At 47.1% G+C, this 144179-nt stretch overlaps 1 protein-coding gene across 2 annotated transcripts; it reads left to right on the top strand.

Annotated features, from left to right (window-relative positions):
* The first annotated feature begins 70626 nt into the window (after positions 1 to 70626).
* MTMR11 (myotubularin related protein 11) lies at positions 70627 to 138801 on the top strand. Of its 2 annotated transcripts, none has more exons than XM_073567052.1 (17): positions 70627 to 70981; positions 74727 to 74790; positions 79315 to 79451; positions 85523 to 85595; positions 90791 to 90933; positions 98166 to 98241; positions 102348 to 102489; positions 114047 to 114134; positions 114220 to 114308; positions 115061 to 115185; positions 117677 to 117749; positions 128444 to 128514; positions 129309 to 129481; positions 129600 to 129770; positions 129843 to 130082; positions 133080 to 133349; positions 137696 to 138801. In XM_073567052.1, the coding sequence occupies exons 1-17, from the start codon at positions 70925 to 70927 to the stop codon at positions 137846 to 137848; spliced, it is 2145 nt and encodes a 714-aa protein (XP_073423153.1). In that variant the 5' UTR covers positions 70627 to 70924; the 3' UTR covers positions 137849 to 138801. The 2 variants fall into 2 exon arrangements, with proteins under 2 accessions (XP_073423153.1, XP_073423152.1); XM_073567051.1 differs by having other exon boundaries at positions 70630 to 70981; positions 137693 to 138801.
* Positions 138802 to 144179: the final 5378 nt, after the last annotated feature.

Genomic DNA, 144179 nt, shown 5'->3' with positions numbered 1-144179 from the left:
CCCCTCCCACCTCAATTCATTGTCTTGTGCTTCTCTCCCACCCTCTATTCATTATCATCTGCTCTACCCCACATTCAATACATCACTTACTCCCCTACTCTCAAAATTCTTTATTTGTTCTCCAGATAGATCATTTGCTCTCCTCACCCCCACCTTCAATTCATCATTTGCTCTCCTCACCCCCCACCTTCAATTCATCATTTGCTCTCCTCACCCCCTCACCTTGAATTAAATTGCTGTGCCCCGTCACTCACACTGAATTCATCAGTCCCCTGTCCTCTCCCCCACATCATTTGCAGTCCCTCCACTTTAATTTGAAGTCCCCTTACTTCATCTGTTGCAGTCCCCTATCACTCCTCACTTCATCTGCAGTGCCCCTTCATCATTTGCAGCCCCCTATCCCCCTTCCATATTTCATCATGTGCAGTCCCCCTTACCCCCCCACTTCATCATGTGCAGTCTCCCTTACCCCCCACTTCATCATGTGCAGTCTCCCTTACCCCTCACTTCATCATGTGCAGCCCCACTTCCCCATCATCATGTGCAGTCACTCTTACCCCCACATCACGTGCAGTCCCCTTTACCCAATTCATGTGCAGTCCCCCTTACCCCCCAATTCATCCTGTGCAGTCCCCCTTACCCCCACTTCATCCTGTGCAGTCCCTCTTACCCCCTACTTCATCATGTGCAGTCCCCCTTCATCTTGTGCTATCCCCCTTACCCTCATCATCATGTGCAGCCGCACTCCATCATGTACAGCCCCACTCCCCCTTCATCATGTGCAGCCCCACTCCATCATGTACAGCCCCACTCCATGTACAGCCTCACTCCCCCCCTCCATCATGTGCAGCCCCATTCACCCCCCTTCATCATGTGCAGCCCCACTCCATCATGTACAGCCTCACTCCCCCCTTCCATCATGTGCAGCCCCATTCACCCCCCTCCATCATGTGCAGCCCCCATTCACCCCCCTCCATCATGTGCATCCCCCATTCACCCCCCTCCATCATATACAGCCCCATTCACCCCCCTCCATCATGTACAGCCCCATTCACCCCCCTCCATCATGTACAGCCCCATTCACCCCCCTCCATGTGCAGCCCCATTCACCCCCCTCCATCATGTACAGCCCCATTCACCCCCTCCATCATGTGCAGCCCCATTCACCCCCCTCCATCATGTGCAGCCATATTCACCCCTCTCCATCATGTACAGTCCCATTCAACCCCCTCCATCATGTGCAGCCCCATTCACCCCCTCCATCATGTACAGCCCCATTCACCCCCTCCATCATGTACAGCCCCATTCACCCCCTCCATCATGTGCAGCCCCATTTACCCCCCTCCATCATGTGCAGCCCCATTTACCCCCCTCCATCATGTGCAGCCCCATTCACCCCCCTCCATCATGTACAGCCCCATTCACCCCCCTCCATCATGTACAGCCCCATTTACCCCCCTCCATCATGTGCAGCCCCATTTACCCCCCTCCATCATGTGCAGCCCCATTCACCCCCCTCCATCATGTACAGCCCCCGCACCCCCCTCCATCATGTACAGCCCCATTCAACCCCCTCCATCATGTGCAGCACCATTCACCCCCTCCATCATGTACAGCCCCATTCACCCCCTCCATCATGTACAGCCCCATTCACCCCCTCCATCATGTACAGCCCCATTCACCCCCTCCATCATGTACAGCCCCATTTACCCCCCTCCATCATGTGCAGCCCCATTTACCCCCTCCATCATGTACAGCCCCATTCACCCCCCTCCATCATGTACAGCCCCCGCACCCCCCTCCATCATGTACAGTCCCATTCACCCCCCTCCATCATGTACAGCCCCATTCAACCCCCTCCATCATGTGCAGCCCCATTCACCCCCCTCCATCATGTGCAGCCATATTCACCCCCCTCCATCATGTGCAGCCCCCGCACCCCCTCCATCATGTGCTGCCCCATTCACCCCCCTCCATCATGTACAGCCCCATTCACCCCCTCCATCATGTACAGTCCCATTCACCCCCTCCATCATGTACAGCCCCATTCACCCCCCTCCATCATGTACAGCCCCATTCAACCCCCTCCATCATGTGCAGCCCCATTCACCCCCCTCCATCATGTACAGTCCCCACACCCCCCTACATCATGTGCAGCCCCATTCACCCCCTCCATCATGTGCAGCCCCATTCACCCCCCTCCATCATGTGCAGCCCCATTCACCCCCCTCCATCATGTACAGCCCCATTCACCCCCTCCATCATGTGCAGCCCCATTCAACCCTCTCCATCATGTGCAGCCCCATTCACCCCCCTCCATGATGTGCAGCCCCATTCACCCCCCTCCATCATGTGCAGCCCCATTCACCCCCATCCATCATGTGCAGCCCCATTCAACCCTCTCCATCATGTGCAGCCCCATTCAACCCTCTCCATCATGTGCAGCCCCATTCACCCCCCTCCATCATGTGCAGCCATATTCACCCCCCCTCCATCATGTGCAGCCCCATTCACCCCCCTCCATCATGTGCAGCCCCATTCACCCCCATCCATCATGTGCAGCCCCATTCAACCCTCTCCATCATGTGCAGCCCCATTCAACCCTCTCCATCATGTGCAGCCCCATTCAACCCTCTCCATCATGTGCAGCCCCATTCACCCCCCTCCATCATGTGCAGCCCCATTCACCCCCTCCATCATGTACAACCCCATTCACCCCCTCCATCATGTACAGCCCCATTCACCCCCCTCCATCATGCGCAGCCCCCGCACCACCCTCCATCATGTACAGTCCCATTCATCCCCCTCCATCATGCGCAGCCCCCGCACCCCCTCCATCATGTGCAGCCCCATTCACCCCCCTCCATCATGTACAGCCCCATTCACCCCCTCCATCATGTACAGCCCCATTCACCCCCTCCATCATGTACAGCCCCATTCACCCCCCTCCATCATGTACAGCCCCATTCACCCCCCTCCATCATGTACAGCCCCATTCACCCCCCTCCATCATGTGCAGCCCCATTCACCCCCCCCTCCATCATGTACGGTCCCCACACCCCCCTCCATCATGTGCAGCCCCATTCACCTCCCTCCATCATGTACAGCCCCATTCACCCCCCTCCTCATGTGCAGCCCCATTCAATCCCCTCCATCATGTGCAGCCCCATTCACCCCCCCTCCATCATGTGCAGCCATATTCACCCCCCTCCATCATGTGCAGCCATATTCACCCCCCTCCATCATGTGCAGCCATATTCACCCCCCTCCATCATGTGCAGCCATATTCACCCCCCTCCATCATGTGCAGCCATATTCACCCCCCTCCATCATGCATCATGTGCAGCCCCATTCACCCCCTCCATCATGTGCAGCCTCATTCAACCCCCTCCATCATGTGCAGCCATATTCACCCCCCTCCATCATGTACAGCCCCATTCACCCCCCTCCCATCATGTGCAGCCCCATTCACCCCCCTCCCATCATGTGCAGCCCCATTCACCCCCCCTCCATCATGTGCAGCCCCATTCACCCCCCCTCCATCATGTGCAGCCCCATTCACCCCCCCTCCATCATGTGCAGCCCCATTCACCCCCCCTCCATCATGTGCAGCCACATTCACCCCCCCTCCATCATGTACAGCCCCATTCACCCCCCCTCCATCATGTACATCTGACCCGGAAGTAGAGGGAGCGGGAGCTGCGCAGCCGTCAGCTGTGTGACGGCCGTGCACAGCTCCCTGCCCGATACACTGTGACGCGGGCGGCTGTGTCTACTGCCGGCCGCGTCACAGAACAGAGCGCACAGCCGCACACAGTTCCGGATGGCGGCTGTGAATCTCCCCGGTTCGTGGGAATCGGCTGCTTTTTTTAACAACCGGTTCCACCGAACTGGGGAGAACTGGCTGAATCCCACCCCTGCTCAAACCCCCTCATGCTCTCCCCTACTTTTGGCCACACAAATCATTCCCAAAAACTAACCCCTCATACACCAAATCAGGCTTTAGCATGCATCCTGAGTTATGAAACCCCATAGGGGGTGTGCAGTCCCGGCTATTACTGGAAACAAGGAGTCCTCGTAAATGCTAAATTCTTTAAATGGGATATAGTCAGCAGTGGGGACCGACGGGATCTGTACAAGGAGCAGTGGGGACCGCGGGGATCTGTACAAGGAGCAGTGGGGACCGCGTGGATCTGTACCAGGAGCAGTGGGGACCGCGTGGATCTGTACCAGGAGCAGTGGGGACTGCGGGGATCTGTACCAGGAGCAGTGCGGATCTCAGGGATCTGTGCCGGGAGGAGCGGGGATCGAAGGGATCTGTGCCGGGAGGAGTGGAGACTGCAGGAATCTGTACTAAAGAAAGGAACAAATGGAAAAAGTGAAAAAAAATGAAGAAAAAACAAAGATAGAACTGGTGATGGTGGAGATGCACAATGATCACTATGGCTTATAATATAAAAGTAAAAAAAAATTGTTAAATCTATATGAAATGGTGAGGTGTACAGTCATGGCCAAAAGTTTAGAGAATAACGCAAATATTAATTTTTACAAAGTCTACTGATTCATTTTTTCTAATGGCAAGTTGCATATACTCCATATATATATAAAGAGTGATCAGGTTAACAGCAATTACTTGCAAAGTCAATATTTGCCTAGAAAATGAACTTTATCCCCCAAAACACATTTCAACATCATTGCAGCCCTGCCTTAAAAGGACCAGCTAACATCGTTTCAGTGATTGCTCCATTAACACAGGTGTGGGTGTTGATGAGAACAGGGCTGGAGATCAATCTGTCATGATTAAGTAAGAATGACACCACTGGACACTTTAAAAGGAGGCTGGTGCTTGGCATCATTGTTTCTCTTCTGTTAACCATGGTTATCTCTAAAGAAACACGTGCAGTCATCATTGCACTGCACAAAAATGGCCTAACAGGGAAGAGTATCGCAGCTAGAAAGATTGCACCTCAGTCAACAATCTATCGCATCATCAAGAACTTCAAGGAGAGAGGTTCCCTTGTTGCCAAAAAGGCTCCAGGGCGCCCAAGAAAGACCAGCAAGCGCCAGGACCGTCTATTAAAAGTGTTTCAGCTGCGGGATCAGGCTACCAGCAGTGCAGAGCTTGCTCAGGAATGGCAGCAGGCAGGTGTGAGTGCATCTGCACGCACTGTGAGGCGGAGACTCTTGGAGCAAGGCCTGGTCTCAAGGAGGGCAGCAAAGAAGCCACTTCTCTCCAGAAAAAACATCATGGACAGACTGATATTCTGCAAGAGGTACAGGGAGTGGACTGCTGAGGACTGGGGTAAAGTCATTTTCTCTGATGAATCCCCTTTTCGATTGTTTGGGACATCTGGAAAACGGCTTATTCGGAGAAGACCAGGTGAGCACTACCACCAGTCTTGTCTCATGCCAACTCTCAAGCATCCTGAAACCATTCATGTGTGGGGTTGCTTCTCAGCCAAGGGAATGGGCTCTCTCTCGGTCTTGCCTAAAAACACAGCCATGAATAAAGAATGGTACCAGAATGTCCTCCAAGAGCAACTTCTCCGAACCGTCCAAGAGCAGTTTGGCGATCAACAATGCCTTTTTCAACATGATGGAGCACCTTGCCATAAAGCAAAGGTGATAACTAAATGGCTCAGGGAACAAAACATAGAGATTTTGGGACCATGGCCTGGAAACTCCCCAGATCTTAATCCCATTGAGAACTTGTGGTCAATCATCAAGAGACGGGTGGACAAACAAAAACCTTCAAATTCAGACAAAATAAAAGCATTGATTTTGCAAGAATGGACTGCTATCAGTCAGGATTTGATCCAGAAGTTGATTGAGAGCATGCCAGGGAGAATTGCTGAGGTCCTGAAGAAGAAGGGTCAACACTGCAAATATTGACTTGCTGCATTAACTCATTCTAACTGTCAATATAACCTTTTGTTACTCATAATATGATTGCAATTATATTTCTGTATGTGATAAAAACATCTGACAAACACACATAAAAACCAGAGGGCAGCAGATCATGTGAAAATATAATATTTGTGTCATTCTCTAAACTTTTGGCCATGACTGTACTAAATCAGCCAACTGTAATTTATGTGCAAGTCAGGACTAGTAGAGTGCAGACAACCTCTTTGGAGAAGATCGCTTACATTTTGGTTGGCTTAGAAAGACTACTAATCAGAAACTGGTGGTGGTGTTCAGTCTTCAGGGTGTATGTTTCTCATCAGTGAAAAGGGGCAAAATCTGATTTATCTGGGAGAGATGTGGGTCGCCCTCCCAGGGCTGTGGGGTACTCGGTACCGGGCCCGATGAACTTCAATGGGAGATGTCACGGCAGCTAGGACCCGGCCCGTGGCCCTGGACGCCCATTGTAAAAAGGGGAAAGTTTATAAGTGATTCGTGACGCCACCTGTGGAGTTCGGCAATGTAGATGTAAGCCGACGCTGCAGACAGATCCTCGGGGACAGATGGTGTGGTGCAGCAGTGATATTATAGCCCTCCACAGGCAGGGCTGTAGTCCCAGGGCAGAGTAGGTGAAGTGACACTTAGATGGTGTAGTGTCGGGCGCAGGGGATGTAGCAGTGCGGAGCGGTTGGCGCAGGAATAAGTGGAGGACACCAGGGCATGTAGTTCCAAAGCTTTACTCACAGTCTGCTGTGCACACAGGTGCCCGCCTCGGTGCTGTGTCCTCCAGGTCAGGAGCTCAGCCAACTTCCAGGCAAGATGAAGTACTCCCTTCCAACACTCCGCCAACATATGTGCCTTTTCTGAACGTCTCCTCTTTGAGTGAAGTACTCACAGTACTGAGTTACACTGGAGTTCCTCCTGTCAGATGTTCCTATGAACTCTACTTATACGGCATACAGCTGTAGCCTGCTTCGTGACTCCTTACTACCTAGTCCCGGCTCACTATCGTTGCTGTTGTGCCCCCAAGTCTTGTGTGGGAATAAAGTGGTCACTACTTCTATTCCTCCGGTGTCTGCTGCAGGACCATTAGTATCCATACAACCTCGGGGACCGGACCCCGGCCTTGCGCTTAGAACTTGGGAAGGGTTCTCTCTTCCAACCCCGATCCTTAGTCCTCCTATTCTCCTTACGTTCCGTACTAATCCTTCTTTCCAATGGAGAATCAAGATTCCTTTCTCTGTCTCTTTCCTGTGCCAGCAGACCCAGATCACTGTGGCCTGCTGCAGCACTTCCTTCCTCCATCCCTCTCCCGGGGATCTTCTCTTTCTCATCCTCTGTCCTTCTACATCCTCACTCACTGACTGAATGAAAGACTGACTGACTGACTCAACTCTTCCGGCTCTTTTATGCGAACTAAACTCCACCCACCTCCCAGCACGTTTCATGTTCCAAGCAGGGAGCCACCAAGGGGTGCTATGCTACACTCCAAGCAGGGAGCTGCCGAAGGTGCTTTGCTACACTACTTTGTGGTGTGGGGTGCAGGTGTTGGAGTGTGGTCAGGTGTCTCCACCTTACCTGGATGGTGGGGCACCACACTACAGGAGGAGGTGCAGTACCTCTGTGGCGACTGAACCCTCAGGGGCGCCACATACCCCCCGTTAAACACAGCACATCCGCGGGCTGCAAGTAAACAGAAGTTTACAAATACAGGAACATACAAAATTTTTGTAATGCTAATAAACAGTTCTTATCTAATCTTCTCAATATGAGCGGCACTGTCTCTTGAATGTTGCAAAACAACTTTTACTAGATATCTATACTTTACTATAGTACCTAATTCAAAAGTGCTTTTAGCAATAACTCACTATCACTTCAAGTAACATCATTAACACACTTCTTCACTTTCTCTTTTCTTTCACATTTACTATTTTCAAATCTTCATCTTTATTCACATCTCTTTATTAAAACCTCCCTATGCACTAGATTCTTTATAAAAGCTATTCTCTATTAATACTGTCATAAGGCACATTATAAAATGCTTCACATCAAAGCTTCAATAATTCTTGTAAGTGCTGGACAGCCGGGATCTCTTGCAGTGTCCTTTTGGTAGGTGCCATGCTCCAAGTGAGGTAGTCCTTATCCATAAAAGGGGCTATGTAAAACCAAGAAAGGGCATCTAAAGAGGTGCAACTATTTACAATAAAGTTCTGGATCATTCAGCGTCCATGATCTCCACATTTCAATAAGATAAATGCTGCCAATAGAACTGGGCAACAACTGGAAAAAAAAACCATGATGCATAAGCAAAAATAACTTTAAAGCACAACGGTGCAAATACCCTCCTGGGTAACAGTTAGTTTAGATAAACATTATGGCTAGTAGTCCTCTCCTGGGGTTCTGGAAGCTGGTTGCTTGGGCTGCTTCCAGGGGAGATGCTCTGGGTGTCCACCTCCTGGTGGGTTGATGAATTGCCGGTATTCAGCTGGCATAGCTGCTGCCTGAGGTACAGCAGGGGTGGTTGTTATGATGAGTCACCGAAGGAGGAAAAAACAAAATACCAGCTAAGTCCAGAAAAACCAGAGAGGTTGGCAGCTATCGGATTGCAGACCCCTGGACCTATCCACAACAACTAGCAGTAGCCGTGGGGGGTTCCTATGGTGCCCTAGACCCCTCGATCACAGCCGTAGAACTAGATAGCCTAAAGACAGAAAGGGGAAAAACTAAACTGCCCCAGAGCAGACCCCAAAGCAATAGGCAGCCCCCAACATATAATGACGGTGAAGCAAGATGAAAACACTAAGACAGATAGAAAGATAGGTTGAGCAAATGATGGGGCCCAAGCTAACTACATAGGACAAGATAGCTGTCTGCCATCCGCAAAAACCCTATCAAAATGAGCCAACCGACTGATAGGAAAAACAGGCCCTGAAGTCGCTAGGCTTCAAAAGACTATATCAGCACTCAGGTATATTCTGAAGACAGAGCAAAAGATCAACAGATCAGAGACAAAAATGGAATTCAGCTCACCCCCGGCCGGCGATGGCAGAACTCCCAAAAAACAAGGCAAAACAAAAACAAAACTGAAGAGTACAAAGCAGAGCAGAAAAACTTAGCTTTGAGAAGCAGGAATCAGACTGGTCTCCAAGAATCCAGCAGGAAAATCACCAGCCAGGAAGAAGGGCGTCGGCAGCCTTATATCCAGTCCTCAATTCCAGCCACCCAGTCATCATCTAGCTGCCCAGGTGTTTGATAATCAGCCTCACTACCTTCCTTCACCAGAGGAGGGAGTTAATCAGACCTCAATGGTGAAGGGAAAAATGAACTCACAACAGGTGGTGACTTGTACCAAGGAATGCTGGATTGGTACCGACGTAGCCTGGCCCGCTGGTGTGGGTACAAACACAGTTCTGGTAACTACTGTGGGAGGTTTTTCTGCCGGGGGAACACACGCTTTCTCCTTCAGGTAAGTTGCCAACAAGTCCTCCGGTATGCGGCGTATGTTTAGGGCGTACCAGCCGCGTAGCACCTCATGCCGGGTAAAGGTGACATAATCCCCTGGCTGTAGGTCACGCGCTGGATGTCCCCTCCGGAGGTGAGACTCAATGTCCCTCCGGCTGAAAAATAGGTCAGAGATCTTCTGGGGGTCTGCTATGAACCCAAACCCCGTTCGTGATTGACATTGAGGACCTGACCCCATCCTGCTGAATCCCGGGGGCCATAATGTCCAACACGGACCTTCTCCTTACGGCCCAGGTCAGGACCCAGCACTGCCAGCCTCCTCTGCTCTCGTGCTCTCTCCTCGGCAGCCAGTTTGCGGCGGGTCTTTTGGCAGTAAGGTTCTTCCTCCTCCTCTTCCCGGGATCGGCCCTTGCCCACCGTGGACCGCGGCACCACTGTTAGGGGTTCAGGTGTCTCCCCCCGTGGACTAGTATCCCGGTCCCAGACCAAGTCCAGCACTACCTGTCTGGCTGCTGTAGCCGGCGGGCACCCAGTGGCTTCCCTAGCTTCAGGGACGACGGGCATACCTGGGGCCTCCTGACGGTGCGGTCTTGGCTCCAGTTCAGGCATGTTGCGGCTCCCGGTGGCAGCTTGAACTGCCCGGTTAAGTCCTGGGGACGGCGGTGGAGCAGATGGTGGCTCCGGATCCGCGGGGATCTCCGGTGGTACCTGCGTAGCCGCGCTAGGTCCAGGCAGGGGCTCAGCTTTCTCCGCTTCAGGCCACAGGCCCTCAGATGACTCCTCTGGGCAGACAACGCTCAGCAGCGGTTGCAATGCGGAGATGGTGTTGAGCGCTGCCAGTGATATTGCAGCCTCCTCCGGCTCCAGGGGCGCCGCCTGGGGTAGAGCTTGTGCAGCGGCGACGGGTACCAGTGGTGAGGGTACCGCGGGTGTGGGCCCCCCTGGGCGCGCTGCAGGTTCAGCGTCCATAGGGCTTCTTGTCCCAGCCGCAGACGGGTGTTCAGCTGGGCTATCTCGTCCTCAAGCTGCTGACAGTCCAGATGGGAAACCAGATCGGAGCGTTCCATCATTGCGCCGGGGAGGGTCAGCTTAACCTCCCTTCGCTCTTCAGGCCTCCTCTCTCCTTCCATCATGTCTTCTTCTCCTTTCTCTTCCTGTCTGGCCTCTTTTCCCGCCACTGGCTCCTGCTCCTCCTTCTGGGGGTGGCGTCTTCTTCCTACTCCTCCATATCAAGCCAGTATACAAACTCCCCGGGGGTGGGCCATGTTGCTGTCGCATAGAAGTTCAGACAGGGGATGCCCAGGACAGTTCGCGGTCTTTTCTTAGGACCACCCATGTTGTCACGCCCTTCTTCTCCGCGCTGGCGGCCATTTTTAGCATTCATTTTACAGTCTATCAAATTGGTTATTCTGCACATTTCTACAAACTTTTTAAGTCCAATAAATCATAGGCGCACAGAACCCGGTGGCACCTGGTTTCGTCATCCTGTTCGTGACACCAAAATGGGTCGCCCTCCCAGGGCTGTGGGGTACTTGGTACCGGGCCTGATGAACTTCAATGGGAGATGTCATGGCAGCTAGGACCCGGCCCATGGCCCTGGGCGCCCATTGTATAAAGGGGAAAGTTTATAAGTGATTTGTGATGCCACCTGTGGTGTTTGGCAATGTAGATGTAAGCCGACGCTGCAGACAGATCCTCGGGGACAGATGGTGTGGTGCAGCAGTGATGTTATAGCCCTCCACAGGCAGGACTGTAGTCCCAGGGCAGAGTAGGTGAAGTGATACTTAGATGGTGTAGTGTCGGGCGCAGGGGATGTAGCAGTGTGGAGCGGGTTGGCGCAGGAATAAGTGGAGGACACCAGGGCATGTAGTTCCAAAGCTTTACTCACAGTCTTCTGTGCACACAGGTGCCCGCCTCGGTGTTGGATCCTCCAGGTCAGGAGCTCAGCCAATTTCCAGGCAAGATGAAGTACTCCCTTCCAACACTCCGCCAACATATGTGCCTTTTCTGAACGTCTCCTCTTATAGCGCCTTTGAGTGACGTACTCACAGTATTGAGTTACACTGGAGTTCCTCCTGTCAGATGTTCCTATGAACTCTACTTGTACGGCAGACAGCTGTAGCCTGCTTCAGGGACTCCTTACTACCTATTCCCGGCTCACTATCATTGCTGTTGTGCCCCCAAGTCTTGTGTGGGAATAAAGTGGTCACTACTTCTATTCCTCCGGTGTCTGCTGCAGGACCATTAGTATCCATACAACCTCGGGGACCGGACCCCGGCCTTGCGCTTAGAACTTGGGAAGGGTTCTCTCTTCCAAAGCCGATCCTTAGTCCTCCTATTCTCCTTACGTTCCGTACTAATCCTTCTTTCCAATGGAGAATCAAGCTTCCTTTCTCTGTCTCTTTCCTGTGCCAGCAGACCGAGATCACTGTGGCCTGCTGCAGCACTTCCTTCCTCCATCCCTCTCCCGGGGATCTTCTCTTTCTCACTCTCTGTCCTTCTACATCCTCACTCACTGACTGAATAAAAGACTGACTGACTCAACTCTTCCGGCTCTTTTATGCGAACTAAACTCCACCCACCTCCCAGCACATTTCGTGTTCCAAGCAGGGAGCCACCAAGGGGTGCTATGCTACACTCCAGGCACGGAGCCGCCGAAGGTGCTTTGCTACACTACTTTGTGGTGTGGGGTGCAGGTGTTGGAGTGTGGTCAGGTGTCTCCACCTTACCTGGATGGTGGGGCACCACACCTCAGGAGGAGGTGCAATACCTCTGTGGCGACTGAACCCTCAGGGGCGCCACAGATGCCTCTGATTAGAGATGAGCAAATTTGTTCGGAAACGATCGCCGAATATGAATTTGCCATATTCGTGCCATATTGGTACCCTATTTGTGCCGAATTTATGTTTGACGATTGTTTCCTAACATTTTTGCTCATTTCTACTCCAATTGATTTCAATGGTGTTCGGCGAATATTGCAGAAACCATATTCGCCACCGAACGTAATCTGAACCGAATATTGAAAAATTCGCTCAACTCTACATTTGGTAGGAGTAATGTTTCTCCTTGTGGAGAGCACCAAGTAAGGAAACTTACATGTCACGCAATGCTCTTCTGAGCACTTAACTATCCAAATTTCACACAGTATGGGAAATATGCAAATCTTACCACTTAGCAGGAAGAGGCAGAGTCACACTGTATGGGAGCACCACTGGGACACCACATATCTCCTTAACTTAAATGAGCGTTGCACTGGAGGCCTCCCTGTTACGTGTGACCAGAGGTGTGTAGAATGGCAGGAACATGTCTCCTGGCTGATAGGTGGCCTGAACTGATGCTTTATGGTGACTGGGCTGTGGCCGTGCTCAGTGCTCTCTACAACTTCTGGGATAAGAAGACTTCCTGATCAACTGTGCTAGAAATTGATGAAGCTCCATATGTAGAATGTGTTTAAGAGAAAAGAAAAAATTTCGGACCCTGCAAATTCAGAAAAATTATCTAGAAGCACTGGATCACGGACTGTCCAAAAATAGACTCCACCCACTCTCCCAGCTGCCATCAGCAGTCACAGCAATAAAAAAAATTGTTTGAAACTTCCTCGATTTCATTTATACTTTCCAACACCTACACAACTTATGGAGGCTTTTATGCTACTGAGGTAGTGTCTGCAATTAACTATTCAGGTAAGGTGGGTCCAGGTCTGGGAAGACTGTAACTGAGGGCCAGGAGCCTTGGTTTCTGCACCGGTTTGGTCAGTTTGGCAGACGAGGCCCAGAGAGGAGTGTGGGTGGCCACTGACTGTGAGGATTAGTGACTCTTGTCTTTGGTCAGATCAGTTTCAGTAGATGGAGCTCCAACAACCGAGACGTAAGAGGAGAGAAGGCTGAGGCAACATGGTGGCTCTGGCTGTGACACAGGTGATGCGGCCAAGGATTGCTTGGTGCCGCTGCTTCAGTACAGCATAGTGCAAGTGTATGGGATCACATTACAACCCACACGGTACGACCACAGGGACAGGGAACACAAAGTAGACGCGCTTTTCTTGCCCCGGTCACAGGACAGCACAGCCCAATTCATATAGTGTTGAGCTGCAATACCAGAGACAACAGGCGGGCAGGAATGGCACTGTTTCTGCCCATGTTGGTGCAACTGGGAAGAGCTGTCACGAAAACATGAAAAGGTGCAATTTTTGGAGCAAAAATGTTATATCTTCTGGCAAAATTGCTTTGATAATAAAAATAATCTTTATTTATATAGCGCCAACATATTCCGCACCTCACAGTTTCAAATTCGTGAGATCTTACAATCTACAATGAGGTGGGGGAGATACAGAGTACAGGTGTGTATATACAATGATGGTCCGGCCATCTTGAGGGAGTGGGGGATGGATGGGGATAGTGAGTGGGCCACACACACACACATAACATGACTTTGATTAGAGAATGTGATAGGTCACTCTGAACAAATGTGTTTTTTGGGAGCGCCTAAAACTGTGCAAGTTGTGGCTGGTCCAAATTTCTTGGGGTAGAGCACTCCAGAAGATTGGCGCAACACAAATCTGAGCCAATATTATTAAAGGATGGTGGTGGCGAAAACACTTGTAATACCACTGTTCACTACAGCGCCCCCTATAGTTACACCCCAGAAAATAACAATTAAAATGTATTTTTTCTTAAAATCTTATGGCAATCCTTAAGATTATTTATCACTTGCAATACCGCAGTTCGCCAGTGACAGCAGTGCGTTCTCACCATAAGGACCAATACAACAGTGCCTCCATGTATAGTGGCATTTCAGTGATAGATAGAACTAACAACAGAATTGGTGACACTTTGAAAAATATAGGGAGGATGCCTTGAGGACTGGAGAGTTTTTTTTTTGCTTATAAGGGAGAAATGTTCTTAACTTCCAGCATAATTTGCCTTTTTCGCTGGTACTCAATGGCGTAAGCAGCCGTGGTCTCCGTTTAATTTCCAAGAGGAGAACTGCATGGCCTATAAGTCTCCTCACACAGGCATTTCACTCTTCACAAGGATAAACATTCCTTCTTATTACTAAAAGAGAAGCAGTCCTGTCTACAGCAGCCAAACACACAAGTATGGAAGACGTTCATATCTTTACGCGTTTAAGAAAACATCTACCGTAATGTACTACTTCCCCTCTGTATAAAAGTATAACAACTGTAACGATGCCCCAAATTTTTCTCTCACCAGTTATCTGTAAACAGTCCGTTTTTTTTTAAAGCAGCAATTATTAATGTACAAGACCATTTACAGTTTCCTCTTATAGAACTTCAATATATCCATAGACATTGATGCTGTAGTTATGAAATCTATTTTGCGAGAAAAAAAAAGCAGACTTAAATGGGAAAGTCTTATCTATAATACTGCCCCCTATGTACAAGAATATAACTACTATAATACTGCCCCCTATGTACAAGATTAACTACTATAATACTGCTCCTTATGTACAAGAATATAACTACTATAATACTGCTCCTATGTACAAGAAAATAACTACTATAATACTGCCCCCTATGTACAAGATTAACTACTATAATACTGCTCCCTATGTACAAGAATATAACTACTATAATACTGCTCCCTATGTACAAGAATATAACTACTATAATACTGCTCCTTATGTACAAGAATATAACTACTATAATACTGCTCCTATGTACAAGAATATAACTACTATAATACTGCCCCCTATGTACAAGATTAACTACTATAATACTGCTCCCTATGTACAAGAATATAACTACTATAATTCTGCTCCTATGTGTCACGGTCACGTGTGTCTGGACGCAGCGAGTACCGCAAGGCGAAACCATATGACACACGTGACCCTGGATACACCGCCTCCAGTGGGGCGAATTTAAATAATAAACACGTGCAGCTGGATACACCGCCTCCAACTGGCGAATTTAGACATTACACGTGTATACAAGTCTGGAAACCCCGCCTCCAGTAAGGCAAATTTAAACAATAAGGGAAACATTAACAATGGTGGGCCCTGCGATAGGGAATAGGGAAGTGGAGACCTCCTGAGCTCCCCTGAGCCAGTGTCCCTGCACTCCTAACGCTCCCTATGCCGGTTCCGCACCGGGCACGCACAGGAACCTAAAAACCCTAGCTCGCCCTGACCTAAACTCTCACTAGGGAATTGGTCGGTGCAGAAACTAATCCCACCACTGCACTAAAACACACATGAGGAAAGATGACAAAACAGGGGAAACACCACTTAGCTTTGCTCTGTTGCGTACGCTCCTAGCAACAGAGCCCACCACCTGCGTGCATCTTCTCCTCCACCCCGATCCATCACCATAACTGGATCCTTCACCATAGTGCAGCCTTAGAGCAGAGTCCACCACCAATTGCAGAAGTCCAGTAACAGAGTCCCAAAGATGAGTTCAGCTCCTGCCCAAAAAGTCAAGCATGCTTGTGTCCAGCTTGCAGCAACCAAGTCCCACATGCTGAGTGCAACTCTCTCCAAAGTCGCCACTCCACCAAGCCATGCAAGCACTTCCTGCCGACACCATAAACTGTGACTCCACCACGCCATGCCAGCCCTTCTTGCAGACCACATAGCTGCCACTCGTCCTCTCTGGCTGGGCTGCGCAGGACTCATGTTCAGCTCCTTCCTCACCCCAGGCTTACTTGCCAAATGAACACACAATATCACCAACAGTGATCAAACACACCTGGCACTCTGTTATAGAGCCTAACACCTGCTTTATAATTACGTGCACATTAAACCAAAGAAACTAAAGTGCACTACCGCTCACCACCACCGGGGCAACTTAGAACAAATGACACCACGTGTAATATTTCTAATGGCCACCGGGGCAATCAACCCACTTTGGCACCAAGCCAAAGGAAAAAAAGTTCACTTTGTCCATTTAATTTGTCAGATCCAGCCTGGATCATGACAGTACCCCCTCCTTAATGAGGGGGCCTCTGGACCATCAAGACCACTCCTCATAAGGGAAACACCTACAGCAGGGACGCCCAGATCCAGAGTTCACCCCACCACCACCTGACCCCTCAGGTTTATGACAAATGCACCGCTGGTATTGGCAATACATGTTCTGGAGGCACCACTCATCTCCACAGCGCCGACCTGGGGAACGAGTTTATGTATGTGTATGTTTGCTATGAGCTGATCAGACTCCACAACACACTTCCACAAGATGTTTTTTGGTGGCCACCCATATATGCTCGTTCACACACAGGTCCGGACCTGAACGTTTATTGTCACACACTCGTTTGTCATATATTGGTGAACTCATTCTGGACTCGACAACAGAGGCGTCCCCCTGTGCCACAACACTCACACCCCGCTATTCACCAAGGGACACCACCCTCCAACCCTTTCACCATGAGGTCTGCGCCTCCCAGGGTTGGTTAATGGCGAGGGTTGAGATTTGTCCCTACTCCCCCACAGCACACCTGCCGCTCACACCTGGAGGAGAAGGGGACAGGAATATGGAGGAAATATACACTCGCTGGTCGCCTTCCTCCAAACGACCAGGAGGGGGCGGCCTCTTCGGTGGTATAGAAGATTTGGCGTCAGCCCCGCGGACTATAACACCAGTCTGCTCACTACAGGGATGTACCCCTTCACCTCGGGGAACCCCAGACAGCACCATGGGGATCACAAACTCCACCCACCTGTCTGGTTACGTCCGCCTGTATGAACAAGTCCTGCTCCCCAGCAGCGACTCTAGGGGGGCTTCAGTGCCAGAGCCGCAAGAATATGTAGGAAAAATACATTCTCTGGTTGCCTCCACACGACCAGGAGGGGGCGGCTTCGTCAGCGGTATTGAAGATTTGACGTGAGCCCCGCGGACTATTCACCAGTCTGCTCACTACAGGGATGTACCCCTTCACCTCGGGGAACCCCAGACAGCACCATGGGGATCACCAACTCCACCCACCTGTCTGGGTGCGTCCACCTGTATGAACAAGTCCCGCTCCCCAGCAGCAACTCTAGGGGCTTTTTGCCAGACCGCAGCCGCCATTTGATTTTCTGGTTGAGCCCAAGGAAAGGCCCCAGACCCTGATAACTAACACACCATGCCGTTCCTCACTCACCTCAGTGAGGCCCGGCAGCAATTACTCAGCGGTCTTCACATGGCCAAGGCTAATCACAAAAAAAAATGTAAGGTAGGTGATAATGTCACGGTCACGTGTGTCTGGGCGCAGCGAGTACCGCAAGGCGAACCTATATGACACACATGACCCTGGATACACTGCCTCCAGTGGGGCGAATTTAAATAATAAACACGTGCAGCTGGATACACCGCCTCCAACTGGCGAATTTAGACATTACACGTATATACAAGTCTGGAAACCCCACCTCCAGTAAGGCGAATTTAAACAATAAGGGAAACCTGGGAAACATTAACAATGGTGGGCCCTGCGATAGGGAATAGGGAAGTGGAGACCTCCTGAGCTCCCCTGAGCCAGTGTCCCTGCACTCCTAACGCTCCCTATGCCGGTTCCGCACCAGGCGCGCACAGGAACCTAAAAACTCTAGCTCGCCCTGACCTAAACCCTCACTAGGGAATTGGTTGGTGCGGAAACTAATCCCACCACTGCACTAAAACACACATGAGGAAAGATGACAAAACAGGGGAAACACCACTTAGCTTTGCTCTGTTGCATACGCTCCTAGCAACAGAGCCCACCACCTGCGTGCATCTTCTCCTCCACCCGGATCCATCACCATAACTGGATCCTTCACCATAGTGCAGCTTTGGAGCAGAGTCCACCGCCAATTGCAGAAGTCCAGTAGCAGAGTCCCAAAGATGAGTTCAGCTCCTGCCCAAAAAGTCAAGCATGCTTGTGTCCAGCTCGCAGCAACCAAGTCCCACATGCTGAGTGCAACTCTCTCCAAAGTCGCCACTCCACCAAGCCATGCAAGCACTTCCTGCCGACACCATAAACTGTGACTCCACCACGCCATGCCAGCCCTTCTTGCAGACCACATAGCTGCCACTCGTCCCCTCTGGCTCGGCTGCGCAGGACTCATGTTCAGCTCCTTCCTCACCCCAGGCTTACTTGCCAAATGAACACACAATATCACCAACAGTGATCAAACACACCTGGCACTCTGTTATAGAGCCTAACACCTGTTTTATAATTACATGCACATTAAACCAAAGAAACTAAAGTGCACTACCGCTCACCAGCACGGGGCAACTTAGAACAAATGACACCACGTGTAATAATTCTAATGGCCACCGGGGGCAATCAACCCTCTTTGGCACCAAGCCAAAGGAAAAAAGTTCACTTTGTCCATTTAACTTGTCAGATCCAGCCTGGATCATGACACTATGTACAAGAATATACCTACTATAATAATGCCCCTATGTACAAGAATATAACTGCTATAATACTACCCTCTATGTACAAGATTATGACTACTATAATACTGCCGCCTATGTATAAGAATATATGGTACCTACTATAATACTGCCCCCTATGTACAAGAATATAACTGCTATAATACTGCCCCTATGTACAAGAATATAACTACTATAATACTGTCCCCTATGTACAAGAATATAACTACTATAATACTGCTCCTATGTACAAGAATATAACTACTATAATACTGCCCCTGTGTACAAGAATATAACTACTATAATACTGCTCCTATGTACAAAAATATAACTACTATAATACTGTCCCCTATGTACAAGAATATAACTACTATAATACTGTCCCCAATGTACAAGAATATAACTGCTATAATACTGCCCCCTATGTACAAGATTATGACTACTATAATACTGCTCCTATGTACAAGAATATAACTACTATAATGCTGTCCCTATGTACAAGAATATAGCTACTATAATACTGCTCCTATGTACAAGAATATAACTACTATAATACTGTCCCTATGTACAAGAATATAGCTACTATAATACTGCCCCTATGTACAAGAATATAATTGCTATAATACTACCCTCTATGTACAAGATTATGACTACTATAATACTGCTCCTATGTACAAGAATATAACTACTATAATGCTGTCCCTATGTACAAGAATATAGCTACTATAATACTGCTCCTATGTACAAGAATATAACTACTATAATGCTGTCCCTATGTACAAGAATATAGCTACTATAATACTGCTCCTATGTACAAGAATATAACTACAATAATACTGTCCCTATGTACAAGAATATAGCTACTATAATACTGTCCCTATGTATAAGAATATAGCTACTATAATACTGCTCCTATGTACAAGAATATAACTACTATCTGAGTTCACACGTACCTTTTTTTCGCGTTTCCGCGGTGGTATTTTCTGCCGCAAAAACGCGAAAAATAAGCATCCCATGCATTCCTATGGGATTCCGCAATGCTGTGCTAATGCTGCAGTTTTTACCGCGGCGGAATCGCTTCGTGGTAAAAAACTCAGCATGCTCATTAATTTTGCGCAATCGCGGAGATTCTGCACCCATAGGAATGCTTTGTTCTGCTTACTTTCCACATGTGGCTGTGCACACCATGCGAAAAGTAAGCAGAACATTTGCGGATGGTACCCACGGTCCGGAGGAGAGGAGACTGTCCTCCGGGCTTTGGGTACCATATCCCTGTAAAAAATAGAATTTTAAAATAAAAAATATTGTTATTCTCACCTTCCGACGTCCCGCGCAGCCTTCCCGCCTCTCTCCACGCTCTCGGTCCCAGTAAGCCTTTGCGAGCGATGACTTCCGCTCTCGCGGGATCGTGAAGTCTCGCGGTCATTCGCGCGACATCATCGCGAATGACCGTGAGACATCGCGATCCCGCGAGAACGGACGTCATCGCGGTAATTGTCGCAAAGGATTACTGGGACCGGGAGCGTGGAGAGAGGCGGGAAGGCAGCACGGGACGTCGGAAGGTGAGAATAACAATTTTTTTTATTATTATTATTTTTTGCATTCTATCTTTTATTATTGATGCCGCATAGGCGGCCTCAATAGTAAAAAGTTGGTCACACTCGTCAAACACTATGTTTGACGAGTGTGACCCACCTGTCAATCAGTTCTCCAAGCGATGCTACAGATCGCTTGGAAAACGCTAGCAATTCTGCAAGCTAATTACGCTTGCAAAATGCTAGTTTTTCCGCGGGAAAATCGTGGGAATTTAAAATGCAATTTTCCCGCGGAATTCCGGAATTCTCGCGGTAATTTCCGCAAGAGTTCCGGTACGTGTGAACCCAGTCTAAAACTGTCCCTATGTTCAAAAATATAACTACTATAATACTGCCCCTATGTACAAGAATATAACTACTATAATACTGCCCCTATGTACAAGAATATAACTGCTATAATACTGCCCCCTATGTACAAGATTATGACTACCATAATACTGCTCCTATGTACAAGAATATAACTACTATAACACTGCCCCTATGTACAAGAATATAACTACTATAATACTGCCCCAATGTACAAGAATATAACTACTACAGTTGTGGCCAAAAGTATTGACACCCCTGCAATTCTGTCAGATAATTCTCAGTTTCTTCCTGAAAATGATTGCGAACACATATTCTTTGGTATTATTTAATTTGTCTTAAATGAAAAAACACAAAAGTGAATGAAGCAAAAAGCAAAACATTGATCATTTCACACAAAACTCCAAAAATGGGTCAGACAAAAGTATTGGCACCCTCAGCCTTATACTTGGTTGCACAACCTCTAGCCAAAATAACGGCGACCAACCGCTTCCGGTAACCATCAATGAGTTTCTTACAATGGTCTGCTGGAATTTTAGACCATTCTTCTTTGGCAAACTGCTCCAGGTCCCTGATATTTGAAGGGTGCCTTCTCCAAACTGCCATTTTTAGATCTCTCCACAGGTGTTCTATGGGATTCAGGTCTGATCTCATTGCTGGCCAGTGGCCACCTTAGAAGTCTCCAGTGCTTTCTCTCAAACCATTTTCTAGTGCTTTTTGAAGTGTGTTTTGGGTCATTGTCCTGCTGGAAGACCCATGACATCTGAGGGAGACCTAGCTTTCTCACACTGGGCCCTACATTATGCTGCAAAATTTGTTGGTAGTCTTCTGACATCATAATGCCATGCACACAGTCAAGCAGTCCAGTGCTAGAGGCAGCAAAGCAACCCCAAAACATCAGGGAACCTCTGCCATGTTTGACTGTAGGGACAGTGTTCTTTTCTTTGAATGCCTCTTTTTTTTCTCCTGTAAACTCTATGTTGATGCCTTTGCCCAAAAAGATCTACTTTTGTCTCATCTGACCAGAGAACATTCTTCCAAAACGTTTTAGGCTTTTTCAGGTAAGTTTTGGCAAACTCCAGCCTGGCTTTTTTTATGTCTCGGGGTAAGAAGTGGGGTCTTCCTGGATCTCCTACCATACAGTCCCTTTTCATTCAGACGCCGATGGATAGTACGGGTTGACACTGTTGTACCCTCGGACTGCAGGGCAGCTTGAACTTGTTTGGATGTTAGTCGAGGTTCTTTATCCAATATCCGCACAATCTTGCGTTGAAATCTCTTGTCAATTTTTCTTTTCCGTCCAAATCTAGGGAGGTTAGCCACAGTGCCATGGGCTTTAAACTTCTTGATGACACTGCGCACGGCAGACACAGGAACATTCTGGTCTTTGGAGATGGACTTGTAGCCTTGAGATTTCTCATGCTTCCTCACAATTTTGTTTCTCAAGTCCTCAGACAGTTCTTTGGTCTTCTTTCTTTTCTCCATGCTCAATCTGGTACACGCAAGGACACAGGACAGAGGTTGAGTCAACTTTAATCCATGTCAACTGGCTGCAAATGTGATTTATTTATTGCCAACACCTGTTAGGTGCCACAGGTAAGTTACAGGTGCTGTTAATCACACAAATTAGAGAAGCATCACATGATTTTTCGAACAGTGCCAATACTTTTGTCCACCCTCTTTTTTATGTTTGGTGTGGAATTATATCCAATTTGGCTTTAGGACAATTCTTTTTGTGTTTTTTCATTTTAGACAAATTAAATGAAGATAATAATACCAAAGAATTTGTGTTTGCAATCATTTTCAGGAAGAAACTGAGTATTATCTGACAGAATTGCAGGGGTGTCAATACTTTTGGCCACAACTGTATAATACTGCCCTTATGTACAAGAATATAACTGCTATAATACTGCCCCCCTATGTACAAGATTATGACTACTATAATACTGCTCCTATGTACAAGAATATAACTACTATAATACTGCCCCTATGTACAAGAATATAACTACTATCATACTGCCCCTATGTACAAGAATATAACTGCTATAATACTGCCCCTATGTACAAGAATATAACTGCTATAATACTGCCCCCTATGTACAAGATTATGACTACTATAATACTGCTCCTATGTACAAGAATATAACTACTATAATACTGGCCCTATGTTCAAGAATATAGCTACTATAATACTGCTCCCTATGTACAAGAATATAACTACTATAATACTGCTCCTATGTACAAGAATATAACTACTATAATACTGCCCCCTATGTACAAGAATAAAACTACTATAATACTGCTCCTATGTACAAGAATATAACTACTATAATACTGCCACCTATGTACAAGAATATAATTACTATAATACTGTCCCCTATGTACAAGAATATAACTACTATAATACTGCCACCTATGTACAAGAATATAACTACTATAATGCGGCCCCTATGTTCAAGAATATAGCTACTATAATACTGCTCCCTATGTACAAGAATATAACTACTATAATACTGCTCCTATGTACAAGAATATAACTACTATAATACTGCCACCTATGTACAAGAATATAATTACTATAATACTGCCCCCTATGTACAAGAATATAACTACTATAATACTGCCCCCTATGTACAAGAATATAACTACTATAATACTGCCCCCTATGTACAAGAACATAACTACTATAATACTGCCACCTATGTACAAGAATATAATTACTATAATACTGTCCCCTATGTACAAGAATATAACTACTATAATACTGCCCCCTATGTACAAGAATATAACTACTATAATACTGCCCTTATGTACAAGAATATAACTACTATAATACTGCCCTTATGTACAAGAATATAACTACTATAATACTGCTCCTATGTAAAAGAATATAACTACTATAATACTGCTCCTATGTACAAGAATATAACTACTATAATACTGCCCCTATGTACAAGAATATAACTACTATAATACTGTCCCTATGTACAAGAATATAACTACTATAATACTGTCCCTATGTACAAGAATATAACTACAATAATACTGCGCCTATGTGTAAGAGTATAACTAATATAACACTGCTCCTATTTTCAAGAATATAAACTACCGTTCAAAAGTTTGGAGTCACCCAGATAATTTTGTATTTTCCATGAAAACTCGTACTTTTATTAATCAAATGAGTTGCCAAATGAATTTAAAATCTAGTCCAGACATTGAAAAGGTTTGAAAAAAAGATTTTTATTTGAAATAATAATTTTCTCCTTCAAACTTTGCTTTCGTCAGAGAATGCTCCCTTTGCAGCAATTCCAGCATTGCAGACCTTTGGCATTCTAGCAGTTAATTTGCTGAGGTAATCTGGAGAAGTTTCACCCCATGCTTCCAGAAGCTCCTCCCACAAGTTGGTTTGGCTTGATGGGCACTTTTTACGTACCATAAGGTCAAGCTGCTCCCACAACAGCTCAATGGGGTTGAGATCTGGTGACTGCGCTGGCCACTCCATTACAGATAGAATACCAGCTGCCTGCTTCTTCCCTAAATAGTTCTTGCATAATTAGGAGGTGTGCTTTGGGTCCTTGTCCTGTTGTGGGATGAAATTGGCTCCAATCAAGCGCTGTCCACAGGGTATGGCATGGCATTGCAAAATGGAGTGCTAGCCTTTCTTATTCAAAATCTCTTTTACCTTATACAAATCTTTACCAGCACAAAGCAACCCCAGACCATCACATTACCTCCACCATGCTTGACAGATTGCGCCAGGCACTCTTACAGCATCTTTTCAGTTGTTCTGCGTCTCACAAATGTTCTTCTGTGTGATCCAAACACATCAAACTTGGATTCGTCTGTCCATAACACTTTTTTCCAATCTTCCTCTGTCCAATGTCTGTGTTCTTTTACATATATTAATCTTTTCCTTTTATTAGCCAGTCTCAGATATGGCTTTCTGCCACTCTGCCCTGAAGGCTAGCATCCCGGAGTCGCCTCTTCATTGTAGATGTTGACACTGGCGTTTTGCGTGTACTATTTAATGAAGCTGCCAGCTGAGGACCTGTGAGGCGTCGATTTCTCAAACTACAGACTCTAATGTACTTGTCTTGTTGCTCAGCTGTGCAGCGGGGCCTCCCACTTCTCTTTCTACTCTGGTTAGAGCCTGATTGTGCTCTCCTCTGAAGGGAGTAGTACACACCGTTGTAGGAAATCTTCAGTTTTTTGGCAATTTCTCACATGGAATAGCCTTCATTTCTAAGAACAAGAATAGACTGTCGAGTTTCACATGAAAGTTCTCTTTTCTCGCCATTTTGAGAGTAGTGTAACTACTATAATACTGCTCCTATGTACAAGAATATAACTACTATAATACTGCTCCTATGTACAAGAATATAACTACTATAATCAGGGCCGCCATCAGGGCATTACTAGCCTTACTGGTGTAAGGGGCCCCGGGAGCTGGAGGGGCCCCATGCTCAGAATTTTCATAAACCGGCGTTCTGTGTGTGTGGAGGGAGCAGGAGTCACTGTGACAGACAGCTGGGAGAGGCAGCCAGTGCTGAGCAACACGAGGGTGGGACTTTCCAGCAACCAATCCTGGCTGAGCGCGGGCTTAGTGAAGTGCAGCCAGTTATAGTATTCTCCCGTCACACAGTCTGGAGTGAGTCACTGAGCAGCAGTGCAGCCCTCAGTCCCCCCCGGTGAGTGTCTGAGCCTGTGTTGATAGTGTATGGCCAGTGTCTTGCCAGGATCTAGTCCAGCCCCTGTAGCAGATGGATCCTCAGTGAGTGGGCTGTGTGCTCAGTGACAGCATCAGTCACACTATCAGCACAGCAGCCACTCACCAAGGAAGGACGCTGCTATGTCCTGAGTCTGACCCCTGCCTGTATCAGCTATAGACCAAGATAACAGCAGAGCTGAGTGCCCCCTCACCTCCTACAGAGAAGCATAAGACCGCTGAGCACAGCCTGCCCCCTGACAGGACACAGCAGCCCCCTCTCAGGATTCCCTGCATTTACTCTCTAATCTTATGTAAAAAAGCTTCAGTCTTCAGAATGGAGCTGTGGTGTCCTGTCAGGGGCAGAGGGGGCACAACAGCCTTATCCTTCTCTGGACAGGGGGCCAGGACACTGCTCATCAGGATTTATAGCATCTCCCAGAGATGTTATGTAACCCTAACCACACACTATAATCACAAACAAAGTATAAGTTAGGGTATATGCACACATGGCAGATTCTGCTGCGTTGTACCCTTAGGCCATGTGCACAGGTTGCGGATTCTGCTGCGGATCCGCAGGGGTTTTGGCTCTGGAACCTCAGCTAAGCTGCGTCGTACAGTACCATTGTTTTCAATGGAAAATGAAAAACGCTGTGCACATGCTGCGGATTTTTCCACGGGTTCAAATCCGCAGCATGTCAATTCTTTGTGCGGAATCCGCAGTGGTTTCACACCTTCTCCATTGTAGAGATGTGAAACCGCAGGTTAATCCACAGGTAAACCGCAGGACTTTTGACCTGCGGATTTTTCCAAATCCGCACAGAAAAATCCGCAGCATGTCAATTCTTTGTGCGGAATCCGCAGCGGTTTCACACCTTCTCCATTGTGAGGTGTGAAACCGCAGGGCTAATCCGCAGGTAAACCGCAGGACTTTTGACCTGCGGATTTTTCCAAATCCGCACAGAAAAATCCGCAGCACGTTTCACTACGTGTGCACATAGCCCAAAAGTCTATCTAAAACCAAAACTGTTATGCACATGCTGCGGCTCTAAATCTGCAGCATGTCAATTCTTTGTGCTGATCCGCAGCATTTTTACACCTCTTTTATTATAGGAATCCACAAGTGTAAAACCGCTGTGGAAATCTGCACAAAATCTGCAGAAAATCCTCAGGTAAAACGCAGGTCATTTTACTGGCGGATTCAGTGAAATTTGTGTGGAAAAATCCGCAGCAGAATCCGCAACATGTGCACACACCCTAAAAGTATGCAAAAATTCCACAGTATTACAGAAAAGTAACTGAGTAACTGACTCCAGCATGAGAGGCTAATGAGAGAAGATCTGCAGGGGAGTGAAGGCTCTTAGTCCTCGCTCACACAAGCGTATAACACAGCTGAGCGCTATGTGATGTTTTATTGCATAACACTCAGCACAGTGTTATACTATGCGGCATCGCAGATCTGTGATTTTTTCTACAGACCGAATTCGTCTGTGGAAAAATAATCTGCAGCATGCCGTGAGTGGCTTTGGAATTCGGATCACACGGACCCATTGAAATCTATGGATGCGTGTGAACCATCAGGCTGCACTCAGCTGTCAGCTGAGTGCAGTCTGAATCCACGACCTCAGACAATAGAGAAGATGGAGAAATTAAGTTCCCTGTCTTCTCAATGTGCTCCGATTATTACATGCAAGAGAATCAGATGACACTTGGATGAGAGTTTGAGCTGAGTGTCAGTAGCGTAATTAAGCTGATTCTCTCACATGAGAGAATCATCACTCGTGTGACCCCGGCCATACACTTTTTTCAGCTGGACAATTCTTTTATATACCTTAATAATTCCTAATATTACCAAAAACTTTATAATATAAGTATCCTTCCCAAACCCACTGACCTAAGCAGGGCCGCTATCAGGGCATTACTGCCCTTACTGGATGGGGCCTGATGACCAGAGTGGGCCCGGAGTGGGACCCCAGTCACTATGTGGTGGTAAAATGTGGTCTGGTCATGGCGTGATGGTATTTGTTCCTTGTATATGGGATTTTAGTTCACCATGTGGTGGTAATATGGTGGCTGGTCATGGTCCGGTGGTATTTGTCCCTTGTATGTGGCATTATTGGTAATTTTTAAAAATGGAAAAATAAATAAAAATATTCCGAAATTGTATTGGATATTTTAGCAAATGTTTAGTAAGTTACAGTAGAGTAGGGCCTGACCAAAAGAGTCTACTTTGTCGTGGTGGCGGATTAAAAAATCTTTTGGCCAAAACAAAAGCTGCTGGCTATGTATGTGGTGATGGGAACTGTTAATGTGTGATTTGTGAGGACATGGTGCAGAAGTGGAGTTGTTCCAAGAGAGAGTGGTGGGACTTTGGAAGGTTCGAGGGGTGGAGACGGGGCTGGGTAGAGCCTGGGCGGAGTTTCAAGGGGCCCCGAAAATTTTGCCAGTATGGGGCCCCGAAATTCCTAGTGGCAGCCCTGACTATAATGCTGCTCCTATATACAAGAATATAACTACTATAATACTGCTCCTATGTACAAGAATATAACTACTATAATACTGCTCCTATGTACAAGAATATAACTACTATAATACTGCTCCTTTCTACAAGAATATAACTACTATAATACTGCCCCTATGTACAAGAATATAACTACTACAATACTTCCCCCATGTACAAGAATATAACTACTATAATACTGCTCCTATGTGCAAGAATGTAACTACTATAATACTGCCCCTATGTACAAGAATATAACTACTATAATACTTCCCCTATGTAGAAGAATATAACTATTATAATACTGCCCCCTATGTACAAGAATATAACTACTTTAATAATGCCCCCTATGTACAAAAATATAACTACTATAATACTGCTCCTATGTACAAGAATATAACTACTATAATACTGTTCCTATCTACAAGAATATAACTACTATAATACTGCTCCTATGTACAAGAATATAACTACTATAATACTGCTCCTATGTACAAGCATATAACTGCTATAATACTGCCCCCTATGTACAAGCATATAACTGCTATAATACTGCTCCTATGTACAAGAATATAACTACTATAATACTGCTCCTATGTACAAGCATATAACTGCTATAATACTGCTCCTATGTACAAGAATATAACTACTATAATACTGCTCCTATGTACAAGAATATAACTACTATAATACTGCTCCTATGTACAAGCATATAACTGCTATAATACTGCTCCTATGTACAAGCATATAACTGCTATAATACTGCTCCTATGTACAAGAATATAACTACTATAATACTGCCCCTATGTACAAGAATATAACTACTATAATACTGCTCCTATGTACAAGAATATAACTACTATAATACTGCCCCTATGTACAAGAATATAACTACTATAATACTGCCCCTATGTACAAGAATATAACTACTATAATACTGCTATGTACAAGAATATAGCTACTATAAGGCCGGGGTCACACTAGCGAGGAATACGGCCGAGTGAGAGGCGCTAAAATCACGCATTACACACGGACCAATGATTCTCTATGGGGCAGCTCCCAACAGCCGTATATTTCTCGTCCCTATTCTACGGTCCGTGCCAATCGCAGCATGCTGCGATTGTCAGCGTACTACGCCCGTAGTACGCCAATGCAAGTCTATGGGTGCGCTAAAAATACGCATTACACAGGGACCACACATGTGACTTGCGAGAAATACGCACCCGGTGTCTTTTAGAAAAGCCGGCAATTCAGTGCGCGATACAGTAAACTCACACTGACAGGTTTAATAAAGAAACGAAACAATAGATATACACATAGAATACATTTATATATATTTATATTTCACAGAGTTTTTCATAGCAGAATAGCCGTTATTTCAGTTGCCGGCTTCTATCAAATAATTCCCCAACCCGACATGAAATGACACATGGTTTACATTCAGTAAAGCATTTCATTTCATCTTTTTTTATATGTCCCTGACTAATAATTAGATGAGGGATTGTGTGCAAAATTTGGGAGTTGTAGTTGTTATTTTAAGGGGTTAATTGGTTGTTAAAAAATGCGTGGGCTTCCCATTGCCCTATAGTGGTGGCGAATGGGTTAATCTAACAAAGGGTTAATGTCACTATTCGATTGTAAGGTGACATTAACCCTTTGTAAGATTAACCCATTCGCCACCGCTACAGGGCAATGGGAAGCCCACGCATTTTTTAACAACAAATTAACCCCTTAAAATAACAACTACAGCTCCCAAATTTTGCACACAAACCCTCATCTAATTATTTTTTCTGAAGACTACCAACAAATTTTGCAGCATAATGTAGGGCCCAGTGTGAGAAAGCTGGGTCTCCCTCAGAGGTCATGGGTCTTCCAGCAGGACAATAACCCAAAACACACTTCAAAAAGCACTAGAAAATGGTTTTAGAGAAAGCACTGGAGACTTCTAAGGTGGCCAGCAATGAGTCCAGACCTGAATCCCATAGAACACCTGTGGAGAGATCTAAAAATGGCAGTTTGGAGAAGGCACCCTTCTAATATCAGGGACCTGGAGCAGTTTGCCAAAGAAGAATGGTCTAAAATTCCAGCAGAGCATTGTAAGAAACTCATTGATGGTTACCGGAAGTGGTTGGTCGCAGTTATTTTGGCTAAAGGTTGTGCAACCAAGTATTAGGCCGAGGGTGCCAATACTTTTGTCTGGCCCATTTTTGGAGTTTTGTGTGAAATGATCAATGTTTTGCTTTTTGCTTCATTCTCTTTTGTGTTTTTTCATTTAAGACAAATTAAATGAAGATAATAATACCAAAGAATTTGTGTTTGCAATCATTTTCAGGAAGAAACTGAGCATTATCTGACAAAATTGCAGGGGTGTCAATACTTTTGTCTGGCCCATTTTTGGAGTTTTGTGTGAAATGATCTATGTTTTGCTTCATTCTCGTTTGTGTTTTTTCATTTAAGACAAATTAAATGAAGATAATACCAAAGAATTTGTGTTTGCAATCATTTTCAGGAAGAAACTGAGTATTATCTGACAGAATTGCAGGGGTGTCAATACTTTTGGCCACAACTGTATGTACAGGAATATACAGTGGGGAAAATAACTATTTCATACTCTGCTGATTTTGCAAGTTTTTCAACCTACGGAGAATGGAGAGGTCTGTAATTTTTATCAAAGATACACGTCAACTGTGAGAGACAGAATCCTTAAAAAAAATCCAGAAAATCACATTGTATGATTTTTACATAATTAATTTGCATTTTATTGCATGAAATAAATATTTGATACAATAGAAAAACAGAGCTTAATATTTGGTACAGAAACCTTTGTTTGCAGTTACAGAGGTCAGATGTTTCTTGTAGTTCTTGACCAAGTGTGCAAACACTGCAGCAGGGATCATTGCCCACTCCTCCATACAGATCTTCTCCAGATCTTCAGGTTTCGGGGCTGTCGCTAGGCAACCTCAAGTTTCAGCTCCCTCCAAAGAATTTCTATTGGGTTCAGGTCTGGGGACCGGCTAGGCCATTCCAGGACCTTTTAATGCTTCTTACGGAGCCACTCTTTAGTTGCCTTATCTTTTTGTTTTGGGTTATTGTCATGCTGGAAGACCCAGCCATGACCCATCTTCAATTCTCTTACTGAGGGAAGGAGGTTGTTGTCCAAAATCTAGCGATACATGACCCCATCCATCCTCCCTTCATTCAATACAGTTCAGTCATCCTGTCCCTTTTGCAGAAAAGCACCCCCAAACACGGCGAGTAGATTGATACCAAAAAGTTATATTTTGGTCTCATATGACCACATGAGCTTCTCCCATGCATCCTCTGGATCACCCAGAAGGTCACTGATGGTCAACTTCAAATGGGCCTGGACATGTGCAAGTGTGAGCAGGAGGACCTTGCCTGCCCTGCATGATTTTAATCCATGACAGAGTAGTGTGTTACTAATGGTAATGTTTGAGACTGTGGTCACAGCTCTCTTCAGGTTATTGACCATGTCCTCCTGTTTAGTTCTGGGCTGATTCCTGACCTTTATCAGAATCATCCTTACCCCTTGAGAGGAGACCTTGCATGGAGCCCCAGATCAAGGAAGATTGACAGTCATCTTGTATTTCTTCCATTTTCTGATAACTGTGCCAACAGTTGTTGCCTTCTCACCAAGCTGCTTGCCTATAGTCCTGTAGCTCATCCCAGCCTTGGGCAGGTCCACAATTTTGTCCTTGATGTCCTTAGACAGTCCTTTGGTCTTGGCCATGGTGGAGAGGTTGGAGTGTGTTTGAGTGTGGGACAGGTGTCTTTTATACAGGTAATGAATTCCATCAGCTGCAATTAATACAAGTAATGAGTGCAGAGTAGGAGGGCTTCTTACAGAAAAATTAACAGGTCTGCGAGAGCCAGAATTCTTGATGGCTGGTCGGTGATCAAATACTTATTTCATGCAATAAAATGCAATTTAATTACGTAACAATCATACACAGGTGAAATGTACCTATGATAAAAATTACAAACCTCTCCATTCTCTGTAGGTGGGAAAACTTGCAAAATCGGCAGACTATGAAACGCTTATTTTCCCCACTGTAACTACTATTATACTTCACAAATGATGACTGTAACAAGTAGCGCACACCCATCTCTTTTCAGTTAGTAAATGTGGCATTTTTACAGCCCAGATTAGAGAATGGATTTTGGGTGGAGTTACCTTCAACATGTGTGTGTCAAAAATCACATTAGGAGAAATATAATAAACCTGGTCCTGGCAGCGGCATGTGTTGGCCATTTTTATAGCCAAAATAAAGTATCTTGGCCGTTTAACCCTTGCTACTGGTCAAGTATGTTGATGTCAAATTCCTAGCCGTCTGTTCCTTCAGACTTTATTCCCCTTGTGGCACGTTGGCCAAGTGCACAGAGCTGGCCACACTCCGCAGGATGAATTTTTCTGCTGTGATGATGGTGACTTCACCCTGCTATCTCCCAGCTGCTTCTACTTTACAGCTCTCTGATGGGAAAAACAACTGTTTCTTCTTCCATCCAGAGCCTCACGTGGCTTCAAAAGATGTTTTTGCCCTTTCTAGCTGAGAGGAGGGAAGACATTCCTCTGCGCACACAAAGTGTTCCTGAACCCCAGAGATGACATTCCACCTAAAAACCGTCTTTTCAAGGAGCGTGGCTTTGGCAGAGTAGATGACTGCTCAGTAGATTAGTAACATGTTTCTACATTCGCTTAACAGTTTTCAAGGAAATCCCCACCCAAAACTGTGAAGACGTACGAGTGTGAAAACGATCTAAAATATCTAAATGAGCTCCCATCTATCGAGACTGATTGATGTATCACCACCAGTCATAAGAGATTATATGTTAAGGATGTGACTAGTATGATAGCATCCAAACATCCCTTTAACCCATTGTTATGCCATCAGATGATTGTCAGGAATCGCAGGCGATGGCCCTCAATTTGGTAGTCCTGGAGAACCTCTTTAAATCAAGTCACCTATGCAATGAATAATGACCTAGAGGAAGGTCTCCCAATAAAGATGGTGGAGATGGAGAACCTGGAGTGCCGTGGTCCTTCAATCAGTCACGTATGCAATGAATAATGTACTAGAGGAAGGTCTCCCAATATAGATGGAGGAGATGGAGCACCTGGAGTGCCGTGGTCCTTCATTCAGCCACGTATGCAGTGACTAATGTACTGGAGGAAGGTCTCCCAATAAAGATGGAGGAGATGGAGCATTTGGAGTGCCGTGCTCCTCAATCAGTCATGTATGCAATGATTAATTTACTAGGAGAAGGTCTCCCAATAAAGATGGAGGAGATGGAGCACCTGGAGTATGCAATGTGTAGTGACACGGTGACAGTGTCATCGAGGCGCTAACAGGGGACGTGCGCCAATAGACAGGGTGTGCTAAGACAGAGGAGCAAACCAATAACGTAGTCAGAGAGCAAATCCAAGGGTCAGAAGCCAGATATGAACGTGGTAACCAGGGACAAGACAGACGAGTAACCAGAGGCAAGCCAAGTGGTCAGATTACCAGGAGGGACGACTCAGTACCGAGCAGAAAGACAGAGACAATAGCCAGAGGACAAACCGGGTCATACACAGCAAACAAACATATGCAGATTAACAATGATACAGAGAGTAACTTGGGTCAGTGACCTCAAACCGAGTAGAAGGAAGTATCACCGACACTGGACCCAGGAACTACCAACATTAAATAGCCGCCCCAGAACCAAAGAGAGGCAGACAGACTTAAACCTGACCTGACCAGGACGGAGACAGAACCACCCCTCCCTGAGTCATGTCACAATGATTAATATATTAGAGGAAGGTGTCCAAATAAAGATGAAGGAGATGGAGCATTTGGAATGCCGTGGTCCGTCAATCAGTCACGTATGCAATGATTAATGTACTAGAGGAAGGTCTCCCAATAAAGATGGAGGAGATGGAGCACCCGGAGTGCTGTGGTCCTTCAATCAGTCATGTATGCAATGATTAATGTACTAGAGGAAGGTCTCCCAATAAAGATGGAGAAGATGGAGCACCTGGAGTGCTGTGGTCCTTCAATCAGTCACGTATGCAATGATTAATTTACTAGGGGAAGGTCTCCCAATAAAGATGTAGAAGATGGAGCATTTGGAGTGTCGTGCTCCTTCAATCAGTCACGTATGCAATGGTTAATGTACTAGGGAAGGTCTCCCAATAAAGATGGAGGAGATGGAGTATTTGGAGTGCCGTGCTCCTTCAATCAGTCACGTATGCATTGATTAATTTGCTAGGGGAAGGTCTCCCAATAAAGATGGAGGAGATGGAGCATTTGGAGTGTCGTGCTCCTTCAATCAGTCACGTATGCAATGGTTAATGTACTAGGGAAGGTCTCCCAATAAAGATGGAGGAGATGGAGCACCGTGGTCCTTCAATCAGTCATATATGCAATGATTAATGTACTAGAGGAAGGTCTCCCAATAAAGATGGAGGAGGGGGTATTTGGACTGCCGTAGTCTTCAGTCAGTCACGTATGCAATGGTTAATGTACTAGGGAAGGTCTCCCAATAAAGATGGAGGAGACGGAGCACCTGGAGTGCCGTGGTCCTCCAATCAACCGATTGTCACCCATCACCCTGAATTTTGTCCCCTATAAATCAAGTCATGCACGAGTCAACTGATAAATGTTGCCGAATTAAAGGGATTTTATGTGGAAAAAGTCTACATTTACCAGTATTATTGCCGAGGTAGTGGGAGAAGGACAGCATTTGAGACCTGGCACTTGTGGAGACCTGGCACTGGCCTTGAATGTATTGTCTTCATCTCTTTGCTAGAGGTTTTCTTCTTTTCTTTCCCAGCTTCCATTTTTATCACTGTGACTTTTCTGCAGAGCTGAGAGGGCGGTGACGCCGGAGGAAAGTGGTTTGGAAAAGTATTATTCAGAATTATGTAAGTTTCGTAATTCAAAACAGGAAGTGTTAGAAAAGCATTGTTCCATCAGGAGAAAGTTCTGTGCATCGGGACCTTCTGAAGGACCAAATGCGAGTCATAAGTCCCTTATTGGGAGTTGTCCATACACATGAAGATTAACCGTGAGATCTTTACTACTGGGCTGGTGATTATATGAGCAAACATTCTCGACATGTACTGGCAAAACCATGAAGAACTACATTTCCCTTTGATCGAGGGCTAAAAGAACTCGTAACATGGATTTATTGCACTAAACTGCCACCACTCCCAGAATAGCTCTAGATATGCTGCCTCCCAGGATGGTGCGGATTCATCTGTGCATCGCACATGTCCTAGGAGAGGGTGTTGCACCTGTGTGATGGAGATACAGGGCGGTAGTCGTGGCTGATAGCATTTGCGTTAGCGTGCCCCGCCCTCCCATCACATACACATACTGTCCATAGCTCTGCATACCTGTGGCTTCTTAACCGGTACCGTCAGGGTCCTTTGTACGTTTCTGAAGACTTCCTCGGCCCGGTTTAGTACAAAATGAGCCACAGTCCCATTCAACTTACAAACAGGTAACTTTACTGTTTCTGGTACACAGCATATTCGTATTCCTTCCAGCATCAACATCAGGTTTCACAACGTGCAACTCCTCCTCCGTCCTTGTCCTTCTCTCTCTGTCACTAAGCTTGCTTCCGGGACAGACCATACCTTTCGATCTTTCAGCGTCCTCTCTGTTCAGCCTTACTCCATTTGGGGACTCCCTCAGTCGTTTTGCCCCGGTTCTAAGGGCATCAGCCCACGTAATAAGCTGCCACATGCTGAGCAACCTGCCCACACTGCTTAGTCTTCTCTAGCACCTGCAGTCCCACTAATACTGCACCACTAGCATTGTTGCTGTTGTTCCTTCTGATGAGGTCCTGGCCTCGGATATTATATGGCTGTGCCTTAATCTTCTTTATCGTTGCGTAGCACGATGTTGCCCGGAGCTGGTTAGCCCAAGTGAGCTGTGCGGACGCCCTGGCCCCAACTAATTTCTATAAGATAGTCCTTCCTGCCTTATCCACCGTGCCCCTCCTACTTTAACTATTTACAAAGCTATAACTACAACTATAATGTACCCCATCTTGTGGCTAAATTTTGGTACTACACTCACCCTACCGTGTACAATGACATTACACATACATATTACATAGATATACAAGATATATACATACAGCAGCAGTAACTACAACCGGGACATCACTTAAGGGGTTAGCAAGAGATGATGGACTTTACAACCCATAACACCTGTGCAGGACTCAGATAAGAGCGAGGCAAGTGTACAGCCATCTGCGCATGCAAACTGAAGCTTGGTGCACTTGCCTGGGCTTCATCTGCGCCTTGCGCATGTACCAGAACAAGGGTAACAGAGCTCGACTGCAGCACTTAGCACTGCCTCCTTAGCTTCTGGCTTCACACTTCATGCTCAATGGTGACCCTTCAGGAGCTATTTGGGAGACAAGAGACATATTAGTCATCCTGAGCTACAGCATGGATTTGTGGCGGCCCCAGGAGTATGGTCGCCACAATGGCATTACCTTCCTCCAGGGAGGGTGATGTCATGCTTGGAAGCAAGGAAGGGTCTCTCTAACAGTTAATCATTTTCATGTAACACAGTTCCCACTCCAGGCCAGCGGAGGGAGCTCTGAACCAGAATTGGGGAGGAGTGCTCTCTGAGGGCCAGGAAGGGAAATTGGTTAGTTAGTGTGAGGAGGGCAACGAGTGTAGATGTGTGGAGAGAAGCTGGAGGTTGAGCTGAGGATAGAGAGCTCCCTCACAGTGAAAGCGCATGATCTGGAGCCTGGTCTCCACAGTTGTATGGATACTGAAGGTCCTGCAACAGAAACCAGAGGAATAGGAAGCTGTAAATGCTCTATTCCCAACTAAGACTCGGAGGCACAACAGCGACGGGTGAGCCAAGAGAGATAGAGGGCTACAGCTGTCTGCCATACAAGGTAGTTCTAAGAGAAGATAAGAAGGAGGAACTTCAGTGTAACAAAGTACTGCATGTACCTCAAGCCAGCGCTAGGAAGGAGACTACACAACCCATCTGATAGAGAGATCCCTGAGTTGCTTCCAGGCTAGCCTGCTCCTGTGCCATCTGTAAACAGGACTCTGGACTGCGTTTGCCAAGTAAAGGTAAAGAAACTGCACCCTGTTGTGTCCTTGCCTCCTTCCTGCAACATCCTCAGCACTACTACATCTCTGTGTCAAGCACTGCACCTTCTTCCTAACCCTTTATCTACACTGCTCTGGGACAACAGCCCTACCTGTGGAGGGCTACAACATCATTGCTGCACTACACCATCTGTCCCAGAGGGTCTGCTGGTAGCGTCAGCTTAACACCTCCCTTGCCGAACACCACAGGTGGCGTCACGAATCACTTATAAACTTTATTCCCAACTCAACACCTTTTACATGGGCGCCCAGGGCCACGGACCGGGTCACCGCTGCTGTGACAACTCCCTCTGACAGACCGGCCCATTACCGAGTACCCCACAACCCTGGGAGGGCGACCCATTTTGGCATCACGAACAGGATTACGGAGCCCGGTATCCCCGGGTCCTGTGTGCCAGAGACTGTTGTGTGCTATAGACTGTGTGCGAAATTGGCACCATTGCCGCCATTATCCCGCTGATTGGCGGGCGCGGGAAGAAAAGAGGCAGACCTTCGTGGGCGGAGCCTGCCGCAGAGCGCGAAGAAATGAAGTGCCGCGCAGGAAGCGAGGACAGCGCGCGAAAAGGGGAGGGCCCCCGCCAGCCCCTCAGCGCCGCAAGATGCAGTGCCCAACGCTGCTGCGGCTCCGGTAGCACCCACCGCAGCGGTCCACATAATGCCGATGTCTATGCCCTACATACCGGGAGCGGCCTGGCTACCGCAGTACTCGGGTGAGTCCCATACCCTGAGGGAATTTAAAGAGAGACTGTGCAGCTTGTTTAAGGTGTATCCTCTATCTGAAAGCCAGAAGGTGAACATTCTGATTGGGCAGCTAACAGGTGCAGCACAGAGAGAAGTAAAAGCCTGGCAAGACACTGATAAAGAGACTGTTAAAAAGATCCTGGCTAAGCTAAGGAGCACCTTTGACACCCGTGTGGCACCCATGAAGATTCAGTTGCCACAGAGGTACTGCACCTCCTCCTGAGGTGTGGTACCCCACCATCCAGGTAGGTTGGAGGCTCCTGACCACGCTCCAACACCTGCATCCCACACAACACAGTAGTTCAGCAAAGCCACATTGCGGCTCCCTGCTGGGAGTGTAGCAGAGCACCTTTGGTGGCTCCCTGCTTGGAACACGAAACGTGCTGGGAAGCGGGTGGAGTTAGAATACATAAAAGAGCAGGAAGGTTTAGGATTTCAAGTGAGTCAGTAGTTGAGAGTGAGGAGAGAAGATCCCTGGGAGAGGGATGGTGGAAGAAGGCGCTGCAGCAGACCTCAGTGACCTGGGTCTGCTGGCACGGGAAAGGAGAGAAGGAGAAAGACACTGAACAGAAACCTGATCTTCCATAAGACGGAGAGACTAGTACGGAACGAAGGAGTAAAAGGGAACAGAGGACGTGGGTTAGGAGAGAACCCTGCCCAGAAGTTCTAAGCGCAAGGCCGGGGCCCGGTCCCCGAGGTTGTATGGATACTAATGGTCCTACAGCAGACACCGGTGGAGTAGTGAGCTGTAAATGCACTACTCCCATCAAAGACTTGGGGGCACAACAGCAATTTGGATAGTGAGCCGGGACTCAGGAATAAGGAGTCCCCGAAGCAGGCTACAGCTGTCTGCCGTACAAGTATGGTTCTTGGGAACATCTGTCAGGATGAACTCCCTTGTAACTCAGTACTAGGAGTACTTCACACCAAAGGCGCTATAAGAGGAGACGTTCAGAAAGGCACATGTTGGCGGAGCGTTGGAAGGGAGCATTCCATCTGACCTGGAGGTTGACTGAGTCCCTGGCCCGGAGGACACAGCACGGAGGCAGGCACCTGTGTGTACTACAGACTGTGAGTAAAGCTTTGGAACTACATGCCCTGGTGTCCTCCAATTACTCCTGTGCTAACACACCCTGTACCACTACATCGGGGCACCAGCTTCTACACCGCCTCTGCCTCTCCTCGACCCCTACATCTACACTTCCCTGGGACTACAGCACCACCTGTGGGGAGCTTCACCATCTTGGCTGCACCACACCACCAGTCGCAGAGGATCTGCTTGCAGCATCGGCTCAACATCTCACTTGCCGAATACCACAGGTGGTGTCACGAACTATTCATTTAATCAACTACATTCCACCATTCAAACTTCCCCTATTAATTGGGCGCCCAGGGCCACGGACCGGGTCACCGCTTCTGTGACACATCCCGCCAACACCGGCCCGGTACCGAGTACCCCACAGCCGTGGGAGGGCGACCCACCCGCACTGCCGCTGAAATCAAGATGAGGTTCTTTGGATGTAAACAGAAAGTGCTGGACAGTATAAGGGACTATGCTCTTAACCTGCAGGAGGCGCTGCGAGCCGTCAAGTAAATTGATCCTGACAGTGTGAAAGAGGAAGACAAACTGTTAAAAGAGCAGTTCATTGAAGGACTCCTATCCAGTACCCACAGAGCGCAGCTGCGCATCATCACCCTACAAAACCCTGACCTGGACTTTGCTGATTTTAAGGACAGGGCTATGTGGGTGCTCCAGTAATCAACTGTCAGCCGTCCAGCACCCCCTAGGCGCCCAGCGATCACCTACCACCAGGAAGCAACATCTTTCCCTTCCATCCCTGTGGAGGCTGATGCACAGACTCTGGATAAAGATCCAACAGAAGAGGTGCGTCTTCAGGTCCAGGAATTGACCAAAGGTATGGCTGCACTTACTAAAACCATGCAGTCCCTGCAGGTTTCCTCCAAGGAAAAGATCCAGCTTGCTTCCAGTCCAGAGGATGTCCCGTGGCTCCGGAAGAGGAGAACCCCGCCACTCCGAGGGAGGAACAACGATCGCTATGACCAGGACTGACGTCCCATCTGTTGTCGCTGCCACATGGCAGGCCATCTTGCAAGATTCTGTCCTTTAAACGAGTAACCCCTGGGGCAGAGGGCCAACCCCCAGGAGTAGGACCACAAGGCCCAAAGAACTGGCGAGCCAAGTATGTTGGAGGGAGACCGATCCTTCCAGTGGTGATTGACGGCATCCCCATGAACGCTTTACTGGACACTGGCTCCCAGGTGATCACTATGCCCTATATCCTCTACAAGCGGTATTGAGCTGACTCTGAACTCACCCGTGGCCCAACTGGTGAACTAACAGTAGTTGCCAGTAATGGTCAGTCTTTACCACAAGTGGGATGTAAAGGAATTACTGTTAAAGTGGGGAGGGTGGAGTAAAAATCTCAAGGTCTGATAGTTGTGGATATTGATCGACGAGAATGTAATCCCATGATGACTCTTGGTACAAATGTAATTGAAAATTGTCTTTCCGAGGTTATTGTCTTGTTGCAACAGGTGGCTGAGACTGCTGGTTCCAGTGAACAACGAGTCCTGCAGAAGGAAATCAAGGCTCTGATGCAAAGACAGCAGGTAGAACTCTCTGGCGGAGAAATTGGCAGCGTTAGAGTGAGTGATGCTTTCCCCATTGCAATACCCCCCAGATGTGAAATGTTGATTTGGTGTCGGGCAACTATAGGTCTCAAAGGAAAAGATTACCAGGCATTGGTAGAGCCAGTATACTCTGATAGCAGGCCCACTGTCCTGACAGCCAGAGGGGTAGTTGATGTACGTAAAAGGAGGGTACCTGTACGCCTTTTGAATTGTGGGGAGGAGGAGACCACAATACCTCGGTATGCCACAGTTGCTAAGCTGCTCACTGTCAGTAATAATGCAATGCAGGCAGCAGAGCCCTTGGTCTCATCCGACCAGGTGGAGGACAATGGCTCTGTAAAGCAGCTGGAGGAGTGGTGCCAGCAACTGCAGGTGCGGACTGACTCTACACCTTCATACCAGAAAAATGGGGCTTACAGGGTGACCCAGGAATATGAGCGGGTATTCATAAACACCCTCTAGATTTTGGGAAGGCAAAAGGGGTTCAACATCGTATCCCCACTGGAGATCATCCACCCATTAAACAAAGGTACCGGCCTATACTCCTAACACAATACCAATGTGCTAAAGGTATGTTGAGAGAGATGAAGGAAGCAGGGGTCATCAGAGACAGTTGTAGCCCCTGGGCAGCCCCAATAGTTTTTGTAAAGAAAAAGGATGGTACCATGAGAAAGTGTGTTGATTGCAGAAAAATTGACAGCATTACACATAAAGATGCCTACCCATTACCCAGAATTGAAGAGTCATTAGCTGCACTTAAAACTGCTAACTACTTTTCCACCTTAGATCTCACTAGTGGGTATTGGCAGGTTCCCGTGACAGAGGCAGACAAGGAGAAAACAGCATTTACCACCCCAATGGGTCTCTGTGAGTTCAACTATATGCCATTCGGGCTCTGCACTGCCCCAGGAACATTTCAACGGCTGATGGAGTGCTGCCTGGGACACATGAACTTTGAGACGTCCTGTTGTACCTTGATGATGTCATTGTTTTCTCCAAGACTTATGAAGACTATCTGGAGCACCTGGCTGAGGTGTTTGAAGCCTTGTCCAACTTTGGCCTGAAGGTGAAGCCTTCCAAATGCCACCTTCTGAAGCCCAAGGTACAGTACCTCGGTCATGTAGTGAGTGCAGAAGGTGTGGCACCAGATCCGGACAAAGTCACAGTCATCCGGGACTGGCCATAGCCCAGCAACCTCCATGAAGTATGCCAATTCCTCGGGTTGGTAGGCTACTACCGAAGGTTCGTCAAAGGCTTCACGGAGATAGCCACACCTATGCAAAATCTTCTGGTGGGACAGTCCAAGAAAGCCAAACAGAAGAATTCCACATTTGAATGGACTGAGGAGTTGGAGAGGTTCCTCACCCGACTGAAGATGGCTCTCACAGGAGATGAAGTTCTGGCCTACCCAGATTATGACCAACCCTTTGTGTTGTATACTGATGCCAGCAATGTGGGACTTGGAGTAGTACTGCAACAGGTACAGAATGGCAAAGAAAGAGTGATCTCCTACGCCAGCAGGAAGCTTCGTCCCACTGAAAGGAACCCTGACAACTACAGTTCCTTCAAGCTGGAGTTCCTCGCCATAGTCTGGACTGTGACTGAAAGATTCAAGCATTACCTAGCTTCAGCCAAGTTTACCATCTTCACGGACAACAACCCGTTGACTCACTTGGACACTGCAAAACTAGGTGCACTGGAACAGCAATGGATGGCTCGGCTGTCTAACTATGAGTTTACCATCAAGTAGCGGGCAGGGCACAAGAATGCCAATGCTGATGCGCTGTCCAGAATGCCTAATCTGCCGAATGCAGGAGAAGACCCTGAGGCTCTTGAAGAAATAGAGTTACCTCCCTTCCACCGGCCAATTGCAGCCCAACGTGCTCAAGGAGTGAGAAACAGGCGGTCTAGCTTGAAAGAGGTCACCCTAAATCCATTGCCCCATCATGACTGGGCAGAAACGCAGGATAGTGACCACGCAGTCCGCATGGTAAAGGAGCTACTGTCACAAGCTGACTCACGCCCAGAGTCGGATGCTCCTGAAGAAACCCAGCAGTTGTGGAAAGAGAGAGGCCGGCTGTTCATCTATGAAGGAAAGCTGTGTCAGAGGAGTATCAATGCCCGAACTCATGAGTTGGTCTGGCAGGTGGTAGTCCCAAAGAGAGAGGCATCAATGGTCCTGGAAGCATACCACAATGGAGCTGGCCACTTGGGATGGAAGAAGTTGGAAGCCTTGCTCCAGGAGAGATTCTACTGGGCTGGTAAGAGGAAAGCCATTGAAAAGTGGTGCTGGGAGTGTGGACAATGTAACCTGCGCAGAAAGGATCGAAACAGCCAGAGAGCTCCTCTGCAGCCAATAATAACCAAACAGCCACTTGAGTTGGTCGCCCTGGACCATGTGAAGCTGGTCCCAAGCCGTTCAGGCTACATTTACGCTCTTACCATGGTGGACCCACTACTCAAGATGGTAGTTGTGCCTGTCAAGGACCAAACAGCCAGGACAGCAGCCAGAGCGTTCCAACAGCACTTCTGTAGACCACATGGATATGTGGCGCCCCCAGGAGTATGGTCGCCACACTGGCTTTGCCTTCCTCCAGGGGAGGGTAATGCCAGGCTTGGACGCAGTGATGGGTCTCTCCAGCAGTTAACCTAATGCATGCAACACAGTTCCACTCCGGGTCACCAGGGGGAACTCTGAACCAGGATTGAGGAGCAGAGTACTCTCTGAGGGTCAGGAGAAAGGAGTAGTCAGATAGTGTGAGGAGGTCCACGTGTGCAGACATGTGGAGCGGGGTGGAGGTTGAGCTCCGGGAGGAGAGCTCCCTCACCGCTAGAGCGCAAAGACTGGAGCCTGGTCTCCACGGTGGTACGGATACTAACGGTCCTGCCACAGATACCAGAGGAGTAGGAGGCTGTAAATGCCCTGCTCTCACCAAAGACTTGGGACACAACAGCAATTGAATAGAGAGCCAGGACTTAGGAGAGGAGTCCCTGAGAGAGGCTACAGCTGTCTGTCATACAAGTAAAGTTCTAGGAACATCTGAAGAGAGGCATTTCAGAGTAACTAAGTACTGGAGTGCTTCACACTACAAAGCGCTAGGAAGGAGACTGCACAGCCCTTCTGCTGAGAGAGAATCCTGATCTGCTTCCAGGCTAACCTGCTCCAATACCATCTGTAATCAGGACTCTGGACTGCATATACTCAGTAAAGGTACAGAAACTACAACCGCTGTGTCTTGTCTGTTCCCTACGCTTCCGGCACTGCTACATCCCCGTGCCAGCTACATCTACACTGCCCTGGGACTACAGCTCCACCTGTGGGGAGCTTTACCATCTAAGCTGCACATACCATCAGTCCCAGCGGATCTGTATGCAGCGTTGGCCTAACACCATATTTGCCAAACACCACGGGTGGCGTCACAAACTATTCTACCATTAACTACATCTCCCCATTGCTTGGGCACCCAGGGCCACGGACCGGGTCACCGCTGCTGTGACACATCCCCCTGACACCGGCCTGGTACCGAGTACCCCACAGCCCTGGGAGGGCGACCCAATTACCCAGAGCGAGTGCTTACAGATCAAGGTCCAGCTTTTGAGGCAGAAGTGTTCCAGGAATTCTGTAACTTGTACGGTTGCAAGAAGATCAGGACAACGCCGTACCATCCACAGACCAAAGGCATGTGTGAAAAGATGAACCACGTAGTGATTGACCTACTGAAGACCTTGCCTTTGGCAGAGAGGAATCTGTGGCCAGAAAAGTTGCCAGATCTGGTAGACCTCTACAACCATATTCCTGTGAATTCCATCAACTGCACTCCAGCCTACCTAATGAGAGCAAGGCCTGGTACGCTGCCTATTGATTTGGACATGGGAGTCCTTACACCTGAAGTAACATCACCAGATGCTGACTGGGACACAGAGAGGCAGCAACAGTACAGAATAGTACAAGAGTGTGTGGAAAGGAGTCTAGCTCAGGCAAGACAAAAACAAGAGAGGAACTACAATCAGCATGCACCTGCAGTTCCCTTGTCACCAGGAGAACAAGTCCTCAAGAGGAAAAGGAGGATGCATAAATTGGATGACCAATGGGAAGCTGAACCCTACACCATTCTACCCTCAAACTTTGACAATACCAAGGTGTGCCTAATTAGTAAAGATGGAGGAGAAACCTCAGCAGCAATATGAATAGATCATTTGAAATTATGCCCTGACCAGCTAAAAGAAAGAATGGAAGACCAAAATAACATCCAACCCGTAGAAGAAGAAAAGGTCAGCACCATACTTGGAGAATTCCCTGCAAATTGGACTAAAGTAAATGATACTATAGTGGTGCCATTGTTGACATTTCCCCAACTGGTAGTACAAGAAGAAATGACTCAAGAGAATCCTGAAAATCAGGAAAATCAGGCAGCAGATGCCACACCAGCAGTGGAGCCAGAGAACCCTTGCCCTGCCAGTGGTGAATCTGTCATGCCCACGGTGAGTAGAAGTGGTCCTAGGAAAGCTAGTATCCCTGTGCTACGCAGAACCACCAGTAGTGTATCCAGTACATTACATACTACACCAGTAGTTAGCATCAGGCAACCAGTAAGATCCCCAATCACACCAGTCTTATGTAGATCTACCCGTACAATTCAAGGTATACCACCCATCAGATTCCACATATAAATAAGTTAAAGTAATGTTAACCTGTACATGTACATATGTAACTGTTTTCAAGTTTGTACCAGCAGATAATCTGTAAGATTGTTCCTTTTTGAATTTTTCCCGCTTGTTTTCATGGACATTTTGACCACAGGACTGTGTATGGTCACTACCTTGTAAATAGTTCACCATTTGCCCAGGAATGGACCATGGACATTGATGCTTGGACTTATCATCATAGGACTATTTTTGGAGCTTTTGGTTTTTGTACATTTTTCATTTTTCAAAATCTTGTAACCTCCATAATTGTTTATTTGTCCTTTGTTATATGCTATTCATGTTTTCTTTCATCAGCCCAGGAGTGCTGACTTGCACTAGGGGGGAATGTGGTGCCCCCAGGAGTATGGTCGCCACAATGGCATTGCCTTCCTCCAGGGAGGGTGATGTCATGCTTGGAAGCAAGGAAGGGTCTCTCTAACAGTTAATCATTTTCATGCAACACAGTTCCCACTCCAGGCCAGCAGAGGGAGCTCTGAACCAGAATTGGGGGAGGAGTGCTCTCTGAGGGCCAGGAAGGGAAATTGGTTAGTTAGTGTGAGGAGGGCAACGAGTGTAGACGTGTGCAGAGAAGCTGGAGGTTGAGCTGAGAATAGAGAGCTCCCTCACAGTGAAAGCGCATGATCTGGAGTCTGGTCTCCACGGTTGTATGGATACTGAAGGTCCTGCAACAGAAACCAGAGGAATAGTAAGCTGTAAATGCTCTATTCCCAACTAAGACTCGGAGGCACAATAGCGACGGGTGAGCCAAGAGAGATAGAGGGCTACAGCTGTCTGCCATACGAGGTAGTTCTAAGAGAAGATAAGAAGGAGGAACTTCAGTGTAACACAGTACTGCATGTACCTCAAGCCAGCGCTAGGAAGGAGACTACACAACCAATCTGATAGAGAGATCCCTGAGTTGCTTCCAGGCTAGCCTGCTCCTGTGCCATCTGTAATCAGGACCCTGGACTGCGTTTGCCAAGTAAAGGTAAAGAAGCTGCACCCTGTTGTGTCCTTGCCTCCTTCCTGCAACATCCTCAGCACTACTACATCTCTGTGCCAAGCACTGCACCTTCTTCCTAACCCTTTATCTACACTGCCCTGGGACAACAGCCCTACCTGTGGAGGGCTACAACATCATTGCTGCACTACACCATCTATCCCAGAGGGTCTGCTGGCAGCGTCGGCTTAACACCTCCCTTGCCGAACACCACAGGTGACGTCATGAATCACTTATAAACTTTATTCCCAACTCAACACCTTTTACATGGGCGCCCAGGGCCACGGACCGGGTCACCGCTGCTGTGACAACTCCCTCTGAGAGACCGGCCAGGTACAGAGTTCCCCACAGCCCTGGGAAGGTGACCCAGATTACAGCCTGACTATTAACAGTAATGTACCGCCCAGATGACTAGTTGTGGGTAATTAGCACATAGCACACACTGGGGCCTTGCTTGAAGGGTTATAGGAGGACAACTTCAATATGGAGTTTTTGTGTGGCAAATACATGTCATGGTTTCCCTTTAAACGCTGTAAAAGGGTCCTGCCTCATGGAAGGACACAACTAGACGCTAGGCCGTACAGAAGCCTAGGCCACCATGGGACGCCCAATATGTTCTGTGCAGAAGCCTTGCACTGCGGGGTAATTAATCCCGGATCCTCTGAGAAGAATTTGAGCCGTAGACACAAACACCATAAACTTGGCCAGATGTGATGTTGCATAATTCTGGGCTACAGTCATGTGGAGGATCCCGTGTCATCACTGCATTAACCGCTCGCAGCCCAGGATACGTAAAAGCCCAGCTATGGGGTGACTTATGGGAAAAAGTCACTACATGGAAGGGCAGGAGTGGGAGACATGTGGAGGTCATCAGGCCCAACTGTGGGGTGTCAGCTGACAGTGTTACAGAGCAGCTCCGGTGTCACAGCACAGAGTGACCACAAAGAGGTGATCACCACACTGCAAGTGACAGCTGTCCTCCAGAGATACACAGCTTGGCAGTCAGTACTGCACAGGATGGGATGAGATACACAGCCCCGCAGGCAGTACTGCACAGGATGGCATAAGATACACAGCCCCACAGTCAGTATTGCACAGGATGGGATGAGATACACAGACCTGCAGTCAGTACTGCACAGAATGGGATGAGATACACAGCCCTGCAGTCAGTATTGCACAGGATGGGATGAGATACACAGCCCCCTGCAGTCAGTACTGCACAGGATGGGATGAGATACACAGCCCCACAATCAGTACCACCCAGGATGGGATGAGATACACCAGCCCTACAGTCAGTACCACACAGGATGGGATGAGATACACCAGCCTCACAGTTACACACAGGATGGGATGAGATACAAAGACCCGCAGACAGTATCACACAGGATGGGATGAGATACACAGCCCAGCAGTCAGTATACAAAAGGATGTGATGAGATACACAGCCCCGCAGACACTATCACCCAGGATGGGATGAAATACACATTTGGGTCGCCCTCACACCCAGGGCAGTGGGGTACTCGGTACCGGGCCCGATGGTCCTCAATGGGAGATGTCATGGTAGCTGGAACCCGGCCCGTGGCCCTGGGCGCCCATTGTAAATGTTCAGTGTCAAGGTGTAAGTCGTGACGCCACCTGTGGTGTGCGGCAATGAAGATGTAAGCCGACGCTGCAGACAGATCCTCTGGGACAGATGGTGTGATGCAGCAGTGATGTTATAGCCCTCCACAGGCAGGGCTGTAGTCCCAGGGCAGAGTAGGTGAAGTGACACGTAGATGGTGTAGTGTCAGGCGCAAGGGATGTAGCAGTGCTGGGCAGGTTGGCGCAGGAATAAGTGGAGGACACCAGGGCATGTAGTTCCAAAGCTTTACTCACAGTCTGTTGTACAAACAGGTGCCTGCTTCTGTGCCGTGTCCTCCGGGTCTGGGACTCAGTCAACCTCCAGGCCAGATGGAATACTCCTTTCCAACACTCCGCCAACATATGTGCCTTTTCTGAACATCTCCTCTTATAGCGCCTTTGAGTGAAGTACTCCTAGTACTGAGTTACACTGGAGTTCCTCCTGTTCGATGCTCTTATGAACCCTACTTGTACGGCAGACAGCTGTGGCCTGCTTCGGAGACTTCTTGCTACTAAGTCCCGGCTCACTATCCAGTTGCTGTTGTGCCCCCAAGTCTTGTGTGGGAATAAAGTGGTCACTACTTCTATTCCTCCGGTGTCTGCTGCAGGAACATTAGTATCCATACAACCTCGGGGACCGGGCCCCGGCCTTGCGCTTAGAACTTCTAGGAAGGGTTCTCTTCTAACCCACGTCCTCGGTTCCCTTTTACTCCTCACGTTCCGTACTAGTCTTTCTTTCTATGGAGAATCAGGCTTTCAGTCTATGTTGCTCTCTCTGTTCCTTTCTCGTGCCAGCAGACTCAGGTCACTGGGATCTGCTGCAGCACCTCCATCCTTCCATCCCTCTCTCAGGGATCTTCTTCTCTCCAACTCTCTAACCAACTCACTAACTGACCACTCACTGACTGTTGTCCTAAACTCTTCCCGCTCTTTATAATGTAATCTAACGCCACCCACCTCCCAGCATGTTTCGTGTTCCAAGCAGGGAGCCACCAATGGGTGCTTTGCTGTACTCCAAGCAGGGAGCCGCCGAAGATGCTTTGCTATACTACTTTGTGGTGTGGGGTGCAGGTGTTGGAGCGTGGTCAGGAGTCTCCATCTTACCTGGATGGTGGGATACCACACCTCAGAAGGAGGTGCAGTACCTCTGTGGCGACTGAGCCTCAGGGGCACCACATACCCCCCGTTAAACACAGCACGTCCACGGGCTGCAAGGAAAACAAAGTTGACAATACAGGAACATACAAAATTTTGTAATGCAAAATAAACAGTTCTTATCTTATCTTCTCAATATGAGAGGCACTGTTTCTTGAACGTTACAAACAAGTTAACTGTCTATCTATATTTAAAGTTATGCTACCTAATTCAAAGTGCTATAGCAACAGATTCACTATCACTCGAGCAACACATTTGCTAGTGACACATTTCTTCTCCGTTTATCTTTCACATTTTTATTTAACTCTCACATCTTTATTCAAACTCTGTAACACAGTCACTGTATTTCTTTCTCAATTAGACCCTATAAAATCTGTCATTAATACTTTCACTACACACTATCATTGTCTAGCTTCTTATTCAAAAAATATTAAGCATTATCAATAAGTGCAAAGAGTAGACACTGGTCCGGCCATTATGTCTTGAAATGTCCTTATTCCGAGGTAGTCCTTGTTCAAGGGAAGGTTTCTATGTAAAACCAAGAGAGAGCACCTAAAGCGGTGCAAACTATTTACATTTACAGTTCTGGATCACTTAGCATCCATGATCCCCACAGTTCAAGTGCAAAGGCTGCCAATGGAACGAGGCAACAACTGGATCAACAGATAACATAATCAAAAATAGGAAGATATTAGAGAAAAAACTGAAAAAACAGGCACAATGGTGCAAATACCCTCCAGGGCAACAAAGTTAGTTTACTGTAGATTACTAGTGGTGATCCCCTCCTGGGGTTCTGGAAGCTGATTGCCTGGGCTGCTTCCAGGGGAGATGCTCTGGGTATCCTCCAGATGCAATTGCCGTGGTCGAGGATGCTGCCTGAGGTACAGCAGGGGTGATGACTTCAACAGTTGCTGGTGATGTCTCGGCTACCAGTAATTCAGCAGGAGTAGCAGCTGGTACTAAGGGATACCGTCCCTCGTTGGTGGGTGATGCTGTCACTCCGATCCTTGGTCTAACATCTGGGGAGGCCGCGGCCTGTTGGCGTTGGTAGGAGGCCACGCGGGGGCTTGGTGGCCAAGGGATCCCATGGTGTGTTTCAATGCCCCAAAGCGGCCCAGACTCTTCCAAGCCCTGTAGGTGTTGTATGGTGCGCTCCTGTTCCAACCGCACCCTCCTCAGCAGGGATTTCTTCCATTTCCCCATCTCCGTCAGCCTAGGGCCCGTGGATGACTCGTCCAACACCCTCATTTCAAGCTCTAACAAGCCAGCCTCCGACAGGGAGAATTCAGGGGATAGTCCGTTAGGAGGGCCAGCATCTATACCTGGTGCCTCCCGGTGGCGCAGTCCCGTTCTTGATACAGGCACGGTGCGGGCCCGAGTGGCAGTGGTGGTGGTTGTAGTTGTCCAATCCACGGGAATGTCTGGTGGGTCCTGAGCAGCTGCGGCAGGTCCAGACGGGAGCTCCTCTTCCTCCGCTTCGGCTCCCAAAGCTTCACACCACGGCGGTGGTAACGTGGAGATTACAGGAGTCGCTGCAGGTGGTATTGCAGCGGTTGCAGGCTCCACAGGGTCTTCCTGGGGGAGATCCGGTGCAGCGACGGCGGGTACCGGTGACTAGGGTACCGCTGGTATAGGCCCTTCCTTGGCGCGCTGCAGATTCAAGGTCCATAAGGCTCCCTGCCTCAGTCATAAACGGTGCGTCAGCTGGGCAATCTCGTCTTCCAGCTGTTGGCGGTTCATCCTGGAAGCTGGGTCAGAGCCTTCAGCCACGGCGCCGGGGAGATTCAGATCAACCTCCTCGCGCTCCGCAGGCCTCTTCCCTTCTCCTTCCAATATGGCGTTCTGGCGTTCTTCTTCCTGCCTCGGCTCTTTTCCGGCCACTGGCTTCCGCTCCTCCTTCTGGGGGCGGCGTCTTCTTCCAACTCCTCCATACCAAGCCAGTATACGAACCCCTCGGGGGGTGGGCCATGTTGCTATCGCATAGAAGTTCAGACAGGGGAGGCCCAGGACAGTTCGCGGTCTTTTCTTAGAACCACCCATATTGTCACGCCCTTCTTCACTGCACCGGCGGCCATTTTTAACATTCATCTCACAGTCTATTAAATTGGGTCTTCTGCACATTTTCAAAAACTTTGAGTCTTAGGCACACAGAACCCGATGGCATCGGGTCTCGTCATCCTGTTTGTGACGCCAAAAATGGGTCGCCCTCACACCCAGGGCAGTGGGGTACTCGGTACCGGGCCCGATGGTCCTCAATGGGAGATGTCACGGTAGCTGGAACCCGGCCCATGGCCCTGGGCGCCCATTGTTAATGTTCAGTGTCAAGGTGTAAGTCGTGACGCCACCTGTGGTGTGCGGCAATGAAGATGTAAGCCGACGCTGCAGACAGATCCTCTGGGACAGATGGTGTGATGCAGCAGTGATGTTATAGCCCTCCACAGGCAGGGCTGTAGTCCCAGGGCAGAGTAGGTGAAGTGACACGTAGATGGTGTAGTGTCAGGTGCATGGGATGAAACAGTGCTGGGCAGGTTGGCGCAGGAATAAGTGGGGGACACCAGGGCATGTAGTTCCAAAGCTTTACTCACAGTCTGTTGTGCAAACAGGTGCCTGCCTCCGTGCCGTGTCCTCCGGGTCAGGGACTCAGTCAACCTCCAGGCCAGATGGAATACTCCTTTCCAACACTCCGCCAACATATGTGCCTTTTCTGAACGTCTCCTCTTATAGCGCCTTTGAGTGAAGTACTCCTAGTACTGAGTTACACTGGAGTTCCTCCTGTTCGATGTTCTTATGAATCCTACTTGTACGGCAGACAGCTGTAGCCTGCTTCGGGGACTTCTAGCTACTAAGTCCCGGCTCACTATCCAGTTGCTGTTGTGCCCCCAATTCTTGTGTGGGAATAAAGTGGTCACTACTTCTATTCCTCCGGTGTCTGCTGCAGTACCATTAGTATCCATACAACCTCGGGGACCGGGCCCCAGCCTTGCGCTTAGAACTTCTAGGAAGGGTTCTCTTCTAACCCACGTCCTCTGTTCCCTTTTACTCCTCACATTCCATACTAGTCTTTCTTTCTATGGAGAATCAGACTTTCAGTCTATGTTGCTCTCTCTCTTCCTTTCCCGTGCCAGCAGACCCAGGTCACTGGGATCTGCTGCAGCACTTCCATCCATCTATCCCTCTCTACGGGGATCTTCTTCTCTCCAGCTCTTTAACCAACTGCCTCACTCAACTCACTGTTGTCCTAAACTCTTCCCGCTCTTTGTAATGTCATCTAACTCCACCCACCCCCCAGCACGTTTCATGGTCCAAGCAGGGAGCCACCAATGGGTGCTTTGCTATACTCCAAGCAGGGAGCCGCCGAAGGTGCTTTGCTACACTACTTTGTGGTGTGGGGTGCAGGTGTTGGAGCGTGGTCAGGAGTCTCCATCTTACCTGGATGGTGGGATACCACACCTCAGGAGGACGTGCAGTACCTCTGTGGCGACTGAGCCTCAGGGGCGCCACATATTCCCATAGAGATTAACACAAAGAATGGGATGAGATACACAAGCCCCACAGTCAGTACCACACAGGATGGGATAAGATACACCAGTCCTGCGGTCAGTACCACACAGGTTGGGATGAGATACACCAGCCTCACAGTCAGTACCACACAAGAAGGGATGAGATACACAGCCCCACAATCAGTACCACACAGGATGGCATGAGATACACAACACTGCAGTCAGTACCACACATGATGGGATTAGAAACACAGCCCTCCAGTCAGTATCACCCAGGATGGGATTAGGGGCACCTTCTTCACAGACCGTAACACACGGTTTGAGATGAGATACAGCAGCCACGCACAGAGTATTACAGAGGATGGGATGAGATTCACCCAGCCCTGCAGTTAGTATCACATAGGATAGGATTAGATACACAGCTCAGCAGACAGTATCACACAGGATAGGATTAGATACACAGCTCAGCAGTCAGTATCACACAGGATAGGATTAGATACATGGCTCAGCAGTCAGTATCACACAGGATAGGATTAGATACACAGCTCAGCAATGAGTATCACACAGGATAGGATTAGATACACGGCTCAGCAGTCAGTAACACACAGGATAGGATTAGATACACAGCTCAGCAGACAGTATCACACAGGAGAGGATTAGATACACAGCTCAGCAGTCAGTATCACACAGGATAGGATTAGATACACGGCTCAGCAGTCAGTATCACACAGGATAGGATTAGATACACGGCTCAGCAGACAGTATCACACAGGATAGGATTAGATACACAGCTCAGCACACAGTATCACACAGGATAGGATTAGATACACGGCTCAGCAGTCAGTACCACACAGGATAGGATTAGATACACGGCTAAGCAGTCAGTATCACACAGGATAGGATTAGATACACAGCTCAGCACACAGTATCACACAGGATAGGATTATATACGCGCAGTGTTGGACTGGGGTGTCAAGGGCCCACCAGTGACACTGACTTTGGGGGCCCACTTGCATACAAATATCACACTAACTTTGTCCATAAATTTACCTATATCTCTATATAATATGTAGATGTTGCCTTTTCCTATGCAGAATCAATTGAATTATGCCAAGTACTTCTCATACAGTAGGGTTGGGCGTCCAGATCTGCACAGGGGCCCACTGGGGGATTCCCCTGTTACCCTATGGGCCAGTCTGAGCCTGTATATCACACATGGTAGGTGTGGGGGGAATACATGTTTCTAGCTGGAATCCTTCACATTTGGACCCCTCTATCATACACTTGTAAGAGGGACGACCAGACTGCGGGTACCTGCGTGATGGGTCTGGAACTGATAAGGCTGCATCCCCTGTTCCCTGGGGGAAGCAATAGTGAGCAGGGCCAACCTCCTGACCATGGGGGGGCAAGGGCATATAAAGCAGAAAGTGCACGCAGCAGAGGGCAGCTTGGCGCCAACCCGGGGCAGCGCGCAGTCAGGTGAGCGGCGCACCCCGTTCCCAACACAGAGCACCGGTGCTACGACAGGCCGCATTGAGAGGGACCACTGTGCTGAGGGGAACCTTGCATCCAGCAGCAGCCAGGCAGAGGAGTGTTCCGTCCTGGGAGCATCAGCAGTGTGCAGGCCAGTGTCCGCCGTCTCCCGCCGCCAAAGCGGGGACCAGAGAGAGGAAAGTGCACTGTGTGCCTGGTGACTACTGTGGGGAAGGTGACTTGACGGACAGATGTGACTGGTAGAAGGAGGGGACGGTTTGTGCACTAGTGACAGAGATTGAAAGGTTAGAAAGGTAACAGCAGGGAAAGACAGAAAAGGGAGTGCAGTACCGCGAAATGACCACAAGATGGCAGGGGATAGTAGTACAGGACTTAACATCAGCTTAGGGCTTAGGAATCCGCTTAGTCATGGGGGGTGGGGAGATAGGAGCCCGGGTGGAAAATTCCCCTGTGAGAGAGGGGATAAATAGAAGAAGGCGGGGCTCCAGGAGAGTTTTTTAGTCCCGGGAGGAGCTCAGAAGAAGACGGAGAAAGTGAGAAGAACTCGGCCAGGGGGACGGACAAAGGAGAGACAGTCAGGGGGGTGGCCCTGACCCAAGGGACCGCAGAACAGGCAAGGAGAAGAGACAGGGGGAGGCCCTGACTTAACGGACCACAGAACAGACGAGGCCCCGGGGGTACCGATTGGAAAACGACCTCGGGCAGGTGAAGCGCTGGGGATAGATTGGTCTAGGACAGCCCCCAGTGAAAGATCCGCGAGGTGCGTTACTGCGACTGGAGCTGAAGAATAGGTACCCGGGCCTGGCGATACAGTGGTGTAAAGAAGCTGCGGTGTGTGTTTGGTGGTCGTCAGGAGGACGACAAATAAATCCGGAACTGTTACAAGTGGAAGCTGTGTCCGACTCGTTTTTGCCTTGTCTGGTAAGCAGTGGTCCACCCCCCCTAGCCCGGCCCCCTACCACATTTGGCATAGTCGGCAGGATCGCCGCCACTAATACGACACCTTCCGCGGCAGGCCTGCGTTTGACGAAACCTAGAAGGACTTGGACTGTTCCTCTGTGGATTACAAGTGCCTGTGGATTACAAACACCTGTGGATTACAAATTGTTGACCTGTGGATTAAAAATTGGAGACTTTGTTCCGGATCATCGCTGCCATCAGAGGATCCGGACCGGGAAAGAAACTTCGCAAGATGGAGCCCGCGTGGAATACCAATTGGGGCTGCGTTTGGGATCACCAGAGGAAAACCCAAAAAAGGCACTGTGCCTCTCCAGCGCTGGTGACCGCCGGGCAGGAGGAGGTTGGCGCTGAATTGGACTACCCGGGGCAGCCGCTGGGGGAACTGTTACCGACCCCCTCTGCGGAGCTATCGGGTCTGCAGGCTGGTCCTGCCGGACAGCGGGATGAAGAACAACAGCAGACCTCCAATGACAGGACCAGGAGCTGCGGAGGAGCCGCAGAGAACAGTGATTCCCCACACCAATCCCTGGGAGAACGATGGGACGGCCTGGACAGAGCTGCGGCGCCGGGGCAGGTGAGCGTTCCCCCGGCTTGGCCGGCGGCCCCGCAGGCAGGTCCCGTTCCCCCACTCCATGCTCCCGGAGACTCTGCGGCCCCCGCAGGGCCGACCAACGTCCTCGTCAATGACCCCGAGCCGCCGCGTCCGGCGGCGCCCCGTCCCGCGTCGCCAGTGCGGAGCGGACTAGCGGCCATCCCTGCCGCACTTCACCCCCCGGCAGCGGCTTACTTGTCTCGGCCTGCCGCTGCCGCGACCGTGCTCCAGTCCGCCGCGGAGGCTTGGCCGTTTGTCGCCGCGGCCTCCTTGCTGACAGCCGCTGTTATTCCATCCTCGGCCTTGGCTGCGGCCTGTTCTGCGGCCGCCGCTGGTACGTTTGCGGTGCCGGCCACGGCCTACCCGGCAGCACCCGTGGCCACTTCTGCCTCGCCATACCGCGGCTGCGGCCTGCCCATCAAGGTCCGTGGCTGCTCCAGCCCTGTTCCAGATTGCGGCTTCGGCCGGGTCATCGTGCTCTGCCACTTCTGCGGAGCCGTCTGCTAATCACGCTAGCAGGCCCCAGCTTCGCCGCTCCGCTTCTCATCGGTCCACGACCCCGGTCCCTCACCTGCGGTCGGAGCTGCAGGAGCTGGGGGCCGGACGGAGCGAAGCCACCACGTTTTCAGAAATGAGAGTGTTCACGCCACCACCGGTGGTGGGCTGCTGGGTCCAAAGCAGAGAACTGGCGCGGAACGCGCGCCGTGGAACCACTTTCAGCCCCTTTGACTCATCTCTCAGGAGGGAAATGGCCCCTGAGCCCTGGGCAAAAAGAACACTCAGGGCTCGGGAACAGTCGAGACATCCCGGGAACCACACGGCTGTGGGGTTCCCCTGCTGGACTGGCGCAACATCCGCCGTCAGGAGATGGCCCGGACTGTTGGGATTTCATTGCACCGTTGTGCAGGCCTAAAGAGGACAGTTATGCGTCCAAAGTTGAGGAAAAGGTTTATTGTTTTCTCCTCATACAGCGGGGATGTGGGAAAAAGTGCTAATGTTAAAGGTAGGGGGAGTAGTTCCATTTTATGTTTGAAAATAGTGTGTTTAACGAAGGAGTTAGAGAAAAAGAAGAGAGAAAAAAAGAGAAAGAGAAAAGGGGGGTTGCTCCGGTTGAGTAACTCCTATTGTTAATAGAATAGTGGTAATCATATATACGGTATGTTAAAGTGTATGTAACAGGTTCCGGGTACGAGGTAGTTGTGACGAAGACGCCGACCATGACTCTTTTAATGAAGGACGAGGAGATGAGAGATATCGAACCAGACAGTGGTTCCAAGTCAGATCCCCGACACCACGGACACCCCAAAAAGGAAGAAATGGTTGAAGGTAGTGGAAGGGGAGAGCAGTGGGAGGTACACGCCGTAGAGTAGTCCGGGTGGACCTCGCCAACCCGAAAGAAGTTGTCACGTGGCATGCGCGCTGGCGGGTAGCAGTAGGCTGCTCGGAGCATGGTGCTCCTGGTTTAGTTCGGTCCCCGTGGCGGGTGTGGCCCAACGACCGGTCCGATAACAGACTGTGGACAAGCTTCAGAACGACATAGGTAGGACGTACGATTGTCGGGACGACAATGGACAAAGGGTGGGGGAGTGTGGGGAAGGTGACTTGATGGACAGATGTGACTGGTAGAAGGAGGGGACGGTTTGTGCACTAGTGACAGAGATTGACAGGTTAGAAAGGTAACAGCAGGGAAAGACAGAAAAGGGAGTGCAGTACCGTGAAATGACCACAAGATGGCAGGGGAGAGTAGTACAGGACTTAACATCAGCTTAGGGCTTAGGAATCCGCTTAGTCATGGGGGGCGGGGAGATAGGAGCCCGGGTGGGAAATTCCCCTGTGAGAGAGGGGATAAATAGAAGAAGGCGGGGCTCCAGGAGAGTTTTTTAGTCCCGGGAGGAGCTCAGAAGAAGACGGAGAAAGTGAGAAGAACTCGGCCAGGGGGACGGACAAAGGAGAGACAGTCAGGGGGGTGGCCCTGACCCAAGGGACCGCAGGACAGGCAAGGAGAAGAGACAGTCAGGGGGAGGCCCTGACTTAACGGACCACAGAACAGACGAGGCCCCGGGGGTACCGATTGGAAGACGACCTCGGGCAGGTGAAGCGCTGGGGATAGATTGGTCTAGGACAGCCCCCAGTGAAAGATCCGCGAGGTGCATTACTGCGACTGGAGCTGAAGAATAGGTACCCGGGCCTGGCGATACAGTGGTGTAAAGAAGCTGCGGTGTGTGTTTGGTGGTCGTCAGGAGGATGACAAATAAATCCGGAACTGTTACAAGTGGAAGCTGTCTCCGACTCGTCTTTGCCTTGTCTGGTAAGCAGTGGTCCACCCCCCTAGCCCGGCCCCCTACCACACTACCAGAGAGCAAGGCGCTGTACGCTTCATGTCCGTGAGTACAGTGCACGTGCCACATCAGTGTGACCGGGTGCGGGACAGACACTTGCACCCTGACTTTGCCAGTGTTTATTTGCCGACCCACGCTGGGCTCGTACAGGACTGTGGCCCGCACCCTTGTCAGACACTGCAGCATATGGACTAGGCTCAGCGGAAGGTACCGGAGACCGACCGTTGCCGCCAGAAGATGAGACATTGTTGTCTAATCGCAGGTACGCGTAATGCAGTGACGAGACGGGAGACGGGATGAACTCAAGATGTAACTTTTATATATATATAGGCCTTAGGGCTATCTTGAGCAACCAAACAAGCTAACAATAGTTATCCTCGCAAGGATCAAAACAAGAATACACTGGTAAGATGAACACAACTAACCCGGCAAAGACCGGTCACTATAGGGCCGCGGTATGGCCGACTACGGGTCCTGAGTATTAACTACAACCTGTCACTTAACCTCTCTGACGTCCGGCAGAGTGATGGTCAGTGTTGCTTTGGTGTTTCAGCCGCTGGGCCCAGCCGACAAGGATCTGATGGAGGCTTCGGGTGTTCCTACGCCCAGGCGAAGTGAGGGCACAACAGGCCCCTGAAGAGTCCTTCTGCGTTGCACCTCCCGATGGATGTGTAAGCCACGGGCCTAGGGCGGCGGCAGGCAGGCCGCGACCGCGAGCTGGAGTGGAGCGGTGGCGACCACAGAACGGATGACAGTGGACAGGCCACAGTCGCGGTCCAGGGTCGGACGGTGGCGGCCGTGGGTGGCAGCAAGAAGTTGGGCAGTAGCGGTCGCGAGCGGCAGCAGTCAGGCCGCAGCCGCGGGCTGGAGTTGGGCGGTGGTGGCCAGTGGTAGCACGGTCGGTGACTCTCCACTGGACGGATCGGTACCATCCCCCTTCTGTCAGTGGTGAGTCTCCGTTTTGCCTCTCCAGTCGCTGCTCTCTGCTCCTTGCTTTGGCTCTGGTTCTCGCTCTGGCTCTCTGGTGCCCTCTAGCCTCCTGTCTCCATCTCTCCCGCTCCGCCGTCTGACGCTTCCTGGTGTCCTCAGCCCCTTTTATATTGACCCGCCCCCAACCTTTCTAGAACCCTCTGTGTCCCGTCTCCTAATTATGTCCCCCGGAAACAGTCACCCTAGGAACGTTGGTGACAGTTCCCTTGGTTCCGGGCCGGACACACAGCGGGGACTCCTCCTCCTACACTCCCCCATTCTGTATGCTCGCCAGTCCTCGGGTGAGGCTTTGAGGAGGCCTGGGTTCCTTGGGTCGACAGGCTTTTCTGCCATACGAACTGGTCTTGATCATAGTGTTCGTGGGGGGGGGGTTTGGCAGCTGTTGACCGCTCAGAGCGTCGTGGTTCAACTGTGGTGGAATCCTCTGGGGTGGTGGACAGTGGCGGATCAACCGGGCTTGGTGTGTCGACCGGGTCCACTGAAGTATTGTCTCTCGAAGTGTCCGCTCGCACCGTGGGGCGATCTTCCTCATCATCCTCATCCCATACTGCTGGCGGGGGTTCTGAGACCTGAGGATGGGCCTCGGTTCGTGTGGGATCAGTGAAGGTGCAGGGTCGTAGCATATTATGGTGTACGGTACAGGTGGAGTGGTCCCCGTCTTTTTCAGATTGTATTTCATACACAGGTCCGTCGGGGCTTATTCGTCGTAACACCCGACAGGGAATTCTTCCCAGCAGGGCTCCAACTTGTTTTGGGGGTGTTGATCTCGTACGAGTGAGTACCCAATCTCCGGCCTGGAGGTTGGTGGATTGAGGCAGAGTCCCCCCCGGATGTTCCAGGTCTTGGAGTTTTGTGTGGACGATTTGGTGCAGGGTTTGCAACCGATGCCAGTGGTTTCGGACCCACGAGGAGACCCCTGTCCAGGGTTGTTCTTCTGGGTTTAATTCCACCTCCATGATTCCCTTGCCTTCCCGGCCAAATAGTAGTGAATAGGGGGTGTAACCGGTGACTCGGTGTACTTGGTTGTTATAAACCCACACCAGTTCGTGGATGTATTCAGGCCAGCGGGCCTTTCGGTCGCTCTCCAGGGTTCGTAACATTTGGATCAATGTCCGATTGAGTCGTTCGCAGGTCCCATTCCCATGTGGGTGGTACAGAGTGGTTTGGGATTTATCGATACCATATATATGGTATAGTTCTTCCATGACCTTTCCCAGGAAGCACGCACCCTGATCTGAATGGATTCGTTGGGGGCAGCCATATACTTGGATAAAGTTTTTACAAATCGCGTAGGCGGCCGACTCTGCAGTTTGATCCCGAGTAGGGGCCACTACGGCGAATTTGGTGAAATGATCCACCATGACGAGACAGTGTTCATACCCCTGGTGCGTGGGGCCGATGGTCAAATAGTCTATCATTAACAGTTCCAGGGGTCCTGCGTTACTATTGTCTGTACTGGGGCCCGTTGTGTGGGTGGTTTAGTTAGTTCACACAGGCGGCATGCACGGCAAGCTTCTTCCACTGCGGCCTGTAAGCGAGGATGGTAAGCCATTTGTTGCAACCATTGAAAAGTCTTTTGAGCCCCAAAATGAGCCCCTTTCTCGTGGACCTCTCAAGCTAGTTCGTTAAGTTGGGCTCCCGGTACTACTACCTGCCAAGCTATCGCTGATGTTGTCCGTGATACTGCTTTTCTGTACAATAGTCCTCCCTTGATTACCAATTTCTCCCTTTGTCATAACATTAACAAAGTGTCCTGAATCAAAGTCTGCCTCTGAGTATCATTAGGTACTTTGCCTGCGGTCACCCATCGACGCAGGGGCCCAATCTCTCCATCTTCTTCTTGTTGTTGGATCCATCTGTCCTGGGATTGTTCTAGCAGGCCCCTCGTGGGTCCTAGGTGAGATTGTTCTCGGGTCATAGCCGTGAGCCCAGCAGGGACCAGTGCGATCGGCGTCTCTTCTCCTTCTAGCTCATCGTCTTGGCTTCGCCCTGGGGTCGTATGTCGAATCCTGGAGAGGGCATCAGCACGCACATTCTCCGCTCTCCGTTTGTAGATGATCTTGTACTTGAACTTAGCCATCCGGGCCACCCATAATTGTTCCAGGGCTCCAAGTTTGGCATTATCGAGGTGGGCCAACGGGTTGTTGTCAGTTCTTACCACACCTCAGAGCCCGCCAGGTACTCTGCGAACTGCTCCGGCATGGCCCACACTACCGCGAGGAGCTCGAGCTGAAAGGAGCTGTAATTGTCGGGATTACGCTCGGAGTCATGAAGCGACCGACTGCCGTAAGCGATCACTCTTTCCCGACCATCTTGGACTTGTGACAACACAGCTCCTAGCCTGTGTAAACTCCCATCAGTGTGCAGTATGAACGGCTGCGAGAAATCCGCACAGGCTAAAACTGGGGCGTCTGAGAGTGCGGCTTTGAGATCTCGGAAGGCCTCCTCCTGCAGTTCTCGCCACTGAATCTTCCATCCATTCGCACCATCAGGGGCCCCCTTCAGTACATCCTGCAGGGCTCGGGCTCGAAGTTCTTGACAATGCATCGGTAATATCTGGCCAATCCCAGAAAGGCTCAGAAATCTTTTACCGTCTCGGGAGTAGGCCATCCTTGGATCGCGGCGACCTTCTCCATGGACGGTCTAACGCCTTCGGCGGAGACGGTATGTCCCAGGTATTCGATCTGTGTTCGGAACAGGTGGCATTTCTGAGGTTTGACCTTCAACCCGTACTTCTGTAGCCGCCCGAGCACCTGCCCCAACTGCTGCAGGTGGTCCTCAAATGTGGCGGCATAGATAGTAATGTCGTCCAGGTATACAGTATCAATGTGGCCTCAAAGTTGAGATCTCCCAGACACCATTCCATCAGCCGTTGGAAGGTCCCGGGGGCATTGGCCAGCCCGAATGGCATACGGTTAAATTCAAATAGTCCCATGAGTAGGATGAACGCAGTTTTGGAGCGGTCTTCTTCTGACGTTGGCACCTGCCAGTACCCGCTGGCCAGATCTAGGGTGGAGAAGTATGTTGCTTTCCCTAGAGCTGATAGGGACTCCTCTATCCGAGGCAGCGGGTACGAATCTTTGATGGTACAAGTGTTCAGTTTCCGCTAGTCCACACAGAACCTTAAGGTTCCATCCTTCTTGCGGACTAGGATGATGGGGGCCGCCCAGGGACTCTGGCCTTCTCGGATGACTCTTTTCCGTAGCATTTGGCTCACCAGTATTTTTACCTCCTGATATAGTTGTGGGGGAATCTGGCGGTATCTGATAGGAGCTGTTCCTGCAGTGGGAATGTCGTGCGTGATTGCTGTGGTACATCCGAATTCATCCTCATGGCTGGCGAATACCTCCTGGTACTGACCCAGAAGCGCTTTGACCTGCAGTATCTGGGCCGGAGTAAGGCCAGAAAGCTTTGCTCTCATTTTCTCCAGGATGGCTCAGCCGTTCTCTTCGGCTGAGGACCCAGTGGTCTGAAGAGATCGGATAGACACCGCCCAAGTGTCTCCTGTTTATACTTTCAGTTGGAACGCAGGGGTTGGAAGCACCTTCTCGAGAGGTCTCACCAGTTTCGCCATTTCGGCCCGTGGTTTCAGGACGATGTCTTGGTCTTTAAGATTAACTCAACGCACCAGGACGGTCCCTTTCCCCACAGTGGTCAAGGTGCGGGCCACCAGGACTCCAGGGGGGCAGGAGCTCCGAGAAGCATGGCTCCACCTGCATCTCCACTCCAGAGGCACAGGGGCCCAGACAGGCAAGGCCACTACCGTCTGTCCGGGCGGTAGCATGAGTGGAGGGGCTACAGGCACGATCACCTTCCCAAGAATCTTGCCCTGTTGGCAGTCCTGTAGGACTCGTGCTCCCCGCATCAACTGCTGGAAGACCTGTCCTTGGGGCGTGTGGGAACCCCACTGGCTCAGGGTCTCTTGTGTTGGCTCGTTGAGGAGTAAGCTGCCGAAGTCTTGCAGTATATTCATACGCAGGGTAACCGGATGTTTGCTGTTTGTATCTCCCTGGGTCAGGATCACTCCGTGGCGGCCCAGCGGTTTGCCGCACAGCGAAATCTACATCTAGACTACCCCGACAACAGGAATTGGTAACTGGTTGGTGGCTAACTGCTTTATCACGGACCCCCATTGAGGTCTCACTGCTTGCGGGAAAATGCTGCCGAAAATAAGTCTCTGGCATGGTCATTACTTGCGACCCTAATCTACTAGGCACCTTAATGAGTAATTTTTGAACCTTATGGCACGGCCTTCGAACTCCGCCCATACCACTGGACACTTCGCGATCAGATCTTCGTGACTTCCACCACTCCGTGTAGTGGGTTCTGGCTCCGAGCGGCGTCCCCCCAGCTAAGGGTCCTCTGGTTTTAATGGCCGGCGGGGTAGGTTCCTCCTGCAACGTGGGCACTCTCGGGTGGAGTGTCCCAATTCTCCACAATCGTAACAGGCGAGTGGTCGTGGGAACCGACTCTGGTGAGGGCCACGATGGTTCATGCCTTCTCTGCTCGGCCCTAGCGACTCCTTGTGGCCTCTTTTTTCGCTTCGGCCAATTCGCCTTTAATACTTCGTAGCTCTTGCCTCATCTCTTGTACCCAGTGGGGTTCACCCAGGGCGCTTACGGATGCTTCGATACTCCGAGCCATTCCCACAGGGACTGTCACCCATTGCTCCTGTTCCCGAACAGAGGCTCGCAGAGCCTGTTTCGTCAGCGTGTCTCGTAGCCCGGGCACTAAAAGGTCACGTAATGTTACGTCCATGGTCCCTACGCCGACCCCATCCTTTCTCTCAATGGCTACAAACAATTCCTGCAAAACATTCATATATTGCGTCACTGTTTCCCCCTCTTTCTGCATGCGACTAAACATCCGGGTTCTCAGTTCTCCCACATCAGTCGGGTCCCCATGGGTCACCTCTAAGATCTGTAACACCCTGACGAAGGTGTTTCTCTGTCCCGGGGGCCTCAACATTACGGAATCCCGGGCCTCCCCGTCCAACGCCATTAGGGCCACTTCAGCCTCTCTATCAGGGGTCAGCGGATGCATCCTAAAGAGCCCTCGCATTCGCTCCGTCCAGCTCCACAGCATAGTATTGCTGCCGGAGAACCTGGTTAGATTGCTCAGCATAGCCCCCCAAGGATAGGCTGGGCCGGGGCCCACCGTTGCCCCCCTGGCCCACAGCATCTCCGCTCTCGCTCGGAGGCTGCATCCTGCCAACTACGCCAAATGTAGTAATCGCAGGATGCAGTGACGAGACGGGAGACGGGATGAACTCAAGATGTAACTATTATATATATATAGGCCTTAGGGCTATCTTGAGCAACCAAACAAGCTAACAATAGTTATCCTCACAGGGATCAAAACAAGAATACACTGGTAAGATGAACACGACTAACCCGGCAAAGACCGGTCACTATAGGGCCGCAGCATGGCCGACTACGGGTCCTGAGTATTAACTACAATGTGTCACTTATCTCTCTGACAACCGGTCGGTGTTGCTTCGGCGTTTCAGCCGCTGGGCCCAGCCGACGAGGATCTGACGGAGGTTTCAGGCGTTCCTACGCCCAGGCGAAGTGAGGTCACAACAGGCCCCTGAAGAGTCCTTCTGCGTTGCACCTCCCGATGGACGCGGGACGGCATTGCCCAGGGGCTGGGACGTGTAAGCTGCAGCCACCAGCTGCGGACAGGTAGCGGTGGCCGAGCGCGGCGGCAGGCAGGCCGCGACCGCGGGCTGGAGTGGAGCGGTGGCGACCGCGGACAGGCTGCAGCCGTAGGCCGGAGTCGGGCGGTGGCGGTAGCGGGCAGGCCGCAGCCGCGGGCTATAGTCGGGCGGTAGCGGCCGCGGGCAGCAGCAGACAGGCCGCAGCCGCGAGATGGAGTCAGGCGGTGGCGCCCGCTGGAAGTGCGGTTGGGTGGTCGGTGTCTCTCCGCTGGGTGGCTCGGTGCCGTCACTCTTCTGTCAGTGGTGAGTCTCCCTTTTGCCTCTCCAGTTGCTGCTCTCTGCTCCTTGCTTTGGCTCTGGCTCTCGCTCTCTGGCGCCCTCTAGCCTCCTGTCTCCTCTCCCGCTCCGTCGTCTGACGCTTCCTGGTGTCCTCAGCCCCTTTTATATTGGCCACGCCCCCAACCTTTCTAGAACCCTCTGTGTCCCGTCTCCTAATTATGTACCCCGAAAACAGTCCCCCTAAGAACCTTGGTGACAGTCCCCTTGGTTCCGGGCTGGATACACAGCAAGGACTCCTCCTCCTACACAGGATCCCTTTGGAAAAGATACCGCGCCAGCCGTTCCCAGCGCTATTGACTTCATAGTCTAAGGTCCTACCGACTTGTTAACCGTATTCACCAGAACTGCCGTTACCTGATCCTTTTTTCTTGAACTCTGCATATCCTTTTGCAATTAGACTGTTTGTTCTCCTGCTTAACCCATTACCTCCCTGCGTAGAGTATTCCCTGTTCATTAAAAATTGTTAACACTTGCTCTGCCTCTTGTCTGTCACTGCATCCCGCAACCTGCTTACACACACATAGGAGACATCAATCACACATTAGTCTCCTTCGTCCTCCTTCCTGTTATTTCTTCCTTATTTCTATCTTATGCAGTAAGTGTGTCCCAGACTTGTATAAATTACTGTTTGAAGGCTAATTTGTGCCGTTCCTCTGTTAGTCCACATTCCCAAGTTGTACCACCCAGCTGTCAATTTATTCCTATATTTCCAGGCAGAATAACAGAGCAATGTTACCACATAGACTTGTAAGAAATGATGATCCAGTATTGGTATCTTATGGGAATAATAAATATTTACTGAAATATTTCAAAGCTAAGGCTGACATGGCGGCCAGCAGACCGGTGGGCCGTTATGAGTGGCGGCGGGTAGGGAGGCCTGTACACATGGTGTGGCGCATGCTTCCAGTCTAAATTTGTATGGGCCGATTTCATGGTGTGGAGGAACTGTGGATGCAGGCAAGGGAGGCATGTGTGCTGATTTCTTCCAGATGAATTCTGTACAGGCCGGGCTCAGGCCTGACCCCCTCCTCAGCAGTATGGCAGCCAGAACGGATCTGCAGCCTGTGTGAGTGCTCCCAGTCCTCCCTGGCAGAAATTGGCAAATGCTCCAGGACCTTGTTGTCAGGTCGTTATTGTCATAACCCATTAATCTTTGTGTTCCCAAGATGCGCCGACATCAGTTTCGATTATAGATTGTAGCACAAACGTGGAGTTAGGGTCACTGAGCATTAGACAAGAACTTGCTGAATGGAGCACTATACAGCAAGGGGGAAAATGTTGGAAACCTAATCAGATTCTAAAGGGTTAAAACAGGTTGTTAGCGTACATGATCAACTGGGGGCACAGGTCCCCTGTTTATGTCTCAATTTCTCAAAAATCATACATAAGAGAGGAAGAGTCTGAGGGGTGTGGTTCTCTCGAAAAGAGGCTGTGGGGCGGAACTTGTGTTCAGCAAGGGCTGTGACCAATTAGAGACGACGAAGGGGTGTGATTGGTCTGTGTCTCTCTGCAGGAAGCAAAGGCTAGAATTGGTCTCTCTAGAGAAAATAAATTAGGGTCTTAGACTCGCTACAGAAATTAGGGGTGGCTCTTTGCACCTTCTCTGGCTCTCCTTTCTGTTAAGCTCCATACAGGATCAGCTAAGGGAAGGGCTTTGAGCACAGAGCAGGCAAACAGTTTGTTGGGAACAATTCATGCTGGGAAATGATGGAAAGGAAGTTCCAGCACCTGAGGTGCTGGAAGGATGCTGATGAGGGTGAACAACTCACTCAAAAGAGTGGATGGCAAATTACAGAGCATAAAATTCATAGAAATAGTAGTTTAAACAGTAGGCGATGAGGGTAGCAAAACAGGTATGGAAAAAGTGACGTATTTGCAAAGTTACTGAACTTTTTAGGTACCTTTGTAAAGAGATCAGCCACAGCTATAATTAAATCATCTTAATTCCATCATTCTAGAAGATCTGTTGGTTTCAATACACATAATATATGATGACACTATGGTACTGTCACTAACCCTAAATAATAGATGTGCACCTGGGTGTTGTGAAGCTCCATAATACCATGGGATACGGGCACCTATGAGTGTCAGATTCCAGGTTGTGCCTATTCTTGGTGTGTCACCATCACGTAGATGACCGCTCTCTGAAGAAATGTTTTCTGTGGCCTTAGTTAGATGAGGAGTGGACCATTATGGATCTGTGAAATCTTTTTTATGTTGCACCTAATCATAAAAGCTTCCCATAGATCGGCAGACTTCCACAGGCAGCTATTTGGTGGTTTTTGCCCCTTGTCAATGTCGAGTAGGATGCTGTTCCCAGGGAGCTCTGCTTGGTCAAAAAGTCTCTTTACACTTTACACAAGTAGGAATGTTATCTCATATTTAATTTTTAGTCAAAGTATGACCATGGTGGATCCAGAAAACATGAAAAGGAGCAGCATCCATTTCAGGTGAAGAAAAAACTTTTGCTTTTATTCTGCCATCAATAGATGCAACAATACAATATTGATGGCAGAATAAAAGCAAAAGTTTTTCCTTCACCTGGAATGGATGCTGCTCCTTTTTCATGTTTTCTTTGAGCCGCTGATCCTGTTGGTCCCTGGGATCTTTGGAGCGTGCATTCCACAAGTCTGTGTGCTGTTGGCTGCAACTATTTGTTTCACTATGGTGGATCCAGATCTGATGCGTGTCCAACAGAAGAGACAGCTGCCTAAAGCGCAGCTGTCTACCCTTGGCAGGGGTGCAATTTCCAGCTGGTGTGCAGAAGCCCTCACACAGAGCTCCATCCTGTCCAAACCTAAGAGAGGACTACAGGGACAAGAAGCTTCATCTGCTCCAATAAATCTTCTCCTCTGCAGGGGATTAACATGGTCGCAAATATCAAGGTAGGTTACCCAGTTACAAGCCACAGAGATAGAGTCCCAAACTGGTGGCCACAAGAGCCAGGGGAATTAGGCATCAGGTTGAACCTAGTAAACAAGATAGTTCCAAGAGCTAAAAAAAAGTAACTTGGGGAACAAAATGAGTGGTAACCTGGGAGAAGATGGGCAATCAAAATGTTACTGTGGTTCGCATAGGAGTGGTCACTTGCAACTCTACAAGGGGCAGTAACCTTGAGTAGTGGAAGTAAGGGACTGGGACCAACAAACCACTGGGCAGCAGATTGGACAAGAAAGTCGAAAAGGCTAAAAAAAAAAACGGTAACTTATCTACAAAACAAGGGATCATATGGGATAAGATGGACTGTTGAAGGCAACTCCTTAAGTGGAAGTATGTTCCTTGGCCTAAAAAGACCCTTGGGCACCAGATTGGACAAGACATTCCCAAAAGCTAAATAAAGCAAGTTGGGCACAAAATGAGTGGTCTCCAGGGAGAAGATGGGACAATCACTATCAACAAGAGACTTTATCCTTATCTAATGGAAGTGAGATACATTATAGGATCCAATTTAAACTGCTTGTTGTCACCCACAAAGCTCTCCACACTGTAGCACCCCCTACATCTCCTCCCTCATTTCTGTTTATCGGCCTACCCGTACTCTATGCTCCGACAAGAGAGTTCCAAAGAGGTAAAGAACGGACACAAAATACAGTAAGTGGTCACAGGGAGAAGAATTGTAAAATTACTGTCCTTAGGGGAAGAATCCTTAACTGGTAGAAGTCAGAGCCTTGGGTCAAGAAAGCTGCTGGGCATTAGATTAGATCCAGTAGATGAAAGAGTCCCAAGGGCTAAAAAAAAAGTAACCTGGGCACAAAAAGAGTTACTACTAGGTAGAAGATGGCCTTCTGTCCAATGTGCTCAAGTTCTTTAACAAATGGAAGTAAGAGCCTTGGTAGAACAAAAACATGTAGCACCAGATTGGATCCAGTGGCCAAGAGAGTCCCAAGGGCTTAAAAACAGTTTTAATAAAAGTAACTTGGATACCAGGTGGAAGAAAGGCCAATCACTGGCAAAGAAGGGAATGGCTCATTAGTCACCAGAGTAATGACTGCCAACAAACCATAGTAAACTCAAAGCAGATGACCTCATGTGCCCAATGCAAAACCCTGCTATACAATTTGCTTTTTTTTTTATATTCTCCACCTCCGAGGCACATGTATAAAAACAAGTGGTGGCGACAAAGTCTCAAGGTCAAATTTGCATGAATTTTCTGGTTCCGTACTTGGGAATCCCACAATGAGCCATCCAGGAGGGGAGATATAGTTCATAGGATTAGACCTTCATTTCTTTCCGTGAGATTCCTTTCACCCAGTCACCGTGAACCGTCAGGAATGTAATGTTATTGTGTGACCTGACCACAAAAAGACCAAAGTCCTCAGAATCTGCATCAGCCTAATGGTAGCGGGCAAACTCCACATTCCAAGCCCAAGATTTCCTATTAACTTATCAGAACTCGTTTGTAAAGAGCTATATGAGGAATTACTTCCGTCTACTGAACAAGGCCAGAAATTAAAAAGGGAAAAAAAAAATATACTGTACTACCTGGTGATCTTTTCAATTCACTGATATCGTGACGCGGTAATAACCACGTATATAGAGACAGTAAAAGACTAGATATCGATCATCCAAAAGTATGGAAATTCAGAAGAGAAAATGATTTGGGGCTTTTTTTAGGTTCAAAATACAAGATAATTTGACACTTTTCTTATGAATCAACCTAATTTTTACTAATATCATAGATCAGATCAATGAAGCTCTATCTGTCAGTGTCAATAAGATCGGAGACCCTCCCAGCCTCTGGATGGAAGTCTTGGGCACAGTAGGTCCAACAAGCCACCAGACAAGGTCCATGATGAGCGCTGGAAGCCCCTATTGAGGGATTTGATCTGACAGCTAAGGCCTCTTTCACACTTCAGTCTTTTGACGTCAGTCGAAATCCGCCCTTTTTTGAAAAAAACGGATCCATTTTTTTTTGGCGGAATCTGTTTTTTCTCATAGACTTGCATTAGCGGCAGATTGCGATGGATGGTCGTCTGTTGCATCCGTTATTTGACGGATCCGTTGGAATTTCAGCATCCGCCATCTGGAGTAGACGGACATAGTAACTTTTTTTGTCTGCGGCGGACCCGCTTTTTTAAACTGAGCATGCCCAGAAGATTTTCCATTCATGAAATTTAACCCTAAAAGCCGTTCTGGCACACACAAAAAAAAATCTCTCTCTTTCCATTGTTCTGTTCCTTTAAATTTCAGACTCTGGCTGCTGCAAAGGATCCGTCCAAAAACCGGATCTGGTGCATCAGTTTTTTGGCAATCTGCAACGGATCCGTTTTTTCACACTTTGATGGATTGGAACTGACGTCAAAAGACTAAAGTGTGAAAGAGGCCTAAGACCCCAGGGTCAAGGCCTCACAGAACACTTCTAGAAAAGAGTAGCAGATATGACAACCACGTCTCGCTCCTGTATCCATGATCCCTATTAGTGTCATTGTGGAGAAAAGACCACAAAAACCACCAAGATCGGTCTTTGCTATCTATGGGCGCCCGAACATTTGGGATCAACCCCTTGTTTGAGTATACAACAGCTGCAGACTTATGTTGCGGAGGGACTGTACTGAGCAGACAGCAGATGGCGCTGCGTTAACCGTTATTGCTTATGTACATGTGGTTCCTCTCTAGTCTGTACTGTATGACCTATATTTTTTTTCTTGTATCCTCTATGTTTTTGATGATGAATATCCCAAATTAAAGTTTATTCTCCCACAATACCTGTGTGCTGATGAGTCTGCTGAAAATCTGTAATGCTCTGCACCTCCCCTGTGCCGTAATATTTTGCAGAAAAAATGATAATACATATTTTTTTTTCCTCAGGTCCTTTTAAGAAACACTCAAGTTGCCTACTTGGCTCCCGGCTCTGCACAGGGCTGAATCTTGCATCCCCTGTCCCTTTAAGAGGCTGAGGATACATGTGGCTACAGTGTCAGCTTCACTATGGAGATCAGACACTGCAGCAGGAGGAGGAGAAGGAGGAGGAGAGGCTGAGCCTGACACCCCACACTGCAGGGGGAATCCCTGCCAGCCTCACAGTCCCAGCAGCAGTGCCCTGTCCTCCAGCACTGCACACATGGGCAGGGGGGTCTCCTAGCCACCCCCAGCCCCAACCTATTCCGCAGGACTCAGCTCCAGAACAAAGTCCTCTTTATACTGTCACCATGGGAGCAGCACAGAGGGGCTGACTCTCCAGCTGTCTACTCTGTGCTGTACTCCTGGCTGTCCTCTGCCACCATGCTGTCCAGACCCAAGAACACCTTCACCCTGAAGCAGGACCCCAGAGAGACCATGGTAAGTGAAACTCCCCTGTGCCCAGCAGAGTCCCAGTGCATCTCCCCCTCAATGGAGACCTGGGGGGAGCAGGCTGTACCCCTAAATCTTCACTTCTCCATCACCGGGCAATGTGCTGTAATGTCTTCTATGTGATCCATGTCGTGACCGTCTGTTTCTGCTCCTATTCCCCTTGCTTGGTCACAGTCCATTTTGCCAAGTTGCAGGATGTGAAGGGTTAATCGATTATGACTGGATCGTGATGGGCAACGATAACCGATAGCTGTCATTCTGGGGTTAAATACTGCCATGTATAAAGCATTGGTAACTGTATATATGGCCAGCTGTGCAGATGGAGCAGACTTTGTGTCACCTGGGACTGGAAATTATAGGTCTGGCTTTAATCCCCTCATTAGGAAGCAGTTAGTTGTAAAAAAAATATCAGGAGCAGGGATCCCATGTCTAATCCGCTAGGGGGGGAACGTCTGGGATGAGCCGCTTGTTAACCCCGCCACTGCCGGAGGTCTCATCACTAACAAAACTGAATTTTACAGGGCTAAGTGGGGAAGTCCGAATGGGCTCAGTCGGGGCAAGAATAAAGGTCTGGGGTATCCCTAGGCAAAGGCATGACTTCAAGCTTGTGGGTCCCGACAGACACAACATTTCCAAAAGGGCCTCAAAAGATTATGGGTCATGGGCCAAAAGACCTTTAGGGCTTCTGTTTGCTCCTGTTGCTCCCCTGTCTGTTTGTGTCCAACAGAGACAACAGTGTCCTCCGTCCAGGTGGTGGATGTTGAATGACTTTTTTTTTTAGGATGACTGTATAAAGCTCACGGTGTTATAAAATGGGACGTTTAGGTCGATAAATCTTCCAAAATGGTCTGGCGGCAGCTATTCCACGACGTCAAGGGGTTATTCCCATTTCCATAAAAGGATATTGTCGGATAGTGCATGTAACTACAAGCAATTTTGCAATTTACTGCTTATTAAAATTTGCAGCCGTTCTTGAGATATTAGCATTTTTCTTTTGTTTACAGATGGTTACCTTGGAGACCGACCACCGCTGCTAGACAGTAGAACATGTGCAGTGCTTACAAGCTTTTTTCTATTGAGATTGTAAGCAGTATTTTGAAGCTGGCCAGGATCTCTGGAGCTATCTCCTAATCCCGATGCTTACAACCTAGACAGCAGCGGTGGTCGGTCTCTTAGACAACAAGCTGTAAACAAAAGAAAAGTGTTAATATCTGATGAACAGCTGACAATTTTAATATGCAGTAAATTGCTAAAGTGAAGATGAGAATTAACCCTTTAAATAGAGCCAAATAAAAACTATGGCCAACCCATACACTAGTGCCAAAAACTAGATTACCAATTCTGTCAATGCCAATACGGCAGGGAGTTGTATTTAGACCCAGAGTGAATCCTCACGTGGAAGTTGTGGAGCGACCATTTGCCCCCTTGTCCAATGCCACTTTAAGAACTGTACTGTTGTGGCTTACAAAGGCTGCATGAAATACGGTGCCTGCTGCAACGATTGTCAAAACTCATTATTCAGCTCCGGACTAATAATAGAAGTGGAATTATTGGAGGAAGTAACTTTGCCGACCTACAAACTTCGAAAGAAAACTGTATCGGGTTTGTGAGCGGACAAGATGCTGCTTGTTCTACTGACAAAGCTCGTAATTGTCTGCATCTATTCTGTAGCCAAGATGTCTGAGAGCATAAAACGGCACCAAAACAAAGGCCTAGAAAATCCTCAGAGCCGGGAACATAAAGCAATATGGTAGATCTGATCAGAATTTATGGAAGGCAGTTTATCAAGGTCGAAATCACACAGGCATGTGTTCTCACTAGGGAGTGACAAAAAGCCACTGCCAGACACCTCTGGCATCATCACTTCTCCTAGCAAAGATCAGACATGCTGAATCCCAGTATGTGTAATCGTGCTTTTCCCCTGATATCCATTGTCGGTGAATATTCTGGACATTATATTGTCAGCTGGTCCCATGGGACAATCAACCAAAATAAATACAGTGCCCCCGTGTTGGCACAAAGGCCGGTTCACAGAGGGTTAGGACACCCTTATTCTAATGATATACGAAGAGTGGACCCTTAGTAGTTGCCCGTATCGCTCCCGGAAACCTCTCCTCATCTCTCGGGAGATATAGACAGGCATGTATGACCAGATGGCAGGTGGCACCACTGGCCCGGCCACGTGAACCCGCAGACCACAGGTTGTGCCCCAGGTGAATGGTAGAAAAGTGGGGTGCTGTACATATGAACCAGTCTGCCAGCCGATGTAACTTTAGCAGAACTGATTGTAGGTGGTGCCGAGATGGAGGGCCGTGGATAGAACAGCGAGTGATTCATATTCCATGATATTTGCCACGAGGGCTGAAGCAGGTGGTGAGATGGAGACCGCTAGCCACCATTTCCGTCATTTTTATTTTTACATTTGGATTTCTGGGATCCCACAATGGGAGGTTTCACATTCCAGCCGGACTCAGGAACATCATTTACAGAACAGAAAACACTTTTCGTTTCCAGAATATGAAGGCGAGTGAGTCATACCCGGCAGATTTGGAGACGTGTACACATGCCGTCCAGCCGCGTCCTGCAGCGGAGGCCGAGATTACAATACCAGGAGGACGACTCAAACATTAGTCTACAGTAGAGATGAGCAAATTTGTTCGGATTTGGTCGCCGAATCTGAATTTGCCATATTGGTTCCCTATTCGTGCCGAATGTATCGGTTCCAAACATATTCGGTGATTTTTACTCCCATTGACTCTAATGACATTCGTCTGTGTTCGACGAATATTGCAAAAACAATATTCGATTCTGATCGTATTCAGAACTGAATCCGAACAAATTTGCTCAACTCTACATACCGTTGCAGAGGCTACTTTTCATGACTAAAGGGGAAATCTATTTTACACGCTACACTGGATAAAGGAGTAGGATGAAAAAAAGCGTAGATGAAAGTGAGACATAGCTCCAACCACCTGGGACAGCTTGCCAAATTCAGGACTGTCCTGCTGGGCCCGGAGAGGCAGAATACTTTGAACCTCTGGCGGACATGCTAATAGTTGACTGGTGGAGGTGACGGACAATCACTGATCCAATGAGGACTTACCATAGATAGGTCATCGATATCTAAGCCTGAATACTAGAGAATTTTGTACAAAAGAAACACAAAAAAACTGAACTGGAGTAGACTTGAATGACATGCATGATGTAAAAGCATGTTCACACTGGCCATAAAAGCAAGCAAAACCAAAGGAAAAAGCAATGTGTGTATATACCCTAATGAAAATAAATAAGTAAAAAAGCAAGTGCATTAAATAACACAGGGTACTTGGTAAACACAGTTTTGATCAAAAAGTATAAAGCTGTCCCACCACGGCAAGGTGTACCCATTTGAGACAGTAACTACACTAACGGTTAAAACCTACCTAGTGTGAATAATGGCAGAGTTAGTGTAGTTACTGTCTCAAATGGGTACACCTTGCCGTGGTGGGACAGCTTTATACTTTTTCGATCAAAACTGTGTTTACCAAGTACCCAATGTTATTTAATGCACTTGCTTTTTTACTTATTTATTTTCATTAGGGTATATACACACTTTTTTTTACTTTGGTTTTGCTTAGAATTACGTACAAGCATATTGTCACCGAATATATATATATATATATATATATATATATATATATATATATATATATATAGCAACAGCCTTTGATGCATTTTGTTTTCACCCCTGCAGGTCAGAAGATCATCAAGGTCTCCGAAAATAAACCAGCGCGGCGTGGGTCTGATATGCCTGCCAGGTGAGGAAGCGTGTATGGGCGCGAGGGTGCAGCACGCCTGCCTGTTACCATGGCAACAGTAGCCAGCATTCAAAGCCACAAACGTAAACTTCCTGTCCAGCCCGCCGCCTCCTTCTTGCTGTGTCTGCAGACTTCAGACATGTGGATCCACTAAAGCTTCTTTTCTAATTTTGTATTTTTATTGTCGCAGCCCTACTCCACGCCCACTTTATAATTAAGGCCATATCTCTCCAGGGAGCGGTTTCTCTGCCGAGCCTTTCTGCCTGATCTGCTTTTCTTCAGCAAGGGAAACTCTAGTTCTAAGTAAAGAAGTTTTAAAGGCAGCTGTCACTTGTCATAAATATGTAATTTATTTATCTGGTGTGAAAGCCAGCGTTCTCCTGAATCCAGGGATGTTTTTCATTTGTTCCTGCGCCTCTCTATTCCGAAATATGGCCCCTCTTCCCTGTACAGAAATGTAGTCCTGTTAGCCAAACGTGTGTGGTCTAGGGAACACGCCCACAAAGAATTAAGGACCATGCCCACTTGGCTATTAAAACTAGATTTACATACAAGGAAAAAGCGGCCGTATCTCAGGAATGGAGAGGAGTAGGAACAAAAGAGAGACATACCCGAATTCAGGAGAACAGAGGCTTTTACAAAGTGTAAGAAACAATTATGGCAGGTGACTGGTCTGTTCAATGTTGTATTCTGTTGCTCACAATTTCCAAGATCTCTGCTTTCTTTCAGTAAACGGGAAATGTCTTATTTCTAATACAGAGATTGAAAACTTGTCCTGATCACATTAGGGGTCCATTTTAGTTGTTCAGAGCTGTCTCTTTTGTGACAGTCAGACATGACACTGACAACCCCCTTCATCGACAACAAGCAAGATATCTTGAAATTAGTGACGAGTCGTACATTCGTGGCAGACGTTTCCACCAGTGGAGTCTGTGAGCTTGGATCACTACCGATGTCGAAAACGAATATGTTATATCACTCCAGGGAGAAAAGTGGCCTCACAGACTCTCACCCAAATAATATTCCCATTTGGCTCCCATGTTGTAGGTGGACGCACATATCCACGGCTTTCTCCATTCGAGTCTATAGAGCCAACTTCCATAGAAGTGAATGGAGACAGCCTTGCATGTGTGTGGCCAGCTTTCCAATCATCCCTTGCCTGGATGTGGATGTGGCATTCCCTGTTGTACAGAGATTGGGGAACCCACATTCTAGAGGTTGGTCCCCCCGATCTCTAGGGCTACCAATCATATTAGATCTCTGTCACGATCCATTTTTGGATCTGTGTCAGATTCTGGATTCTCTTATATAAACTATTTTCCTTTCAGGCCATCAGGGGTTAATATTAGTTTTTTCCCCCCCGGTGGCCGCTGGTGTTACTACAAGTTTAGTTAGTCAGCAGGTGGAGACCACTCCCACCTTCCTATATAAGGTCACCTGGTACACCAGCTGACTGTTGGTAATACAGGTCCTTTGGAAACCAACCATTCTAAAGAGAGGAATTATCTGGAGCAGTGGTGTTAGCAGCTTATCTAGTGCAGTGGCCATACAGCTGAAAGCGGTGTTCGGGTGCCTTACTCTGCTGTCCGGTGCATGACAGCAGAGGAAGCTAAGTGTTGTTTGTTTTTCCCTGTCTGTTATTTTTCCTTGGTGTTTTTTTAGTACAGCGGTGGGACCAGTGTCCGCACTTGCCAGTTCCCTAGTAAGAGATAGGTGCAGGGCAAGTGAGGGATCAAGGTATCCTGGTCGGCGACCCTTTGAAAGAACCTGTATAGGGAAAGTCAGGAGAGTTCAGGGCACTTCCTTAGGAGAATGCAGGAGCTGTCCATTTCCTCGGTCCCTATTGCAGGGCCCACCATTGTTATTGTGTCCCCTTGTTTGTCTTTGTTGGTTTTGTGACCGACCGATCGTCGGGTCGCGTCACGCAGGGCCAGTCACATCGTGACAATCTCATTAGCTAGTGATCCGATTGGTTATTATGATGACTTCCTTCTTTGTGACCACTAACTATGAAGAAGTGGCAGCGACACTGGGAGAACTGCAGTAGCACTTGGTGAGGGTGTCTGTCCCTTTACCTTAATTGCATGCAAATTAACTCTCCTCCCACTTGTCGTATAGCATGATTTTTTGTAATGTCTTCACAAGCATTACTGTGCTAAGGATAGAGAGAATAAATTGACCATATCCGACAGGAAATTATCTCCCAATCACCTCATACCATGCGCTGTCCTCCCTCTCCCACTACATCTAGCTCACTCTCTGATTTTGAACCAGTAACAGAAGAAGAAGTAATCAGGCTCTTTGCATCTTCTTGCCCTACTACTTGCACAAGTGACCCCATTCCATCACATCTCCTCCAGTACCTTTTCCCTGCTGTCACCACTCACCTAACAAAAATATTCAACCTCTCTCACTCTTCCGGTATCTTTCTTTCCTCATTTAAACATGCCATCATACAGCCATTACTTAAAAAAACATCCCCCGACCAAAACTGTGCCGCTAACTATAGACTGGTCTCTAATCTTCCCTTCATCTCTAAACTGGAACGCCTGGTCCACTCCCGTCTTATCTGCTATCTCTTAGATAACTCTCTTCTCGACCCTCTACAATCCGGTTTCCGCTCTCTACACTCTACTGAAACTGCCCTCACTAAAGTCTCTAATGATCTTCTAACAGCTAAATTTAATGATCACTACTCCATGTTAATTCTTTTGGATCTCTTCGCACCATTTGCCACTGGATCATCAGCTCCTCCTCACTATGCTCCGTTTCATCGGCCTCAAGGATACTGTTCTCTCCTGGTTCTCCTCCTATCTCTCTGACTGCACCTTCACTGTATCTTTTGCTGGCTTCTCCTCCTCTCATCTTCCCCTTACTGTTGGGGTTCCTCAAGGACCAGTTCTAGGCTCCCTCCTCTTCTCTTTCTATACTGCCCCTATTGGTCAAGCAATCAGTAGATCTGGGTTCCAGTACCATCTCTATGCTGATGACACCCAATTATACACTTCTTCTCCTGACATCACACCTGCCTTTTTGGAAAACACCAGTGATTGTCTTACCGCTGTCTCTAACATCATGTTCTCCCTCTATCTGAAACTGAACCTGTCAAAAACTGAACTCCTTGTCTTGTGTTTCCTCCCTCTACTAACCTACCTATGCCCGACATTGCCATTTCCGTGTGTGGTTCCACTATTACTTCCCAGTAACATGCCCAATGTCTTGGGGTCATACTTGATTCAGAGCTTCCATTCACCCCCCATATCCGATTACTGGCTCGCTCTTGTTATCTGCACCTCAAAAACATTTCTAGAATTCGACCTTTTCTTACTTTTGACTCTGCAAAAAATCTGTTACTGTTTCTCTTATTCATTCTAGTTTGGACTATTGTAACTCTCTACTAATCGGTCTCCCTCTTACCAAACTCTCCCTCTCCAATCTGTCGTGAATGCTGCAGCTAGGACCATATTTCTCATCGATCGTTACACCGATGCCTCTACCTTGTGCCAGTCATTACACTGGTTACACAGCCAATCCAGAATTCAGTATAACCTTATTAACCTCACCCACAAAGCTCTCCATGGCTCAGCCCCACCCTACATCTCCTCCCGCGTCTCAGTCTACGACCCTACCCGTGCCCTCCGTTCTGCTGATGACCTGAGGTTAGCGTCTTCAATAATCAGAACCTCCCACTCCCATCTCCAAGACTTTTTCACGTGCTGCGCCAATTCTTTGGAATGCACTACCCAGGTTAATACAATTAATCCCCAATCCCCACAGTTTTAAGCGTTCCCTGAAAACGCATTTGTTCAGACTGGCCTATCGCCTCAACGCATTAGCCTGAATATCCCTGTGTGACCCATTCAAAATTTTTACCATAACCAGGTTCATCGCATCATATTCTCACATGCTTTATGCATTTAATAGCCCTCTGTGCCTGTACTGTTACATATGTAGACTGTTAACTGGTTCATGCAGCATCACAGGAACACGCGATTCTTACACTATGGCTGGTCCGAACAATAAAAGCAATTGTTACCATCCACCCTTCGTGTCTCCCTTATTTCCTCATAGACTTGGTATCTTGGTATCTGTTATGATCTATGTGATTATTGTTATGCTGTAATGTCTATTGTCTGTACAAGTCCCCTCTATAATGTAAAGCGCTGCGGAATATGTTGGCGCTATAGAAATAAAATAATAATAATAATTATTATTATTTGAGAGGAAATACCTTATGCTGATAGTGTTAAGTCTTCACACAAATCACAACAGGAAAGTACGCGACACCGCGGCTTATCTGTCGAAATACATACAGCCTGTTCTAAGGTTACCATTATTGGCATGCCATGTAATATATCCAGAGACTACGGTTTTTGTTTTATAGGGGAAGGTGTGGCCTGGTATGTGCACTTGCTCTTTAGTCATGTCTGAAAAAAGGAGTGGTGGCGATCAATGTGGGTGTGCTGGCCTTCTTATGTTCTCACCCCACGTGAGATAATAAACCAATTGATTTGTGTCTGACAGGTGAACAGGTACTTGAGAAATCCTTAAGGGTTAGAAAACGATTACATTTCAAAGATGGCTACCATGATGTTTTTGGAACCCTGTATTGTACCAGCTACCGAATCGCTTTCCGACCAGATTGTTTCAGCTCCCCCCAGGTAATGGCAGAAATATATCCCCCACCTTGCAGCTTGGTGTATGCTCACATGTTCAACTACTTTCACAAACACTTTTTCAGCATTTTTTATTTCGTTTTTATAAGACTAAAAAAAATGCATTCAAATATGCCAGTCAGTGGCTACAACGGTCATAAAACAGAGGAATTAACGTGTACACAGTGTGTTTTAGGTGCTTTCACTTGTCTCACTCTTCGATGCAAGAAGCAGGAGTTTTTGACACAGTAGATACATATAAAGTATATATAGTGTGTGTGTGTATATATATTTCCAGGACATCCCCCTGACAGCACCATGGAGGATGTCCTCCTCCTTACAGGGACAGGAAAAGCACACGAGAGGTTAAAAGGTTCCGTCCCACTCCATTTCCCTCAGTGTTTTTCCTGTCCCTGCATGGAGGGACACGCGAGAGGAAGCTCTGCAGTGCTTACCGGAGGGCCCAGGGGGATCGGGCGGCCAGTCCAATCCTTCCCCCTGTCAAGACGCCCAGGGCCGAAACTCTCCGGTGGGGAATCTCTCGGCTCCAGTAGTGGCCGCCATGGTGGCGTCTCGGCTCCAGTAGTCTCCGCCATGGTGGCGAAGGCCGGTCTCCCGCAGGCAGCTGGCCAGGCGGGCGCCGGCATCAGGAAGAGGCAGAGCTAGCGTCCGGGTAAGTGGAAGTGGCCGGAGCGATTCCAGGCCTCTCGCGGGAGGACGTGCGTCACTTCCTGGTGACATCACGAGCCGGGTTTGCATCTCGGTGCGGGCTCCAGGAGCCCGTCGTCTCTCTGGAAGTGCGGACAAAAGGAGGAATGGATACCGAACCGGCGAATGGAGGGGTAAGTGCGCCTGGCGCAGATCACTCTCCCTACACCAAACTCCGCAGCCCAGGACAAGGGACCTGACTACCCTATCCTTTAATCATAGGATAAGGGAACCCCAGCAGCCCCCCCGACAGTGGCTAAAGACCTGGCCAAGGCCGCATCTAAGTCGGTCAGATGCCCAGTATGCAGGGTAAAGCTGCCAGACACCTATACCAAAACCCTCTGTGGACCCTGCATGTCAAGGGTGATAAGAGATGAGCAGCCATCCCTCCTATCCGAGATGAGATCTTTGATACGGGAGGAAGTCCAGGCCTCCAGAGTCAGCCTCGCACAGCGACAGTTCCCCAGTCCAGGGCCAAGCCAGAAACGTCCGAGGTGGGAGACAGAGCTATTATCCGAACCAAGCTCCGATGAGGGGTCAGACTTCCGGGACTCGGATCCAGAGGAGGAAGGAGTGATCCCGGCGGACAGGCAGTATCGAGGCAGGAAATACCTGTTCAGATTATATGACACGGACGAGTTGGTCCAGGCGGTGAGGAGCACCATGCAGATTGAGGAAGTTCCTAAGCCGCAATCTAGACAGGACCTGATGTTTGGAGGACTCGTGTCTTGAATGCAGACAGTGTTCCCTGGAAGTTAATGTGGCGCCCCTGCGGGTCCAGTAGCCACAGAGGTACTGCATCTCAGCCAGAGGTGTGGTATCTCACGACCAGGTAAGATGGGGGCACCTCACCACACTCTTAACACTGCATCATCCCAGACTGGTTAGGAGAGGGTGTTGAGAGCTAGTGGAGAAGGTAGGTAATGGGGAGGAGCTTAGAAAGTGGAGTGATGTAGAGTAGCCAATGGGAACAGCAAGTGGGCGGAGCTTAGGGAAAGAGTGGGAGATTTGAAAGACAGTTGAGAGAGTTCCCTCAGGGGAAGAGAGAGAGAAGGATGCGCTTGGAGCAGCTCCTGTCAGGAAGAGCTGCTGGATAGATTGACAGGGAGGGGAAGCTCCCGGGAGGAAAGAAAGGATTTTCTAGAGATCCACGTTGATTGCTATCAGGTGGGAGAAGAAAATAGGTTGCAGAAGGGTCTCAGCCCCTAGCCTAGTGAAGTAAACAACAAACTTAACTAGCAAGCTGACAGCTGTGGTTGCTGTATGAGCCATAGCGAATCCCACAGTTATCTTCCTAGAAAGGCAGCCAGATAGGATCAAGGAACCGCTTGAGTGTCGAATTCTGACAGGATCCGCAGCAGCTGGCCTGGGAAACTGACTGTGAAGGTGCTAGAAAGAAAGGAAGGAGAGTGGAAATCAGCACAAGTGAGACGGCCTAGGAAGGAACATATTGAAAGAGAGTGTTGGTTGGGCAATCTCATCTACCTGGGAGTTTACTGGACCCCTGACCTGGAGGACTCAGCTTCGAAGCGGGCGTCTGGTGCACCGGACAGTGAGTAAAGCCCATTGAACTTCATGCGACTGTGTCCTTAATTTTACTCCTGCGCCACTCCTTCACTCCACTCCACATCTACCAACTCTACCAACAACTACATCTATTCTGCCCTGGGACTACAGCCCTACCTGTGGAGGGCTACAACATCATAACTGCGCCCAACATCCATCCCAGAGAAGCAACACTGCAGCGCTGGTCACCTCTGACCAGATTGCCACAGGTGGCGTTACGTATTCAACTATAAACTTTATTCTCATCTCCTTAAATACCCCCACCACAAACTATAGCCATTGACCGCCTGGGGCCACGGACCGGGTCTCAGCTGCCGTGACACCGTCCCCCATTGAAGTCGACGGGCCCGGCTCTGAGTACCCCGCGGCCCTCGGGGCCCGTCATGAACACATCAAAACAATGGTCCTCGAGGAGTGGAAGGAGGCGAAACGCCGACTTGTACTATCCCATGACTTTAAAAATCGACTGCCTTTTGATCCCGAGGAAACACGATCATGGGAGGAAGTTCCGAAGATCGACGTTCCTGTAGCTAAGGTCTCCAGATTTTATACCCCTGAACCCGGCAGACCACCCGGAGGGCATAGATGCCCTGAGCCAGGTCGGGGAAGAACCCCTCTCTTACGCGTTCCCACCATTAGCGCTCATACCGGCGATATTAAGGAAGATCCGCAAGGACCGCACAAAGGTGATAATGGTGGTTCCATACTGGCCAAAGAGAAGCTGGTTTCCCCTACTAGGAGCTATGGCAGTGGAAAGCCCAGTCGAACTACCTGTGAAGAAAGACGTCATCCACCAGGGCCCGATCCGCCACCCGAATCCAGCAAGGCTTCATCTCTCGGCTTGGATCCTGAAAGGAACATCCTGAAGTCAAAGGGCTTATCAGATCAGGTCATATCTACCCTACAGGCCAGCAGGAAACCGATTACGCCCGCAATATACCGGAAGATTTGGTAGAGATTCTGTCTGGACGGTGGCAGGTCCGACCTCGTGGCGGGTACCCCTGACCTCCCTAGTATCTTAAACTTCCTACAGTCAGGGTTTAATAAAGGTCTTAGGCCCAGCACTTTAAAAGTCCAGATTTCGGCCTTAAGCGCCTACTTTGATTACCCCTGGGTAATAAGATTCATAAAGGCCACGCAGCGTCTTCACCCCACGATTAGGCAGCTCACCCAGCCTTGGGACCTTGGTCTGGTGCTTAGATTCCTATGTAGGGATCCCTACGTCCGCAATGAAGAGATGACTATCTCAACTATCACTCGCAGAACGGCCTTCCTTGTAGCCATTACCACGGCCAAGAGAATAGGGGAAATCCAGGCTTTATCCACCAGAGACCCATATCTCCAGATTAGAGAAGATCGTATAATTTTGAGATTAGACCCGGGATTCGTTCCAAAGGTAGCCTCTTGTCAAAATATAAACCAAGAGATAGTGTTACCATCCTTCTGTGACAATCCCCGTAATGAGAAGGAACAGCGTCTTCATTCACTGGACGTGAGACGCGCGGTTATAGACTATTTAGAGGCCACCAACAGTTGGCGTATTGACCCAAATCTATTCGTCCTTTTTGGAGTTAAAAATAGGGGGAAGAAAACCTCTAAAGCAGCCATCGCCAGATGGATTACTTCAGTAATCTCAGATGCCTACCAGGCCGAGGGTGCAAACCCGCCAGATAGGTTAAAGGCCCACTCTACAAGGGCAGTATCTGCCTCATGGGCCGAACGGGCGGGCGCCTCAGTTATCTGTAGAGCAGCAACCTGGGCCAAACTTAATACATTCTGAAAGCGCTACAAGCTTGAGGTGCTAGCTAGTCAGCAGACCGCATTTGGGAGAAAGGTTCTCCAGGCGGTAATCCCAACCTAGGGAGGTGCTTTGGTACTCTCCATGGTGCTGTCAGGGGGACGTCCTGGAAAATAGGTATTAGACCTACCGGTAATGATGTTTCCAGGAGTCCATCCTGACAGCACGGGTAGTTCCCTCCCTGTTATGTTATGTCATATACTGTAATATGATTGTATCATTAAAATTTTACTTGCATTATCCACGCTGTGGTACTTGTTAAATCACTGAGGGAAATGGGGTGGGACGGAACCTTTTAACCTCTCGTGTGCTTTTCCTGTCCCTGTAAGGAGGAGGAGGACATCCTCCATGGTGCTGTCAGGATGGACTCCTGGAAGCATCATTACCGGTAGGTATAATACCTATTATATAGTAGATACACATACATATAAGTGAAGAAGAAAGCACACTACATACACACAGAAGAGGAGGGCACAGTAAATGCACACACAGAAAAAGAGGGCAAGGTACATAAACACACAGAAGAGAAGAGGTCTCATTACTCACACAAAAGAGAAGTGAAGAGGGCACAGTACACACACAAAAGAGAAGAAAGCACAGTAAGCACACACAGAAGAGAAAACAGTACATGCATAGAAGAGGGCACAGTACATACCTTCACAGAAGGGAGGAAGAGTGTACAGTACATGCAAAAACAGAAGAGAAGAAGGCACAGCACATTCATAAAGGAGAGAAGAAAATTACACATTATATATACACAAAAGAGAAGCGGGCACAGTACACATACAAAAGAGAAGAAAGCACAGTATACACACACAGAAGAGAAAACTGTACATACAAGCATAGAAGAGGGCACAGTACATACAAAAACAGAAGAGAAGGCACAGTACATTCATAAAGAAGAAAAAGACATAAATATACAAAAGAGAAGAGGGCACAGTACATATGTACACAGAAGAGAGGAAGAGTGTACAGTACATACAAAAGCAGATGAGAAGAAGAAGACACAGTACATTCATAAAGAAGAGAAGAAAGAGACATACATATACAAAAGAGAAGAGGGCACAGTATACACACAGAAGAGAAAACAATACATACATGCATAGAAGAGGATACAGTACATATGTACACATAAGAGAGGAAGAGTGTACAGTACATGCAAAAACAGATAAGAAGAAGAAGGCACAGTACATTCATAAAGGAGAGAAGAAAATTACACATATATACACAAAAGAGAAGAGGGCACAGTACACATGCAGATCAGAAGAAGAAGGCTCAGTGCACAATCACATGAGAAGAAAGCACAGTACATACACACATAAGAGAAGATGAGAACACAGTAAATGCACGCACAGAAGAAGAGGGCAAGGTACATAAACACACAGAAGAGAAGAAGGCATAGCATGTACACAGAGAAAAGAAGACGAGGGCACATTATATACACACAGAAAAGGAGGGACAGCACATACACACATTAGAGAAGAGGGCACAGTACACACACAAAGTAGGACACTGTACATACACATAGAAGAAAAAGAAGAGGACACAGAATATATACACAGAGGCAGGGAGGGTCACAGTATATCCACAGGAGGACGGAGGTGCTCAGTATATATACATATTTTTTATGCACAGTTGCTGTTATGGTGCCTACCTAATGTTATTTTTGTTGTGATTTGTATCACCTTCACTGAAAACAATATGCAAGTTCCCAGAGGGGAAAAAGAGTACACCAGGACGCCCAAGCCAATATATAACGGTAGTAACTACACACTGGAGGAACACTTTTGAAAAAAACTATTCCAATTGAAATCTCAGATCTCGGCTTTCTGGGCCATTGTAGAAACAACTGAATTATTCAGGGGAAAAGACCCCTGTGCGAAGTTGGGCTTTAACATCCTTGTTTTTTTAAAACCCCTTTAAACTCCAGATGCCTCACTTTGTTGTGATCCTATTTTGTCGCAAGATGTGAAACAGTTAACAAAACGTGTTTGTTCTGTGACAGGATTCCTCCCAGGAGGTGATATTTGACAGTGACAATGATATCGCTCTACCCTGCGCTGACAGGATTTTGGCAGGTGAGAGCTGACATGTTACTCTGGGCAGTAAATCATTCCTCATTGCTGAATGCCTGTATTATCCAGATTTACACCGGAGAGATCAAAGGAGTCCTCCGAGATTCTGGATTTGCAGGTAATTCTGCTGGGACTGAAATATTAGATTAATGGGCGCCGTCAGAAAAATGAAGGGAGATGAACAAATAATGTTGTTTTTATGGATTTTGCTGCAGATTTCAGCCACTTTCATAGAGAAAAAAATTAAAAGAAGGCTTTAGTAGCAGCTCCTGGAGGTTGAGTGCTGCAGGATAGAAAGACAATAAAGGGCACCTCTCCCCTCATGTATCAAATCTAAACTGGCTCACTCATTACAGCAAGCTACATTTTACACAAGTACTGTAAACCTGACACAGGGAGAGCAGGTTTTCACATCTTCATCCCACCCGATGGGGCCTGATTGACAGGTATATACTTGTTTGGGTAGAGGGTGGAAACTGTCAATCAACGCAGGATGGGCGGCAGCAAACGAGGGAGTCATCAACTAGACTCTTCTACCCGTTTCCAGCTAAGCTTTTAAGTTACATGTTACTGGTGCTTCTCACTAAATTAGAATATCATCAAAAAGTTAATTTATTTTAGTTCTTCATTACAAAAAGTGAATCTCATACATTATATAGAGTCATTACAGAGTGATCTATCTCAAGTGTGTATTTCTGTTAATGTTGATGATTATACTTACAGGCAATGAAAACCCAAATGTCATTATCTCAGTAAATTAGAATAATTAGCAAAAAACACCTGCAAAGGCTTCCTAAGCATTCCACAATCATGGGGAAGACTGCTGACTTGACGGATGTCGAGAAGGCAGTCATTGACACACTCCACAGGGAGGGTAAGCCACATCTGCCACCTGTCGGCCCAAGTTTCCAACTTATCCAGATCCATCTGTAGCAGAATACTATATTCTCTTGTATTGACTGCTTTACATAGTTTTGTATCATCTGCAAATATAGATATTTTACTGTGTAAACCTTATACCAGATCGTTAATAAATATGTTGAAGAGAATAGGTCCCAACACCGACCCATGCGGTACCCCACTGGTTACAGCGACCCAGTTAGAGAATATACCATTTATCACCACCCTCGGCTTCTATCACTAAGCCAGTTACTTACCCATTTACACACATTTTCCCCCAGACCCAGCATTCTCATTTTGTGTACCAACCTCATGTGTGGCACGATAGTAAACGCTTTGGAAAAATCAAGATATACCATGTCCAATGACCCACCGTGCTCCAGTCTAAAGCTTACCTCTTCATAAACACTGATTAGATTGGTTTGACAAATCACTCCAGTAATGAAGCTGAGCTACAAGTAAAAGGGGAAATTATTCCAGTAATGCATCTGTGCTAGTTCATGTAAAAGGGGAAACCATTGTAGTAATGAAGCAGAGTTAGTATATGTAAAAGGGAAAGCATTCCAGTTAAGAAGCTGTGCTAGTACATGTAAAAGGGGAAATCATTCTAGCAATGATGCTGTGCTAGTACATGTAAAAGGGGAAATCATTTCAGTAATGAAGCTGTGCTAGTACTTGTAAAAGGGGAAACCATTATAGTAATGAAGCAGAATTAGTATATGTAGAAGGGGAAATCATTCTAGTAATGAAGCAGTGTTATTACATGTAAAAGTGGAAATTATTCCAGTAAAGAAGCTGTGCTAATACATGTAAAAGGAGAAACCACTGTAAGGGTATGTGCACATGCTGCGGATTCTGCTGCAGATCCACAGCGGATTTGGCCCTGCGGGTCCACAGCAGATTCTGCTGCGTTGTACAGTACCTTTATTTCCTATGGAAAAAAAAACGCAGTGCACATGCTGCGGATTTTTCTGCGCGGATTTGCTGCGGGTTACAATCCGCAGCATGTCAATTCTTTGTGCGATTTCCGCTGCGGTTTCACACCTTATTATGAGGTGTGAAACCGCAGGGCAGAACCGCAGGCTAATCCGCAGATAAACCGCAGGACTTTTGTCCTGCGGATTTACCTGCGGATTTTTCAGCAAAATCCGCACAATGTAAAAACTACGTGGGCACATAGCCTTTCATTATTGGGTGTGGACCCACTGCGCCACAGGCTGGGCTTACCTGGAAGGGGTTTGACTAAGTGACTACCGGGTAATCACTACAGCCTCTGATGATGATGATAGGCATGGCCACTGATAGACACCAGGTACCACTCCGAGGCAGTCCTTGGGTCCTTTGCAGATGATCGGAGGGTCTGAGATGCGGGTACAAGTTACAGGAGGGTGAATGTCAAAGGCGTGATCAGGGCAGGCAGCACAGGTTTGATAAACGTAGCTGAGGTCAAGAGGAGAGAGGTCAGACAGGACTGGTAAACAAGCCAGGTCGATAATGGTAGTAACTAGAGATGAGCGACTTTGCCTTTTTTAGGGTCGAGTTGGGTTTCATGAAACCCGACTTTCTCAAAAGTCGAGTCGAACGAAATCGGCCGACTATGAAACCCAATACAAGTCAATGGGGAGAAAAGTCGGCAGTGAGTGGAGGACTGTAAACACTCCTGGCATGAATTTTAACCCTACAGGCGGCGAAATCTCTCTCTCTTCACTCCCTCTCCCCTTCTCTCTCTCTCTCTCTCTCCCACTCCAGCTACTCTCCCGCTACGCTACGCTCCGCTTCTCTCATTGGCTGAAAAAAGTCACGTGAAAGCATTTGGCGAAACCCGACTTTGGCGCTTGGGTCGCCGACCGCATGGCCGACTTCACACTGTGGTCGGGTTTCGTTTCATGAAACCCAACTTTGGTGAAAGTCGGCGACTTTTGAATCTGACCGACCTGTTTCGCTCAACTCTAGTAGTAACAATACAAACAAGTGCAGAACACTAGCAGACAAGCTAACAAGGAACCAAGAAACAACGTTAGGCCGGTCTCACACGTCCAGATAATTCCGGTACCGGAAAACCCGGTACCGGAGCTATCCGTGTCAAGGTGGAGACATGGTACCTCCGTGTGGCAACCGTGTGCCACACGTATGACGCATCAGGACCACACGGACGGTGCTGGGAAGAAGCGCTACAGTAAGCGCTGTTCCCGGCGGCTGGTGCTGACCGCGGCTGTAATTCTGCTCTCTTGCTCTGCCGGCAGGAAAGCAGAATAAATGAAAACCTGACGTGGGGTCCCCCTCATTTTATGAACCAATCAGGTGAAACTTACAGGTGGGGGCTGCATCCCTCAGCTGTCAGCTTCAGCCAGGTTAGTTGTGAAGAATAGAGGGGTCCCCACGCTGTTTTTTAATTATTTAAATAAATAATTTAAAAAACCGGCGTGGGGTCCCCCCTATTTTTGACAACCAACCTGACTAAAGACCACAGCTGGGGGCTGATATTCTCAGGCTGGTAAGGGGCCAATGATCTTGGCCCCCCCCAGCCTAAAAACAGCAGCCCCCAGCTGCCCAGAAAAGGCGCATCTATTAGATGCTCCTAATCTGGAGCTTTGCCCGGTTCTTCCCACTTGCCCTGTAGCGGTGGCAAGTGGGGTAATAAGGGGTTAATGGCACCTTTTGATTAAAAGGTGCCATTAAGCCCGGATTAGTAATGGAGAGGTGTCAATAAGACACCGATCCATTACTAATCCTACAGTAAAGAAAGGGTTAAATAAACACAATCACACAATAAGAATACATTATTTTAATGAAAAAATACAACACACACATTTTTATTATCTTTATTATACTGGTAATTCCTTAGCGAAGCCATCGATCTTCTGAAAAAAAGTTGAAAATAATAAAACAAATCTATACATTACCTGTCCGGCGCTCAGTTACATCCCACGGCGTAAATCCATCTCGGGGGTTAATATGGTTACAGCCGGAGCGCTGCTAACATAGCCGCTTCTGACCGTAACTGACTGGGGAATGAATGGAGCAGCTGGGAGCTGCTGTTTTTAGGCTGGGGGGGGCCAAGATCATTGGCCCCTTACCAGCCTGAGAATATCAGCCCTCAGCTGTCGGCTTTAGTCAGGTTGGTTGTTAAAAATAGGGGGGACCCCATGCCGTTTTTTAAAATTATTTATTTAAATAATTAAAAAAACAGCTTGGGGACCCCTCTATTCTTCACAACCAATCTGACTGAAGCTGACAGCTGAGGGATGCAGCCCCCAGCTGTTAGTATCGTCTGGTTGGTTATGAAAATGAGGGAAACCCCACGTCGGGTTTTCATACATTCTTCTCTCCTGCCGGCAGAGCAGGAGAGAAGAATTACAGCCGCGGTCAGCACCAGCCGCCGGGAACAGCGCTTACAGTAGCCGCTTCTTCCGGGCGGCCGTCTGTGAGCACGGAGGACTGTGTTAACAGTTCTCCATGTGCATGTGCAGCACGTGTTGCGGGCCGTGTGTCCGTGTTAAAACGGACATGTCTCCTGTTTTGCACACGTGCACACAGCCCGTGAAAACCCGCTGACATCTGCATAGACCCATTCATTTGAATGGGTCTACCTACGTGTGTCAGTGTCTCCGGGACGTGAGAAAACTGTCACTACACGTACCGGAGACACTGACGTGTGAAACCGGCCTTAAGGGGAGGAGTGGTTGGAGGAGCTGCATCAAAGATACCCTGCTCACACGAGATAGGCCTGGGAACCTAATCTCTGCAGGACACAGCAGGGTTAAATTCCTGCAGAGACTGGCTGCGCCCCATATAGCCAGGTGGAAATAGCAGGAAGATACAGCAGTGCTGAGGACACCACAAAGACAATTCGTCTAGCTTGCGACAAATACACACGCATTTTCCTCATTTCAGCCCATTGAGCCATTAAATTCAACGGGGAAAATCAGTGAGAAATGTAAAGCCATACCCATGTCATACGGATACATAGGTGCGAGAAAATCGTATCATCGCATTGCAAACGCATTACACATGGATGACCATACAGGGAACACTGGTGCGACTCTAGACCAATTTTCCATGCATTTAGTGTGACCCCGGCCTAAGAGACAAACTCACCAAGATGGTCTGAAGAGGAAATCATTCCAGTAATGAAGCTGTGCTAGTACATGTAAAAGGGGAAATCATTCAAGTAATGAAGCTGTGCTAGTACATGAGAGCTAGTAAAGATTACTGCATTTTGAACCACCAGGGCTCAAGTTAAGCTTGTGCAAGTAACCCTGTGCATTTACTTATTTCTTCCATCTATATTTTTCTAGTGGCCAATCAGAGTAAAGTGAAAGTTGTCACCCCCTCATTGAGCCTGAAGTTTGACCCTGAAGAATTACTGATCTACTGCAGAGGGTTTCGGCTGATGCACTTTCACTTCGGTGACAATGGCTTGAAAACTGAAGCTTTTAGTGTAAGTGGACAGGTCTTAATTGATGACTACCATTGTGGACATCTTTATTGAAGGGACATGGCCATTGGTGTCTCCCCGGTTATATGTAGGAAAAAGCAGAACCTTGTCTATTATGTTTTTGTATATTTTCCAGGAAAGTTTTGTGGATGCATGTATTGTTTTTTTTCCCTTTTAAAACCTATAAGGCACACAAGCACAGTGGTCACTCTGCCATGACGACACAAGCACAGCGGTCACTCTGCCATGAGGCACACAAGCACAGCGGTCACTCTGCCATGAGGCACACAAGCACAGCGGTCACTCTGCCATGAGGCACACAAGCACAGCGGTCACTCTGCCATGACGACACAAGCACAGCGGTCACTCTGCCATGACGACACAAGCACAGCGGTCACTCTGCCATGAGGCACACAAGCACAGCGGTCACTCTGCCATGAGGCACACAAGCAGAGCGGTCACTCTGCCATGAGGCACACAAGCACAGCGGTCACTCTGCCATGAGGCACACAAGCACAGCGGTCACTCTGCCATAACGACACAAGCACAGCGGTCACTCTGCCATGAGGCACACAAGCACAGCGGTCACTCTGCCATGAGGCACACAAGCACAGCGGTCACTCTGCCATGAGGCACACAAGCACAGCGGTCACTCTGCCATGAGGCACACAAGCACAGCGGTCACTCTGCCATGACGACACAAGCACAGCGGTCACTCTGCCATGACGACACAAGCACAGCGGTCACTCTGCCATGAGGCACACAAGCACAGCGGTCACTCTGCCATGAGGACACAAGCACAGCGGTCATTCTGCCATGAGGCACACAAGCACAGCGGTCACTCTGCCATGAGGACACAAGCACAGCGGTCACTCTGCCATGAGGCACACAAGCACAGCGGTCACTCTGCCATGAGGCACACAAGCACAGCGGTCACTCTGCCATGAGGCACACAAGCACAGCGGTCACACTTCCATGAGGCACACAAGCACAGCGGTCACTCTGCCATGAGGCACACAAGCACAGCGGTCACTCTGCCATGAGGCACACAAGCACAGCGGTCACACTTCCATGAGGCACACAAGCACAGCGGTCACTCTGCCATGAGGCACACAAGCACAGCGGTCACTCTGCCATGAGGCACACAAGCACAGTGGTCACACTTCCATGAGGCACACAAGCACAGCGGTCACTCTGCCATGAGGCACACAAGCACAGCGGTCACTCTGCCATGAGGCACACAAGCACAGCGGTCACTCTGCCATGAGGACACAAGCAGAGCAGTCACTCTGCCATGAGGCACACAAGCACAGTGGTCACTCTGCCATGAGGCACACAAGCACAGTGGTCACACTTCCATGAGGCACACAAGCACAGCGGTCACTCTGCCATGCGGACACAAGCACAGCGGTCACTCTGCCATGCGGACACAAGCACAGCGGTCACTCTGCCATGAGGCACACAAGCACAGCGGTCACTCTGCCATGAGGACACAAGCACAGTGGTCACTCTGCCATGAGGCACACAAGCACAGCGGTCACACTTCCATGAGGCACACAAGCACAGCGGTCACTCTGCCATGCGGACACAAGCACAGTGGTCACACTTCCATGAGGCACACAAGCACAGTGGTCACACTTCCATGAGGCACACAAGCACAGTGGTCACTCTGCCATGAGGCACACAAGCACAGTGGTCACACTTCCATAAGGCACACAAGCACAGTGGTCACTCTGCCATGAGGCACACAAGCACAGCGGTCACTCTGCCATGAGGCACACAAGCACAGCGGTCACTCTGCCATGAGGACACAAGCAGAGCAGTCACTCTGCCATGAGGCACACAAGCACAGTGGTCACTCTGCCATGAGGCACACAAGCACAGTGGTCACACTTCCATGAGGCACACAAGCACAGCGGTCACTCTGCCATGCGGACACAAGCACAGCGGTCACTCTGCCATGAGGCACACAAGCACAGCGGTCACTCTGCCATGAGGACACAAGCACAGTGGTCACTCTGCCATGAGGCACACAAGCACAGCGGTCACACTTCCATGAGGCACACAAGCACATCGGTCACTCTGCCATGCGGACACAAGCACAGTGGTCACACTTCCATGAGGCACACAAGCACAGTGGTCACACTTCCATGAGGCACACAAGCACAGTGGTCACTCTGCCATGAGGCACACAAGCACAGTGGTCACACTTCCATGAGGCACACAAGCACAGCGGTCACTCTGCCATGCGGACACAAGCACAGTGGTCACACTTCCATGAGGCACACAAGCACAGCGGTCACTCTGCCATGAGGCACACAAGCACAGTGGTCACACTTCCATGAGGCACACAAGCACAGCGGTCACTCTGCCATGAGGCACACAAGCACAGCGGTCACTCTGCCATGAGGCACACAAGCACAGCGGTCACACTTCCATGAGGCACACAAGCTCAGCGGTCACTCTGCTATGCGGACACAAGCACAGCGGTCACTCTGCCATGAGGCACACAAGCACAGCGGTCACACTTCCATGAGGCACACAAGCACAGTGGTCACACTTCCATGAGGCACACAAGCACAGTGGTCACTCTGCCATGAGGCACACAAGCACAGCGGTCACTCTGCCATGAGGCACACAAGCACAGCGGTCACTCTGCCATGCGGACACAAGCACAGCGGTCACTCTGCCATGAGGCACACAAGCACAGCGGTCACTCTGCCATGAGGACACAAGCAGAGCAGTCACTCTGCCATGAGGCACACAAGCACAGTGGTCACTCTGCCATGAGGCACACAAGCACAGCGGTCACTCTGCCATGAGGACACAAGCATAGCGGTCACACTTCTATGAGCCACATGAGCATAGTGGTCACACTTCTATGAGCCACATGAGCATAGTGGTCACACTTCTATGATGTACACAAGCATAGCAGTCACACCGCCATGAGGACACAAGCATAGCGGTCACACTTCTATGAGCCACATGAGCATAGTGGTCACACTTCTATGATGTACACAAGCATAACGGTCACTCTGCCATGACGACACAAGCACAGCGGTCACTCTGCCATGAGGCACACAAGCACAGCGGTCACTCTGCCATGAGGCACACAAGCACAGCGGTCACTCTGCCATGAGGCACACAAGCACAGCGGTCACTCTGCCATGACGACACAAGCACAGCGGTCACTCTGCCATGACGACACAAGCACAGCGGTCACTCTGCCATGAGGCACACAAGCACAGCGGTCACTCTGCCATGAGGCACACAAGCACAGCGGTCACTCTGCCATGAGGCACACAAGCACAGCGGTCACTCTGCCATGAGGCACACAAGCACAGTGGTCACTCTGCCATGAGTCACACAAGCACAGTGGTCACACTTCCATGAGGCACACAAGCACAGCGGTCACTCTGCCATGAGGCACACAAGCACAGCGGTCACTCTGCCATGAGGCACACAAGCACAGCGGTCACTCTGCCATGAGGACACAAGCAAAGCAGTCACTCTGCCATGAGGCACACAAGCACAGTGGTCACTCTGCCATGAGGCACACAAGCACAGTGGTCACACTTCCATGAGGCACACAAGCACAGCGGTCACTCTGCCATGCGGACACAAGCACAGCGGTCACTCTGCCATGAGGCACACAAGCACAGCGGTCACTCTGCCATGAGGACACAAGCACAGTGGCCACTCTGCCATGAGGCACACAAGCACAGCGGTCACACTTCCATGAGGCACACAAGCACATCGGTCACTCTGCCATGCGGACACAAGCACAGTGGTCACACTTCCATGAGGCACACAAGCACAGTGGTCACACTTCCATGAGGCACACAAGCACAGTGGTCACTCTGCCATGAGGCACACAAGCACAGTGGTCACACTTCCATGAGGCACACAAGCACAGCGGTCACTCTGCCATGCGGACACAAGCACAGTGGTCACACTTCCATGAGGCACACAAGCACAGCGGTCACTCTGCCATGAGGCACACAAGCACAGTGGTCACAATTCCATGAGGCACACAAGCACAGCGGTCACTCTGCCATGAGGCACACAAGCACAGCGGTCACTCTGCCATGAGGCACACAAGCACAGTGGTCACACTTCCATGAGGCACACAAGCTCAGCGGTCACTCTGCCATGCGGACACAAGCACAGCGGTCACTCTGCCATGAGGCACACAAGCACAGTGGTCACACTTCCATGAGGCACACAAGCACAGTGGTCACACTTCCATGAGGCACACAAGCACAGTGGTCACTCTGCCATGAGGCACACAAGCACAGCGGTCACTCTGCCATGAGGCACACAAGCACAGCGGTCACTCTGCCATGAGGCACACAAGCACAGTGGTCACACTTCCATGAGGCACACAAGCACAGCGGTCACTCTGCCATGAGGACACAAGCACAGCGGTCACTCTGCCATGAGGACACAAGCATAGCGGTCACACTTCTATGAGCCACATGAGCATAGTGGTCACACTTCTATGATGTACACAAGCATAACGGTCACTCTGCCATGACAACACAAGCACAGCGGTCACTCTGCCATGAGGCACACAAGCACAGCGGTCACTCTGCCATGAGGCACACAAGCACAGCGGTCACTCTGCCATGAGGCACACAAGCACAGCGGTCACTCTGCCATGACGACACAAGCACAGCGGTCACTCTGCCATGACGACACAAGCACAGCGGTCACTCTGCCATGAGGCACACAAGCACAGCGGTCACTCTGCCATGAGGCACACAAGCACAGCGGTCACTCTGCCATGACGACACAAGCACAGCGGTCACTCTGCCATGTGGCACACAAGCACAGCGGTCACTCTGCCATGAGGCACACAAGCACAGCGGTCACTCTGCCATGAGGCACACAAGCACAGCGGTCACTCTGCCATGAGGCACACAAGCACAGCGGTCACTCTGCCATGACGACACAAGCACAGCGGTCACTCTGCCATGACGACACAAGCACAGCGGTCACTCTGCCATGAGGCACACAAGCACAGCGGTCACTCTGCCATGAGGACACAAGCACAGCGGTCATTCTGCCATGAGGCACACAAGCACAGCGGTCACTCTGCCATGAGGACACAAGCACAGCGGTCACTCTGCCATGAGGCACACAAGCACAGCGGTCACTCTGCCATGAGGCACACAAGCACAGCGGTCACTCTGCCATGAGGCACACAAGCACAGCGGTCACACTTCCATGAGGCACACAAGCACAGCGGTCACTCTGCCATGAGGCACACAAGCACAGCGGTCACTCTGCCATGCGGACACAAGCACAGCGGTCACTCTGCCATGAGGCACACAAGCACAGCGGTCACTCTGCCATGAGGCACACAAGCACAGTGGTCACACTTCCATGAGGCACACAAGCACAGCGGTCACTCTGCCATGAGGACACAAGCACAGCGGTCACTCTGCCATGAGGACACAAGCATAGCGGTCACACTTCTATGAGCCACATGAGCATAGTGGTCACACTTCTATGAGCCACATGAGCATAGTGGTCACACTTCTATGATGTACACAAGCATAGCGGTCACACCGCCATGAGGACACAAGCACAGCGGTCACACTTCTATGAGGCACACAAGCACAGCGGTCACTCTGCCATGAGGCACACAAGCACAGCGGTCACTCTGCCATGAGGACACAAGCAGAGCAGTCACTCTGCCATGAGGCACACAAGCACAGTGGTCACTCTGCCATGAGGCACACAAGCACAGTGGTCACACTTCCATGAGGCACACAAGCACAGCGGTCACTCTGCCATGCGGACACAAGCACAGCGGTCACTCTGCCATGAGGCACACAAGCACAGCGGTCACTCTGCCATGAGGACACAAGCACAGTGGTCACTCTGCCATGAGGCACACAAGCACAGCAGTCACACTTCCATGAGGCACACAAGCACAGCGGTCACTCTGCCATGCGGACACAAGCACAGTGGTCACACTTCCATGAGGCACACAAGCACAGTGGTCACACTTCCATGAGGCACACAAGCACAGTGGTCACTCTGCCATGAGGCACACAAGCACAGTGGTCACACTTCCATGAGGCACACAAGCACAGCGGTCACTCTGCCATGCGGACACAAGCACAGCGGTCACACTTCCATGAGGCACACAAGCACAGCGGTCACTCTGCCATGAGGCACACAAGCACAGTGGTCACACTTCCATGAGGCACACAAGCACAGCGGTCACTCTGCCATGAGGCACACAAGCACAGCGGTCACTCTGCCATGAGGCACACAAGCACAGTGGTCACACTTCCATGAGGCACACAAGCTCAGCGGTCACTCTGCCATGCGGACACAAGCACAGCGGTCACTCTGCCATGAGGCACACAAGCACAGTGGTCACACTTCCATGAGGCACACAAGCACAGTGGTCACACTTCCATGAGGCACACAAGCACAGTGGTCACACTTCCATGAGGCACACAAGCACAGTGGTCACTCTGCCATGAGGCACACAAGCACAGCGGTCACTCTGCCATGAGGCACACAAGCACAGCGGTCACTCTGCCATGCGGACACAAGCACAGCGGTCACTCTGCCATGAGGCACACAAGCACAGCGGTCACTCTGCCATGAGGCACACAAGCACAGTGGTCACACTTCCATGAGGCACACAAGCACAGCGGTCACTCTGCCATGAGGACACAAGCACAGCGGTCACTCTGCCATGAGGACACAAGCATAGCGGTCACACTTCTATGAGCCACATGAGCATAGTGGTCACACTTCTATGAGCCACATGAGCATAGTGGTCACACTTCTATGAGCCACATGAGCATAGTGGTCACACTTCTATGATGTACACAAGCATAGCGGTCACACCGCCATGAGGACACAAGCATAGCGGTCACACTTCTGTGAGCCACATGAGCATAGTGGTCACACTTCTATGATGTACACTAGCATAACGGTCACTCTGCCATGAGGCACACAAGCATAGCGGCATGTTTTAATTGCAAGTTAAGTTTTCTGATGCTTCTGTAGTTGGGTGTTCAGCGCTTTATTAGGCACCAACCAACCCAATCTGCAGGACCCAAGTGTTTGTTCATAAATAATTATACATAAACATTTACCTGTCCTTCTATCTAACCTATCCTGATTTGTCTGAAATTTAGATGACATGGTATTATGGAGAACATGGCATCTCAGGTAGTGACCTGTTTTCTTTTTAATTCTATTAGATGACACATACTATGGCTAAGACCCAGCAGGTTATCAGCTCACTGGTGCAGCAGGAGGCCATGTTAAGAAGCCTAGGTGAGGAGTGATGCTACCTTTAATTGTTGGCCTTTATATACATCTTGGTGTCTTATGTGCCAGCAGCAGGTTATAGAGGAGAGAGAGCGGAGAAGATTGATATACAGGTTTGCAGGGAAAGATTCAGTATAACTTGTAGATTTAGTCATCTAAATTTCGGCTTGTTCTGGGCTTAGGAGTCCTGTAAATAATGAAAAGGACCGCCTAGTGGACTCCTGAGCCCAGAGCAAGCAGGAATCCAGATGAATAAGCTCTGGAGAATAATACAGGATGTATTCCACGATCAGTACATGATAAGTGATGTAAATATATGTACAACAGTGACTGCACCAGCAGAATAGTGAGTGCAGCTCTGGAGTATAATACAGGATGTAACTCAGGATCAGTAATGTAATGTATGTACACAGTGACTGCACCAGCAGAATAGTGAGTGCAGCTCTGGTGTATAACAGGATGTAACTCGGGATCAGTACAGGATCAGTAATGTAATGTCTGTACACAGTGACTGCACCAGCAGAATAGTGAGTGCAGCTCTGGGGTATAATAGAGGATGTAACTCAGGATCAGTACAGGATCAGTAATGTAATGTCTGTACACAGTGACTGCACCAGCAGAATAGTGAGTGCAGCTCTGGGGTATAATACAGGATGTAACTCAGGATCAGTACAGGATCAGTAATGTATGTACACAGTGACTGCACCAGCAGAATAGTGAGTGCAGCTCTGGAGTATAATACAGGATGTAACTCAGGATCAGTAATGTAATGTATGTACACAATGACTGCACCAGCAGAATAGTGAGTGCAGCTCTGGAGTATAATACAGGATGTATTCCATGATCAGTAATGTAATGTATGTACACAATGACTGCACCAGCAGAATAGTGAGTGCAGCTCTGGAGTATAATACAGGATGTATTCCATGATCAGTACGTGATAAGTGATGTAAATATATGTACACAGTGACTGCACAAGCAGAATAGTGAGTGTAGCTCTGGGGTTTAATACAGGATGTAACTCAGGATCAGTACAGGATAAGTAATGTAATGTATATACACAGTGACTGCACCAGCAGAATAGTGAGTGCAGCTCTGGAGTGTAATACAGGATGTAACTCAGGATCAGTACAGGATAAGTAATGTAATGTATGTACACAGTGACTACACCAGCAGAATAGGGAGTGCAGCTCTGGGGAATAACACAGGATGTAACTCAGGATCAGTACAGGATCAGTAATGTAATGTATGTACACAGTGACTGCACCAGCAGAATAGTGAGTGCAGCTCTGGAGTATAATACAAGAGGTAACTCAGGATCAGTACAGGATCAGTAATGTATGTACACAGTGACTGCACCAGCAGAATAGTGAGTGCAGCTCTGGAGTATAGTACAGGATGTAACTTAGGATCAGTACAGGAATAATGTAATGTATGTACACAGTGACTGCACCATTAGAATAGTGAGTAATGCTCTGGCGGATAATACTGGATGTAACTCAGGATCAGTACAGGATCAGTAATGTATGTACACAGTGACTGCACCAGCAAAATAGTGAGTGCCGCTCTGGGGTATAATACAGGATGTAACTCAGGAGCAGTAATGTAATGTATGTACATAGTGACTGTACCAGCAGAATAGTGAGTGCAGCTCTGGCGGATAATACTGGATGTAACTCAGGATCAGTACAGGATCAGTAATGTATGTACACAGTGACTGCACCAGCAAAATAGTGAGTGCCGCTCTGGGGTATAATACAGGATGTAACTCAGGAGCAGTAATGTAATGTATGTACACAGTGACTGCACCAACAGAATAGTGAGTGCAGTTCTGGCGGATAATACTTGATGTAACTCAGGATCAGTACAGGATAAGTAATGTAATGTATGTACACAGTGACTGCACCAGCAGAATAGTGAGTGCAGCTCTGGGGTATAATACAGGATGTAACTCAGGATCAGTATAGGATCAATAATGTAATGTATGTACACAGTGACTGCGCCAGCAGAATAGTGAGTGCACCTCTGGCGGATAATACAGGATGTAACTTAGTATCACTACAGGAACAATAATGTAGAACTCAGGATCAGTACAGGATCAGTAAAGTATGTACACAGTGACTCCACCAGCAGAATAGTGAGTGCAGCTCTGGAGTATAATACAGGATGTAACTCAGGATCAGTACAGGATCAGTAATGTAATGTATGTACACAGTGACTGCACCAGTGGAATAGTGAGTGCAGCTCTGGAGTATAATACAGGATGTAACTCAGGATCAGTAATGTATGTACACAGTGACTGCACCAGCAAAATAGTGAGTGCAGCTCTGGAGTATAATACTGGATGTAACTCAGGATCAGTAATGTATGTACACAGTGACTGCACCAGCAGAATAGTGAGTGCAGCTCTGGGGTATAATACAGGATGTAACTCAGGATCAGTACAGGATCAATAATGTAATGTATGTACACAGTGACTGCGCCAGCAGAATAGTGAGTGCACCTCTGGCGGATAATACAGGATGTAACTTAGTATCAGTACAGGAACAATAATGTAGAACTCAGGATCAGTACAGGATCAGTAAAGTATGTACACAGTGACTGCGGCAGCAGAATAGTGAGTGCAGCTCTGGAGTATAATACAGGATGTAACTCAGGATCAGTACAGGATCAGTAATGTAATGTATGTACAAAGTGATTGTACCAGCAGAATAGTGAGTGCAGCTCTGGGGTATAACACAGGATGTAACTCAGGATCAGTAATGTAATGTAATGTATGTACACAGTGACTGCACCAGCAGAATAGTGAGTGCAGCTCTGGAGTATAATACTGGATGTAACTCAGGATCAGTAATGTATGTACACAGTGACTGCACCAGCAGAATAGTGAGTGCAGCTCTGGGGTATAATACAGGATGTAACTCAGGATCAGTACAGGATCAATAATGTAGTGTATGTACACAGTGACTGCACCAGCAGAATAGTGAGTGCAGCTCTGGGGTATAATACAGGATGTAACTCAGGATCAGTACAGGATTAGTAATGTAATGTATGTACACAGTGACTGTACCAGCAGAATAGTGCGTGCAGCTCTGGGGTATAATACAGGATGTAACTCAGGATCAGTACAGGATCAATAATGTAATGTATGTAGACAGTGACTCCACCAGCAGAATAGTGAGTGCAGCTCTGGAGTATAATATAGGATGTAACTCAGGATCAGTACAGGATCAGTAATGTAATGTATGTACACAGTGACTGCACCAGCGGAATAGTGAGTGCAGCTCTGGAGTATAATACAGGATGTAACTCAGGATCAATAATGTATGTACACAGTGACTGCACCAGCAGAATAGTGAGTGCAGCTCTGGAGTATAATACTGGATGTAACTCAGGATCAGTAATGTATGTACACAGTGACTGCACCAGCAGAATAGTGAGTGCAGCTCTGGGGTATAATACAGGATGTAACTCAGGATCAGTACAGGATCAATAATGTAATGTATGTACACAGTGACTGCACCAGCAGAATAGTGAGTGCAGCTCTGGGGTATAATACAGGATGTAACTCAGGATCAGTACAGGATTAGTAATGTAATGTATGTACACAGTGACTGTACCAGCAGAATAGTGAGTGCAGCTCTGGGGTATAATACAGGATGTAACTCAGGATCAGTACAGGATCAATAATGTAATGTATGTAGACAGTGACTGTACCAGCAGAATAGTGAGTGCAGCTCTGGAGTATGATACAGGATGTAACTCAGGATCAGTAATGTAATGTATGTACACAGTGACTCCACCAGCAGAATAGTGAGTGCAGCTCTGGAGTATAATACAGGATGTAACTCAGGATCAGTACAGGATCAGTAATGTAATGTATGTACACAGTGACTGCACCAGCGGAATAGTGAGTGCAGCTCTGGAGTATAATACAGGATGTAACTCAGGATCAGTACAGGATCAATAATGTAATGTATGTACACAGTGACCCCACAAGCTGATTAGTGAGTGCAGGTCTGGAGTATAATACAGGATGAAATTCTGAATTGCTACACAAATAGCATAATACCCTTAAAGCAATTACTGATTAGGTGTATTGGCTTTCTCAGATAAGAGGGAAACTACGACACTCATGGACTATCCTACATGTCTGTTTGAGTCAGCTGCAGACTGGGAGAATGAAATTGAGAGGTTGGGAGCGACTGCCTGGAGAGTGACTCCCATAAATGAGCGCTGTGACACCTGCACCAGGTACTTTGACTAAGAAACAATAGACGCTTTCAATACCTACTAATGTTTAGTAAGGAGAACAAAATGGTATTTTTTCTCTTTCTTTTGTGATGGGTTTACCACGAAAGAAAGGGACCAGAAGACCGCGGTGTCCGATTTCACGTACTCCCGCACTGATTAGAAGCACTTCACCGTCATATTAAACAGTGCAGGTTTTTGCTAGCAGTGCAGGGGTTAATCTGTTCAGTTGAGAGCACCTGGAGCTTTCCTGCTTTGATGCTCTTAGCTGTTCACTGTTGGCCACTCCCCTCTGCTATATATATATATATATATATATATATATATATATATATATAGTGCCTTAAAGAAGTATTCTGCCCCCTGGAACTTTTCAGCCTTTTCCCACATATCATGCTTCAAACATAAAGATACCAAATGTAAATTTTTGGTGAAGAACCAACAACAAGTGGGACACAATTGTGAAGTTGAACGAAATTTATTGGTTATTTTAAATTTTTGTGGAAATTCAAAAACTGAAAAGTGGGGCGTGCAATATTATTCGGCCCCTTTAACTTAATACTTTGCTGCGCCACCTTTTGCTGCAATTACAGCTGCAAGTGGCTTGGGGTAAGTCTCTATCAGTTTTGTATATCGAGAGACTGAAATTCTTGCCCATTCTTCCTTGGCAAACAGCTCGAGCTCAGTGAGGTTTGATGGAGATCGTTTGTGAACAGCAGTTTTCAGCTCTTTCCACAGATTCTCGATTGGATTCAGGTCTGGACTTTGACTTGGCCATTCTAACACCTGGATACGTTTATTTGCGAACCATTCCATTTTATATTGTGCTTTATGTTTGGGATCATTGTCTTGTTAGAAGACAAATCTCCGTCCCAGTCTCAGGTCTTTTGCAGACTCCCAACAGGTTTTTTTCAAGAATGGTCCTATATTTGGCTCCATCCATCTTCACGTCAATTTTAACCATCTTCCCTGTCCCTGCTGAAGAAAAGCAGCCCCAAACCATGATGCTGCCACCACCATGTTTGACAGTGGGGATGGTGTGTTCAGGGTGATGAGCTGTGTTGCCTTTACGCCAAACATATCGTTTGGCATTGTTGCCAAAAAGTTCAATTTTGGTTTCATCTGACCAGAGCACCTTCTTCCACATGTTTGGTGTGTCTCCCAGGTGGCTTGTTGAAAACTTTAAACAACACTTTTTGTGGATATCTTTTAGAAATGGCTTTCTTCTTGCCACTCGTCCATAAAGGCCAGATTTTTGCAGTGTACGACTGATTGCTGTCCTATAGACAGACTGTCCCACCTCAGCTGTAGATCTCTGCAGTTCATCCAGAGTGATCATGGGCCTCTTCGTTGCATCTCTTGATCAGTCTTCTCCTTTTTTGAGATGAAAGTTTAGAGGGACGGCTGGGTCTTGGTAGATTTGCAGTGGTATGATTCTGCTTCCATTTCAGTATGATCGCTTGTACAGTGCTCCCTGGGATGTTTAAAGATTTGGAAATCATTTTGTATCCAAATCCGGCTTTAAACTTCTCCACAACAGTATCACGGACCTGCCTGTTGTGTTCCTTGGTCTTCATGATGCTCTGTGCTTCAAACAGAACCCTGAGACTATCACAGAGCAGGTGCATTTATACGGAGACTTGATTACACACAAGTGGATTATATTTATCATCATTAGTCATTTAGGACAACATTGGATCATTCAGAGATCCACAATGAACTTCTAGAGTGAGTTTGCTGCACTGAAAGTAAAGGGGCCGAATAATATTGCACGCCCCACTTTTCAGTTTTTGCATTTCCACAAAAATTTAAAATAACCCATAAATTTTGTTCAACTTCACAATTGTGTCCCACTTGTTGATTCTTCACCAAAAATTTACATTTGGTATCTTTATGTTTGAAGCATGATATGTGGGAAAAGGTTGAAAAGTTCCAGGGGGCCGAATACTTTCACAAGGCACTATATATATATATATATATATATATATATATATATATTGGCCTCTGGCAATCAGGTATTGCCAGTGATTAGTTTTAATACTGCCTGGTTTTGGAGTTGGAGGTGTTTATTTGAAGAGGCGTTTGCAGTGTTGTTCAGAAGACTGTTGCTTGGTGATTTGTCTGTATGCATATCCCCATCCTCTCCTATTTGTTTTTCCTTCCTTTACTTCACGGTGTTCCACTGTGTTGTTTGTGAGGGCATATTTGTATGCTGGCATTTTTATTTATCCCTGTACGTCTTCCCTTGTTAGTTTGGTTTGTGTAATTCTAAACTCACCACTTCCCTGGGTGGGGGAGGGGACAGATAAGGGCTGATTTAGGAGCTCAGCTAGGCCCTGGCTTCTTCATAATCAGAAGTTATCTGGGGAGTAGGCATAGCTAGAGCGCCCCTAGCTTTAGGGAGAGAGAAGGAGCCCCTAGCCCCAGGATATCTCACAACAGTGCTGTGATATTTTTGTACCTTCAAGGCCTAAGACAGGTGAATGTACCCAAACCCCAGTACAGTAGTTCCTAATGCAAATCCATAAAGTGACTTTTTTTTACCCACAATCCTTTCCTTTATCGGGATGCGTTACCTCATTGTCATCTGACTTTGTTGGGAATACTTTTGGCTATTGCTCGTTCATTCTGGGACGTATCATCATCTAATATGGCAGTATTTCAGTATTTTCTAGCACAAGTTATTCTAATGGTCTCATCCTAAATGTACTTAACAGAAGCAAAACCCCTAATTACCAAACCACAACGAGGCCGAGCTTTAAGAACGTTCTCTAGATAGCGGTTCAGGGCTAAACAGTCATTTCTGGTTTATATGTATACACTAGGCAGGCCTGGCATTTTGTTTTTGAGCTTCTTGATCCAGTTCTCCCTTTTTTGGGTTTTCAAATGAAAAAGTAACTATGGAGATCGGTTGTCTCCACCCATGAGGATCTTTGCTCCTCCACACACATTAGAGGAGCCATGGTATCTCAATCTATCACAATAGATTTAGACACCATGTTAGGCCGGGTTCATACAGACATACAGTAACAAGAAAAAGGGAAACAATGTTTTGAATTTTTGACTTTCAGGCGCCATATCTCACTATTCAATTCTGCTTCAAACGTGAGCCTACAATCATTTTATAGAAACGCATCTTGGCTATCTCATACATAAATTTGACTTTCAACTATTTAGCATGTGTTTAGTTATGCTGATTATTGTCATGTCAATGTTACTCTTTTGCTAGCCACTGTATTTCATGGTACATGCTCAAACTGCAATTCCCCAACTCACAGCGGGTCTCCCAAAGTTACAGCCTTATATGTGTCTATGACGCTGTAAATTCGGGTCAGGAAACAAATGGTCAGTCAGAGAATTGCAGTATATATATATATATATATATATATATATATATATATATATATATAGACTGTGAAATATGCCCATTTGAACTGGGCCTAATAGATAAAAATTACTATCCCAGGCTCAGCTGACATCTAGCTATGTGAACACGTTCAGAGGCAGAAAGGCTTGGGGTGTAAAAGCCAAACATAGTCATAGACCGCCATTTACTGGACAGATACTTTACTTAGAGGGTGTCCAAAGGAAAACAGTGAGAACTCACTACTTAGCACAACATAGGACGATATATTCTAAGTCTTTACAGGGGGGTTCCAGAAACTTTTAAATAATGGGCAGAAAGTACAAGAAAATTCACCTGATCAATTACCTGCCTGTTGTGAATTCCCTTGCTCGGACTTCTGAGCCGGAGCGCCCTCTGGTGGTTACTGGGAGTAGTGGAGCTGGCCAGTTGGATGGAAGTTTGCCACCTGTCGACGATGATTGGGAATCTGGGATTACTGGCTGGGAGCATATAAGTGAGCATGCTTCCTTTCTTAGTGGTTGCTGGTGATTTCCTTCTTGTGCATTTTGAGTTCTTCTGTCTCCTGCCTGATCTGCATGATTCAGTTAAGTGACTCTTTTGATAATCCTTTGCATCTAATCTGGTTGTGCCTTTTTTTTTGCTTTCTGCTTTGTTGCGAGGGTTCAGCGTACTCCCTGCTGGGGGCAGCGCTGGGCCCCGCTCAGTATGTTACAGCTTGTGTCAGTCTGTTTAGTTCCCTGTTATATTAGTATATTTTGCTTTGCTTCCAGTTCACACCAGAGTGCTGATCTAGCGGGGGTGAGGTCGTGTGGCCTCCGGTTTTTTGTATATCAAATGTGTTGGATTTTTTAGGGTTTTTGTGTGATTGCAGACAGTGTCTTTTCTGTCCTATCCTATCTAGACAGTTTGGGCCCCATCATTTGCTAAGTCTATTTTCTGCCTATGTTTGTGTCTCGTCTTGTCTCATCAACAATATATGTTTGGGGGTTATCTATTCCTTTGGGGATCTGCTCCGGGACAGTTTAGATTTCACCTTTCTGGCTTTAGGCTTAGTTAGTTCTCCGGCTGTGCTGAGGCGTCTAGGGCATCGTAGGAACGCTCCACGGCTACTGCTAGTTGTGTTGTTAGGATCAGGGGTCTGCAATCTGCTGAATTACCAACCTCTCTGGTTTCCTGGTGGCTTAGCCTGTTCCTGCCATCCTCCTCGGTGACCCGTTCATAACAGAATCACCAGCCCAAAACTGTAGACTCTAGGGTACTCAAAAGAAGGAAAGAATTGTAAAAAAAAAAAAAGTGTCAGAATTTTTTATATATTTTTTCCTCTATTTTTTCTGGAGCCGTAGGAGGATTTTTTCCTTAATGGAGACTAAGCAATTGTCTGATCGTGTTGAGCAGCTTGCTGCTGAAGTGTGGGGAAATTCTGCCTATCTCGCTCAATCATCTGCTGTAGAACCAAAGATCTCTACTCCTGATGTGTTTTCGGGGGATCGGTCAAAATTTTTGAATTTTAAGAATAACTGTAAACTATTTCTTGCTTTGAAACCTAATTCATCGGGGAGCTCGGTGCAGCAGGTTAAAATTGTCATCTCCCTGCTGCGCGGCGATCCCCAGGATTGGGCTTTTTCTCTGACACCTGGAGATCCTATTCTGGCTAATGTAGATGCGTTTTTTCAAGCCCTGGGGTTGTTGTATGATGAACCTAATGCTATTGATCAAGCTGATTAAACCTTATTGGCTGTTGTGAATTCCCTGGCTCAGACTTCTGAGCCGAAGCTCCCACTGCTCCCTCCAGTGGATACTGGAGGTAGTGGAGCTGGCCAGATTGACAGAGGTCTGCCACCTGATGATAATGATGACTATTGGAGATCTGGGGTTACTGATTGGAGTATTTAAGTCTTCAGACTTCCTTCAATCCCTGCTGGTGTTTTCCTGTGCGTTCTGAGGTCTGATGTCTCCTGCCCTGATCCTGCATTGTTCAGCTAAGTGGTTCATTTGCTAATCCTTTGCATCTGATCTGGTTTTGTCTCTCTCTGCTTGTTGTGTGGGTTCAGCTTGCTCCTCTGGGGGCTGTGCTGGACCACCGCTCCATATGTTACAGCCTGTGTCAGTTTGTTCAGTCCCCTGTTATATTTGTCTCTTTTGCTTTGCTTCCAGTTCATACCGGAGTGCTGATATAGTGGGGGCAAAGTTGTGTGACTTCAGGGGTTTTTTTTTTGTACATCAGACGTGTTGGATTTTTCAAGGTTTTTGCGTGATTGCAGACAGTGTCTTTTCTTTCCTATCCTATCTAGTCAGTTTGGGCCCCATCATTTGCTCAGTCTATTTTTCTGCCTGCGTTTGTGTTTCATCTAGTCGCATCGACAATATATGTTTGGGGGCTATCTATTCCTTTTGGGGTCTACTCCTCGGCAGTTTAGATTTCACCTTTCTTGCTTTAGGCTTAGTTAGCTCTCCGGCTGTGCCGAGGCATCTAGGGCATCGTAGGTACGCTCCACGGCTACTGCTAGTTGTGTGGATAGGATCAGGGGTCTGCAATCCGCTTAGTTACCAACCTCTCTGGTTTTCTGGTGGCTTCGCCTCTTCCTGCCATCCTCCTCGGTGACCCATTCATAACAATTGGCATTGAACCAGGGTCAGGTTGCTGCTGAGTTATATTGCCAGAAGTTACGAAAGTGGGCGGTCCTTACTAAATGGATGATGATGATGCCCTAGCAGCTCTCTTTCAGAAAGGTCTGGCAGAAACCGTAAAAGATGTTATGGTGGGATTTCCTGTCCCCTCTGGTCTTAACGACTCCATGTCATTAGCCATTCAAATTGATCGACGTTTACGTAACGTAAAAGTATGCGAGAGGCGGTGCTGCCTATTGAACAAACTTCTGAACCCATGCAATGTGATAGGGTTTTGTCTAGGGCGCAACGTCAAGAGTTTAGAAAGCGTAATAAGTTATACTTCTTTCATGGGGACGCCTCTCATGTTATTTCTGTCTGCCCTAAACGAGAAAAACGTTTTGCTCACTCATTTGCCTTGGCGAGGTACAGCCTAAGTTCCTGTTGGCTGTTACCTTGATCTGCTCCTTGTCTACATTTTCTGCTAAGGCCTTTGTTGATTCAGGAACAGCTTTGAATCTGATGGATTTTGACTTTGCCAAACGTTGTGGTTTCCCCATGGTGCACCTGCGGACCCCTATTCCCTTGAGGGGGATTGAGGCTACCCCATTGGCGGAGAATAGACCCCAGTTTTGGACCCAGGTGATAATGCGGGTCGCCCCGGACCATCAAGAGAATTGTAAATCTGTAGTGTTGCACAATTTGCATGATATTATTGTACTGGGTTTTCCTTGGTTGCAAACCCATAATCCTGTTTTGGATTGGAAATCTGTGTCTGTGGCGAGTTGGGGTTGTCAATGTGTTCTTAGTGACACTCGTGTTTTCTCCACCTCTCCCCAGTCTAAAGATGTTCCTGACTATTTGGCTGATTTTTCTGATGTATTTAGTGAGAGTAAGTCCGCGTCTTCGTCTCCTCATAGGATTTATGACTGCGCAATTGAGTTAATGCCCGGTTGTAAATTTCCCAAGGGTCGGCTGTTATGAATGAATCATGGGAGGAGGAAAAAACAAAAACACAAGCTAAGTCCAGAAAACCAGAGAGGTTGGTAGCTAGCGGATTGCAGACCCCTGATCCTATTCACCACAACTAACAGTAGCCGTGGGGGGTTCCTACGGTGCCCTAGACCCCTCGTCACAGCCGGAGAGCTAAATAAGCCTGAAGAAAGAAAGGAGAAATCTAAACTGCCCCAGAGCAGACCCCAAAGCAATAGACAGCCCCCAACATGTAATATGTAATGTCGGTGAAAAACAGATGAAAACACAAACACAGACAGAAAGACAGGCTGAGCAAATGATGGGGCCCAACTAACTAGATAGGAAAGGACAGAAAAGATGCTGGCTGCAATCACGCAAAAAACCCTGCCAAAAATAATATCCAACACGTCTGATAGAAAAGGCCCTGAAGTCACTAGACTTCAAAATTACTATATCAGCACTCAGGTATATTCTGAAGACAGAGCAAAGAGATCAACTGATCAGAGACAAAAATGGAATTCAGCCCGTCCCAACCAGGGCAGGCTGAACACAAACACTAAGTAAACAGACAAAATCTCATGGAAAAATAACAGAGCAAAAACTTAGCTTTTAGTAGACAGGAACTAAACTGGATGCCAGAGCTCAGAGCAGAAAGGATCACCAGCAACCCTGCAGGGCGTCGGCTGCCTTATATCCACTCAGAAATTCCGGATGTCCAATCACACTCCACCTGTTCAGATGACAGGTTCTTCCCATCCAGATCAATTTCACTACCTCCTTTCACCAGCAGAGGGAGTTCATCAGACATCAGAGGTGAAGGAGAAAATGAACTCATAACAGTCGGCCTTTCAACTTATCAGTACCTGAACATGATGCTATGCGATCTTATATCAAGGAATCATTGGAGAAGGGTCATATCAGACCATCTTCTTCGCCTTTGGGTGCTGTTTTTTTTTGTGGCCAAAAAAGATGGCTCATTAAGGCCATGTATTGACTATCGTTCCCTTAACAAAATCACTGTTAAATATCAGTACCCGTTACCCCTGATTTCTGATTTATTTTCCAGAGTTAAAAGTGCTTGTTGGTTTACCAAACTTGACCTCAGGGGGGCGTATAATCTTATTCACATCAAGCACGGGGATGAATGGAAGACGGCGTTTAATACTCCGGAGGGACATTTTGAGTACCTGGTGATGCCTTTTGGGCTCACTAGTGCCCCTTCCGTCTTCCAATCTTTTATGAACGATATTTTCCGGGACCTTGTGGATAAGTTTTTGATCATTTATCTGGATGATATTTTGATTTTTTCCAGTGATTGGGATCCTCATGTGGAAAATGTCCGGACTGTGTTCCAGATTTTGAGGGAAAATACTCTGTATGATAAGGGATCGAAATGTCTTTTTGGTGTACAGAGGATTTCGTTTTTGGGATTTGTTTTGTCCCTGTCTGCTATTGAAATGGACCCGGCCAAGGTACAGGCCATTTATGATTGGGTTCAGCCCACTTCTCTGAAGGCTCTTCAGAAGTTTTTGGGTTTTGCTAATTTCTACCTTAAATTTATAAGTAATTTTTCTGGTATTGTTAAACCTCTGACGGATTTAACCAAAAAAGGCGCTGATGTGGTGAATTGGTCTCCAGGGGCAGTCACGGCACTTCAGGAGCTTAAGCAGAGATTCACTTCTGCACCGGTTCTACGGCAACCTGATGTTTCACTCCCATTTCAGGTGGAGATAGATGCTTCTGAGATTGGTGCAGGAGCCGTTTTGTCTCAAAGAGATCCGGTAACCTCTAAGATGAATCCCTGTGCCTTCTTTTCTCGAAAATCTTCTCCATCTGAAGGTAACTATGACGTGGGGAATCGGGAATTGTTGGCCATGAAGTGGGCATTTGAAGAGTGGAGACATTGGTTGGAGGGAGCTAGACATCAAGTTGTGGTTCTCACCGATCACAAGAATTTGATTTATCTTGAATCAGCCAAGTGCTTGAATCCTAGACAGGCTAGGTGGGCCTTGTTTTTCACACGTTTTAATTTTTTGGTCTCCTTTCTTCCGGGCACTAAGAATGTTAAGGCGGATGCCCTTTCTAGGAGTTTCTTTGCGGATTCTCTTGATGTGACCGAGCCTACTACCATTTTAAATGAGGGTGTAGTTCTTTCCGCCATCTCTCCCGATTTGAGACATGCCCTGGAGGAATTTCAGGAGGATAAACCTGAACGATGCCCTATGCGGAAATTGTCCCTGACCAGTGGAGGAGAAGAGTAATGTCTGAAATTCATTGCTCCGTGTTGGCTGGTCATCCAGGTATCTTTGGTACCAGAGATTTGGTGAGTCGGTCTTCTTGGTGGCCTGCCTTATCTTGTGATGTCAGGAATTTTGTGCAGTCCTGTGGGACTTGTTCTCGGTCCAAGCCCTGTTCTCGTGCAAGTGGTTTGTTGATGCCCCTGCTGGTGCCCAGGAGGCCATGGACCTATATCTCAATGGATTTTATTTCTGATCTCCCTATCTCTTAGAGAATGACTGTTATTTGGGTGATCTGTGATAGATTTTCTAGGATGGTCCATCTTGTACCACTCCCAAAGTTGCCATCTTCTTCTGAGTTGGTGCCCTTGTTTTTACAACAAGTGGTTCGTTTGCACGGGATTCCTGAGAAAGTTGTATCGGACAGAGGAGTCGTTTGTTTCCAGATTTTGGAGAGCTTTTTGTTCCAAAACTGGGAATTCAGTTGTCTTTCTCCTCTGCATTTCATCCTCAGACCAATGGGCAGACTGAGAGAACCAGACTTTGGAGTCCTATTTGAGATGTTTCATATCTGCTGATCAGGATGATTGGGTCTCATTTTTGCCCTTGGCCGATTTCACGCTAAACAATAGGGCTAGTTCTGCCACTTTGATGTCTCCTTTCTTATGTAACTTTGGGTTTCATCCTCGATTTTCTTCAGGGCAGGTGGAAGCTTCTGCCTGCCCAAGTGTGGATTCTCTGGTAGAGAGAATGCAGCAGACTTGGGACCAAGTAGTGGATAAGTTGTCCCACTCTCAGGAAAAGGCCCAACGTTTTTCCAACCGGCATAGGACCATTGGTCCCCAGTTTAAAGTTGGTGATATGGTTTGGTTGTCCTCAAAAAATATTCCAATGAAGGTTGCATCTCCAAAATTCAAGCCAAGGTTTATTGGACCTTATAAGATTTTGGAAATCCTTAACCCCGTTTCTTTCCGTTTGGCTCTTCCAGTTACGTTTAAGATTTATAACGTTTTTCATAAATCTTTGTTGAAAAGGTTTGTGGAGCCAGTAGTTCCCATGGAGGCGCCCCCTGACCCTGTACTGACCCTGACCCTGTACTGGTTAAGGGTAATTTGGAGTATGAGGTAGTATGGTCTAGAGAAGATATTGGATTCTCGTCTGGCTAGATGGAGACTTCAGTACTTGGTCCATTGGAAAGGTTATGGCCAGGAGGATAATTCTTGGGTCTCTGCTTCTGACATTCATGCCAAGAGATTGATTCGTGCTTTTCACCGGGCCCATCTTGATCGGCCTGGTGGCGTGGATGAGGGTTCGGTGACCCCTCCCATTCATAACACATGCCGCTCCTGTGCTCACTGCCAGGGCTTAGATTACCAGCTTTAGTCATCGCATACCATATATCCATGTGAACCAGTCACTGTGCCTCCCGTCTCGTGCCATGTAAGTTAATATCACCAGTGATCAGCTGCAGCATTCACATGATCATACGGCCGATGGAAGACCAGGAGGTATCACTTGAGAGCCGTGAATCGTTCAAAGGAGTGCAGTGTATTTTATTATTTTTATTACATTGTCTGTTCTAAAGCCCCCGTTACACACTGCGATATCGCTAGCAATATCGCTGTAAAGTCACCGATTTTGTGACGTTACAGCGATATTACTAGCGATATCGCTGCATGTGATACTTACCTCCGACCGGCTCCCCCACTGGTTATCGCTGATCGCGCGAGAAGCTGCTGGACCATTCCTCGTCGTCCACTTCCTGCGGCGCTTCCTGCTGTGACGACGAGTGACGCGTGGAGCCGGGCGTGAGGACGCAGGATCGCCGCGTCTGACAGGTAAGTAGCGATCCCTGTCCCCTGCGATGTCGCTGGTGAGATCTGCCTGAGTGGCAGCTCACTAGCGACCACCCAGCTATTCACCAGCGATCCTGACCGCGTCATATCGCTGGTCGGGATCGCTGGTGAGTCGCTAGGTGTAACGGTACCCTTAGACAACTTTTTTTTTCAGATCCACAACATCTCCTCTAAGGTGCCCAGATAGAATAGATGCAAGTCAGCTAATAACCACAATATTGGCAGTACAATCTATCTATCCATCATCCCCAAGATAAGGTGTTAGGATAAATAAAAGAAAAAAAAAAAGATTGTACATATCGAATTACGATATGCTCAGTCCTTTCTTCCCACATTTTGGGGGCGTTCCTGGGTGGGACTCACAATTTTATGTTGTAAATGTTGGTATTTTGAGGTGTATGTCCGCCTTTAGATTGTACATCCCCAGATTAGGCCCATAGGACCTTGTCTGATGCAGGAATGTGCCATCGTTTTGCAATTGGGTCTTAATGTCCTCCCCCTTTTTTGTACTTTTTCAGCCTTTCCAAATTTTTTGTGGTCCCTTCCAAGCTGCTGGACAATGACTTGAAGAAAACATTTGCACACTTTCAGCAGAGACGCATCCCTGTGAGTATGGGCTGAGCCCTAATATACAGTAATAAGTGATTCTCCCACAGCAGGTCTAACATGATGGTGCGATCTTGTGTCGTAGAGGTGGTCATGGCACCACCCCGGAGGAAGTGATCTACTGAGATCAGCTGGGATTCAGACCAACACGGACCCTAATAAAGATGACTTGAGGCAAGTAGAAAAGAGGCCTACATGCTCATTTTTGGTGTCGTATACATAGCTGGTCTCATATTCAATATTTTATGAAAGAGATAAAATATTCCGTGAATTTTCTGATAGAAAAAAATCATTATAAAAAGTTAAAGTATTATAACGAGCAAATTATGGTCTTTTGAGGGGGCGCTGTTGCATTGGAAATAATGTGCAGCTACTGGTGATAATTGGTACTGCGGGTGGGAAAGACTACTGACTCCACCAGCAGAACAGTGAGTGCAGCTCTGGAAGAAAGGACCTTTTGAAAATTGCTACGATACCACGTCTCTTACTTATGCACCCTACGCCCTGAGCACAGATGATTTAATACATAATGGTGTCCCTATATCCACACTTTTGGCCTTCCCTCGTTATAGGGATAATTACTTTATGACTGATCACTAGAGAGCACATCACACTTTACTCAATGAGTCTCCTGCAAGGCGATCCTCCCTGTATGCTGTCATTCTCCGGTTACATGACCTCCTGTCCAGAGATTTCTTTGACTCTCCGCATCTCCTGGTCTTTGTTAACTTCTCATTGTCTCCGTTTTCCTCTGTGTCATTTTATACGTGAAGCCACAACGTGGCGGGTTGGCAGTTTGAATACACCGGGCTTTATTCTTCTTTCTGAATACAGCGGGGCTTTATTCATCTTTGTAACAGAATTCGGGGCTTTGTACAAGAGTTAATCCACTGACTGGTCACTAATTATTGATTTGGTTCTTCCAGGACGATAAGATCCTTGTTATTTGGCAGCCATTCGCAGTGCGTGATTATCGACACCAGTGAGGAGCTGCCGTCTGTAGCCGACATCCAGCTCTCCTTCCTCAAGCTCCATGCCTTGTGTTGTAGCGGTAAGATCCTCGCCCTACGTTAAGCTTTGTATTTGCAAATCCACCAGCGAAGCAATTTTTTTTACTTAAATGCGTATAATTTGGTCTAAAAATTATTTTAAAAATAAGCGTCTCAGAAGGCGTCCATATGGTAAAGACGCTGATTAGTGTCATTGAAGAAAGCCTAGGGGGGGCGATACCAGGGGGCACGGGACCGAGCACAGGGACTGGGAGTGTAAGGACTAAGGCCTCTTTCACACTTCAGTCTTTTGACGTCAGTTCCAATCCGTCAAAGTGTGAAAAAACGTATCCGTTGCAGATAGGCAAAAAACAGAGAGAGAGATTTCTGTGCCAGAAATGCTTTTGGGGTTAAATTAAATGAATGGAAATTTTTCTGGACATGCTCAGTTTCAAAAAACTGAATCCGTCACTGGATTCCGTCAGTGAGGGACCTGCCGCCCATAGGCGTCCATTATAGCAGGTGACGGACGGCGACAGATCCGTCACCAGCAGTCTTTTCAACGCAGACAAAAAACGTTACTTTGTCCGTTGTATCCAGACAACGGACGCTGAAATTCCGACGGATCTGTCAAATGATGCAAGTCAATGAGAAAAAAACGGATTCCGCTAAAAAAAAAAAAAATCCGTTTTTTTCTAAAAAGGGCGGATTTCGACTGACGTCAAAAGACTGAAGTGTGAAAGAGGCCTTAGGCACGCAGTGCACACAGGACCTGAAACTAAGCAGTCACTTGATCGCAGAGGTCGGCAAAGCAGCTGAGAGCACAGGGCACAGAACGTTAACGTAGTCAGTGGGGAGCCGAGGGTCAGAAGCCAGACAAGAGCAAGGTACCAGGGGTAAGACAGAAAAGTAAACCGAGATGAGCCAAGGGGTCAGAGAATCAGGAAGGACAGAGCAGTACTGAGCAGAAAACAGATGCAGAGGTTAGGGGACAAACCGGGTCATACACAACAAAGCTCACACGCACAGAGGCACAGCGATTACAGATAAGTAACCTGGGTCAGCTAACACTAATCAAGTACACGGAAGTATCACCGACACCAGACCCAGGAACAACCAGCATTAAATAGCCGCCCCAGAACCAGAGAGAGGTGGACTAGCATTAACTCTGACCTGACCAGGACGGGGACAAAACCATCCCGTTCAGAGTCATGACACATATGCTTTTTATCTGTGGCCCAGCTTACGTGAACGTCATAGTGCAATGCCGGGCTAACGAGAAATCTTTCTGTAACAAAACAGTAAGAGGAGAACATCGTCTAATAAAGTTTCCTTTTCAGCCTGTATTGATCGGTCAGGGAAAAGTTATTGCATTTTAATTGCTCCAGAGGTGGTCGAAACAGAAGAGGTTGTTGCTGAGGGATCAGCGTTCATTAAAAGGCTTATTCAAAAATGACTTAATCTGCAATTTGTCTGCGAGTTAAACACACATTAATAATGGATATTTCGGGAAATGGCTGAAGTATATTGCTCCGCATCATGTGCTGGATACTTGGCGACAGCTGCCCTTCTCATTACTAATGTTACCAGTGGTAACACGAACATTTCCAGGTTGCATGGTAAATGGGGATGTGTAAATCGATTTGCAGGTCATGTCAGTAGTCTGTGGCCACGGGCAGGAGCCCTACGAAACTTCTTCTGATTAGTAGGCCCACTATCAGTCCCATGAGTCACAAGTTTCACAAACGATACAAGCGACAAGCACCTGTGTGCATGGCCTGCTTAGGAAACTGGTTGTCATGTCCAAGGGGATAGCCAGCATCTATAACTTCTGCATTGGGCCGTTGATGAAATCCCAGTGCCGTCACTCACCTCCTGATATGGAAGGTAAAGCTGCAAGATACCAGGAGAATGGACAACCACGTTTTTGACAAGGCAATGGACTCGGCAGTAGTTATCACTTTCCTTCCCCCATATTGATAGCATGGCTTCCGCGCCTTCCTTTAGGTTAAGCCAAAATGCCAAATTCAATCCATGGACAGACGTGGTGTTGTTTTTGGAACAGAGCAACCATTTTTTCACAATCCATTAATGGCAAAGATTGGTGTCAAACCACGGATATTGTGCAAATGTTTCCATCATATTTTTTCCACCTTTAGGCATTCTGAGGCTTCATACTGTCCCCTATGGACCAAAAGATATAAAAAAGCTTCATATGGGACTAGATCTTCCAGGCAAATTATGGGCCATTGCTGGCACTAATAACCAAGGGTACAATAATTTGAAGGGAGAGGCATTAAATACTTTTTACAGATGAGCAAAAAGATTTGCAGAGGCCACTTCCAACCTCTGGTCCAGTCCTCTGTTGCAGTGAGACTTCACTTATGTTGGTGGGAACCAGTGTTGCTTTGCGGAGCAGAGGCCAGAGGTGATCAGGAGATGCCAACCACAGAAATGACAACCCACTGCAGGAGGACAAGAAATTAGTTCCGCAAATCTTTTTTTTTATCATTTCTAGTAGGCACCAAAGTCATTGTAAAATGCTTCTTCCAGATACCGCTACACCAGTGCCGCATGAGAAATGGCTGTCAAATCTGGAGGGAACTCGCTGGTTGGACCACATCAGGTAAGGTGGCTATTAAATTTCTAGTTAGTGTCTGAAAAGTTCTGTAGCATTACAAGTCTTATGTGTTTTATGTTGCCTGTATGGACAGAGATTTCTGTAAAATCCTGATAATAAGGGCTCCTACCATGTGCCACTTGTAAGAAGTCATCAGGGATATATGATCTTGACCTGGTTGTGACTGTTAAGTCTGCCCTTCTTGATCAGATTGGACTCTGGCCAGCCATAGACTTAGAGCCAGGGTTATCCTCACAACGAGTAGTTTGCATGGGCAAATAGTCATACACGATGGGCCAGAAACTGATGGCTATATACCCACGAGTGAGCAGAACACTAGACTTGGCAGAACATCCTGTGCGTTGGACAGCGCAATGCTAAATACTGGCTGTATAAGGTGGAAAGGTGCCTCCAAGTGCCAAGGAGGATGAGAAGGGAGGATGTGCAGACGTTCCAATAGATACAAATACCACATGGCTGTGGTCCAATACAGACCTAGTAATCTTGTCTGAGATTAGCGCAACTCTAAAAGACTACCTGTCATATCACACAAACCTGTAGAAGAGCATGGTTCGCCTGGCCTCATTCCTCACAGTAAGAGAATACTGCTTTGGGTGCACATACCAGTCTAACATGTCCTGGAACTTTCCACATTTTCATGGTCTGGAACTTGCCATGCACGCTTTTTTCATCAGTATTCTGCCAGTACTATAGGAGCTCCTTCACAGAATATATTGCTCCTGCCATAGTTCTATGATTTGCCTGCCTTGAACTGAATGTCTGCTTCTCAATTATCAAAGTTAAAAAATGGTTGCACTCAATTGCTTTAAGGCATGTCAATGTGAAATACATGAAGTGTGAATAGCGTAATGGCTTTGGAAATTTAGGAAAAACACGAGATGCTTAGCACCAAATTTGGCAAAAAAATGTGAGCCCATTCACCAACGTCAAGGTGATCTCATCGAATAGGTCCCTGACCTAACTGCCTAGTGTGAGCGTAAAACTTACCTCTGGCTAATAACTTGGTAAAGCCTATATTTATAGGAAGGTCTGAACCAAATGTGATTGGATGCAATTAAAACCACAGCTTGGTGAAGGGCAGAGTGCTCAGTCAGAAAGCTAGCATACAAATAACAGAAACTGACAGCATATCAAGAACTAGTCTGAACAGGTGCATACCGAAAAACAGCTTACATATCAAAATGAGGAAATGATTGCACTCAATTGCATTAAGGCATATCAATGTGAAATACATCCCCTTGAGAAAGCATTTATAAAAAAAAAAAAAGCGAAACGTACGTTGGGGTTTTCTGGGTCCTGTCTGGTACTGTTAACCCTCCCATACTGTAAGCTCTACTTATCTGTATTTATTCATATGATTTTTGGATTATTTTGTTATAAATACTACTACTATTGATCTTATTAAGTAAGCGCTCTCTGTTTACTGTTGGCGGGTGCACAGCATTCGGTTATCCCTTAGCATTATCCTTGTGCACTTTACTCTGTGTTTTTATTGTCTATATTATTTACTTTTGTATAATAAAGTATCTTTTTCCCTATATACTCCTTTTTTCATACTTGTTTACACTAGTTCTTGATGCACCGTCAGATTTCTGTTATTTGTATGCTTCCCAATTATGCCTGTATACAGTTTGACAGACAGGAGACTGCCCTCCCAGACAAAAGTCCCACCTCCACTTCCTGTAAAGAGACCAAGTTCCGCCCCCGCTTCCTGTAGGTTAACAAAGACCTGCCCCCACTTCCAGTAGGGTAACAAATATTCCCCCTTGCTTCCTGTAGGGCAACAAAGACCCACCCCCACTTCATGAATGGTAACAAAGACCATTCCCCGTTTAATGAATGGTAACAAAATCTGCCCCCGCTTCCTGTAGGGTAACAAAGACCCGCTCCTGCTTCATGAGTGGTAACAGATACCCTTTAGGAAGCGGGGCTGGTATCTGTTACCCATCATGAAGGAGGGAGGGTAACAGAAACGCACCTCCGTTTCATAAAGGGTAACAGAGACCCACCCATTCTACATGTTAGCGTTCCGCTAGGCAAGGCAGAATTCCAAGAGTGGACCCTCTGGACCAGGCGGAACCGACCCCTATACAGGGACCGTTAGGAGCAGGCCCAAGGGTTCGAATGCCACTGCAGCCGGTACCAAGAGGGGTGGCTCGGATGGACTGGAGCTCGGGTGGAGAGGCTGAAGTAGGACAGCAGACGACGGGGAGCCGAGAGGACGGAAGCGGGACACACAGGAACGGAGTGGAATGACAGGGATCCACCACGGACAGGCAGGACGGAGCAGAGGACGGGACCGGAGAAGGACTGCAGGAACCAGGCACGGACAGAGAGGACCGTAGTAGGACGGCAGGAATCAGGCACGGGCAGGCAGGGGGGAGCAGGATGGAGCAGGATACAGGCACAGGCAGGGAGGACCTGAGTAGGACTGCAGGAATCAGGCACGGGCAGGGTGGAGGATGCAGGATAGAGGCACAGGCAGGCTGGACCGGAGTGGAACTGCAGGAATCAGGCACAGGCAGGCAGGAGGGAGCGGGGCTGCAAAGGAAGCACAGGTAATGAGAGATGACGGCACAGTGCACAGAGCAGGGGCACGGGGGCCTAGCATGCGGTCGAATAACGACAATCAGGAGCCTCCATTACAGGAGGGCGACCTGAAATATCCTGGATGCGGCCCCCATTGGTCCAGCGGTGCTTCCGGGTCAGGGCACCGCCGGAGCATAAGAAAAGGGAGAGGGGGACGCGGCCGCGGCCTACGGCGCATGCGCAAAGCTTGCAGGGACGTCGCAGGCCGCGGACCGGACACAGGATGCCGCGGCTGATGGGAGAAGCCAGGCTGCGGCGCGGGATCGGCCAGGTGAGTATAGCGGGGAGCAACGGGGGCCGTAACACTACATGTAGGGTAGAAAACAAATAAAAAGCGCTCCTTGTATGGATCAGCAGATATTAGGTTAAGATGAGTGACCACTACTCACCTGGATTAGTTGTGTATGATTAACATGATTAATCCTTCATGTCTGCAGCTGTGCCCTGTGAACTTCCACCAAGAGGTCCAGATTGAAAGAATTAGGATGAAAATATGAGTAAAAAATGGGCTTCCAAAAGCGCTGTCAAAGATGTAGGAAGAGTTTTCTTTTATTAAAATTATTTTTATTAAACTACGCATTACGGAGCCGGGCCAGATCCTTCATTAGGCCGATACAGACTAAGCACTACATGCCGTCATTTATACTAGCCTCCAATCTCATTAATTCACATGTTAAAAATGTACATACAATGTTAATAACATTTAAAATTCCCAGGTTCACCAGAAAACACACTCAAAAATTATTTGCAGATGAAAACAAAGTAAAATATTAGTCCGTACCTAACAATTAGAGTATAAAGGGCAAAAAATTGTACAGTTTACAACCTACAGTTTAATCTTATCCAAGCAAATTCTCACTGAGCGGTGTTGTCTATACATTCATTGAGACCTTCAGGTGATAGTCGGAATATCCAATATGACTCCCTGTTCACCAGATTCTGGAAGCTATTGGATTTGTGTGTTGTGATCTGTTCTAAGAAGGTGAGTTTCAGATAATTGGAATCTTTCCTGTGATCAGTGAGGAAATGCTTGGACACACTACATGTCGTAATACCATTCCGTATAGTGTATCTATGACTGTTCATTCTGTTGTGAACTGCTTGTGTCGTGCAGCCAGCATGCTGAAGATTACAGTCATACTGTTAGGTTTTTTAATTATATTTCCTGAAAAGACAGAATTGTCCAATACTTAATGCCCCCTGATATTCCTATGAAACTGACTGCATGTTGATATGAAACTACATTTAATTTTATTAAACAACTTTTTTCTAAAATTGCCTTTCACCTTGCTGTATTCATTTTCTGATCCGTCTGTATTGACCATATGGGATATTTTTAATCCATTTGGGATAATGTCCACTTGAGAACTCCAGGTAGCTGTTCACATTTACATTTTTTTTAAAATGTTAATGTATGAACAGCACCCCGCTCATCTTTATAGATTTCCAAATCCAGAAACGGAATTCTAGTTGTAGAAAAAAAGGAGAATTCTAATCCCCAAGAATTATCACTAAGCTGATGAACAAAGGACTCTGCCTTTTCCAGGGTCCCTGTTCATATGAAAAATAATTAATCTTATCTCCTTCACCCTGAGCCTGTTTTCACCTTTATGACCAGGCCAAATCTTACAATTTTGACCAGTGTTACTTTATGTGGTAATAACTCTGGAAAGCTTCAGTGGATCCCAATGATTCTGAGATAGTTTTTTGTGACATATTGTATTTATGATAGTGGTAAAATTTGTTAGATATGACTTGTGTTTTGTAGTGCAGCGGTATCCACACTGTGCAGTGATGAGGCAGTGACCCAGCAAAGTTCAAAACAAAACGTGTTTTAATGTCCAATGCACAGAAATACACAGTACACGATATCCCCCGGATCGCAGCCAGGAAAACAAGATAGTCCGTAACCGTAGGCGACTGCATCACTGGGTACGCTGAGAGGTGCCAGGCCTTTTGGCTCTGCTTGGCTCTGTGTTTCTTCACACAGGTTGGGCTCTGCAAAGCCTTCTGCTCTGCACGCTTGCAAAACCAAACTGACACACCCAACCCTCTGCTGCAGGGGCTGTTACAAGCAACCTGTGGTTGTAGGCCACATGTAAAATTCGGCGGGAAGGAAATTCGGCTGCCACACTACCATCCTGTAGTCTGTTTCAAAAATAAAAGCCCAGAGCAGGTTTTCTTAAATCTGCCATGGACAAATAGCTTATCCAAGACAAACACTTTTATTTTGCATTGCAATTACAGCTATGCCTGTGACTGCAATGCACTCTCACAGCTTCAATACATCTCTGTACGCATCCTGGGGGGACACATAGCGACCCTTGCATATGACACCGGTCGCTGCCTCACAGTTTGTGTGTAAAAAATGTTAAATTTCGCAAAAATTTTGCAATTCTTATCCCTTAACCCCTTCACTACCAAGGGTGGTTTGCACGTTAACTCCCGGGCCAATTTTTACAATTCTGATCACTGTACCTTTATGAGGTCATAACTCTGGAACGCTTTCATGGATCCCGGTGATTCTGACATTGTTTTCTCGTGACATATTGTACTTCATGTTAGTGGTAAAATTGCATTCAAATAACTTGCATTTATTTGTGAAAAAAACGGAAATTTGGCGAAAATTTTGAAAATTTCGCAATTTTCCAAATTTGAATTTTTATGCCCTTAAATCACAGCGATACGGCACACAAAAAACTTAATACATAACATTTCCCACATGTTTACTTTACATCAGCACAATTTTGGAACCAAAATTTTTTTTTGTTAGGAAGTTATAAGGGTTAAAAATTGACCAGCGATTTCTCATTTTTGCAACACCATTTTATTTTTAGGGACCACTTCACATTTGAAGCCACTTTGAGGGGTCTATATGATAGAAAATACCCAAAAGTGAGACCATTCTAAAAACTGCACCCCTTAAGGTGCTTAAAACCACATTCAAGAAGTTTATTAACCCTTTAGGTGCGTCACAGGAATTTTTTGAATATTAAAAAAAAAATGAACATTTAACTTTTTTTCACAAAAAAAATACTTCAGGTTCAATTTTCTTTATTTTACCAAGGGTAACAGGAGAAATTGGACTGCAAAAGTTATTGTGCAATTTGTCCTGAGTACGCTGATACCTGATATGTGGGGGGGAACCACTGTTTCGGCGCATGGCAGACCTCAGTAGGGAAGGAGCGCCGTTTGACTTTTTCAATGCAAAATTGGCTGGAATTCAGATCAGACGCCATGTCGCGTTTGGAGAGCCCCTGATGTACCTAAACAGTGGAAACCCCCCAAGTGACCCCATTTTGGAAACTAGACCCCCCAAGGAACTTATCTAGATATGTGGTGAGAACTTTGAACCCACAAGGGCTTCACAGAAGTTTATAACGTACAGCGGTACAATTAAAAAATCATATTTTTTCCACAAAAATGATCTTTTCACCCCCAATTTTTATTTTTCCAAGGGTAACAGGACCCTAAAAGTTATTGTGCAATTTGTCCTGAGTACGCCGATACCCCATATGTGGGTGTAAATGACTATTTGGGCGCATAGCAGAGCTCGGAAGGGAAGCAGCGCCATTTGACGTTTTTGGCTAGAATTGAGATCGGACACCATGTCGCGATTGGAAAACCCCTGATGTACCAAAACAGTAGAAACCCCCCACAAATGACACCATTTTGGAAACTAGACCCCCCAAGGAACTTATCTAGATGTGTGGTGAGCACTTTGAACCCCCCAGTGGTTCACTGAAGTTTATAACGTCCGGGCGTGAAAATAAAAAAATCGTATTTTTTCCACAAACATGATCTTTTAGTCCCCATTTTTTTATTTTCCCAAGGGTAACAGGAGAAATTGGACCCCAAAAGTTGTTGTCCAATTTGTCCTGAGTACGCTGATACCTCATATGTGGGAGAAAACTACTGTATGGGCACACGTCGGGGCTCGGAAGGGAAGTAGTGACGTTTTGGAATGCAGACTTTGATGGATTGGTCTGCGGGTGTCATGTGCGTTTGGAGAGCCCCTGATGTACCTAAACAGTGGAAACCCACGACAAGTGACCCCATTTTGGAAACTAGACCCCCTAATGAACTTATCTAGATGTGTGGTGAGCACTTTGAACCCCCCAGTGCTTCACAGAAGTTTATAACGACCGGGCGTGAAAATAAAAATATCGTATTTTTTCAACAAACATCATCTTTTAGTCCCCATTTTTTTTATTTTCCCAAGGGTAACAGGAGAAATTGGACCCCAAAAGTTGTTGTCCAATTTGTCCTGAGTACGCTGATACCTCATATGTGGGAGAAAACTACTGTATGGGCACACGTCGGGGCTCGGAAGGGAAGTAGTGACGTTTTGGAATGCAGACTTTGATGGATTGGTATGCGGGTGTCATGTGCATTTGGAGAGCCCCTGATGTACCTAAACTATTGAAACTCCCCACAAGTGACCCCATTTTGGAAACTAGACCCCCCACGGAGCTTATCTAGATGTGTGGAGAGCACTTTGAACCCCCAAGTGCTTCACAGAAGTTTATAACGCCTGGGCGTGAAAATAAAAAAAACATTTTTTTCCGCAAAATTATATTTTTGCCCCCAATTTTTTATTTTCCTAAGGGTAACAGGAGAAATTGGACCCCAAAAGTTGTTTTGTAATTTGTCCTGAGTAGGCTGATACCCTACATGTGGGGGTAAAACACTGTTTGGGCACATGGCAGAGCTTGGAAGGGAAGGAGCACCATTTGACTTTTTCAACGCAGAATTGGCTGGAATTGAGATCAGACGCCATGTTGCCTTTGGAGAGCACCTGATGTGCCCAAACAGTGGAAACCCCCAATTATAACTCCAACCCTAACCTCAACACACCCCTAACCCTAGCCCTAACCCTAGCGGGAAAATGGAAATAAATACATTTTCTTTTAGTTTTATTATTTTTCCCTAACTAAGGGGGTGATAACGGGGGGTTTGATTTACGATTTATGGCGGTTTTTATTTTTGGCAGCTGTCACACGCTAAAAGACGCTTTTTATTGTAAAAATAGTTTTTGCATCACCACATATTGTGAGCTATAATTTTTCCGTATTTTGACCCACCGAGTCATGTGAGATCTTATTTTTTGCGGGACGCGTTGACGTTTTTATTGGTACCATTTTCGGGCACGTGACATTTTTTGATCGCTTTTTATTCCGATTTTTGGGACGCAGAATGAACAAAAACCAGCGTTTCATGAATTTCTTTTGGGGGAGTGCGTTTACACCGTTCCGCGTGCGGTAAAATTGATAAAGCGGTTTTATTCTTCGGGTCAGTATGGTTACAGCGATACCTCATTTAGGTCGTTTTTTTATGTTTTGTCGGTTTTTTGCAATGAAAACAATTTGATATAAAAAATAATTATTTTTGTATCGCTTTATTCTGCGAGCTATAACTTTTTTATTTTTTTGCGGATGATGCTGTATGGCAGCTCGTTTTTTGCGGGACAAGATGACGTTTTCAGCGGTACCATGCATATTTATATGCGTCTTTTTGATCACGCGTTATTGCACTTTTTGTTCGGTGGTATGATAATAAATCATTATTTTTTGCTTCGTTTTTTATTTTTATTTTTTAAGGGGTTCGCTAAAGGGGTTAACTAATGGGACAGTTTTATAGGGCAGGTCATTACGGACGCGGCGATACCAAATATGTGTACTTTTATTGTTTTTGTTTTTTTTTATTTTGAAAAAATGGATTTATTGGGGAATATTTTTTTTTTTTTTTACTAATTTATTTAGCGATTTTTTTTAAATTATTTTTAACACTTTTTTTTTTTTTTTTTTTACTTTATTACCTTGTCCCAGGTGGGACATCACTGTCCTGTGACAGATCGCTGATCTGTCACATCACAGATCACTGTGACAGATCAGCGATCTGTCACAGGCACTGCTGCAGACTTCCTCATGCCTGCGCTTTGCAGGCAGTGAGGAAGTCAGCTCCCTGCAGGCCCCCGTCGCCATCTTGGATCCGGGGGCCTGTAGGGAAAGAGCCCCCCGCAGCAGCGCTGCACATTGCGCTGCCGTGGGGGGCTCAGGGAAGCACGGAGGGAGCCCCCTCCCTGCCGATGCTTCCCTTTAACCCCCGGTACACAGCGATCGCGTTTGATCGCGGTGTGCAAGGGGTTAACGTGTCGGGGGCGGTCCGTGACCGCCCCTGACACATTGTGCCGGGTGTCAGCTATGATAATTAGCTGACACTCGGCCGCGATCAGCGGCGCTCACCACGTGGGCGCCGCTGATCGCGATGACGTAATATTCCGTCCATGGTAATTAGGTCCATGGTCACATGGACGGAATATTACGTCAATTGTAGGTAAGGGGTTAAATCAGAGCGTAATGTCACACAAAATAGTTAATAAATTACATTTCCCACATGTCTTTCTTTTTGTTAGGAATTTATAAGGGTTAAAAGTTGACCAGCGATTTCTCATTTTTCCAACAAAATTTACAAAACCATTTTTTTTAGGGACCACCTCACATTTGAAGTCACTTTGAGGGGTCTATGTGACAGAAAATACCCAAAAGTGACACCATTCTAAAAACTGCACCCCTCAAGGTGCTTCACAGGAACCGAAGCAATGTGGAAGGGAAAAATGAACATTTATCTTTTTCCACAAAAATTTTACTTAGACCCAAATTTCTTTGTTTTCACAATGGTAACAAGAGAAAATAGACACCAAAATTGGTTGTTCAATTTCTCCTGAGTATGGCAATACCTCATATGAGGGAGAAAACTACTATTTGTGCGCAAGGCAGGGTTCGGAAGGGAAGGCGCATCATTTGTCTTTTTGAATGTATAATTAGCTGGAATAATTAGCGGACGCCATGTCACGTTTGGAGAGCCCCTGATGTGCCTAAACAGTGGAAAACACATGCAAGGGACACCATTTTGGAAACTAGACCCCTCAAAGAATGTATCTAGATGTGTGGTGAGCACCTTGAACCCCCATGTGCTTCACAGAAGTTTATAACTTTGAGCTGTGGAAATAAAAATCAAATTTTTCCCATAAAAGTAATTTGATACTCCACATGTGGGGGAAAACTACTGTTTGTGGACACCATAGGGCTCGGAAGGGAAAGAGTAATGTTTTGGAATGCAGACTTTGAAGGAATGCAGGTGTCATGTCATGTTTGGAGAGCCCCTGATGTGCCTAAACAGTGAACCCCCCACCCACCACTAGTAGTCCCATTTTGGAAACTAGACTCTTCAAGGTGCTTCACAGAATTTGACAACGTGAAAATGAAAAACAAAAACTTTTTCCCACAAAAATATTTTAGCCCCCAAATTTTCATTTTCACAAGGCTAGCAGGAAAAAAATGGACCCCAAAATTTGTACACGGATATCCCATATGTGGTCGAAAATTACTTTTGAGGCACAGAGCAAAGCTCAGAAGGGAACAAGTGCCATATTGGAGATCAGATTTTGCTGGACTGGTTTGTGGGTGCTATGTCTCAACGATCGCAGCATTTAGGGGGTTAAAATGCTGGGAGCGGAGCGGGTACTGCTCCTGGCATTGAGTGAGAATCGCTGAACACTTGGCAGTGATCATGCGCTTACTACTCCTGTGCGTGCAAAATCGCCTTGACCTGTGCACCCAGCAACATCAAATGAGAAGTCCCCCTGACTCACCGCACACAAGGACCCCTAACACAGACCTCCATCAGAGGATCCTTTCATTGTGGGGGAACAAAATGTCTCAGTTATAATATGATAAATCACGTATGTACAATATTCTCAGCTACAGTCACAGGAAGAATTTTCCCTATTAATCAATCATTAAACTGTTACACCAGTTATGCGTTTTATTTGTTACAGTGGGACTGTAATCTTCAGTATGTGGGTAGCACGACACAAGCAGTTCACAGTCATAGATACAATATACGGAATGGTCTTATTACACGTAGTTTGTCCAAGCATTTCCTCACTGATCACATATGGAAACAAAGTTACAGTGGTGTCCCACTAACAAAGTACATTTTAATTAATAGATCTTAGCATATTGGAATAATGTAATGTTATGTAAGAGTAGTATTACATATATCTATGCACTGAATTTTCATTGCAGGTCATGTCTGAAGAAAGCCAGCGAATTGTCCATGTTGCTGAGTGAACGGAATAGATCCATTGTCCTTCAAGGTAAGCTACTCCCTAGAACAGGGGTCCCCAACCTGTAGCTCGGGAGCCACATGTGGCTGGAGGTCCCATGAATTGTGGCTCGCGACTGTCTGCCAGCTTGGTGCATTAGGTCCAGGTCTAGCAAACAGGCATGAAGAGTACATCTCAAAATGGTAAATTTTCAGTGGAAAAGCTTTGGTTATCATTATACCTGTAATGGGGGCTTTGGTTGACACTACTTTAAGCGGGGTGGGAGCTGGATGTGGCTCGCAACACTCTCTCAGTGCTGGATGTGGCTCGCGACTCTCTCTCTAAACTGAATGTGGCTCTCAAGGTCAGAAAGGTTTGGGACCACTGCCCTAGAATAACCGGATAAGTGAGTCTACCGAAGACCCATTTAATAAGGCTTATAATAAGGAATTAGCTTGGAATGTTCATGCTCAAATATCGGTCTGTTTATATGGTTCTTAGGGATGTGTTTACACATTGCAGACACAGATCAATGCAAAAAACATGATTGGAGTTTGAGGGAAATAGCTTCACAGTATCCTCACTCCGCCAAAAGGTCTGGGTTTAGGCTTAATGATGCCCTCTGGGGGTGCCCCTCATTGCCACGTCTAGTGGTGGTGCCTTCTCCCTGGTGCGTGTTGGAGTGCTGCACCTTTCTGGCGAGCCATGTGGTGGTGCACTGCACTGGCACACCGTTTCTGTCCAGTTACTGTCCCCATAGAGTTTTTCAGAGAGGAGGCTTATCTGTTGATAAGCGCGGAGTATGCAGAGAACTGATCATCTTCCCTCTCGCTGTCACACCACAGAGCCCGAAGACCGGGATATAAACTGTGTGCTGACATCGCTTGTACAGTTGTTATCGGACCCTCGCTCCAGAACTTTACCCGGCTTCCAGAGCTTGGTTCAGAAGGAGTGGGTATCAGCCGGACATCCCTTCATGCAAAGGATTAATCACTTCAAGCAATCAGACAAAGAAGAAGTGAGTGACCATTATGATTTTTATGAAAATGATATAAAAATGGACGTGCTCAAATCCTGGCACTCTGATAGTGACCAAAAAATGTCACCAAGCATGGATTGTCCTCTCTTTCTCGCAGTCCGCTGTGTTTCAGCTGTTCCTGGACTGTGTCTGGCAGTGTCTCAATCAATTCCCGACTGCCTTCGAGTTCACAGAGTCCTATCTCCTGGCTCTACATGACAGCACCTACAACCTGTTCTGCAGTACCTTCACCCATAACTGCCCCTGGGACCGTATCAGAGGGAGCCAGGTAATACCACATGTCCTAGTACTGCAATTGTGGTCTAGACACAATGCCCCAATTTCTGTCCTTTCATTTCAGCGGCACTCATCTAGCCAAACTTATACACCAGTAAACGGCTGGAGGGACATTGTACACGAGAAGATACTACTGAATGGAGACTATAAGTCAGCGGAAGAGGTGAAGTCGTCTCCACCGACGGTCTGGGAGTGGAGTATGTTCTACAGTCGGTCTCGTAGGCAGCAGTTCCGTAATCCCATGTATCGCGTCAGGGAACAGGAAGCACTGAAGGACAACGGACTCATGCACAATGCTGACAAGGTGAGCATTGGGGTAATAGAGAATGAAAGTTTCTCATATCTTTGATAACTGATGTGTGTCTTGGAATTGGAAAGAGGGAGGTTGGGTAGTTAGGCTTAATGGGTTGTCCAGCTGAGGAAAATTGTTCCTAAAAGGCCTCTGACTGTTTAGCATGTTGACATCATAGAAATGGGCAGAAATACTCGCTCAGCCAATTACTGGCCACAGAGATGACCCTCCTCAGCAACTGATTGGTCTCTGCAGTGACTCTTTTCAGCTACTTATTGACCACACAGGTGATCCTCAATTACTGATTGGCTGAGTGAGCATTTCCAATCAAAGGCTGAAGAGGGTCACCACTGCTGCCAATCACTGGCCACAGGGGTGACCCTCCTCAGTCATTCATTGAAAATACCTGCTCAGCCTCTGATTAGTCACAAGGTGACCTTTCCCCGTTACTGCTCGGCAGCAGTGGTGATCCTCTTCAGCCACAAATTAAAAATTGCCTGCTCAGCCACTGGTTGGCCGCAGAGGTGACCTTTCCCAGCAACTTGTTGGCCGAAGAGGTGACCTTTACCAGCCACTGGTTGGCCATAGCAGTAACCCTCCCCAGCCACTGGTTGGCCACAGCAGTGACCCTCCCCAGCCACTGACTGGCCTCAGAGGTGAAACTTCAGAGCCGCTGGTTGGTCACAGAAGTGACTTTCCCCAGCCACTGGATGACCACAGACAGAAGTGACCCTCCCCAGCCACTGGTTGGCTGCAGAGGTGACCCTACTCAGCCGCTGATTGACTGACAGGTGTTTCCAGTTTGAGGTCACAAAATAGTAATGAGAAAGAACTGGAAAACTGTCAGACTAGGAGCTATGGTGGAATCAGTGTGAGCGACTATTCGTACTTCTTAACCAGTCTCAACCCTTTTAGAAATAATTTTCATGGTTTGGATATGAAAAAGGTATCCCACAAAAATATTTATAACCAATTGTGCGATCATTAGGACCCCAAGGATCACTAAAACATGGGTCATGAGCCTATCATCTTTAGATTGAATGGAGTGGTTGTCTATCTTGCGCAGTTTCTCTCCATACAGTGCTCTGTTTTTTGGTGCATGCATGGTGTGATGTAAAAGTTTGGGCACCCCTGGCCAAAATGACTATCGTGAACAGTTAGGCAAGTTGAAGATGAAATGATGTCTAAAAGGCATAAAGTTTCAGATAACACATTTCCTGTATTTTAGGCTATGTAAATATATATATATATATATATATATATATATATATATATATATTACATTTTAAAAATTACAAAAAGGAAAATGGGCTGATGCAAAAGTTTAGGCACATTTGGAGATTTCTGTGCTCAAATAATGTTAACCAAGGTTTCAGACCTTAATTAGCCTCTTAGGGTAATGGTTGTTCACCATCATCGTTAGGAAAGGCCAGGTTGTGCAAATTTACCAGCTTTATAAAAACCCATCCTCCTCTAACCTCGTGCCAAAAACAGCAGCCATGGGTCCTTCTAAGCAGTTACCAAGCACTTTGAAAATGAAAATGGTGGCGGCCCAAAAAGCAGGCGAAAGCCATAAGAAAATTGAAAAGCGTTTCCTCAGTTTGAAACGTAATTAAGGAATAGTAGTAAACAGGAACAGTGGAGGTCAAGATAAGGTCTGGAAGACCAGGCAAAATTTCAGTAAGAGCTGCTCATAGGATTGCTAGAGAGGCAAATCAGATCTCCCGCTTGACTGCAAAAGACCTTCACAAAGATTTAGCAGACTTTGGAGTTGTGGTACATTATTCTACTGTTCAGAAAAACCTGCAAAATCATGGCCTTCATGGAAGAGTCATCAGAAAAAAACCTCTCCTGCATCCTCACCATAAAATTCAACATCAGAAGTATGCAAAAGAACATCTAAACAAGCCTGATGCATTTTGGAAACAAGTTCTGGGGACCGATGAGGTTAAAATAGAACTCTTTGGCCACAATGATCAAAAGGTATGTGTGGAGAAAAAAGGGCACAGAATTTCAGGGAAAAAAAAATCTCGCCAACTATTAAGCATGGGGAGGTGGATCAATCACACTTTAGGTTTGTGTTGCAGCCAATGGCACATGGAACATTTCACAGGTGGAATGGATTCAATGAAATTTCAACAAATTCTTGATGCAAACATAACACCCTCTGTAAAAAAGCTGACGTTGAAAAGAGGATAATGTCTTCTACCATTGGATAATGACCCTAAACACACGTTAAAAACCATAATAGACTACCTCAAAAGCTGCAAGCTGAAGGTTTTACAATTGGCCTTTACAGTCCCCTGATTTGAACATCATTGAAAATCTGTGGCTAGACCTCAAAATAGCAGAGGATGCAAGTTGACCCAGGAATCTCACAGAACTGGAAGAATTCTCCAAGGATGAATAAAAGAAAATCCCTCAAACAAGAATTGAAAGACTCTTGTCTAGCTGCAAAAATCGATAACAAGCTGATACTTGCAAAAGGGGGTGTTACTAGGTATTAACCATGCAGGGTGTCTAAACTTTTGCATCGGCCCATTTTCCTTTTTAAATTTATTAAATGTAAAATATGAATATAATATAATATTTTTTTTTTTTGCCTAAAATACAAAGGAAATGTGTCATCTTTAACTTTAGGCCCTGTAGAGATCATTTCATCTTCAACTTGCTTAACTGTTCACAATAAACTTTTACATTCCACTGTAGGACCACTAATGTCCTATAAATGTCAGTGCTGTTCCTGATCTAAGGATCTCGTTTTTCTGAGATGAATCTGTGCTGTACTTAATGTAAATGCTCAGTAGCGACCAGTGCTTTGGAGTCAGGGAAATTGAGGAATCGTAGTCGGATATTTGGCTTACCGACTCCACAGCCCTGGGTTGGGGTCCCAGTGATCACTCCACCACCTTGGGGATAGGTAATAATTGATTTTGTGGGATACGCCTTCACTTTTCAGGTACCTGGCTTTTTTACCAGCTCACGTATTGTGTTCTCTCCTTCTTTAAGTTGGAAGGGATCGACCCCTGCAGCATGTATCTCCTCTCCAAAGGCGTGCTTGTGTTACAGTCTCCGTTCTTCCCAAGGAAAAGCGTCACGGTGTCAAAGAGAGGGGGGCGCCGCTCCCAGTCATTAGAAAGCTTACTGGAGGAAGAGAAACTATTCAGGAGCAATGTGTCCTCAGAGCATCCCACGGCGGACCTTCTACTTCCCTTGTGTGTTGGGCCCTGGGTTCGGCTCTGGAACCGGTGTTACTTGCGCTGTGCCACAGAAGTTCAGGTAAAAAAAAAAAATTTTGTCAGGTTGTTGTAAAAAACAGAGTGTTGTTTTTATCTTTTTATGGTGCCTTTTTAAAGCAAAAAATATACACAAATGCAATAATGAATCAGGCACTTCATGCTTTGTGGGAACATCTGTACTGTGGACTGACGGTATGCTCACACGTTGTCCATCTTCTGCACCTGCCCCGGTCATCGGTGTGAGGCAGCGCTGTCATTTACATAGGGGATTCTCGCTTAGCCGCCACAAAACCAGATCCGGCACGGGTTTTCCATAAAACCATTATAGTCCATGCGGTTTCTTCATGCTTAAACCAAAGCAAGCAACAAAGTTCATATCAGCATAGCGTCCTTGACAGAGCTTCTCTCTGTCCTCCCTGTGGTCACACAGGTTGGCATACACAGGCTCTTCAGCCTCATAGTTATCTCACCCACGTCAGGGTTTCCTCGTGGCTGTTTCTCCATGCTGCAGCCATCCATTCCCTCCAGGGAATCATCAGGCACGTGCAGCAATTACACACAGCCACTCCACATGCCGTTAGCCAGGAGACACATCTCCCAGCGGGACCTTTCACAACGGACCAACCAGGTCCCTGCATTCACCACATGTGACCTACCCTGACCACCTTATATGGTCCGTAGCCACGCCCACCGAGTCACATGGCTATGACCTCATCACAGGTCCTTGAACCATTCACACACACGTTGGAATAGCGTTCTTAAACACACCCCCTGGGTGGGTTTGTAGGTAACTGGGTCCACCCGTCTCCCCAGCTACCTGGAGACTTCTCCCTAACACATTGACACAACACGTCAGCAGTATCACTGCTGATCAACACACACATCAGTCTCCATCTCAAGGCCACCCACCTTGAGATACATAGTGGTCCTTCAGGATTCTGCCACTCATCCTCTCTCTTGGGACATCCACACAGCGCCCCCTAGAGGACACAGTGGTCACCACACCACATCGGAAACAGCCTCATTTCCAGGGAAGAACCAGATGTTCAGGTGCAGAAATTAACACATTGTGAGTAAGGCAAAATCTGCACTGAAAAAACAAGTTGTCTTTTAGTATCATTTTTTTATGTGGATTTTCTTTTAGCCACGTCGGAAAACTGTGTGAACATATCCCAACGTAGAGACGCTTTTTTGGTACAGTTTCTGTGACAACACACTGTTTTTGGAGCTGCTTTGATACACTTTTAATACTATTGTGTGGGATTTTTTTGTGTGTAGTTATGATGCATAAATGTCACCAAAAAAATACGTTTTGCTGCGATTCGCTCATCAAAAGAACTGACATGATCACTTAAAAAAAATGTTAACAAATGTGCGGACAGAAATACAAGACAATCCTTTGCTCTGCACTATTTTTTCCCCTTTGCTGTTCTCCTTTACTCCAAACCCATGACATAAATTTATCGGATTTACCCATAGGTTTTTGTCTCTCGCTATTGTAAAGTGGACTAAAACTCTAGCGCCACTTATAGGAAGCAGCAATCCTAAAAGTAAATGTCAACCCTTTAAGGAGCATTGTCACATGACTTGGGATAAAAGCCAAAACCAGAATCTCCATTTCCAGTCACTGTGGTTCGGGGTACTGCCACTCATCAGTGCAAAGTGTGAGATCTGGTTTGGCTGTGTGAGAGGAGTCTCTCGCTATTGTCCCATATCTACCGATAACTTTAATCCTTCACCACACAGCGGCTCCGATATGGATCTCCAAGGCCTGTAAGAGGCTGACCCCTGCTGGGACATGAGCTGTACAGCAATGTGCAAGTACAGGAAACACCATGGTATAAGTTACACACATCAAACCCGATTATTAGCGGTCACCTCATATGACCCACATAAATGTAGACAGCCTGCTATCCGATAGTAGACATTTATGAAAATGAGAATAACCACTTAAAAAGTGGTTGCTAAGATTTTTTTGGTCTTGGTCAGTCTAGTGCCGCCGCTCCGATGGTCTCCGACAGTTTTCTTTTATTATTCTGTTGAAGTGGTGGACTGGCGGGGAATAAAAAGGTCGAGTTTGTAATTTTTTAATGGAAATTTAAAGAAATCTCAGACATCCCCTTTAACTGTGGTATGTCCTTTGTCCATAATAAGAGGGGGTTGGAAAGATTTGGTGCAAATCACAGTAAAAACCCAACTTTAATATGTGAATTTCCACTTAGGCTTCAATCAGATGTCTATTTTTCATAGATAGAAGGTATAACCGTTATAGTCTAAGGGTTTGTTCACACTACCATATTTTTTGCAAGACGAAAAAGTGTTTTTTTTCTAATCGGATTCATTCAACTCAATGGATTTGTGAAAAGAAAGCAGACATATGGATGCCGTGTGTGTCGTGAGCACTGTTTTTTACTGTTTAGGAGGAGCTTAGAGATTAAAAAAAAAATGGTTCCATATGAAAAAAAACAAATGCTGTGCTCATGTAAAAACGGACCTGGATGTGAATTTGATCCAGCACGCTGATGAAAAACGCTCCATTTCTTTATGGTATAGAAACAAAAAAAAGAAAACCTGACATCTGGATGAGAAAAAAAAAAGACCGTAACCATGACTTTTAGTCTTCACAGCGATGTGAAGATTATGCCTAATTATTCTCAATGTAAAAAATCCAGGCCAGATCGCAAGAGATTTTGCCGCTATCAACTTTCTGAGGATTCTCTTTCATTTACATGTGAAACCTAAGTGGGTGCGCAAATAAAGCCACGCTGTTTTTTTGCAGCATATTACAGTATATTTTATAGAATATCTGCAGCATATTAAAGTAGTTTGAGATTTTGTTGTGGTGGATCTGTAATATGCTGCCGCTACGCTGCAAGAAATGCCATAATATGCTGTAACATTCTGCAAAAACTACCATAATGTACTGTACATACGTTGCAAAAAATACCCTAATATGCTGCTGAAACTACCATAATATGCTGTAATTATGCTGCAAAACTACTGTAATTTCCCGTACATACACTACCGTAGTATGCTGTACATAGACTGCAAAAAAAACTGTAATATGCTGCAGATTGGCAACAAAAGTATGCTGCAGATATGCTGCTAAAATACTGTAATATGCTGTAGATATGCTGCAACAAATACCATCATAAGATGCAGATATGCTGTAAAAACACCATAATATGCTGTACACACACTGCAAAACTACAATAATATGCTGTACATATGCTGCAAAATTACCATAAAAATGTTGTACATACACTGCAAAACTACGGTAATATGCTGCAACTACCATAATATGCTGTACACACACTGCAAAACTACCATAAAAATGTTGTACATACGCTACAACTACCGTTATATACTGTACATACACTGCAAAACTACCCTAATATGCTGTACATGCGCTACTAAAATTACCATAATATGCTGTGCATACACTGCAAAACTACAGTAATATGCTGTACATATGCTGCAAAAAATACCGTAATATGCTGCAGATTGGCAACAAAAATGCTGCAGATACGCTGCAAAAATACTGTAATATGCTGTAGATACACTACAAAAATACTGTCATAAGCTGCAGATATGCTGTAAAAATACTGTAATATCCGAAAAAAAATACTGTAATTTGCTGTACATACGCTGCAGAAAATACCATAATATGTTAGAGATATGCTGCAAAAAAATACCATAATATACTGCAGATACGTTGCAATATATCTGTAATATGCAATAGTTACACTGTAAAGAGTACTGTGCAGAGAAAAGTGCCTGCAGATATGCTATAAAAACACAATAATATTCTGCAAAAAAATACTGTAATGTGCTGTAGATATACACGCTAAAAGAACACAGTCATAAGCTGCATATATGCTGTAAAATAATATTGCAATATGCTGCAAAAAAAATCTGTAATACACTGCAAAAAATACCGTAATATGTTGGGGATATGCTGCAAAAACACCCATTATATGCTGCACATATGCTCCCAAAATACCATAATATGCTGTACATAGCTGCAAAAATATAATGTAATAAGCTGGAGATACTCTGCAAAACTACTGTAATATGCTGCAAAAATACTAATATGCTACATATACGCTAAAATACACAAAAAATAGCATGATATACTGCAGATCCACTTCAACATAATATGCTGTACATTGTTGTAAAAAAATACCGTAAGACACTGAAAAAAATACTGTAATACTCTACACATATGCTGCTAAAATAATACACAAGATCTAAGCCAGCCTCCATCCCCTCTTGCTTAGCCCTGCTTACATGAAACAAAGTTGTAGATAGTGCTATGTGCCATAATTTGCGTACAGTTTCCTGTTGGGTAGCCATTAATAAATTTCCCCCTTTCTTCCCCAGCAGAGTGACAGCTGGCGGCCCTCGGAGGCCAGCCTCTCCGAGGAACTGAGAATTCTTGAAGACAGACTGAAGAGCCTGCAGGAAAGCAGCCGGGGAGAAGGACACAGCGGCCCCGTCCTCTCCAACATTAGTGGCGTTTCCTCCTCGCACAGATAGCGGACGCCGCCCGGGACTGCGCAGTGTTATTTCTTCATAGGACATACTGACACATGGAAGGCTAAAAAATGGAGAAATCTCATTGTGTTAGGACGTTTCTTCCAGCAACAGACATATCTGGGTGCAAAATATCACTGCTTCATGGTATTTGTACATCCATAAAGGGGTCTTCTCCATATCATAGGTGATCGGAGGGACATAATGACTAGAACGTGGGTTCAGAGCCCTCCCTTGCCCGTCACAGAGGGGAAAAAAAACAGCTGGCTCGCTATAGGTTGTCATTGTGAGTTGGCCATTTTATGACAGAACAATGCTCTGAGGTAATAAAGCGGCAAACTCAGAATAATTTCACAAAAACAAGGAGATATAGCACAGCTAGCAAAATGGAGTGTCTTTCACCATCACTGTCTTCATTGCCCCTAGCAACCAATCACAGGGCAGCTTTCATTTTTACACAGTAGTTTCACAGATGAAAGCTGTCCTGTGATTGGTTGCTACAGGCCACAAAGGCCTTTTCACTGCATGGACAGATCTGCGCCTTTTTTATTGTAATGACTCCTGTTGCATTATCTTGACTCTCTGAATTCCTTTCTCTGTGAGAAATCTACTATTTTTCTTTATTTTAGACGACATGTCATCCACCACATTTTTAAACCAATATGGCTGCCGTCATGGGGGTTCTCGTTGTAGCTAACTGCAATGGCAGCCTGTTGATTTTCCAGGATGGAGATGACCCCTCTACGTGTACCCTATTAAGCATATGGACATCATAATGGCGGGCTCTCCATTTTGGGACAACCTCCCACCCCCTCATTGTGATACTGGGCATGACAAACGCTGACCACCACATTGTGAGATGACGCGGCCCAGGGACGTGTATATTTTTGTACTGATGTAAAAGTGGATAACATGCTATTTATAATAAAGTTTCTTGGCAATGAGCATATGGAAAAGGGATTGGCTAGAATCTAGATGACTGCTGGCTGACCACTATTTGGGCTGCAGCAGGCACATTAATGATGGTCAGGATGACATTTACACAGGACCAGTAGGAAATGCTGGCACAGGCAATTCACAAGTTGAGAAGCAAGTGAGGCAGGTCTCCAGTCTGCAGCAACACACACATTACGATGTCCTCAAGTTACATTCCCCCCCCCCCACACACACAGTATGATGTCCCGATGATACATTCCCCCCACACACACAGTATGATGCCCCCACTGTACATTCTTCCCCCACACACAGTATCATGCCCCCATGATACATTCCCCTCCACACACAGTATGATGCCCCCACTGTACATTCTCCCCCCACACACAGTATCATGCCCCCATGATACATTCCCCTCCACACACAGTATGATGCCCCCACTGTACATTCTCTCCAAACTCACAGTATGATGCCCCCATGATACATTCCCCCCACACACACAGTATGATGCCCCCACTGTACATACTCCCCCCACACACAGTATCATGCCCCCATGATACATTCCCCACCACACACAGTATGATGCCCCCACTGTACATTTTCCCCCCACACAAAGTATCATGCCCCCATGATACATTCCCCACCACACAGTATGATGCCCCCACTGTACATTCTCCCCCCACACACAGTATCATGCCCCCATGATATATTCCCCACCACACACACAGTATGATGCCCCCACTGTACAGTCTCTCCACACTCACAGTATGATGCCCCCATGATACATTCCCCCCACACACAGTATGATGCCCCCACTGTACATTCTCCCCACACACACAGTATGATGTCCCCATGATACATTCCCCCCCACACACACACAGTATGATGCCCCCACTATACAGTGGGTACGGAAAGTATTCAGACCCCTTTAAATTTTTCACTTTTTGTTTCATTGCAGCCATTTGGTAAATTCAAAAAAGTTCATTTTTTTTCTCATTAATGTACACTCTGCATCCCATCTTGACTGAAAAAAAACTGAAATGTAGACATTTTTGCAAGTTTATTAAAAAAGAAAAACTGAACTATCTCATGGTCATAAGTATTCAGACCTTTTGCTCAGACACATATTTATGTCACATGCTGTCCATTTCCTTGTGATCCTCCTTGAGATGGTTCTACTCCTTCATTGGAGTTCAGCTGTGTTTAATTAAACTCATAGGACTTGATTTGTAAAGGCCCACACTTGTCTATATAAGACCTCACAGCTCACAGTGCATGTCAGAGCAAATGAGAATCATGAGGTCAAAGGAACAGGACAAGGAGCTCAGAGGCAGAATTGAGGCAAGGCACAGATCTGGCCAAGGTTATAAAAAAATTTCTGCAGTACTCAAGGTTCCTAAGAGCACAGTGGCCTCCATAATCCTTAAATGGAAGACGTTTGGGACCACTAGAAGTCTTCCTAGACATGGCTGTCTGGCCAAACTGAGCAATCATGGGAGAAGAGCCTTGATGAGAAAGGTAAAGAAGAACCCCAAGATCACAGTGGCTGAGCTCCACAGATGCAGTAGGGAGAAAGTTCCACAATGTCAACTATCACTGCAGCCCTCCACCAGTCAGGCCTTTATGGCAGAGTGGCCCGATGGAAGCCTCTCCCCAGTGCCAGACATATGAAAACCCGCATAGAGTTTGCTAAAAACACATGAAGGCCTCCCAGACTGAGAAATAAGATTCTCTGGTCTGATGAGATGAAGATAGAAAATTTTGGTGATAATTCTAAGAGATTTAATTGTAAAGTGCTGCGGAATATGTTGGCGCTATATAAATAAAAATTATTATTATTATTATTATTATATGTGTGGAGAAAACCAAGCACTGCTCATCACCTGCCCAATACAATCCCAGACAGTGAAACATGGTGGCAGCATCATGCTATGGGGGAGTTTTTCAGCTGCAGGGACAGGACGACTGGTTGCAATTGAAGGAAACATGAATGCGGCCAAGTACAGAGATATCCTGGATGAAAAGCTCTTCCAGAGTGCTCTGGACCGCAGACTTGGCCGAAGGTTCACCTTCCAACAAGATAATAACCTAAGCACACAGCTAAAATAACAAAGGAATGGCTTCAGAACAATTCTGTGACCATTCTTGACAGGCCCAGCCAAAGCCCTGACCTACACCCAATTGAGCATCTCTGGAGAGACCTGAAAATAGCTGTCCACCAACATTCACTATCCAACCTGACGGAACTAGAGAGGATCTGCAAGGAAAAATGGCAGAGGATCCCCAAATCCAGGTGTGAAAAACTTGTTGCATCATTCCCCAGAAGACTCATGGCTGTACTAGCTCAAAAGGGTGCTTCTTCTCAATACTGAGCAAAGGGTCTGAATACTTATGACCATGTGATATTTCAGTTTTTCCTTTTTAATAAATTTGCAAAAAATTCTACATTTCTGGGTTTTTTTTAAGTCAAGATGGGGTGCAGAGTGTGCATTAATGAGAAAAAAAAATGAACTTTTTTGTATTTGCCAAATGGCTGCAATGAAACAAAGAGTGAAAAATTTAAAGGGGTCTGAATACTTTCCATACCCACTCTACATTCTCCCCACAGACACAGTGTGATGTCCGCATGATACATTTCCCCCCCCACACACACAGTATGATGCCCCCATGGTACATTCCCCCAACGATACATTCCTCAACGACACGGTATAATGCCCCCACTGTCTGGGCTGTGAAGTCAGTAAGCCAAACCTCCAACTCCTCAATTTCCCTGACTACCGACTCAACGACTGACTGCACAGCACTGGCTCACTACTGAGTGTATACCGTTGTGGCCAAAAGTATTGACACCCCAGCAATTTTGTCAGATAATACTCAGTTTCTTCCTGAAAATGATTGCAAACACAAATTCTTTGGTATTATTGTCTTCATTTAATTTGTCTTAAATGAAAAAACACAAAAAGAATTGTCCTAAAGCCAAATTGGATATATTTCCACACCAAACATAAAAAAAGAGGGTGGACAAAAGTATTGGCACTGTTCGAAAAATCATGTGATGCTTCTCTAATTTGTGTAATTAACAGCACCTGTAACTTACCTGTGGCACCTAACAGGTGTTGGCAATAACTAAATCACACTTGCAGCCAGTTGACATGGATTAAAGTTGACTCAACCTCTGTCCTTGTGTGTACCGCATTGAGCATGGAGAAAAGAAAGAAGACCAAAGAACTGTCTGAGGACTTGAGAAACCAAATTGTGAGGAAGTATGAGCAATCTCAAGGCTACAAGTCCATCTCCAAAGACCTGAATGTTCCTTTGTCTACCGTGCGCAGTGTCATCAAGAAGTTTAAAGCCCATGGCACTGTGGCTAACCTCCCTAGATGTGGACGGAAAATAAAAATTGACAAGAGATTTCAACGCAAGATTGTGCGGATGTTGGATAAAGAACCTCGACTAACATCCAAACAAGTTCAAGCTGCCCTGCAGTCTGAGGGTACAACAGTGTCAACCCGTACTATCGTCGGCGTCTGAATGAAAAGGGACTGTATGGTAGGAGACCCAGGAAGACCCCACTTCTTACCCCGAAACATAAAGCCAGGCTGGAGTTTGCCAAAACTTACCTGAAAAAGCCTAAAACATTTTGGAAGAATGTTCTCTGGTCAGATGAGACAAAAGTAGAGCTTTTTGGGCAAAGGCATCAACATAGAGTTTACAGGAGAAAAAAGAGGCATTCAAAGAAAAAACACGGTTCCTACAGTCAAACATGGCGGAGGTTCCCTGATGTGTGCTGCCTCTGGCACTGGACTGCTTGACCGTGTGCATGGCATTATGAAGTCTGAAGACTACCAACAAATTTTGCAGCATAATGTAAGGCCCAGTGTGAGAAAGCTGGGTCTCCCTCAGAGGTCATGGGTCTTCCAGCATGACAATGACCCAAAACACACTTCAAAAAGTACTAGAAAATGGTTTGAGAGAAAGCACTGGAGACTTCTAAGGTGGCCAGCAATGGCAGTTTGGAGAAGGCACCCTTCTAATATCAGGGACCTGGAGCAGTTTGCCAAAGAAGAATGGTCTAAAATTCCAGCAGAGCATTGTAAGAAACTCATTGATGGTTACCGGAAGCGGATGGTCACAGTTATTTTGGCTAAAGGTTGTGCAACCAAGTATTAGGCTGAGGGTGCCAATACTTTTGTCTGGCCCATTTTTGGAGTTTTGTGTGAAATGATCAATGTTTTGCTTTTTGCTTCATTCTCTTTTGTGGTTTTTCATTTAAGACAAATTAAATGAAGATAATAATACCAAAGAATTTGTGATTGCAATGATTTTCAGGAAGAAATTGAGTATTATCTGACAAAATTGCAGGGGTGTCAATACTTTTGGCCACAACTGTAGATGAAGTACAGCACAGATTGCCTTTAACTAAAAGCAGAGATCCTTAGATCAGGAATAGAACAGACATTTATAGAACGTCATAACTTTCTAAAATTCTTATGAAAAAAATTTATAGCACATACTGCATTGAACTACTGTACCCAATTTTTTATTTTAGGAGTCGGAGTCAGGCCATTTTATACCGACTCCACAGCACTGTCCACGGAACATCCCCCCACACACATACAGTACGATGCCCCCACAGTACATTTTCCCCTACACACAGTATCTCCCACCCACACACACACACACAATATGGTGCCCCCACAGTACATTTCCTCCACACACAATATGATGCCCCACAGTACATTCTCTCCACACACAATATGATGCCCCACAGTACATTCCCTCCACACACAATATGATGCCCCACAGTACATTCCCTCCACACACAATATGATGCCCCACAGTACATTCCCTCCACACACAATATGGTGCCCCCACAGTACATTTCCTCCACACACAATATGATGCCCCACAGTACATTCCCTCCACACACAATATGATGCCCCACAGTACATTCCCTCCACACACAATATGATGCCCCACAGTACATTCCCTCCACACACAATATGATGCCCCACAGTACATTCCCTCCACACACAATATGATGCCCCACAGTACTTTCCATTGTAGGGATTGTACTCGCTCAGGTGCAACGGGAGTCAATCAGGAGGCACGTTCCTTTTAAAGTTTATCGGGTTTATTGCGGCATAACCCATAAAGCAGCACAAAACAAAAGAAATAGCCTTTAGCTCAGGCAAAAGAAAGCACAACTGTCCATTACTTCAGGCACAGTCCTGGAGCCCAATCACACACACAGGAGGCTTATCCCTCCCCACATACAGCTCACTGTTTCAGGAGTAGTCTACATTCTAAAGGTATAGCCACACCCACGAACCCAGCAGCTGACTAGTCATGTGATTGTGACCTCACCACAGGTCCTTGCAAAACATTAGAATTATAATTA

The sequence above is a fragment of the Dendrobates tinctorius genome, unplaced genomic scaffold (assembly GCF_039654945.1).
Source record: "Dendrobates tinctorius isolate UK_male_01 unplaced genomic scaffold, ASM3965494v1 ptg000019l, whole genome shotgun sequence".
NCBI lineage: Eukaryota > Metazoa > Chordata > Amphibia > Anura > Dendrobatidae > Dendrobates > Dendrobates tinctorius.
The sequence above is the reverse complement of the archived record's forward strand: the minus strand, read 5'-3'. Positions and strand labels throughout refer to the sequence as shown.

What these genes read in the sequence shown, in the direction of transcription:
- MTMR11 (XM_073567051.1), top strand. Translation starts at nt 70,925, where the DNA reads ATGCTGTCCAGACCCAAGAACACCTTCACCCTGAAGCAGGACCCCAGA. An exon ending in GGGTCTGATATGCCTGCCAG is followed by an intron (nt 74,791 to 79,314) that starts GTGAGGAAGCGT and finishes TGTGTCTGACAG; the next exon opens with GTGAACAGGTACTTGAGAAA. An exon ending in ATTGTTTCAGCTCCCCCCAG is followed by an intron (nt 79,452 to 85,522) that starts GTAATGGCAGAA and finishes GTTCTGTGACAG; the next exon opens with GATTCCTCCCAGGAGGTGAT.